The sequence below is a fragment of the Nuphar pumila genome, chromosome 13, assembly GCF_984573655.1.
Source record: "Nuphar pumila chromosome 13, dmNupPumi1.hap1.1, whole genome shotgun sequence".
In the NCBI taxonomy this organism is placed as follows: domain Eukaryota; kingdom Viridiplantae; phylum Streptophyta; class Magnoliopsida; order Nymphaeales; family Nymphaeaceae; genus Nuphar; species Nuphar pumila.
The window spans coordinates 81005331-81149509 of record NC_143261.1 but is presented as its reverse complement, the minus strand read 5'-3'; the positions used below and the strand labels follow the sequence as shown (position 1 = coordinate 81149509).

The 144179-nt window shown below is 36.9% G+C and overlaps 4 protein-coding genes and 1 long non-coding RNA gene across 7 annotated transcripts; 3 read left to right on the top strand and 2 right to left on the bottom strand.

The window, feature by feature from the left end:
* Positions 1-14831: 14831 nt before the first annotated feature.
* On the bottom strand, positions 14832-18705 carry LOC149818872 (cytochrome P450 85A1-like). Its single transcript, XM_089984125.1, has 9 exons — positions 18477-18705; positions 17356-17677; positions 17119-17268; positions 16780-17031; positions 16058-16144; positions 15891-15969; positions 15648-15754; positions 15313-15437; positions 14832-15026 (listed from the first exon to the last, which is right to left on the bottom strand). Exons 1-9 carry the CDS (start codon positions 18665-18667, stop codon positions 14939-14941), a joined length of 1401 nt encoding a protein of 466 aa, XP_089840251.1. The 5' UTR covers positions 18668-18705; the 3' UTR covers positions 14832-14938.
* Positions 18706-70913: 52208 nt separating this feature from the next.
* On the top strand, positions 70914-72392 carry LOC149818871 (uncharacterized). The gene is made up of 2 exons (XR_016427099.1): positions 70914-71021; positions 72199-72392. It is a non-coding gene; the product is annotated as an uncharacterized LOC149818871 (long non-coding RNA).
* Positions 72393-73947: 1555 nt separating this feature from the next.
* LOC149818870 (cytochrome b5) lies at positions 73948-111643 on the top strand. The gene is made up of 3 exons (XM_089984321.1): positions 73948-74191; positions 110363-110429; positions 111247-111643. Exons 1-3 carry the CDS (start codon positions 74105-74107, stop codon positions 111495-111497), a joined length of 405 nt encoding a protein of 134 aa, XP_089840447.1. The 5' UTR covers positions 73948-74104; the 3' UTR covers positions 111498-111643.
* An 8902-nt stretch (positions 111644-120545) lies between these two features.
* Positions 120546-130023, top strand: FLN2 (fructokinase-like protein). Its single transcript, XM_089984317.1, has 5 exons — positions 120546-120738; positions 125505-125839; positions 125989-126626; positions 126885-127356; positions 129650-130023. Exons 1-5 carry the CDS (start codon positions 120692-120694, stop codon positions 129877-129879), a joined length of 1722 nt encoding a protein of 573 aa, XP_089840443.1. The 5' UTR covers positions 120546-120691; the 3' UTR covers positions 129880-130023.
* A 46-nt stretch (positions 130024-130069) lies between these two features.
* Positions 130070-137564, bottom strand: LOC149818868 (putative 6-phosphogluconolactonase 1). Of its 3 annotated transcripts, none has more exons than XM_089984318.1 (5): positions 137431-137564; positions 136937-137303; positions 136386-136569; positions 136051-136186; positions 130070-130743 (listed from the first exon to the last, which is right to left on the bottom strand). In XM_089984318.1, the coding sequence occupies exons 3-5, from the start codon at positions 136556-136558 to the stop codon at positions 130249-130251; spliced, it is 804 nt and encodes a 267-aa protein (XP_089840444.1). In that variant the 5' UTR covers positions 136559-136569; positions 136937-137303; positions 137431-137564; the 3' UTR covers positions 130070-130248. The 3 variants fall into 3 exon arrangements, with proteins under 3 accessions (XP_089840444.1, XP_089840445.1, XP_089840446.1); XM_089984319.1 differs by having other exon boundaries at positions 137193-137303; XM_089984320.1 differs by lacking the exon at positions 136937-137303 and having other exon boundaries at positions 137431-137559.
* Positions 137565-144179: the final 6615 nt, after the last annotated feature.

The following is a 144179-nucleotide window of genomic DNA, read 5'->3' as shown; positions in this document are numbered from 1 at the left end:
TATACAATTATATATAAATAACATTCAATGTTTTTAAATGAACCAACTTGTGTTGGGCTCTTCTCATTCAAGGACGAGCCGAGTTTGAGCTCCACTTGGCTAAATTTGAGTGTAACATGTCACAACATTCGTGAAATTGCATAACATTGAACATAAAGCATATAAATATATATATATAAGGAGAGAGAGAGAGATGGGATTATCCTGCCGCTTGTTTCCTTAGGTCACCATTAGGACCCTCCAAGAATCAGAGTTTTAGATGTTTTATGCTGAATTGATCCGAACCACTAGATGTGTTTATCATTGTTTACTGGATAGAGAGCTTGTAATTGATTAAGCATCCTTATGCTACGATATGTATTTTATAGAGGTAAAAAAATCATTGGTTGATATCGTACTAAAATTTCATAATAAAAAAGTTCACATTTTTAAATCAAATTAATTTGAAACAAAACTTATTTCTTAATAAATAATTATTGATAAACACATCTAATAGTTCAAATTAAAGTAGAGTGATAAAACATATAAGAAGAATAGATGAAGAGTGAGGAAAACATAGAAGCGTGGGACATTAAAATATAATGCTTCAAGAACCTGAAAACCGCAGGCTTTACATTATCTTATGCTTCAGCATATTGGTTGAGTAATAAAAGGCGTCCAAAATCCAGGCAAACTCACATAGAGTCCACATTATCAATTTGAGAATAATATACCATGATTTTACTTTAATAGATACTTAGGTTGAGAAAGTGGACATAATCCTCATATGTATAAATTGAAGTAAGAAGTTCGTGGGCACTATATTTCACCAGCATTTTGAAATTTTTGGAAATTTGTAATGTCAAAGATTGTAAGTTCCAGTCTGAAAGGATTTGGGCTCATAGGCAATTAACAGAATTTTATTATGAGATATTTTTATGAAGCAAGGAATCAGGTGCATCAAAAGAATAGGAAGGAATTAAAAGGGGCTAAATCTAGATATGAAAGCTAAAATGACATTGGAGAAACAAGTGACTTCATCAACCTCCTAAGTTGACAACTATCACTGAACTCTGCTATTTATTCAGTTTCATGAAGGTGGATAAAGTAGAAAGGGCCACCTAATTGCACAAAAACTAAAGGCACTTTTCCTTTCAAAAGTTAAACTAAAACCTATACTTCAATGTTCAAATGGTTGTAGAAGAAAACGGAGCATGTTCAAGCACATCATACCAAAGAATGCAACTGATCAGAATGTAAGCAGTTAAATGATCTTGTTTTCCCATTATAATTTGAGTTTTCTTCAGTTATTATAAAATACTCCTGTATAATGTTTTCAAAGCTGGTATTAAATGTCTAAACATTTATTTGTTGATTAAAATTTTAGTTGCAATTGAAGGTTCTATTTGATACAAATGGATTTATAGTGTAACAGTCTAGAAAGGACAAGAAGTGTTTTTCATGGCTATGCTAACTCATCTAAAAAGGATCCATCTCAAACTTTTCTTCTGGCATAATTAATAACGGATTCTTATTTACTTATTTGTAATAATAAGGACATGCGATTGCCAGAGAGCTTGTGCCCATAAACATGGATTGTGAACCTCCTTTCACTGGTACAATTCCCACCAGATGGCATTTTGGTGTGTGACATTCCAACTTCACCTTACAACATGTTCCTGTTATTTGATTTTCTTTTCCTCTCCCTTCTGAGCTGCTCGATTTAATCATGTGTAACTTAAAAATGAGAGTTTATTAAAGGGCACACATGATAGCATGTTCTGACTAAGATCTCTCATAAAAGGTGATGATTAGTCCGTTTCTCCGTGTAAATCAGGGCGTAAAGAATGCCATACAACTCCTCCTCATGATAATTTAGCTGTGAAACAAATAGAGTACAAATAAAAACCATATCATTCTGACCCTTAGAACTGGTTCTTTCATGTCCTTCCTACAAGACCATTATAATTGGACTTCATGAACCTAGAAAGCCGTCTAACTCAATTCCCAACGGCTGACTCTCTTGATCACTGACCACCGATTGATGCATTAGAGGAAGTTTCCTCTCTCCAACAATGTCAATTGACAATCTGCTCATTTGTAGCTATCTCAGTTTCCATCTTGGATATGTTTCTACTGTTGGAGTCACCCACTTATAAGGACTCTCTTAGAGGTGTCCCTATCGAATAAACCTTACCATTTAGAGAGAACGGTTATCTTAACTGTTTCCTAATGAAGGTTAGTGCTATAAAAGGGGTATTGATGAGAGACCCATGTAGCAGAAGGCAGAAGCTAATCAACATAGTTGATTATTCTAGGACTTGGATCCTGCTCACCATCGCTTGAGAGCCTGCGCTCATCAAGGGCTGCGACCGGTTGAGGAGACGAATATCTCAGAGATGATAGCTCGGATTCACTCATCGGAACATGACCGCTTCAGGTATATTCCGTCTCATCTTTTGCGCAAGCGCCAACATTGGGTTATGGGCCTACACCACGCTTCCGCTGCGTGTGGGTGCGAGTTGGCCCTTTCGACATTTTTTGGATTCAGGATACGCACCGGTACTGCTGATCGATGTCGCTGTGGGGTGACATGGGTCACCGATCATTCCCGCAGTCTATCGCAAATAGCGACAGATGATGGCAATGTCAAATTCCCCACAAACTGTTGTTGTGAGGCAACAACAAAAAAATATAAATTCTATTTACCGGGGTTGTAGCAGTGGCCATCGAGGGAAGGCATTGCCGTTGTGTTTTGCCAGAAAGAAGGCGGCCATTGGGTCACCGCTTCACCGGCATCCTCGTCGGCGAAGTCCCTTGACAGCATGGGTCATCGCCGGTGATCCGGGAGGGCGGATGCAGGTCACCATCACCGGCAGTTTTTCCAGCCGTAAGGTGCCTGCAACTGCCATACTGATGTTGTCGCCATCAGAAACCTAGGGGGAGGGGGTCACCATCGTTGGCTGGCCGCTGTTGGCGACGATTGTTCTGGTGACCCTCTATTTTATAAAAAAAAAACAGAGGATCAATTTTACCTGCTCCTTTGGGTTGCAGGATGGTCTGCTGGAGTCGGGGTTGTCGCAGGATGTCGTCGTCCGATGACATGCGGCATTAAAAAAAAAACCTTTCTCTACCCTGTGACCGTCGGATTGCAGAGATTTTTTCTGGTGCCAGGGTCTACCGATGGATCGATCATCGCCGACGACTGTCGGATACCGTGGGTGTGTCACCGGGAAGAGGTGACCTTCGGCGGCCATTTCACCGGTGTTGTGATCTATCCGACATCACGTGATCCCACTTCTTCTTCCCCTCTACCGTCAGACGGGGTGAGAATAGTCATCGAAGTCAAAGCAGGTTATATGTTCCCCCCCCCCCCCCCGAACAGGGCAGTTAGCTACATCTCATGTTCGGGGGTCCCAAAGAGCACCACGTATGTAAGCATGTGTGTCTCGTATCCCCATGTTTGTCAGCATTAATTAGCGTTGGAGTTTGATGCGATTGCAAAGACTTAAGTACCCTCTCCTCCATTGGTGCAAAAAAAAATGACGGTTCTTGAAAAGGAGTGGTTGTAAAGACTTAAGTGCCCCGAAGATGATTATTTAAGACCCAGTCTCTGCACTGCAGAATTATCCGAGAAAAAAATCTCCCCTGGAGGAGGCCATGAACATCAACCCTCTCACTCTCTCTCACTCCCTTCTATTTCTGCTTCTGTGCACATCCATTAGAAGATCATACATTGCTCCATCAAGCACCGACTGACCTGCACATTGACTGTTGTGGAGCCTGATTCAAAGTTTTTACCCTTACAGGAGGAGGGTTTGGGGGCTCATCCCAGCGTGGGTAGCATCATTCAACTCTCACTCACTCTCTCTCTCTTCTATTTCTGCTTCTGTGCACATCCATTAGAAGATCATACATTGCTCCATCAAGCACCGACTCACCTGCACATTGACTGTTGTGGAGCCTGATTCAGAGTTTTTACCCTTACATGAGGAGGGTTTGGGGGCTCATCCCAGCGTGGGTAGCATCATTCAACTAAATGAGTTGTAAATCCTGATTCAGAGTTTTTACCCTTACAGGAGAGGGGTCTGGGGACTCCTTCCAGCGTGGGTAGCATCATTCAACTTGAAGAGTTGTGGAGTCTGATTTAGAGTTTTTACCCTTACAGAAAGGGAGGTCTGAGAGCTCCTCCCAGTGTGGGTAGCATCATTCAACTTGAAGAGTTATGGAGTCTGATTCAGAGCTTTTACCCTTACAGAAGGGGGGTCTGAGGGCTCCTCCCAGCGTGTTCATGGCCTTTTGCCCTTACAGAAGGGGGGTCCGGGGGCTCATCAACCCTCTCACTCTCTCTCTCCCTTCTATTTCTGCTTCTTTGCACATCCATCAGAAGATCCTACATTGCTCTATCAAGCACCGTCTGACCTGCACATTGACTGTTGTGGGTCCTTACTGATGAGCTGTCTCTAAATTTATTTGACTCTGGGTCCTTACTGCACTTGAAGTTGAGTTGTTGTATTTTTTGTTGTTTGGTGGATGGTGAGGCCCTCCTCTACTCTCTCAAGACTCTTAGCTGGGGCAATCTTTCTTTTGATGATTGTGGTTATAATGTATCTTTGAAGTTAAAATGGGGAATGAAATGACAATAGAAATCACTGAAAATTTATAGAAATAAACTAGACTCAATAACAAAGACACCACTTTTTACGGATTTGGAATATGACCTCCGGTTAGGGAGATATGACCCTGACAAGTTGGTCCTAATTCGGGTAGCGATTTACAGTGATTTGCTTACTGAATAACACTACAAATCGCTATAGCGATTTGCGAAAGACACTACAAATCTCTATAGCGATTTGTGGAAGAATCTACAAATCGCTATAGCGATTTGCGTAAGAATCTACAAATCGCTACAGCGATTTACGGAAGACACTACAAATCGCTATAGCGATTTGCGATTTGTAGTGTCTTCCGCAAATCGCTATAGCGATTTTTAGTGTCTTCTGCAAATCACTATAGTGTTTCGTTGGAGACCCGAAAATACTAAAAATTGTTGTATGAAAGCCCGATAATACTACAAATCATTGTTGGAAGTCCCAAAAAAAATTGGTCCGGAGGGCGTTGCCCCCCGAGCCCCCGCCAGGGACGGCCCCCCCTGGACCCCCGCCCGCTATCCGCGCCGGGGGGGAGCCCCCGGACCCCCTCCTGTAAGGGAAAAAACTCTAAATCAGGCACATAAGTAGAGAGAGAAGGGAGAGAGAGTGATAGGGTTGGTGTTCATGGCCTTCTCCAGGAGGAACCCTTTACCTCCCTTGATTTCTTCTCTAGAGAGAGAGAGGGTTTTACAGTGTTTTACGAAGAAGAAAGAAGAAGAAGATGACGATGGAGCAATGTAGGGTCGTCTGTTGGATGTGCACAGAAGTAGAGAGAGAAGGGGGAGAGAGTGAGAGGGTTGATGTTCATGGCCTTCTTCAGGAAAAACTCTTTGCTTCCCTTGATTTCTTCTCTAAAGAGAGAGAGAGGGTTTTACAGTGTTTTACGGAGAAAGAAGAAGAAGACTTTGAAGAGTCAACATCATCCTCGACTTTCTGGATAAAGGACATGTTTGTCCTTTTTTTGAACAGAAAAAGAAGAAGACTTTGAAGAGTCAACATCATCCTCGACTTTCTGGATGGAGGACATGTTTGTCCTTTTTTTGAACTGTTTGTTTTTTCTTTTTTGAATGAAGGGCATTTTTGTCATTTTCTCAAACCATCACTTTATGAGAAGAATAGCAAGAAAGGGTACTTAAGTCTTTGCAACAACACCAGAGTCTGATACAAAGTTATGTCAACATACATGGGAATACGAGCCCCATGTGCTTGTATACGTGGTGCTCATTCAAAGCCCCGAACACATACGTGGGATTCAGTGAATCATCGGGGGCGAACATACACCAACCTCTCCGTCGAAGTCCATCAGGAGTTGCTGCCGCTGGCAGCTTTTCGGCCAGCTGCCAGTGTCTATCGTTGGCAGGCGACATGGGTCGTCGGTGAGGCGACGTTTCAATTTCTAAGAAAAACTGAATTCCTTTAGTTTCTCATAAACCGAAAGAACCTTCTGGTTCTTATTATGTGTGTCGGGTCGGATCGGTGTATCGACCCAGTAATGGGTCTGATCCAGACCCATATGGGTGGATCAGGTCTACCCAGAACCGGGTCCTGCCGATCCCTGGATCAGATCTGGACCCATATGGTTACCGGATCTGGGTCTAATCCGGTGAGGCCCGGATCCTGTGTGGATCGGGTGAGACCCGGGTCCTATGTGGACCGAGTCTGACAAGGATCCTGTTTTGGATCGGGTCAGACCCGAATACAACTTTGGATCGGGTTAAGCTTGGTTCCTATTTGGATCGGGTCAGATCCAGATACAATTTTGGACCGGATCAGGCCCATATCCTATTTAGATCGAGTAAGATCCGGATATAGCTTTGGACCGGGTCCAATCTGAGTCCAGTTTGAACAGGGTCAGACCCGATCCAGATTTGATCCATAACAGGGTCCAGATACAGTTTACACCTGAACCGAATCAGGGACTGATACGACCCTTTTTGGGATCGATTCAAAGCCATTTTTGACAGATTCTTTTAGGTTTTTCACTGGTCCGAGATGCTAAGACTCTGTTTTCATAAATATATGAGTATACAGGGATTTTGGCATAATATTATAAGGTTTTATAAACTTTTGTTCATACTTCGCACCAATTCATAAGGTTCAAAACCGGTTCGAACCCTTGGATGACTGGTTCGAAGCTGTTTCAGACCGGTTTAGGATATTTTCAGACCGATTTCATCTTGAGGACCTTGGGTTTTACCCATTTGAGCTTATTTTTGTTATTTTTCATGCATTTTATTTATAATTATTCATGCATTATATATGATTGATATTAGATTCAAGGATCATTAGATAACTTAGTGAATTCATGTTAGCAAAGTAATTGGATGCATGTATGTTGTCAATTTTGTTCTATCATACAATTTTATCCAATATTAATGTCGTACTTAAATTCATGAAACGATAAAGCGACCCAAAGGGAGTTTCATCGTGTTTGGAATTTATGTAAAGTAAAATAAAGCAAGTGTGTTGAGATACATCACGCATGTGTACCCAAAGGTGCCATGTGTTGATGGTCTAGCTTCTCATGAGCCTTAAGTTTTACCAACTATGGTCGGTAGGCATAATGATTATGTGTGTCGGAATTCTTACCAAAGTAGGACTCTGATGACCCTCTACACTCGCCAAAAAATAAGCATATCAAGGACCTTTTATTTATTGCTTTTTTCATCAGGTTTGTCTTGTACATGTTTTTTTTTTATACATGTCTTTTGCCATGCAGTTTCTGGTTCTGTGATTTTAGATGGCTCGAGTACTATCATTTTTCTTAATGAATTTAATTTTAATGATTGGAAAGAAATTGTACATTTCAGATTAAGGTGTATGGATTTGGATTTGGCCTTAAAAAATAATGAGTCTGCTGTCCTGACAAATCAAAGCATTGTTGAATAAAAAAAATGCTTTTGAGAAGTGGGAGCGCTCGAATTGACTTAGCCTATTGCTTTTGCAATCTAAGGTGACTAAGAATATTAGTAGTGCTATCTCGCAATGCAGGACAGTGAAGGAATTCCTAAGTGCCATTGAACCATAATTTGTCAGTTCCAATAAGGCCAGGGACAGTACCCTAATGTCAAAACTCATACCTATGAAGTATTCTGGAGGGGGTAATATTTGCCAACATATTTTGAAAATGAGGAATATAGTGTCCCAGCTGAATGACATGAAGTTGACCATTTTTTACTCATTCCTAGTGCATTTAATTTTGGCATCCCTACCTATGGGATATGGTCCTTTTAAGATCTCTTACAACACACATAATGATGAATGGATGTTCAATGAACTTATGTCCAAGTGTGTTGAGGAAGAAGAGAGATTGAAAGGAGAGAAGGTGCAAAGTGCACATATGACTTCTCATGGATCCAAGGTAGGACAAAAGAAAAATGTATTTAAGAAAAATGGTAGAAATAAGTCAGTAGGAGAAAAGTCATCTCAGATCAAGTAACCCGATTCTGCTCCCATGAAGTGCTTCTTTTGCAAAAAGAAGGGACACAAGAACGTGGATTGCATAAAGTATAAAAAATGGTTAGAAAAGAAAGGTAATTTGTTATTTGTTTCTCATGAATGTAATTTATTACATATTCCTAAAAATGGCTGGTGGATTGATTCTTGTGCTACTGTTCATATTGTCAACTGTTTGCAGTCGTTTCTAAACTGAAGAAAACCAACAATGCATGAGAAGAGCATCTATTCAAGGAACAAGATGCATTTGCATGTGAAGGATGTTGGGACATGCAGAATCACTTTAGATACCGACGTAGATTTAGATCTTCATGATACTTTTTATGTTTCATCATATAGTAGAAATTTGATTTCAATTTCAAAGTTGGATAAATTTAGATATTGTTTAAAACTTGAAAACTCCAAGTTATTCATATATAGAAATCCAATTGAAATTGGTTCTGTTTTTGTTTATGATGGTTTGCACAAATTAAACGTGAAGATCCAAACTCAGGAGTCTTTGACTTCCGAATACTCGTTGGTTGAGAATATATGTAGCATGATTAATGATAAGTCCTATATGCTTTGGCATCGAAGGTTAGGTCATATCTCTAAAAAGAGAATAAAGAAACTCGTAAATGAAGGGATTTTGAAATCCCTAGATTTTACTGATAATGACCTGTGTATTGATTGCATAAAAACTAAGCAAACAAACGCATATAAAAAGGGTGTCAAACGTAGTAGTGAAATATTGAAAATATTTCATACGGATGTATGTGGACCATTTACCCTCTGTTCCACAGGTGAAAGATATTTTATCACATTTATTGATGACTATTCAGGGTATATTTATCTCTACTTGATTTATGAAAAATCTGATGTTTTCAAATATTTAAAGAATTTAAGAAAGAAGTAGAGAAACAAACTGATAAAGTTATTAAGATAGTCAGGTCTAATAGAGGTGACGAATATTATGGTAGGTTTACTGAGATGGGGCAAAGGGAAGGACCATTAGCACGATTTCTCAAAGAAGAAGACATTGTGTCTCAGTATACCATATCTGGTAGTGCATACCAGAATGGTGTAGCTGAAAGAAGAAATCGTACGCTTAAAGAAATGGTCAAAGCTATGTTGAATTATTTAACTCTTCCTATTAAGTTGTGGGGTGAAGCCTTAAGGACAGTTGTGCATATTTTGAATAAGGCTCTTATGAAATCTATACTTAAAACTTTCTACGAGTTCTGGACAGGTAGGAAACCATCACTGTCATATATGCACATATGTGAATGTCCTGCAGAGGCTAAGTTGTATAACCCCCACAATAAAGCCTTTGATCCAAAAACAACTAGCGGATATTTTATTGGTTATCCAGAGAGATCAAATGGATGCAGGTTTTATTGCCCATCACATTTACCATAAATTGTTGAAACGAATAAGGCAAAATTCCTTGAAGATGGTTCAATCAGATTAAGTGCACTTCAAAATCTTGGTTTTGAGGAAATGCAGGATCCAGTCATACTACCTGTTGGGGAAAACACTGAGAGATATCATATTGTTATTCCTAATAATGATGTGTTTGATCACCCGGTTGTTGATGCACAAATCCAAAATGAACTCATTCTGGATAATGCAGAAGAACATGAACAAGATGAACAGATTCAATCTGAACCTATAGAACAACCTATTTTGAGATCCACAAGGGTTAGAAAATCTATCATACATCCTGATTATGTGGTGTACCTTCAGAAGCTTGATGATTTCATAGATATAGATGATGACCCATTGACTTTTACGAAAGTTGTTGAAAGCAAACAATCTTCACACTATATAAAAGCCATGAAAGAAGAGTTGGACTCTATGGCTAAAAATCAAGTATGAGATCTTGTTGAGTTACCTAAAGGAGTAAAACCCATAGGGTGTAAATAGGTCTTTAAGACCAAAAAGGACTCCAAAGGTGACATAGAGAGACATAAGGCAAGATTGCTTGCTAAAGAATTCACCCAGATGGAGGGCATTGGCTATAATGAGACATTTTTTCTTGTCTCAACTAAGGAGTCAATGAGGATAATTTTGGCCCTCGTAGCTCATTATGACTTAGAGCTACATCAGATGAATGTAAAAACAATGTTCCTTAACGGGGATCTGAATGAAGAGGTATACATAGATCAACCTCTTGGTTTATTTGAAGATGATCGTTTGGTTTACAAGCTTAACAAATCAATATATGAACTTAAACAGGCCTCCCGACAGTGGTATATTAAATTTTTCCATGTCATCGTGACTTTCAGGTTAATAGAAAACATCATTGATCAATGTATATACCTTAAAGAAAGTGGGAGTAAGTTCATCATATTGATGTTGTATGTAGATGATATATTACTTGCAACCAATGATATAAAGTTACTTGCAGAGACAAAACAGTTTCCTACATCATATTTTGACATGAAAGATATGGGTGAGGCTGCTTATGTACTTGGCATAGAGATTCGCCAAGACAGAGCAAAAGGTTTTTTAGGTCTCTCCTAAAGATCCTACATAAATAAGATATTAAAGCAATATGGAATGGATAATTGTCCTTCTGGTACATCACCCATATCAAAAGGTGATAAACTGAGCATAAAGGATTGTCCACAGAATGATATTGACAAAGCACATATGAGTGTTTATCCATATGCATCAATTGTTGACAACTTGCAATATGCGCAGACTTGTTCACGTTCAGATATTTCTTTCGCAGTAGGGATGCTTGATAGATTTCAGTCTAACTCAGGCATATCCCATTGAAGGGTTGCTAAGAAAGTCATGCAATATTTGCAAGAAACAAAAGATTATATGTTGACGTATCATAAGGTTGATCACCTCGAGGTCATTGGCTACTCAGATGCAGACTTAGGAGGGTGCCTTGATAGTAGAAAGTCTATTATTGGGTATGTCTTCCTACTTGTTGGGGGTGTGATCTCTTGAAGAAGTGGGAAACAGACGACCACTACTGCTCACACCATGGAGACAGAGTTTATAACATTTTACGAGACTACTTCACAAGTCATATGGTTGAAGAATTTTATATTACAGTTAAAGGTGGTTGATTTCATCGATAAGCCACCAAAGGTCTACTGTGATAATGAAGTTGCGGTGTCTTTTTGAATAACAATAAAAGTACTACATCATGTAAGCATATGGAATTAAAGTACTTTGTTGTTAAAGAAAAGACAAAGAATCATCTAGTGCATATTGTTAATATTGGTACCAAAGAGATCATTGTTGATCCTCTTAATAAAGGGCTAGCACCGGGATTGTATTACGAACATGTATTGAGGATGAGCTTGTTAAACTCTTTTTGACATATGCATAAGAATAAAGTGATCACATACAGTTTAGATTCTCATTATGATTGTTTTGTTAATCTCATAAGGATTAGAGATTCAACTAAGGATATGTAGAATAGATTTTAAAGGCCAATCTATTCATCAAGTCATTCTCATAAGGTATTCGGTTAAGGGTTTATCGTTGGGACAAGTGGGAGAATGTTGGAGTCACCCACGTATAAGGACTCTCCTAGAGGTGTCTCTATTGGATAAACCTTACCATTTTGAGGAAACAATTATCTTAATTGTTTCCTAATGAAGGCTAATGCTATAAAAGAGGTATTGATGAGAGACCCCTGTAGCAGAAGGCAGAAGCTAATCAACAAAGTTGATTATTCTGGGACTCGGATCTTGCTCACCATCGCTGGAGGGCCTGCGCTCATCAAGGGCTGCGATTGACTGAGGAGACGAATGTCTCAGAGACGATAGCTTTGGTTCACTCATCGACCATTATCAGACGAACATGGCCGCTTCAGGTATATTTTGTCTCATCTTTTGTGCAGGCGCCAACATCTACTCCTCTAGATCATGAATAAGGATGCCATGTGTACTGCCTAGGGACCTTTAGAACTGCCTGTTTCTTTTTCTCTAGTTTCTAATTGACCTTCAAATTCAAAACTAAATTTTGGTGTTTTACTGTAGTTTTGAGATACTTGAGTTGTGTAGGTACAAGGTTCTGTTTGTTCTTTTTATGCATAAAATTTGCATTATCTCATTTTGTTACCTTATCTTGTTTCAACATTTTAAACTATTGAATTGTGTGCTCAATTATCAATCTTTCTTTATGTGTTAGTTATGTTCATAGGTCAACTGCTATGTAACAAAAGTAAAATAATATAGTATTATACATACATACATAAATATGTAATGAAATACCAAGTGCACAAACACAATGACATAAGCCACTTATAATTACAATAATCCACTAATAACACATAAATCTCTCAAAAGAGAGCAATAACTCAAGTAAAAAAATAATCTTTTATTCAAATATGCTTTCAACAAGCATTACATAATACAAGGGAAGGAGTACCTTTAAATAGGCACTCCAAGACATAAGGGGCTGGTCCAACCGATATGTTACTGTTACAACAGTATTATTTAGAAAAATAAAAAAAGTCATTAGTCTCTAGTGGATTGACACCTATTGCAAAAGTGAAATTACTAAAATACACCTTATGGGTATTTCAGTTTCAGTTTACATACACAGCAGAAGCATATATATATATATATATATATATATATATATATATATATATATATATATATATATATATATATATATATATATATATATTAACACCCCCTATCTCAAGCTTACTAGTTGATACTCGGAAGTAACATAAGGTAGGAAGATCACTGCCTCATAAATTCTTCATGCATATAGTGTCAATTCATTTCTATATGTTTAGTTCTTTCATGAAATGTATGACTGTCAGTTATGTATATTGCACTCTTATTAATCACCTAAAAAATACAAAAACCAATCACCTAAAAAATACAAAAACTAGTAAATGAGCATTGATTATTTAGATCTCCTCCCAAATTTGAGTCGGAATAAGCAATTAACTCAAGAGAGGAAGGAAAGGATAACAAAAGATCTCTATAGATAGAGGTTCATAAATATCTAACAATTCTCATTACAACATTCACATGGATTGTGGTAGGAAAATATTAAAATTGGCTAACAATATGTACAGAATGCTGAATATCAGGCCTAGTAATAATTAAATAAGTTAGGGTATCAATCATTTGGCGACATAGTAGAATCATCCAAAGGTATCTCATCATCAATCTCTATCTTGATATTAATAACTTCAGGTGTGTCTACCTTTTTTTCATCAGTAATGCACGACTTATCAATGATATCATTAGCAAACATGGTTTAAGAAAGAAAATATCCTCATTGAAACATCGTTTTCGTGTGTTTTCAATATATTGCTTTGCCAAAATATATTGTTCACCAAAGCGTGGTGTTGAAATGTGGTCCTGTTGCCAACTCTACTCTCAATGCAGTGTTTTAACACCATGTTTTCAAACAACCCTGTTGGCAAAACTGCAATGCACTGCTTTCAAATTGCAAAAGGTGCTGTGAAAACCAAAATGCACCACTTATTTAAGGCTCTTAAACATAACTTTAGTCGTTTAACTTGGCAGGATTGTATCCTGTCCAATGAGTGCTCTCTAATATATTGCTCATTGAAAACGCACCTCCTATTCAAGTTAGCCTCATTGAAACATTGTTTTCGTGTGTATCCAATATATTGCTTTGCCTATAGTGTCCACCAAAGCGTGGTGTTGAAATGTGGTGTTCCTGTTGCCAACTCTACTCTCAACGCAGTGTTTTAACACCATGTTTCCAAACAACGCTATTGGCAAAACTGCAATGCACTGCTTCCAATTTGCCAAAGCTGCTGTGAAAACCAAAATGCACCTCCTATTCAAGGCTCTTTAACAGAACTTTAATCGTTTAACTTGGCAAGATTTTGTCCTGTCCAATGAGTGCTCTCTAAGGCATCCAGACCGTCGCACGGGATGCAGCTAAGATCAAACATAATGGTGAAATGGCATTCCCCCACGTTAGGATTAGAATGGAACAGGAGGACGCCACTTAAAAAATCTCACTCAAGAAGGGGAGGGGGGGGGGGGGGGTCCTTTCATTCTTTCCTTTTTATTTTTCCTTCTCATCTCTCCTTTTTATTTTTTCTTCTTGAATCCTCTCTCCTTTTTTTTATCTCTTCTCACTGTTGATAAAATTTTTTCTTCTTTGATAAGGGCTTTTGTTTTTCTTTGTTTTTTTATTAGGAAAACAGGTTTTGACACTAAAATTGGATCCAGTTTGAGATTCATATTTGTAGCGTTTATATATCAATTCTTATTTTTCTTAAATTAGTCAAATTTTAAATAATTTTTAGCTTTTAAATCCAATCCAAGACCTATATCCGAAGCTAAAATCCATAATAAATATATTAAAACAGTTGAACGGATCACAAGGTCCAAAACGAAGTTAGTATCCAAGTTGTCCACACAACGTAAAAATCAAAAGCTGAACTAGACGAAGACGGCTTCACGGACGTAGTAAAGTTATTACGAAACAGAACATAGCTATTACGTATAAGACAGAACATGTCTGTTATGTTCTGTTGTTCTGTCCAATCTTGGACAGGCCATCAAAGACACCCTAAGAGATTCAGTGTCAGTGCTCAAAGATATTCACTGTAATTTAGCACTGGAGATGACCCTCCCAATTGGAGGGCCACATGAATCATTGTATCATTTCCTATTTAATTGCAAGAGAGTTGAGCCCCAAGTATCTTAATAATACCAATTTCATCCATAAAGAAGAAAGACATGCATTTGATATAGTATTGTGATATATTGGCACTCTATTCTTTTCCTGTATGAATATTTTTTACTCTGAAATGCCAAGTAACAAAAAATTATGGATCATTCCTAATTTCCTTCACATTTTTTTATACAAATATGAAGGGGTACATTACTGTATATTCAGTAATCGGAAACTCTGATTCTCAGCCCATTAGGTGCATCAACTCTGGGAAACTTCAAAATCTTGTCTCCTCCAACTTCTTCCCATCTAAATGAAATAAAAACAATAGTAAGCGACCAGGCTAAGATGCTAAATGATCGAAATGACAGTAATTTTGATATGTAAAATTAACCATCCAGAACTCCATAGTCCATACATACAAAGCACTCTGTTTACTGTGGTGCATATGAGTTGTACCAAATACCCACCAAAAGAAGGTCCCAATGACTATATGGATTCCAAGGCTTTCTAATAGTAATGCTACATTTTTTGCAACCAAAGCTACTATAAAAAGTATATCAATATTGAAGGAAATGGGTTTTCAAGTGATCACCTGTATCTAGTGACAAAATAGTGAAGAAACACCGAGATTATTACTGTTCCCAACTCCTTCCCTGGGCACAGCCTGGTTCCACCTCCAAACATCATGAAATACATATTGGCCTCCAAGTTCTTTTCCTGTATTTGAAGAATGTATTTAGCAGTGTAGTAATACTAATTGAAAACTATAAATGTGCAAGGTTGTACTTCTGGATACGAAGGAATGAAGAAACAGGACTCCTAAGCTGAGGTCATGCAATTGGAACAAGGTTTCGTGATATTGATGACGATGAAGTTAATGATTCATTGAAAGGTATGAAAGAACTAAGCGCCTCTCTGTTCACAAACCTGCCATCTCCATGGGTTGAAAGTTAATGGATCAGGGTAAATGTGGGGATCAAAATTGGTCTCTCTCATGTAAACATATATCTTCCACCCCTTTGGAATAGTATATCCTGTAAAAAAAATGTGAACAGAGGTAAGAAAAAATGGGATATTCATTTCTTACATTCAAAGATTGACAACAAGTAGCTTGTTTTCATCTCCTAAAATAAGAAAACGCATGGAACTGGTAGATTTTATATATCCAACCATTCAATTCCATTTCTTCGGTCGTCCTCCTTAATACGCCATTCACAACTGTTGCAAGTCTTAGTGTCTCATAAATCACCTGCCAATAAAAAGAAAAGACCAACTTAGTTTTACAGCAAAACACAGATTCTTAGTGGATGAAAGATGAAAACGAATTGATAACTTACAGCTCGAGTAAACGCCATGGATTTGTAGTCATCCCAGGTTAGTGGTTCCCCTGTTGCTTTTGTTCTTTTAATTGCTAAGTGTTCTTCCTTCAGTAAAACAATCATGGATAGAAGGACAAAAAGTTCAGTATTGCAGAAATAAATTTGGAGAAATTTTATCTCACATAATTAAATAGGTAAAGCCATATGGAACGCTTGACCAGGATCGGCAACATCACGACTAAAAGATCTATTACCCCCCCCCCCAAAAAAAAAAAAAAAAAAACAGCAACAATCACTAAGACTGACTGGTTTTAGTTGATCAAATGACTATTTGGTCCATCAAAAAACTGATGCAAAAGAAAAATGTTGACATTTGATAAGGAGAGAGTCTTAAATTCAACAAAATAAGATAACAAAGGCTTCTAGCCGTCCCCATACGGTTGTGATAAGGCTTGATCATGATTAGATGATGATGATATAACAAATGCTTCTCTGTTTAAAAAGAGATATATTTTTTATTTAACTAATAATACCAACTATTTTACCTCTGGTACTTTAGGACATCCAATCCACCCGGATCCCCCCACCCCCCAAAGGACTAAGTAAAGAACGAAGAGAAAAAAATATGATCGCACTTTTCTGAAAAAAGAAAAAGAAAAACATCGAAGCAACATTGGTTCAACTATTGCGCAATCGTAAATTGAAAAATAAATTTCAAACAGATTAGCTCGATTGCTCACCCTAAGCTGGCAAAGTGCTCTCGGGTTATCATGGAGATACTTGACAGCCATCATGGTGGTGGTGGAAACGGTTTCATAACCAGCATAGATGATTGCAATCAACAGATCAAGAATTTGATCATCGGTAAGTTTGTACTTGACTTTCTCATCATCTGTCGTTAGTACAGTTCCAAGCATGTCATCATAGGTAGCATAGGAAGCTCTTCTTTCTTCAATGAGTTTTCCCAGCAATTTAAGAATGTTCTCCCTTGCCTATTAACAAAAGCACAAACAGAACATAACCCAGTTCAGATGAGTATCAAAACTAACTTGCAACAGAACTTGCAAATCTGCGAAAACCTGAAATCCACGACGATAGTTGGTCCCGGGAAGATTGATTGGCATTGACAGAGTCCCCTCAACCAATTTATAGAACTCGGGCCGGAACGCATCTGCTACTGCACCAGGAGAGATACCAGCGACTTGCTTGAGTGACAGCAGAAATGCCATCTGCACAAGAAGCAGAGAACTCACGTCAGCAACATATTTGTTATTGAGACAGTAGTCAATTTAAGAGCTTATGAAGATTCTTCATACCTCTTTGGTTTGCTCTTGAATATCAAGTATGTTGCCACTCCAGTTATGGAGATTTGATCTCATGAAAGTGTCAATGTCTTTCAGAAGGACATCTCTGATCATGTTAGTGTTGATGAGGGCAAACATTGCGCCTCTCATGGTCTTATGGAGGGATACAGGGACTGCTGCAATGTTCCATTTTCCCAAGATATCAAGCATGGACTGTGGATATCCAGGAACAAGGCCTTTACTCTCATTCAAAAGAATAAATCTGTTGAGATCTGGATCCATGGAAATCACTGTAGGGCAGCCCAATATATGTGACTTGAACACATTACCATACCTACAAATATAAAAAAAAACCATTAGAAACGACGAAAAAAGAAAATACAATAAAAAACATTTTTTGATAAATAGAAAAGGAAAATGGAAATCTTAAAAGAAAAGTGGTGATTGTCTATGGAGTTGAATGGTAGCGAAGCTTGCACAACCAAAAAGAAGAGCCTCTTTGGTTATTTATTCCACCTCTCAACAGGTCGGATGAGACCAACACAAGAGAAACTAACGTTTTCTATGGTTTGATGCAGCTTTTAAACAGAACTTCATAATTTTTCAGATTCAAGACATTCAAATGCTAGCAAAGAAACAGAGCAGTATATTGAAAAAGCAGAGTTGGGGATGATGAATATAGGAAGTCTGGAAGGAACTTGAATCATAAAACAATTTGCAACAAGTATAAAGAGAGAGAGGATCAAACACCCTTTCCATTAGCAGAAAAGGGTGTGTAGTCAGACCATAAGAAAAGAATCAAGAGCCCCTATAAAAACAGAAAAGATTGCTGGCCTGTATCTTTTCCAAAAGGTTGCAACTGCTCAACATGCATGATGAAGCAGAACCAGAAACTTAAAGATGTGACAGACAATTCGTTCCACCAAAAACGAAATCCCAGCAACTCAACACAACCATCTCATTTGATACTTTTTCATGTTTCTTTACTTAAGATTTAGAGACATGCACCAAAACAGTCAACATGCAAAACCAGAAGAGAAGAAGAGATTGAGACTATGATGGTTGTGACGGTGATTCTCAAATAAGAAATTTTTCATGATGATGGTAGTGAACGTAAAGAACAACCATATCACCTTGCTCTCTGCTTTTTCATGAAGTCTGGTCCATATTTGAGGAACTCAGTGGTCTCTCCAAAGATGGGCCAACCCATGGTACCAGGGGGCAACCCCTTCTTCCTATATCTCACTTCATTCCATTTCAGCAAAGTAATGCAGAAACAGATGAACCCTGTAAGCACTCCCAAAATCACCAGAAAGAACCCCATCTCTCTCTCTTTCTTTCTTTCTCTCTCTCTCTCTCTGAAGCACAAATCAGCCCACCTGGTTCTGCTTGATATATAGATTTTGACAGAAATTTTACCAGGCACGCTTTCCCTGTATGACTTGACTCGCACAAGGGTCCCACTTGATGGTTTACAATTTGATTCATAACATTCCCTTTTTGGTTTCTCCATGGGCTAACCGTGACGTGGTGTCCCAGGCCTCACGCTTATCCAATTTTCTGTTTTGGTTTGCATGTAAACATACTCCAGTTAGGAGTCACAAGGATACGGAAACGCCTTTACCAGAGTATGAAATGATTTTTTTGTAGATTTTTTTTTTTTTTTACTTTTTTCTTAAATGTCACTGTACGTTACATGCACGATTTTATGATACATTTAAATACTCAATAATATAAAAAATCAATTTTTTTTCATTAAAAAATACATGATTCTAGAGTTCATTCCAAACAAACAAAGTGTGCCCAAAGCATTTGCAGGTTCGAAATCAATGTTGTCACGTATCGGCCGATCCATTTTGTATCGGCTGATGCGCATCGGACGATCAGTATCATATCGAACAGTCCGTATCGTATCCGCAGAAAATCGATACAATACTGACTTGAAATACCTAAACTAATTTTTTTAATATTCTTTTAATGGCTTTAACATGTGTCACGTTCTTATTGATATTATTATTATTTAATTATTTTTTGACCAATTCAGAACTATTCACTTGAGTATGGATATCGACCCATTTACCTGAATAGTTGTTCAAACGATACAGGGCAGATACCTCTTGTAAACTTATTCTAGTGACTTCTTCAAGTGGTATATATATATATATATATATATATATATATATATATATAGGTAGGAGTGCAATCCATAAGTACGCAATCGTGTATGGAAATGTTGCTCATCGTGCAAGTGATGGATGCTCAGCATTTTTCATGCAAAAAAATTGCTGAAAATTATCATTGTTTCATGCAAAAAACCTTTAATGGCTGTTCTCGAGCTCTGCTAAAGAATCGAGTTCCACTAGAACCTTTAGCGACTATCGAATCTGCTGTTAAAAACATTTTTATAATACCAGACGCATTTCCTGGGAACGTTAGCGATGCTTTTCACCGCCGCTAAAGGTTCAAGTTCAGAAAGTATGCAAAATAGTGTTTTTCAGCATTTTTTGTGCACTTTGGCATAATGTCCGTCAATCCAGCAAGATGATAGACGGCCAATGTCGTCCCACCGTAGCTGTGTATATATCTAAGGATTGCGCAGCTAATAATATATATATATATAGTGGTAGCTGCCTGCCCACTTTTTGTTTAACCTCCATCGGACACGCGCATTAAAGGGTTAAGACCCTTCAATGGTGAGCAAAATCACCTTTGAAGGTCCTTGGGCCTTTACGCGGCGCTTTACTCTTGTCGCTAAAGGCCTTTATAGCTCGGCTGCATGTCACGAAAAAGGAGCGCTTTCTTCGGAAATTAAAGTTAAAATAGTGTGATCGCCGTAAAGGTATTAACTGAAATTAGTTTATTATTGCCGAACAAGAGCTCTATTCTGACAAAAGACGAATATACTTTGTTACCTCACGTGGGATCACCACTGTTCGAAGCCCACCGACGATATCTTTTGCTACAATGTTGAAACTGGATGTACAGTCGGGAGCAGAGGTATAACCAGGTCGGGTCTTATCAGACCCAATTTTCAATCATGTTAAAAAGTAAGACGCAAACCTGACACAATTTAGTTCTGGTTCAGGTTGGAGTACTGCTAGAAAAATTAATCTATATGGGTTAACAGGTTCAGGTATACATCGGGTGGGTTATAACTGGGTTAGGTCTTTAATCGACTCATTTTGATTCGAGTCTGGGTATGGCTGAAAAAAGTAGACCTATATATGTGAATGGGTTCGTGTTTCAGTAATGCAATCAACTATTTATTAAGAATATTATATGCTAACAAAATAGAAGCGTAATAGAAATTCTAACTACTGTCAAAAACTCAATATAAACAAAAAAATATCCATACAAAACAAACATTTTAAGTTTAAACAAAAGAAACCAATGATATATTATATTCAAAATGTATCAAATTCAATGAGTTTTTGAGTATTATTTGGTGTTTATCAATATATTTAAATGTTTTATTGAATATATAATATTTATTAATTAAAAACTTTTAGGTGGATCGGGTATGAAGCGGATTCGTTATGAGTCAGTTCATAGTCTGGTGTATAATTTGGTTCAGGTACAAAGCGAGTTCAGGTCGGTTCTGTTTTTAAATATGGAGATCTATTTGGGTCTGAGTATATAACCGGATCAGGTCCGTTATCTTTTGGGTCTTCATTTACAATACCCAAGACTCGAGCAAATTGTTTTACAGGTCAATATTTTGGACTCGACTCAAACCCATGGGTCTACCAATATCAGTTTGGGACATACGAGTATGGTCAAGTATATGACCCTGTTACACCCTGACCAGGAGGACCTCAAGAGTTTTACTGGATAATAAGATCTTTTCCCTTGAATTAGCTGAATTAGTTATAATGTAGATTAGTTTTTAATATTAAGGGCATTATTCGCTTTAAAGAATGTCAGAGAGAAAGAAAGAGAGTTCTTCCTTTTAAATTTTTTTTTTTTTACCAATTATAAAGAATCGGATGAAGTTGGACTCTTCTTTTTGTTTTTCTCATAATTTTTCTTTTTTATTTAAATTAAGGAAGGCGTTTTAAGGAGCTTAAAGAATTAGAACTAATAAAATATTAAATTACTTTCTTGTTCATAGAAACCATACGTGGCATATTAAAATTTATTCAAGTTATAATTATTAAATTCTATCAAACACCCAAACTCACAAGCTGCAAAATCTGATCTTTGCTGTCGAGTTTAAACATATTGTTTACTTGCACATGAACAGTCATTTTCAACCATAAATTTTTTTAGCAAAAATTTTTTTTATTTCATTTATTCATAAAAGGGGTGGGGTGAGTGACTGGCACTTTTTTTTGTTGCTGAATTGGCAAAATTTCTATCACTTTTGTAAAAATAAAAAATTGAGAGAGGATTAGGTCAGAGGCACCTCTGGCTCCTTGGATGTCGTTCATCTTAAAAACGAACGGCACACACATCAAAGCAGTCAATAAGCCGTTCATTTAAAACCATCCGGATGCCATCCACCCGAAACACAAACGGCATACATCAAAACAATGAATAAGACTCATTATGAGCCGTTCATTTAACCATCCACCAGAAAAACGAACGGCATCGGGAAATGAAAAAAAAACGTGAGGTCCATCCAAGTGATGAATATCTTATTCGTACAACCAATCAGGAATTCCATGACCTCATCTTGAAATCAACGGCATCCAGTGGTATTAACTGTGGTAGGGCACAGTCTGACCTAATCCCATCTCAATAAATTTCATACAAAGGTCCTTCACACGCCTATCAACTCAACACATAGACCAGACGAAGATCTTTTTATGACTACACAAACTACTCATGACAAGCTTCTCAATGCATTGTGGGGGTGAGAGAGAGAGAGAGAGATTCTTTCTCCTAATTGTAGATTGGACTTTTGTCCATCTTAGGGCTGTAGAATCTGTGACCCGTACTTGTTTCTTTTATTACTATATGTGTTTTAGGAATGTCTATGGCTCGAATGTAACCCAATATCTAACCCGAATCCAATTTGATTCGTAGGATTCTGTAACTAAATTTGGATATAATTAAAAATCGAATGCAGATTTGGTATTAATTTTTCATTGTAATCCGAATTTGAATCTGATTAAAACCTTTAAGTGTAAATTTCGGATTTTGGACTAGTCAGATCCGGATTCAGTTCTATCTTTTAACGAAGATGACTTTCACCATTTTGCATTAATAACTTATTAATCTTTGGAGGTTAAATTTTCAATGTGTGGTTTCTTTTGTATTGGAGTGTGAAAAAGTTGGGATGTGATAGGGACTGATGAAGAGCATGGACCCAATGACATCTTTGGATCAGGATTTGGTAGGCCACACTGACACATGCAATTTTATTCTTTTTTATATTTGCAGCCGATTCCATCGGAATGTGTGACTCAAATTTTTCCAGACCACAAGTCGTAGACGGCAGCCTACCTCATTAATCATGGTATCCGTGCTCACTTTGTCTGCCTTCGTATCGTTTCTGCAGAAGACGGACTAGGAAATCCGATTGTTTGCAGTCCAATTCATTTCACTAATCTCTCTCTCTCTCTCTCTCTCTCTCTCTCTCTCTCTCTCTCTCTCTCTCTCTCTCTATATATATATATATATATATATATATATATATATATATATATATATATATATATATATATATATATATATATATATATATATATATTAGCTATTAATTTTCTAACCTACTATCAGCTTGTGGAGTTTTTAAAAGGTTTTTTCATGTTTTTCTTAAATCTAACTGTACATTCTACATGCTTGATTTTATAGGAATTGACTATTCAATCGCCTCATTTCAATACGCAAGTAAGTTTTTATAAAGTTTAGAAATTAATAGTTTAAGATTTCAACAAATATTCATAGCTTAAAAATTCATTTTTTATCAAAATAATTGATTGAAGTGTTGTTTTCTAGCAAATAGATCATGCCGAATGAAGGGTTAGACTTGCTAAAAACAACTTAAAACCATCAATTCACTTGCGGTATGCTAGCAAAGCAGTAAGCAACTACCACTTTTCACACACACACACACACATATATATATATATATATATGTGTGTGTGTGTTAATATTCTGTGTTATTAAAGCCAAAAAAAAATCTAAAGTATAAATCACTTTCTTTTCATATTTTTAAAATTTCTTTTATAGATCACATCTTATGAATGTGAACTTTGAATGATGTAATTGCAACATGTAAGCAAGATTTGTAAGGGTTTTAAAAATCAACTGCCTACAATGCACTAAAATTTCAACACCTAAAAAGTTATATTTTTATATCAAAATAATACAATCCAAGGTTTGATCCTTAGCAAATAAATCATATTAAACATATTTACATAGTTAGGTAGAGTTGATAAAGCTTGAACTTATAATTCTCAATGCCTTAAATAACATCAAATATTAACTCATATATATATATATATGATAATATATTTGTGCTAAATGAAACATGCTAAATGGGTTTTTCGGCTTTTATTGGTATTTTTTTGCTGTTTTGACCTCATAAATGTGTTGAGCATGCTCTATTTACTAGGAATCCACACCTGAATCATTTGTTATCAATGAAAAAAATGATATTTAGAGCTTAAAAATTTTACAAAGATTTTAGATGGTTGATTTTTTAACCTTATAAATGTACACCTATGTATCGGAATTGAACACTTCAAGAGCTCAGCCCTATAAAATCAAATACATATATCACATCTGTATTGACAAAATTTTAAAATAAAACAAAAAAGCTAAAAACCCATTTATCATGTTTCATATATATATATATATATATATATATATATATATATATATATATATATATATATAGGTCAAACAGAGGTTTCTGGGGTGTGTTTCATAATCTGACCCTTGAAGCATTCGACATATTGGGTGGATTTGCAAGAAAATGATATTTGTATTGTGTTTTTTCAGTGAACCCATTTTTTAAATTGAATAATTCAAGAGCCCGTTCCTATAAAATCAAATATGTATTACTATATAGATAGAGAGGAGTCCGGATAAGGTGCAATATGAGTGCACAAATATTTGTGCATTAAGCACTTTACTGCTCTCCATCAGGCCTTGAGCTCCACAATTGACAGGCCCTGTCCCCAAGATGGAGGGTGATCCCGTGCTTAATTCCTAAATATTTGTGCATATCTTTTGACGATATAGAGATATGTATATATATAGAGAGAGAAAGATTTTGCCGGTCTCAGAGGTAAATGAGCGGCTTAGCTAAGCAAGATAATTCCTTCTCGTGAAGGTAAGCATTCGTTGCCAAAAGGTTGAAGCAGAGTTTAGTAGCTAGCGGTTAAGGGAGATGGAGTTTATAGACGAATGAGCTCACAGTGAGTGGAATAGTTTCCTTCGATTATGAAAAAAGAAAAATAACAATGTTTTAAATTAAGCAATTCTTATTTTGTGTATCTTCCTCAAACTTTTTTCTCTGTATTGCTAAATTCGAAAAAATTCCCATCTTTCTTTCCGTCACAATTAAATAAAATGTTTCAATGGTCAATCGCTTTTCTAAATTATACTAATTTTTGGGCACTTGAGCCGCATATGAATACGATAAGTTCATAAATTCCGATACTTTCCCTGGAAAAAAAAAAAAGAAATTTCAACACTTTTACATGACAGCTGAGAAGGCTAGGCATTGCCCTCTTGTCTCAAAAGGGCTGCCTAGTAGCTGACACAAATCAACTACTCTGTGGGCTTGACTTTCTACATACATTCCAGCAACAGTAAAATGTCACCACCTTTTTTAAATCTCTTTAAACAATTGATTTGGTCGGCGATGCTTGTGTGGATGTTATTTAATATATATATATATATAAGTTTTATATTCGGTACAATCATTGTACCTACAATATAGTTTGAAGTTACATTTTTTTTTCCTTAAAGGCAAGCTGGGGTTAGGCAGAACTCCTACCAGTAACTGTACCATTGGGTTTTGAACCAGCAACCTCCCAACACAAGGTGACGTGCACTAACTGCTCCTATCAGACAAGCCGAGCGCCCCCCTCCAGTTGGTACCATACCAGTTGTATTGATACAATCTAATAGAAATTGTCTTGGATCATGTATTTTTTATGAAAAAAACATGTTTTTATGAGACAAAAATCAATGCCTTCATTGTTGTTGATTGTTGGATCACCTAAAAAACTACATATATGTCAAATTCAGCTGATCCAAAAGCCGGTTCTAACTAAAGAATACCTGCAAATACGAAAAAAACCAAACAAATAAAGGGGTTTCGCCTCACTTGCTAGGTCGATTGCAGATACAAACTGTAGCAAATCTTAACCCATATATATATCATTAAAATATATAAAATAAAATTATTTCAACCCTTTTTCACAAATCCAACCATGTAGTGCATGGTACATTTGCTAAGAATCAATTGATAGATTGCCTGTTTTTTATGAAAAATGCAATCGTTTATCCAAATGACTTGGGAAAAATGGTTATCCAAATGATTGCATGAATGTATTCTACATGTTTCTTGTGGGAACCCGACTTTTGAATTATTAGAAATGAATCTGTGCACAAGTTTTCGAGGTGATACAAAAATTGATGGTTGTAAATGTGCTGATTTTAACAACTCAAAATTAAAAACCTATTTTCTTTATTAAGAAAATATAATCTAAGGGATTTTTCCCACTAAATTGACTGTGTTGAACACATTTACAAAGTTAGACCAAGTCAAAACACTTGCATCATGATATTTTAACTAGATTATATCATAGTATTAAATAATTGCCCTCTTTTTCCCACTAAATTGACTGTGTTGAACACATTTACAAAGTTAGACCAAGTCAAAACACTTGCGTCATGATATTTTAACTAGATTATATCATAGTATTAAATAATTGCCCTCTCTCTCTCTCTCTCTCTCTCTCTCTCTCTCTCTCTATATATATATATATATATATATATATATATATATATAGAGAGAGAGAGAGAGAGAATCCTAAGTATATGAGGACTGATTTAAGTACACGCGTCACACTTTTGATGTATTTTCCACAAATTTGACCCTGCAGACATTTAATGTATCATGTTTTTCAATGAAAAAGTATGTTTTTTTTAGTGTTAAATATGTATAACTTAAGGATTATACTATCTAAAACTCAATTCCTATAATATGAAGCATGCAAATCACATCTTTATGGTCAGATTTAAAAAAAGAAAGAAAAAAATGCTGAAAATCTCTGTCCTTAGATAGTTTGCAGGTCAGTCCATTATATATGCACATACAATTGCTTCCCCTATATTTCATTCACCTTATTTGTGGCAAGACGGATGACCCTTCTTTGTTATACCAAATTTGCTCCTACACCATTTCACGTTACTAAATTTTGTCTATTTATTACTCAAGAAACCTGCATCGAGGATGTGGTTCCAGAGGCTTAAAACTCTGAGTCTAAAACCCTCAGCTCCAAAGCCTATGCAAAATGTTAGCTTGTGCAGGAGTAACTCATGCAGGAATTGAGCCTTTACTGCCCATACGCCAACCCCCTTGGACATTAATTTGACATTTCATACCATTGCTACTATTTTCTTTTACTTCAAACCATAGTGACAAATATCACGATATTTATGAAAAATCTTGCAATAATATTGCGAGAAATTGCCTGAAAGTTTAAAACAGCAAATTTTTGCGAGATTTTCAAAATATCGCAAGATTTATCAAAAAAAGTCAATACCACGATTTAAATGTAATATTTACGTTTTAAATGGCTATTTATCATGAAAAACTGTGATTTTTTATAAATATTTTTATTAATATTTTCTTATAAAAATTAATTTTTAAAGTTTTCATATTTTTGTAATTTATTTTTGATTGCCAAGATTTTTGCTGAAAAAATGGGAAATTTGTGATTTTTTTTTTTAAATTCTCACGAGTTTTTGAAAAACCATATTTTGTCGTTTTTAACTTTTTGTCACTGTGCTTCAAACAATTTTTTCTGTATTTGGTGCACTATTTGATGACAAGTACTATATAAAAAAAAATCATATCTGGTAAAAAGGTATTTTACCATTCAAAGCAAAGTCACTAAAGATGTCTCATGTGTTTATGGTTTATTTATATTAATTGATTGACATTATTGGAACCTGATGAACTAACTTGAAACTATTATCATCAGCAAGCCAAATAATCAGTCCTCCACAATGTCGTCAGAATCGGTTCTCAAAAAAGAATCAGATAGTCAGATCGAATCGAATAATATACAAATTAGGTAAATAAGACAAAGAAACAGGAAAAAAAATCTGCAAGAATGGAAGCTATGAGATATTAAAATGATAGAATATGGCAGCTATGAGATACCAAGTTTCTAAAATTGAAGCGGTTTAGTCTATACTAAAATTAAATCATTATGTAAGGCTGATTCAGGAGTCTATTAAGGCTGTATTAGCTTGAGACCGATTCCAGTAAAAAACGACCCAGTTTTTTTTTGTAAACTTCATAATCAATTCTCAAATCAAAGCGGTTAGGGACGATTAGATTATAGATTAGATTAGACTCTAACAAGATTGTTTTTTCCAAGTAAAAATTATTAGTGCACTTAAACCTATTGCACTGATCACTGCAGAAGCCAACAAAAGAGGGATCGTAGCAAAAGTCTTTGCATTTTTTGTCGCAAGTGCACACATGCATGTGCAGACACATGTACCATGTAGCCAGCCTCTTCCGGAATGCCAGGCCGTACACGTGCAAGCGCACGTGTACTCACAAAGCTATGGCCCATTTGGTCCAAAACAGTGGCCAATTAGATACCAACCAACATGTGAGAATATGATAGAAGAAGAGACATAAATAAAAGCATATAGTTCCCAATAATAATACTATCTTCCTTTTGCATTGGTGAAATGATGCGACTTTTTGACCTTATCAGAGCGCAGGAAAGCAAAATGCTGTAGGGAGCACACGTGAGGGCAGTGAGGAAAAGGACAGACGATAGGTAGGAAATTGTGTAAAGGGTGGGGGGGGGGGGGAGAGAGTGAAAAATTGTGTCACAGTGGACCACCAAACTTCTTTTTCTGCATTCAAAAATTGAGATCAATTATGAGAGAAAGAGACTGATGTGCACATCTGGCAACGCGCAGAAAAAAACAGAGGAGGAGCCTGCAAAGGCCTTGATTGTGAGGGCGATCTCACCTCTCAAATAATAATTTGTTGGCTCTTGCTGCTATCAAAGGTTGGATCATTTTTTTAATTGGACATCAACAATGCCTTTTTTTACATTACAACTTTCAACAAGTCCACACGGACCTTCCTCCTGGATTTCAAAGTTAGGGTGGAGCACCAAATTTGCAAACTTCAAAAATCTTTCTAAATTTGGTTTGAATTTTTTTTTGTCTGCAATCAAAGAAGCTAACTACCTGCAATCGACGATTGATTCCACGTTATTCACCAAAGGGTCTGGGTCTATATTTACCACCATCCTTTGTATATGTCAATGACATTATCCTTATCGACAATGACCTAAAATTGTTATTCACCAAAAGGTCTGGGTCCATATTTACCGCCATCCTTCTTGTATATGTCAATGACATTATCCTTATCGACAACGACCTGAAATCTATCTCACAACTGAAAGTCTTTTTTAAATACTCTATTTCATATCAAAGACCTTGGTTGTATCAAGTATTTTCTTGTCATTGAGGTCACTCGCTCACCTGCCAAAATCTTTCTAAGCCAACAAAAGTGTATGTTCTTGACATTCTATCAGACCGTGTGGCTTATTGGGAGCACGACCAATGAATTTTCCCATGGAGCAACGTCATAACCTTTTAGCTAAGCAAGGCGAACTTCTGGTTGACCCTACATGTTATCGTCAATTGGTGGGCAGGCTTATTTATTTAACTGTCCGTGTCTTGATATCAACTATTATGTCAATGCTTTAAGCCAGTTTTTGCAACAACCTCATATGAATGTTGCCTATAGAGTTATTCGATATTTGAAATCAACACCCAGCAAAGGCATTTTGTTTTTCGCCACCAACTCCCTGCAACTCAGTGCTTACTGCGATTCGAATTGGGCTAGCTATCCTACTACCAGACGATCCACTACTGGCTTCCTCACCCTCTTGGGTCACAACCCTCTTTCATGAAAAACTAAAAAGCAACACACAATTTCACATTCTTTGGCTGATGAGGCAAAATATCGAGTCATGACAGCTGCTACCTGCGAACTTCTCTAGTTAAAAACTCTTTTATTGGATCTTTGAGCAAGTCATTCTCAACCTATGCAGTTGTATTATGACAATCAAGCCACCCTTTACATTGCCTCCAATCCGGTCTTTCATGAACGCACTAAACATACTAAGCTAGATTGTCATTTGGTTTGTGAAAACATTCAACTTGGATTAATTTCTCAGCCTAGCAGCCAACAGACATTATTACTAAAGCTTTGGGTCGATACCATGTCCATCACTTCTCATGCAAGTTGGGCTTGACAGATCTTCATGCACCAACTTGAGGGGGAGTCATAACCGTATTCGTATATCTAGCGCATGTATTCATAACCGATGTATATCTGCACATATTCAACTATCTACACATATTCAGTGCATATCCCCATCCCTATACAATCATGGGATTGCCATTGTAGTATGTTGTAATGTATTCTCATCCCTACAATCATGGGATTACCACTGTAACGTCTCCCTACGATCATGGGATTGAAGTCTATAAATTTGTATCATCTACAACAATAACATATATCGGTTTCCAATAAGGTTTTTTTGTAGAAACCTCATGTCTCTAAATTAGCTAGGCTAAATCCATTTTTATCCCATGCAACATGTCTCCTCACATAATCAACATCATTTGGTGATGGAGTGGATGGCAGTTGTGAGAGCTCCCGATCACCTACTTAGGCACCTCGCTTTTCAAAGGCAAGCTATCTCCAAGTATGTGTGATCCTCTTATCCTTAAGCTTAGATTCAAACTGGAAGCATGGAACAGTAAACACCTGTCCATGGCGGCTTTCTGGTTTTGATACAATCAGTCCTCTCATATTTTCTCGTTTACTAGATGGGTGCCTTTATCCTCCCTCATGGTGTCATCCTTTTTTTTGGAAAGAAACATGTGCAATTTTCTTTGGAATGACTCCTCCTCATGCCATCACCAACATCTTTTGTCTGGGAACCAAGTTTGTAAACCTCGGGAAGAGGTGGGGCTAGGCATTCACAAACTTCATGCTATGTACCTCTCTTGCCTTACAAAATTGGCTTGAAAGTAGTATCTGGCAATGCTCTCATTATTGGTGTGTATTTGCCAATACTTATTGTATCTGCAGAAAATTGATACACCACCCATGAATCAGTTATTTTTTAATAAATATAAAAATACAAAAAATTAAAAATTTTAATATTATTTTAATGGTTTTTACACCTATTATGTTATGATTGACACATAATGTTTTTTTTTTATTTTTTGGCCAATACAAAATTATTCACTTGAGTATCGGTATCAACCGATACAACTCAATCAGTAGCCAAATAATTCAGGGCCAATACCGATACTGACAACATTTGTCTTTGGTGTCGTATCTGTTGGATTTATTAATCCATCAAAAACTAAAAGAGGATCGAATCCATGTTCTCGTTAAGCCGTTGAAATCAAATCTTAAATAAAACTTAATGCAAAAGCGTTACCTGAATCCATAGCGCTCTGGTTGATCGTTGACGGGTATGATCTTCCAAAACTTATATATCTGGCCCTTTTTCTTTTCTTTGAACCTAATGAGAGGAACTGAATCTCTTTTTTATTTATGGGGAGCCTGAAGAGACGACCTTTATATAAGGTTTGGGGGCCATAACATAATGTTGTTTAGGAGTCTGTCTCCAATTCAACCCATTACAGAATTGTAGACAAAGCAGGTCTCTCTACATAGTCTACCATACCATATGAGATATCACAGGGCCCATCCGCATTAGATCACATAAACCGGGTCTGAACCTGGGATAGTTTTATAATGTGTGGTTCAACGTCTGTAGGCCCACACAATTTTTTAACAATCTCCCACTTGAGCCACATACGTAACCTTATAATCACACATTGTAACTTTATGAGCTCAAAAATATTGTCTTATTAAATGATATCTCTACCAATCTAGCCCATTGATCATGTCAACATATAACCAAAGTGGTCTTCATTATAAATAACATAATTAGACCTATCAATGATCACGTATATCGACATAACCAAATGACATGGATCAAGTATGGATGTGAAGCATGAAAATTATATGCAATGTGATCAAACATGCCTATTTTCAATTGGACCTTCCTGAAACTTTAGTGAGATTACAACATAATAAGTACATAATGAAACTAAAACTTTAACTTTATGCCAAAGTGGTAAAAGCAACTTTATTATATCATAGAGCATCCAAATACAAATTTTCACTAAACTAGCATATCATAAAATGATAAAACACCCATGCGAGCAGTATGCTCGTGAAAGACCTTGAGTGGCAAACCTTTAGTAAGAGGATCCACAATCATAGAGTTTGTGCCAATATTTTCTATTAATATCTGATCATTCTGCACTATTTCTTTAACAACAAGGAACTTAATGTCAATATGCTTTGACTTTGATGAGCTCATGTTGTTATTGGAATACAACACTGCTGAATGATTGTCACAAAATAACTTTAGCAGTCTCTCAACGTTATCCAAAATCCGCAACCCTGTGACAAAATTACGTAGTCATATCTCATAGTTGGATGCCTCATAACAAGTCATGAATTCTGCTGTCATGGTGGAAGAAACAATGAGTGTTTGCTTGGCACTCATTCAAAAAATAACTCCCTCGACCAACAAAAAAATATAGTTTGACGTGGATATGTGACTATCTTGGCATCCCGCAAAGTCAAAATCAAAATACCCAATGATCACCAACTGATATGACTTCCTGTATGTGAGCATGTAACCTTTTGTTCTTTGCAAATACTGCATAACCCATTTGGTTGATTTCTAATTATCCATACATGGGTTACTAAGATATCTGCCTAACATCTCAACAATATACCCTAAATTCGGATGCGTATATACCTGAGCATACATAAGACTCCCCACAACAGATGCATAGGGAATCTGTTCTATAACCTTAATTTCAGACTCGTATTTGGGGCACTAAGTGAGACTAAACTTGTCTCCTTCAGCAACAGGAGTATCCTCTGGTTTGCAATTCTTCATGCCATACCTTTTTAAAATCCTTTTGATATAGCGCTTTTGTGATAATCCAAGAATACCCTGAGAATAGACTTGATGAATTTGGATCCCTAATACAAAAGAGGCATCCCCAAGATCTTTCATTTCAAATATTTTTGTCAGAAATCTCTTGGTTTCGTGCAATATGCCTATATCATTACTGACAAGCAATATGTCATCCATATACAAAACCAGGAAAATGAATTTACTCTCACTGAACTTATGATATATGTATTCATCAACCGCATTCATCTCAAAACTAAATGAGAGGTCAACTTGATAAAATTTATGATACCATTGACGAGAAGCTTGCTTAAGTCCATAGATGAATTTCTTTAGTTTGCAAACCATTTTCTTGACATCTCTTGACACAAAATATTTTGGTTGGACTATGTATATTGTCTCATCGATGTCCCCATTAAGGAATGTAGTCTTAATATCCATCTGATGTAGCTTAAAGTTATAATGAGCCACAAGTGCCATCATAATCTTAAAAGAGTTATTCATGAAAACCAGAGAAAAAGTCTTTGTGTAGTCAATGTCTTCCCTTTGACTAAACCCTTTTGCAATAAGACGGGCCTTATATCTTTCCACATTACCCTTTGAATCCCTTTTGGCTTTAAATATTCATTTGCAACCAATGGGTTTCACGCCTTCAGGTAATGAGACAAGATCCTACACGTCATTATCCCTCATGGATTTAATCTTTCCATGCATTGCTTCAATCCACTTTTGAGAGTTAAAACTTCGTGTGGCTTGATAGGGGTCGATTGGATCATCTTCCATTAGGCCAGTATCACCCTCATGTTCTTATAGAAAGACAATATAATCATCTGAAATTACTCTTCTTCTCTCTCTAAAAAATTTTCTTAATGACACTGGTTCTTGAGGTTGTTGAGTTTGGACTCTAAGAGTAAAAGCTTGATTTTGGATAGGGAGATCTAAAGCATTACCTTGATTTGAATTTGTGGAAACAATGTTAGTAATATAAATCTGATCCTCGTGATCTACAACTATAGAAAGAGAAAGAGACTCTTCTTCAAAAGCAATGTCTTTTACTTTATCACTCCTCCCAAACTCAGCACCCTCAAAGAAACAAGCATTTTCTGTTTCAAAAAAGGACATATTCATAGGATCATAAAACTTATAGCCCCTGAACCTTTCAGAATACCCAACAAAATAGCAGTTAACCGTTCTGGAATCCAGTTTCTTTTTATATGGCCTAGCCTTAGCTGAACATCCCTAAATATGAAAATGTTTCATACTAGGCTTTCGGTCTGTCCACAATTCATATAGGGTCTTGGTTACTGCTTTAGAAGGTACCCTGTTCAAAACATAAGTTGCACTCTTTAATATTTTTTCTCAGAGAGACTCTGGTAAGGTAGAATGAGAAATCATACTCCTTACCATATCTTTAAGGGTCATGTTTCGTCTTTCAGCAATGCTATTTATGCTAGGTTTGCCTGACATGGTATATTGAGGGACAATCCCATATTCATTTAAGAATTTAGCAAAAGGCCCTAGACATTATTCTCCTGATCCATCGTATCTGCCATAGTACTCACCACTACGGTCAGATCTGACAACCTTAATTCTTTTGCCAAGTTGGTTTTCAACTTCAAACTTAAACGATTTGAACATATCCAGGGACTGGGACTTTTCATGAATTAAATATAGGTACCCATAATAAGAATAGTCATCTATGAACATAATAAAATATTATTGACCATTCTAAGAATCCGTAGGAAAGGGTCCATAAATATCAGTATGGATTAGTTCTAAGATTTTGTTCTCATTTCCACACCTAATTTCCTTATGTTTGTTTGTTTTCTTTTTATACACTCAACACAAACCTGAAAGTCAGTAAAATCAAGAGAATCAAGAATCTCATTTGATACAAGCCTTTCAATTTTTTGTTTAGAAATATGACCTAAGCGCGTATGCCATAACAAAGCAAAATTCTCATTCGTCAATTTTCATTTTGTACCACGAGAAATTAATTACAAGGTTTCATTAAATGAGGCAATATTATCAAGCAAATAAAGGTTATCAACTATAAATAAAGAACTAGTCCCAATAAGATTTGAATTAAGAAACAATTTAAATTCATTATTTTTAAATAAACAAGAAAAACCATATTTGTGCAAAATAGAAATAGAAATAGAAACCAAATTCTACCTAAAAGACGACACAATAAATGTTTCTTTCACATCTAAATAATTTTTAGTCTTTAATAACAACCTAAATGTCCCTATTACCTCGACTTCAACTATTTTGCCATCGCCTATATAGATGAATCTTTCAGCATTAATTGACGATTGACAACTTAGGCAACCCTGCATAGGCACACTTATGTGAGTGGTAGCACCATAATCTATCCATCGTGTGTCGGGTACAGAAGTCAAATTAGCTTCAAAACAAACCAAAGTAAGGAGCACATATTTCTTCTCACGCCAGGCATGATACTTGGTACAATCCTTCTTCATGTGACCCTAACAACTAGATTTTGGGTCCTGATATCTTTTCTATTTCTTCTGCGATTTAGGGTCAACTGTAGCTTCCTTAGTCTTTTTTCTTTTCTTAAACCTATCCTTAGAGGTTACTGTCAAATGAACACTCTCAGTCTTCTCTTGCTTCATCCTATCATCTTCTTACACACAGTGAAAAATGAGCTCATTAAAAGTCTATTTTTCCTTTTGATAGTTATAACTAATCTTAAATTGGATGTATTGTGAAGGAAGGGATATCAAAACCAAGTGCACGAGTAAGTCCTCAAACAACTCTAACCTTAGTGCCTTGAGTTTTAAAGCAAGATGAAATATTTTCATGATGTACTCGCGAATGTTTCTTTTGCCCATATACATCATTGAGAGAAAACTTGAAAGAAGAGTATTTGTCTCAGCTTTTTCATTTTTCGCAAAACGTTTTTCAATTTCTTCAAGGAAACATTTGGCATTGGCCGCTTCGAACATAGTGCCCCTGAAGGATTCATGAATTGCATGTTTCGTGATCATGAGCCATGTGCGATTAGATCAATCCCATCGCTCGGAGTTCTTTTTATCCTCTGTAAAACTCTTATCCATAAGAACATGTGGTTGATCTTCTCACAATGCAAGATACAGATCCATACACTCAAGCACAATAATAACATTTTCTTTCCAGTTCTTGAAATTGAAACCGCTTAAAACAAAAATAAAATTAATGTTTGTAGATATCATAGAAGTAGAGGTATTAACTGAATAAAGAACAAACAAACTCATGATTAACATTCATATTCAGATGCAACATAAAATAACATATTTAAATAATGGTAAACCCCATTACAAGATACCAGAACATTGACACTTAGTCTTTAAACAAAAGTGTCAACTTGTACGTGGTACTCTCAATACATTAATCAAAACATGAATAATTAGTCCTATCAAACAATGAATTTTTCTTTGGACCAACTCGTTATTCACATAGAAAACTAAATGATTATCTCATATTTATTACTGAAGTATACATTTGAGTTTGGCTAAACAGTAATCTTCCTTTGAGTCAATCACTATTCGCATGAACCACAACCATATAAACATCACAATATTTCAAAATGAATTAACCTACACAACAGAGGTTACTTTGGCAACATATTGATTTAATTAATTCAATTTGAAATATTAGATCCAGAATCAGAAATAATACCAACGTTCAAATATGTTATCAGATGTACATGGATAATAAAGCAGGTATGTCAATGGTTGAGATAGTTGAGATTTCTAGATGGATATGTCTCAAACATTGCTCGGGCTATGAAGATCGATGATGGACAGTTATATGGGTTGAAGAGCCATGATTGTTATATCTTTATGCAATGATTGATACCCCTAACATTCCATAATATGTTAAACAAACCTATATGGGGTGTATTATCTGAGTTGAGTAGATTTTTTAGAATATTGTGCATATCGGAAGTCGTAGTATCTGAGGTAAAAATCTTGAGGATTCTGTCATCACTACTATTTGTCAGCTAGAGAAGATATTTTCGCCAGCATTTTTCGATGTTATGAAACATTTGATCATACATTTGCCATATGAACTAAGGGTTGGTGGTCCTGTGCAATATCGGTGGATGTACCCATTTGAAAGGTATATGTTTTCTTATATTTCAAATTTGAGATATATATTTTTGACAAATGCATGTTTGACCTAAAAAAAAAGGTTTGGAATAAAGCAAGAGTAGAAGGCTCTATTTGTGAGGCATACACTTTGGAAGAGATTTCAAATTTCTCATTTATATACTTTGAACCTCACATTCCAACATGTTACACATGCCCGCCTTATAACGATGATGGAGAACAATTTACTGTAGCAGACAAACTGTCGATATTTCAACCACTTGGGCATGCATTTGGTAGTTGCCGATCAAGACTCTTGGCAGATCGAGAGCAAGACACAGCACAAATCTATATTCTTTTTAATTGCTCAGCGATCGACCCATATATCAAGTAAGTATATGTAGATGCAACACAAATCTAAATCCTTTTATGTTCTATACGTGCATACATGGTTCAGTAATATAAGTATTTGTTAAGTGTAGACGATTTGATCTGGAGTTGCGAAGAGAAGTTTCACATCTCACTGATGCAGAATTACAAAAAGAACGTGAAACTAAGTTTGTGGAGTGGTTGAAAGAGTTGGTAAGGATGATAACATAAATTGTCTATATGTAAACAATACTAAGTTACTTAATTGGTCATGATCACAATCATTGTTTATGTTTGTAGGTCCGCCATGGTGATATTAAAGATCAAGGAATATGTGATTAACAAAATGGTCCGACCAAAGTTGTGTAATGTTACAACGAGTATATCATAAATGGTTATCGATTCTATATAAAAGACTATGGTATAAACAAATCAACGATAAATAGTGGCGTATGTGTCAAGGGTAACAACTACGGTGAAAATGAACATGATTACTACGGTGTTATAGAAAAGATAATGGAGTTGACTTACTTAGGCATAAATAATAGGGTAACTTTATTCAAGTGTCATTGGTTTGATCCAACTGCAACAAGAGTCGACAAAGCCTCAGACATTGTGGAGGTGAATCATAAATCAAAGTTTGGAATATATGAACTATTCATATTAGCCTCACAAGCTCAACAAGTTTACTATACTTCATATCCGAGTACAAAGAAGTCAGATAGAAATGAATGGTGGGTAGTTTGCAAGGTAAAGTCCAAACTATACCATGAGTATGATCAGTTACAAAAAGACAAGTTAACTAAAGAGAGTGATTACTATCAATCAGATGATATCTATGACTTCTCTTATGGTCACGATGTCGTGCATGATATGCATATCATATCTTCATTGGTCGATGAAACATTCATGGAAGAATATGATCCAAATGATATACCAAGTAGATGGGCAAACAATGAAGAAGAAGAAGAATATGAAAGTTAAACAAGTGATGTTGAAGAATTCTCGAGCTAGTGAGCAAAATCTTGTAATACAAACCTCTATTGAATGTATTGTAACATGTTTGAATGATTTGAATGTATTGCAATACTTGATGTAAATGATTTGAATTATTTGAATGTATTGCATGACATTTTTTTTGTTAGAATATGGTTCATGGAGGTTACAGTGGTCGTTCATCCAGTGGTAATCAGTCTCAGCCTTCATTTTCATGGGTTGCTTTGATAGGTATATCATTTAACTAATTATATACTTGATTGGTTTAAATGCGCATTCTGAGAATTTCTAACGCATTTTTCTACAGATGATGTTTCGTCTGTACATGACCCACCTACACCAGTTGTTCATATAAGTCACGAACCAACGTAGGATACAGGGTCTTCTCAATCTGACACAAGAAGACTCATTCAAATAGTGTATATCGATAATCGACCGTAAGTATTTCATTTTCACTTATTATATATCTAATAAATATTTTATATTGATAGTTAATATGTACCAATTCATATGCAGCACGAGGTTCGAGCCACAAGAAGTAATATGAGATATTAGGAATTCACTACTTCAATATCTACCAGGACTAGTCGCTCAATGAAAAGAGTACCCGAAGGAGGTGTTGGACTGATTGTAGCCCTCATTCATGGTATATAATTGTTTTTCATAGTTAATATGTTTTATATTTAATTTTTTGTTATAGTCATGTCTATTAACTTTCTGAAAATATTTGTAGGCTTCGAATTGTTTTACGACTACGATGGAGAAATAGGATGCAAGGAAGGTGTGACAGAAGGTGGTTGTCAATCGATTTGTAGACATGCTGCACAATATGAAGACTGCAGCAAGAAAAACATTTAGCGGGATAAATGATTCACTGCAGTGGAAGGGCCATGGACCTCCTACTATTAGGTCAAATGTTTGGAATGCAATGTGCGACAAGTGGGCGATGCATGAATTTTGAAACCGCTCAGTGAAGGCTGCACAAAATCGAGCAAAAATGCTCGATGCCCATCTACACATAGGTGGATCTAGGACTTTTGGGAGCCACGTGAAGAAAATAATAATTCATCAATATATATATATTTTCAATTTTATAAGTATTGTTGCAAACTTGTTAAATAATTCTTTTATCATTTAACTTCGCAAGAAGCTAGAAAAAGGAGGCATTGTGCCATACAAGGATGTGTTTGTTGAAACAATAAATGTAAGACCACGAAAGAGTTCGTATCATAGAAGGCGAGAACCACAATGGTATATATTTATTATATTAATAATAATTGTAATATACAAGTTATCATAAACATTATAATTATTAATTATTATTTAATACTGTAATTATTATTTTGTAGGAGTCATATAAGCAACAGATGGTAGAGCGATATGGCAATGACTCTACTCAGCATCCATCATTTGATCCTGCAGCATGGGTGACTGCAACAGGTGAACTCAAAAAGGGTTGTGTGTTCGAGTTTGGGAATAATATGAACACCTCACCAGTCGTTGCTTCCTTCAATCACGACTCACATAGTTCTTCCATTAGCATCAACTTCAAGCATCCGACTGACCCGCCTAATTCTTGAGATGGTGTACGCCAGCTCGTTAATGACACAATGTGTGACTACTTACATGAAACAATTTTCGACATTGCCCGTAATGAGTTAAGCAATTTTTTTCATAACAGGGGAACTTCGCCTGCAGGTGCCTCTCAGGTATGAAAGTTTCATGTGATGTATTGCATGTCATTAGATTTCATGTTACTTTGATTGCCTTAACTTAGGTGCATTGCATATAATTTATTTCAGTATATTTTGTTTATCAATACTAACCTTCCTTTTTTCGTATAGGTTGTTGGCGATAATCAGCGTAGTGGAGCTAAATAGGCAGATTGAGGCAATGAAGAAGATGATCCACATAATCTTGGTGATGATTAGATTCATGTGTTGAATTTGTTGTCCTTTCTTTTTGTTTCAAAAATATAAATGTTTAATTTTAAATAATTAGAACTTGTGAATTTTATAGTGGATTGATTAATTGTTTTAGTTTCCTTTTATATATATTTTGATGTGTACTTTGTTTTTTATTCACAGAAAATATAAATTATACAGGAAATATAAATTATATCACGAGAATTTTTTTCTCAATATTTATGTTTTAAACAAATTTTTTTAATTTTTTTCCTTGTTTGCGACGGACTAGTGACGAATATATCCGTTGTTATTTACTATCGACGTCCAATTTAGCGACGGATTAGGGACGGATTTTAATTCATCACTATTTACTAGTTGGTCAATGTTTTTGCGACGGATCTTAATTCGTCACTGAGTTCATCGCTATAGTACCGACGGCATTAGCGACGGATATTAATCCATCGCAAAACCAAAATCTCTGTATAGTAATGATGGCCTTGTGACAGATCTTGGCATTCGTTAATTCATCGCAAATTAGCGACGGAACTGGCGACAAATAGTTTCTGTCGTGAATTAGTGACTATAATTTTATGATGGAAGCTATCCGTCGTGACTCCGACGCTAATCTGTCACTAAATTATTTAGCACCGGAGTAGTGACGGATTAGCACCAGAGTAGCGACAGATTTAGGTCATCACTAATCCACAGATTTCTTGTAGTGTTAAGCTCCAGTCTTGGCGTGCCAGATATTTGTCTCTTGCAAGTAGAATTACTTTGATCAGGCATGTTTTGTCTGCGATTCCAGAATTTTTCATGTCGGTTTGTGTCATGCCTGTCAACGTTGAGCACCAGCTTAAGTGAATCCTGTCGAGGTTTTTGTGGCATGGTGTAAATAGACCTTATAAGAGGCACTTGGTGGGATGGGACTCCATTGTTATGCCAAGAACTATGGTTGGCTTAGGAATCTTTGCTTTGCTTAAAAGGAGTGTGACATTGGCTATAAAGTAGTGTTAGTTAGCTCATACTTCACAGGATGCATGTGCAAACTTCCTCCGGTTGAAATATGGTCAAATCAATTTGCTTGCAGTTCATCGAGGGGCACGTGGACCATACACATCGCATTTGAGGAAAATATGATTTAAGGCATTGCATTTGTTTCTTGACAGGGATTTGGACGTGGGGGTAGACGGATCTTGGCTTCAATGGGCAGTCTCTAATGCGAGAGTTTTTCAAGTCCACAAGGTCTACAATTCTCTTTTACCTCCAGGGTTGGGCTGACTCCTCAACAATGCTTTATGGGCGAAGGGACCATCTCTGAGGATCAAGGTATTGGCTTGGTTGATTCTTCATGACCGGATACAAACCCATAACAACATCAAGAGGATGGGTTTTCAGTTTCCCAGTTGGTGTGTGCTTTGTCAACAGGGTGAAGAAACTACACATCTTTTTTGGTCATGTGCAGTGTTTCAAGAATTGTTTTGTAAAACTTGGAGGACTCCATCAGTTGTTGTGCGGGAGGGTCACTTTGCATTGGATCTTATTCTCAGCCCTGCTATAATTAGACGGGAAAAGAAGTGGAGGACTATTTGGAGAATTTGGTTATTTAAAGTGTGGTGGTTCATATGGATGGTCAGAAATGATGCTACTTTTCGGGATGTCCCGTTCAACCTTAACCATCTGACTCATAGGGTCTTGGCTGATGTGTATGTCATCCTCCACATATACCTCAAAGACCTGCCTCTGCCACCAACCGGTCTTCATCTAGATGTTTGTGGTCCTTGATGAGTTTTCTGTTTGTGTTCCGGTTTTTTTGTTTTTGTGTTAATGGTGTTCTCATGTTGTTGTGGTGGTTGTGCTTGTGGGACTCAACGCTTTGTTGAGTTTCACTTTTAAGTAATGTTGATCGCTTTTCGTCTCTCTCTCTCTCTCTCTCTCTCTCTCTCTCTCTATATATATATATATATATATATATATATATATATATATATATATATATATATAATCTCATCGGTTCTAACCAATGTTGTCATTATTGGTATCGGCTTTGAATAATTTAGCCAACGATTCAGGTGAATCAGCCAATACCTATTCTCAAGTTAATCATTCTGAATCGGCTAAAAAATAATTAAAAAATATTTTGTATCAATCAGAATATGACACATATTAAAACCATTAAAATAATATTACAAAATAATTTTAATCATTTTTATATTTATTAAAAAATAGCCAATTCAGGTTAGTATAGTATCGATTTTCTGCCAATAAGATAACGTATTGGCCGATACTGACAACATTGGTTCTAACTACTTTGCCCGACTTTTGATATCCAAACATATAATTTAATACATGCCATGAAAATGACATCCTCTGAGTTCGATTTGTTTTTAAGTATAAAGCTGCTGGCATTTGCTTTTGTATAAAACATTGTGCTACATCCTGCAATACGAAGGAAAGATCTTGAATGAAAAGCAGAAAACCGGCCAACTCATAGTCACCACAGATGCAAGTTGCAGGAAATAACAAAGAAGCCAGCATCTTTGAAACAAACATGGCACACCCAGTAACTTATTAGCAGCCAGGTTCAAAACACTTCAAGGTGTTTATATGGATCAAATGTGTATATTGGGACAGAAAGTAGCTCTATATTGGAGTTCTATTAAGCTATTCTAGACCATGTAATTGGGTTAGCCTGGAGTACTCTTTATGCCAATGGCCTACATAATATGACCATGTTACTCTTTGGCGTACCTGTTTCCACTGTTGGTGGCAGTGAGGGGTCGATTTGTGGATTAAGGCCCTCAAGTGCTCAATCTCTGAACTTATTACCTTTATGAAACCCACTTGCTAGAAACCTTTGCTTCTCTATGGCATGAAAGATTCAATGGCCCTATCCCAACCACCCCCATGTGTCAGGGCCCCAAGGTGCACGTGTTTGACAGAAGTAGTACTTGTCTTTGCTGCCCCAATTGTTTGTTACTGCAGCTATTATTGCCCTTCGTGTTGGTTGTCTTGGAGTTTTGCTGCTCTAGATCATTGTGGTAGCTATGGTGATGTTTTTTCTAATTTGTATATATAATATATTTTAAATACAGTATAGCACACAAGTATCTCATTAAGCTAGTCGCGGGTGTAATCTCAGTGAAAATCAAACATGAAATGTCTGGGAACAAAGAGACTATCACAATTCAACCTAACCACATGGGAGATTCTGAGGTTAGCAAAGGTCCTAACTTTATTGAGAAAGAAAGTTGAAAGCATGATTTCACAGTATTTGTCCATCTGGGTATAGCATCATGCATGTATCGAGTGGTCCAGTTCATGGTACTAAAGCCAATTGTTCAATCTAATGCAACAGCTCAATGGATGTTAACAAGTCCAAACCCTTCCACATCTTGATACTGACTCATTGTTTTGGAGCATGGTAAGAAACCAACTTTGAGTGCAATGTGAGTATAGGTCAGCCGCTTTTAAACTTTTCAAGTGATGCAGGTACTAAACCCATTTTAGGTCCATATCTCAGTTATATATATGGTTGCCATTAAGCAACTTGGCCGACTTGATCATTAGGCAATTTGTGCTGAGGCAAATTCATGTCATAGGCCGTCTTTTGTGAACCTTAGTCAAAAGCTACTTATTTTGGACACTGAAATTGCCAAAAATGACCTCAGAATTGGGTACCTGACATTTTGACAAAACTACTGGCAACAATTTAAGCTATTTTTTTTAGTAAAAAGGAAAATGTTATTAAAGCTATTTTATATTTGTTACAAAGTATGTACAGTAAGCGAAAAGCCTTGCCAGTTGTTAGAGATAATGTTTGAAATACTGGTCAAGTTGGAAATGTTGGGAAGCTTGGCAATCTGTGTTCTTGATGACTCAGGTCACGATGGACTCCCTCAAGATAGCAAGAAGATCCATCACGATGGACTCTCTTAAGATAGCAACTCTTAAGATAGAAAGAAGAATCAAGAAGAAATCTATCACGATAGGAAAGCTATGCCAGATAAGAGTCCAAAAGAAGAAACTCTTGTTAGCAAAAAAGTTAATATTGTAAAACTGAGTTGTGATAATCCTGAAAATGGGTGGATGAGAGGACTCTCCTCCACCATGTGTACTTAAATTTATTAATAGATTAAACCCTCTCTCTAGTGATTTAGAAAAGAAAGATTGAGAGAGGTCATTATTGTGGACGTAGATCACAATGATCAAACCACATAAAATTGCTGAGTTTATTTTTTATGATTGTTATTGCGCCTTTGTCAATTTGGTAATCCTTCATGATATTAGAGCTCCACCCAGGATCATCGCCTTTCATGACCATGTCGATATCCAGATCATCTATGGATAGCAGTAAGAGTGAGTTGTTCCCTTCCTTTCCTTCAACCCCTGCTCTAAATTCGTTTCAATATTTTTTTAGCACAAAGCTCACCACCGACAACTATGCCCTTTAGGCTTCTCAGTTTAAGCCTTTATTAATCTCATATGATTTGCATGGGTACATTGATGGATCAAAAACCAAACTTGAGGAATTTGTTACACAAGATGAGAAACTTGTACCCAATCCGAAGTACATATCCTCATGCAGCCATGACCAGCTTCTATTAAGCTGAATTATTTTGTCATTAACTAAGTCAGTTCATACTCAGATAGTTGATCTTGACACTTCTTATAGAGTTTGAAAGGCTCTTAAAGAAGCCTACGCTGCTCATTCTCATGCAAAAATCATGCAATTGAAATATCAACTTCAATGTTTCAAGAAGAAAAATAAGAGCATAGATGAGTATATCCAGAAGGTTAAGTTGATTGCCCATCAACTTGCTATAGCTGGTAAACCCATCCAGGAAGAAGATCTAATATTATATGTTCTTTGCGGTCTTCCCCCTGAATATGACTCATTCTGTGTGTCTGTTAGCACTCGTGCAGATCCAATCTCCATTACCATGTTTCACAGTCTTCTTCTTTCTCAATTAGCCCGTCTTTTAGAAAATGATGAAAATAAGAAAGAATCTTGTGAAGCTAATTTTACTCAAAGAGGTGGTGGTAATCACAGAGGTTTTCAAGGTAGACGAAATGGTCAAGGATGGTTTCGAGGCCATAGCAGAGGTTGTCATTTTTATAGGCGACCCCCAAATCAGTTTAGGGGATGCTCTTTATCGAATGAACATGGAAAGCAGTATGTAGTTTATCAATTTTGTGACAAACCTGGTCACTCAGCCAAAAAACTGCATATTTATTACAGGAGAAGGTCAGATGCCGCTTCATGCTTATCATGCAACGCCCTCAGTGCCAAAAGAAGATGCATGGTTCCTAGACTCAAAAGCATCACACCATATTTCACTAGATTTGAATGCTTTATCAACTCACTCTTAATATCAAGGTCAAGACTCAGTTAAGATTGGTAATGGTAAAAGTTTGAGAACTTCGCACATTGGTAGCTCTATTTTTCAATCTGAAAATTCTAAGTTTTATATTAATGATATTTTGCATGTGCCAAAAATAACCAAGAAATTACTTTATGTGCAAAGATTTACACAAGAAAATGGAATAGCTTTCAAGTTCCACCTGTCTTATTGCAGCTTTGATCTAGACAGGAGCTGATTCGAGGAAAAGCAAAAGATGACCTCTATTTTATTGATTCTACTAAAAACTTTGACACTAAGACTCCTTATGTAGGAGAGAAAGTTAATTTTGATGTTTGGCATAGTAGGCTTGGTGATGCTAGCTTAAGAGTCATTCAAAAAGTTATTCAAAACTTTAGTTTACCTTTTATTCATGGTGATATACATATTTGTTTAGCTTATCAGATGGGTAAGAAACACAAGCTACCTTTTTAGCGAGTCTCCTATAATAATATTGAACCTCTGCAAATCATTTTTTTTGATGTGTGGGGTCCAGCCCCCATTCCTAGTGAAAATGGCTATAGGTATTATGTCATCTTTGTTGATGCATTCTCTAAATATTCATGGTTTTTATTTGATTAACTATAAATTTGATGTGGCTAGCATCTTTCATAAGTTCAAAGTGTTAGTTCAAAATCTGGTTGGAAAAAAAATCAAATACTTGCACATAGATGGTGGTGGTGAATTTATTCATCTTAATCTTTTCTTGAGAAAATCTAGAATAGGCCATAGAGTTTCTTACCCACACACTCAAGAACAAAATTGGAGTCTCTAAAAGAAAACATAGAGATGTTGTGGACACTGGTTTAACCCTCATGGCTCATGCTCAGATTCTGAAAAAAATCTAGACATGTGCATTCTCCAATGCTATCTACCTGATATATCAACTTCCTACTCCAAGCCTCAAATTTAAAAGTCCTCTTCAAGTCTTGTTCAAGAAAAGTCCTTATTATAAATTTCTAAGAACCTTTTGGATATGCATATTTTCCAAATCTAAGGCCCTATAAAGACAATAAACTAGATTTTAAGTCCAAAATTCATGTCTTTCTTGGTTACAGTAACCATCACCATAGGTACATTTGTTATGATATGCACTCCCACAAAACTGTGATCTCCAAAGATACTGCATTTGATGAAAACTCATTTCCCTTAGCCAAAACTGAGTTACTGATAGTCCAAAACCAAATAACTCCCCTATTCTTGTAACCATTGATTTGAAACCAATCCCAGTGTCCAATCCTTAGACCCAACCAGAACTGTCCACCTCAAGTGAAACCGACCTAAATACCTCACCAAATGATGGGCAGATAAGTAATGAAACAGTTGAATCAAGTCATTCACCTCAAGAAATTGTTCCTACAACAATTTCTTCAATTTCTCCTACTCCACAGAGAACTCATCACATGATAACCCATGCTCAAGATGGTACTCTTAAGACCAAAGTTTACCATATATCCAATTTTTCCTCACCTATAGCCCTATTAAGTGAACTTGCTCAGGATCAAGATCCAACAACATATAAACAAGTTGTCAAGGATACAAGATGATGTCGTGCTATACATGAAGAATTTATGGCTCTTAGTCATAACCATACTTGGAAACTTGTCCCTCCTAGCAAGGCTCATAATCTTGGTAGATGCAAATGGCTCTACAAGATTAAAAGACGAGCAAAAGGTACTCTTGAATAATATAAGGCATGTTTGATTGCTAAGAGTTTTCATCAAGAAGAAGGCATTGATTTTTTTGAAACCTTCAACTTAATGGTTAAACCAATCACCATTCCAACATGTTGTCCATAACCCTGAGTGCAGGATGGGAAGTAAGGCAACTAGATGTTTATAATAACTTCTTAAATGAAAAATTAGAAGATGTCTACACGATTCAACCACTGGTATTTGAAAATCCAAATTTTCCTGCTTATGTGTGCAAGCTGAAGAAAACTTTATATGTTCTGAAACAAGCTCATGAGCCTGGTTTTAAGAATTAAGTAATGCTTTGATTCGAAGAGGTTTTGTTAACTCCAAGACTAATCCATCTGTGATTATTTTTCTCAAGAATGGTTTGCAAATCTTTCTTCTGGTTTACATGGATGATATCTTAATTATTGGCAATGATCAATCTTTTATTCATACTTTGGTGTCTTCTATTGGAAATCAGTTTACTCTTAAGGCTCTTGGCAAGATACATTATTTCCTTGGAATTGAAGCTATATATTCCAAACAAAACAAGTATATTTTAGATCTTCTGATGAGATCAAATATGCTTGATGCTAAACCAATGACGATTCCAATGTCTGCGTCCCTCAAACTAACAACTATCAGTGGTTCAGAATTTGATAATCCTACTCTTTATCAAGTATTATTGGGGCTCTACAATATGTTACTTTAACCTGACCAGATATTGCCTTCTGTGTAAACATAGTTTGTCAATTTATGCATCATCCTATCATAGACCATTGGGCAGCAATTAAGAGAATTTTACGGTATTTGAAGTTCATGATTCAGTATGGTATGCTTTTCAAAGTGTCTCGTTCCACTATGATATCTATGTATTATGATGTTGATTGGGCTGGGTGCTCAAATGATAGAAAGTCTACTTTCAGGATATGCTGTATACTTTGGATCCAATTTGATATCATGGAGCTTGCACAAACAATATATTGTTTCTCCATCTAGCATAGAGGTCGAGTGTCACATTGTTGCAAATGTTGTTATAGAGGTTACATGGCTTCAATTTCTTCTTACCAAATTGGGCATCCAAACTCTTTATCTACCAATTATATGGTACTATGACAACGTGAGTGCTACCTATCTTGCCGCACATCCTACCTTTCATAATCACAGCAAGCATATTGAATTCGATGTACATTTTGTTAGAGACAAGATTTCCAAGAAACAGTTACAAGTTCAGTATTTGGCTTTCAAAGATATTTTGACTAAACCTTTACCAGTATATCCACCTTCTAATATTTTAGGTCCAAGCTCAACTATTTTAGGTCCAAGCTCAACGTCACATTCCAGACAATGAGCTTACAAGGGGATGTTAGAGATAATGTTAGAAATACCGGTCAAGTTGGAAATATTGGGAATCTTGGCAATCTGCCAGCTCGTGTTAATTAGCCAGCTTATGTTCTTGATGACTCAGGTCATGATGGACTCTTGTTAGCATGAAAGTTAATATTGTAAAAGTGAGTTGTGCTAATCATGAAAATGGGTGGATGAGAGGAGGACTCTCTTCCACCGTGTACTTAAATGTATTGATAGATTAAACCCTCTCTGATGATTAAGAAAAGAAAGAGAGAGAGAGAGAGAGAGAGAGAGAGAGAGGTCATTACCGTGGACGTAGATCACAACGATCGAACCACGTAAAATAGATAAGTTTATTTTGTGTGATTGTTATTGTGCCTTTGTCAATTCGGGAATCTTTCACTAGTTTCCTAGTCAAAAACAGCAAACCATTCACGTTGCAAAACACATGTATCTTACTTTTCCACCATTGCCATGGAGGCTTCCCGAAGCTCCTTTAAAATTCTGCGATGAATTGCCTACACTTCAAGCTATTACTACCACTGCTGCTATTATTATTAATGGGGTCTTTTTAAGTCGTTTTTAAAAGGATTATATAATCATAATCTCTGATTTCCTACTAGAATCAGAGCTTCTTTTTTTGTTTCCTTGTTTTTTAAGGGACAATCCAAGCCGAATGATGAAAGAAATGCTAATTTCCTTTCTCCTCTATGGATATAAACAACAACTGGGAAAGAAAGGACAATAAGAATTGAACAACTTGATCTTTACAGATATGTTGCCCACCGAGCTGTGGCTTTACCCATCCACATGTTTGGGTGGGCTATGAATTCCATCCTTCATAGGGAGGATAAATTCAAGTTAAACTTCAATGAGTTATAATATGCAGTGTCAATCAGTTCTGCTTCCTTCATTTGAAAAGTGTAATGTTGGGACCGAGTTAGAATGCCGAGCGGCTCTCGACTCGGGTGATGAAAACTTTTTAAGCATTTTATTGGTTATGTAATAATGCTCGAACATTGTTGCAAGGAGATTTCCTTCTTTATCTTTGCCTAAGGTAGATTCATCTTCATCTCTCTTAAAATCATGGTCCAAACTCGATATCATAGAGTTCTAAGAAACAATCCATCGTGGCTCGATTAAGCACTGAAGCTGAATACAAAGCCATCTTTGATGCCACCGCTAAAATTACATGGGTCAACTCTCTACTCATAGAACTTAGTGTGCAATCTCCAACAACCCTAGTTTGTTGTGAAAATGTAAGAGCCACTTATCTCTTCGCAAACCCGGTTCTCCACAGTTGCGGCGAACACATAGAGATAGACATCCATTTTATCAGAGACAAAGTTGCTCAATGCCAATCTCTGACAGATTGCCTCAACCCTTACCTGTTCCAAGGTTTATTCGGCTCATAAGCAAACTCACAGTCCTTCCAGGTCACGAGTTTGAGGGGGAGATGATAGAATGGATAGATCCAATTGAGGAACCAGATTTGCACTCAAGAGTACGACAGATCCTAACATCAAGAAGACTTCAGAAATGAACCTTTTAGAAGATAAGATCAGATGATAGTGTCCAGCTCAAGGAGAAATTTCCTGCTTATCTTTGCCTAATGTAGATTGCTCTCATCTCTCTTAAATTTCCTGCTTAAGGAGAATGTGATCTTAATTACCTCTGTTGGAGAACCCCTGTATTCACACGTTATAAATATTTCTATAGAAGGCCGACCCTCACATAGAGTGATTGTGAGGCTTCCATGGATGTAGGTCATATTATCACGACCAAACCAGGTTAAGAGTGAATCTCTTTGACCTTCCCTCTTCTCTGCATTTCGTCCTCTTCATTGTACGCTTACTCTGTTAGTTAGTTATGACTTATTCTAGCACAAGACCCTTCGATAACATGGGGTGTCTTCCTAATGCAGCCATGGCTAGGGGTGGAAAAACCTGACATGACCCGCCAACCCGACTCTTAGGCGGGATCGGGTTGGGCTTAAACTAACCTGTTTAATAAACGGGTCGACCCGCCTAACCCATTTATTAAACGGGTCGGGTTCGTGTTAGGGGTATGCCAACCCGGCTGACCCATTTAATAAATGGGTTAATTAGGTGGGTGGGTCAATCCACCAACCTGACCCGCCAACCCGCCCGCTAACTTGCCAACCCGACAGGTTGGCGGGTCGTGTCGGGTTACCCGTTTAATAAACGGGTCGGGCTCGTGTTGGCCACAACCGACCCATTTAATAAATGGGTCAGGTTCGGGTTGAGGTATGCTGACCCACCAACCCGCCGGGTCGACCCGCCAACCCGACCCGATTGCCACCCCTACCCATGGCCTTCAATGCCAATTACTAATTAATTTTGTTATTTAACAAACAATAATTGAACTTTATTGTTTTCCTTCTCATCCCAATATTTTTTATTGGATCTACAAATGTTGATGTAATCCATTAAGGCATCTAATTTATCTTGTAATTGGGTATTTGATAGAGATACACATTGGAATCATGCAGGACAGGTTTTTGGAATCTCCCTTCAACTTCCATTTGAAGATTTTGAAAATTTTAAATACAAGGGAGTTTATGATACAGTGTTGTACCTTACATATTTACAAGGAAGCCATCTTTAAAAGTAATTTTATTTTTAGCCGCTCTCTACTTCAGGCTTGACTATATTAACATAAGTTTCGTGTCAGTGGTAAAGAGTTAGTACACGAAAGTTGCACTTTTGAAGATTTAATTATGTGGACTTTGACATCGATTTGTGTGTAAAGATTTCAAAACTAGGTGAAATAGCAAGAACCCTAGTCCACTAAAACCTCCCGGAGGTAAAAGGCAGAATAAAAAAGTAGGAATAGGCACCACGATGGGGGTAGAACTTTGACTAGTGTTAAACGCAGTACGGTTTTATTATTGAGGTATTGGGGTTCTCTATTTTAAAAAAAAGGTAATGATAGTTATGCACATAGGCGCCTAACATATGTTAAAACTTATGTTTAGAGTCTTTGGAGGGGCGAGGTTTGAAAGATTTAAAAGAAACAATTTTTTAAGAAATTGCTTAGACGACTGATCACCACACAAGCGTGTGTGTATATATATATATATATATAAAGTGATAGTTGTGCAACCCTTAGGTGTGTAACTACTAGCGGACTCACTTTGGCTGTCCATTGCAGCCTTGATGGATGGCCACCACAAAAAAAATGCTAAAACCCATTTTTTTGCGTGTTTTAGCATCTTTAGTGACTGTTTGACAACGGAGTGCAAATGGGACCTTTAGCGACGGTCAAAAAACCATCGGTAAAGGTCTTTTCATTGCTTTTGCATTTTTTTGCTAGCCGTCCAACGAAGGCCGCGATGGATGGCTAGTTTGAGTCTGCTGGTAGTTTCGCACCTAAGGGCTACGCAACTACTCTCTCTCTCTCTCTCTCTCTCTCTCTCTCTCTCTCTCTCTCTCTCTCTCTCTCTCTCTCTATATATATATATATATATATATATATATATATATATATATATAATGCGAGAAACAGGTAGTACAGTATGGCTACCCCTGCGCAGCAAAATGCCTTTGATAGTTTTCATGTACCAACTCCTCTAAAGACCAACAAAACAACCATCTTCATTCTCCCAAGAACCACCATGATCTTCTTTGCTCAAACTGATATTTTTTTTAAAGAGAAAACTAGAGATGGATGAATAAAAACTAATTCTAGCTGTCACGTAAGCAAGTTTTTAAAAGTTATGCATTTATTTTAAATATTTAAAACCTTAGACATGTACACATAAATTTGCAAGACATTAGGTATATCTAAAATATTAACCTTGAAAAAAAGTTTCTCTATCTCTAACCTTTGACCTTCCCACGTAGCAACACCATGAAGGCCACTTTCCTACAAAAAAAATTTATATCCACAATCCTCGGATTCCTGGTATCCCTTCTCTCAGCCAATTCACATGCTGTCCATTTTAATAATGAAAGAAAACAGTATGAAACTATAAACTATAGAATATATGGTTCTATTCATAATAATCAACGGACGTCATCACTATTTTAATTGAACAAATTGGTTCTCTCCGTAACGTGAGCATGTTTAAAAAATTGCATCCTTCCTTTTGTATTGAATTCCATTAATAACCTTGTCAGCTGTTTTTTGTGGTTGTGGATATCATTTGGAGGTTTTTTTTTTTGTTTAAATAATTGGCATGCTATGTGCATGGTAGTATTATAAATTTCCCTAACAACCGGATCGTAGTAAGATGGTTGATCTCCCTGGAAGTGAAAGCACGTACTTTACCAACTTTGCATGATTATATAGAAGTTTGTTTTTTTTTAAGAAATTATATGAGAAAATAAAACAAAGGAACTTATTTAATATGTCGAGGTCTAAGGAAAAAATGTTTAGCTCTCACACATAATGTTAGTATGCTAATAAGTAGGGTTGTTGAGATAAGCTATTCATGGCTTAACTTGTATTCTGCTTGTAAAGAGCATGTTTGAACTCCATAGTAAATAGGCTAGGAAAGAGCAACTGGAAGAGAAATCATTTAGCTTGGTTCAACTCACAGGTTATTTAAGTAAGAATAAATATATTTTAAACATATTTGATATTTTATATTACATGGTGTATAACAAAGGAAATTTTCTATTTAAGGGCCGACCTTCAGCCCTAATTTCAAAGCTATTCTTGGATCAACTGATTATGAAAGCCTTGATTTAAATTGATGCTTCTATGTTACCAACACCTTAGACTGTTGGTGATACTGTAGGAAAAGGGGTTTTTATTGGCGCTGTAACGCTCTGGATTTCCAGAACCAAAACTTATCAAAATTTTAGATGAATGCAGTGGAAAGACGATGATTGGTCGTCGGTTTAAAAAATATCGGGCGGGTCACCGTTATGTATCCAACAACATATTTAAACTTTAAGCAAGCCAAAATATTTTATCTATAATTCTTTATTACAAAACGGTATTACTTAGTAAAACAATATTATAATAAATAGAGTCTACAAACAAACATAACAGTTTAGTGAAACCTTGGATCTCGACACTGCTCCGCACCTGGCACAACTAGTCAACTACCTGGATTCCTAAAAAATGGGGTCGGTACCATTATGGTATGATAGAAAATTATTTCAGTTCCAAATAAGCATAATATATTAAAACACAACTGGCCACTCGAGGGTTGCAGTTTAAAAATATCTATTTAAGATCGTAGCTCAAGTCTCCATGACTTAGCATAGTATTGTTTGTAGGTATCCCATGTACTAAAGCATGAGCTCCTTGAACTCATCTTAACCATGCAAACACAATTTGGGTTTTACACTCATTTGGTCCAATAGTATACCAAGACAAGTGCCTTACACAAGGCGATACATGAATAACACTAATGTGTATCTATTCGTTTTTTTATTTGTCAGTGAACCTACAACTAATGCATTTTTCAATAATTACTAGTTCACACCTTGATACATAAGAGAACCTACTTCGGCATCAGATGAAACATTTAGGTATCTTTTACACTATGTATTTTTGTGCCCAAATGCCTGAATGACCCTGTCCAAAGTGAGGCGGCACTCTTGCTGAGAGAATCCAATGCTAAGGTTGTTTTGGATGCATCTTGCTACTGCAGTAGTTGAGCCTATCACCTATAACTGATGGATAGCCTGACCTCCTAACCTCTGAGTGATGGGAGACTGCTAAACACTTTGATCCTAAATAATATATATCACTCAAGTGGTACATTCATCGTCTCCATAATGAGCATAAGTCATGAATGTGTTCGATGGTATAATCCTGATTATAGGAACATCAAGTACCTTTTGGCAAACCAATGCATCACGCACAAAGAAAAATATAAACTCAACCTAATTAAGTCAGTTTTAAAGCACACGCCTTTGCTCGTGTAGGCGGCGACCATCATTATGTCTGTTTATATGCATGTAGACATCGCTCTTGGCATCTTTGGCCTTCATGAGTGCTTTACCCATTCGGGTGGATAACTTACTCCTATATAATGGCACTTACGAGTACCTCTCCTAAAATGATAGATCACAGAAGCATGCATATAATGCAATCAGCTTTGATCGATTGCACAGGCCGTTATCAACCTTTACAAGCACCAGCCTAAAAAGGCACAACAACTACTCTGGCAGAATGTCGCTTACGAGTACTTTGCATGCTCGAGGCATATCATCTCCTCTGGCATGCACTACAACGCTTACGAGTATCATGCCTATTTGAGGCAGATTAGACTTAGCCATCCAGGGCGGGGTCTTAAACAACATATGTTCATACCAAGGCATAGGCATGTCATCTTTGCTAGAGCATCCTCAACTCGTGCGAGTACTTCACTGATTGAGGCAAAAAAATCAGCATTGTAACGTCTTAACGAAACAAAAATATTTTACGATTGTTGAAGAAATGTGCACCATTGTGCTTACGTTGCATCTTTCATGGTTTATCAGAAACATTGGCCTTAATTAGGCCTTGGGCTAGTGACTTAAGTGATTACATGAAAAACTTGAAGCCCTTCAGTGTTTTGCGCAAATCTGAAACCCTTCACTTAGGGGTTTGTTTGTCAAATGTCATTTTGTGCGGGATAGGAGTATTTGAAGTGCTTGAGCACTTGGAATCAGTCATCATATGTATATCCTACATTATATTTACTAAGCAAAGCAGGTATGCTAAATGCGTATATGCCAAATAAATGCATATAATATATATTATGTCTACATATATAATATACAATTATTATGTAAAAGCATGACGATACACGACAATGTGTGCATGCCCAAATAAATGTGCACATAATCGTAGAATAAGCATGGCAGTGTATGAGAAATGCATACATGCCCAAATAGATGCACACATAATCGTAAAATAAGTATAGTAGTATACGGGAAATGCATACATGCCCAAATAGACGTGTGTGTAATCATAGAATAAGCACGATAATATACGAAAAATACATGCATGCCCAAACAAATGCATAAATGCATGGCCTGGGTGCGGAATAACATGCTTGCCTAAATAAATAATAGAAGAAAAGTACATAATATATGTATCAGATAAGTGGGGACATAGTCACAAAAGCACGCAAGTGGACACTGGCGCAAGCGCTCATAGTGGCCTAGATGGCGTGAACCAAGGGTTGAGACCCGATTTCTACTTACGATGTCGAGCGTAGCAAGGGCATAACAACGTGTAGGTTGATGCATGTGACATCAGTAATCTGCTGTCTAAGAGCGTGTTTGCTTTGCATAAGGGGCTAGACAAGAGTACAAGTGAGCGCACGTGTGCATGCATAAAGTTAGAAAGGCAGATGAGAGGGGTAATCACTCCACACACAAAGCATGAATTTTAATACATTAATATTGATGCCTTCAACATACAATCCTACCTCGTTATTCATAAATAAGGCTAAGCTTGAACGTAAGGTCGCTTCTGGGTCATGGTCGACACGTACTCTCATCCAGTATGGTTATGACAAGGTTGATTCACGTAAAAACAAGTAGGAAAGAGAAGAGTGGTGGAGGTGGCACCGACTCGCGATGTGTACCTTCACGCACTTGGCTAATGAAAAAAGTGGGAAAGAGAAAAATAAATCGACAAGGATCGAGTCAGACCTAGCTTTGCTCAAGGTAGGTTCGACCAACTAGGTTTGTGCCTAGTTTGGGTTAGGAAAAACTCGAACCTAAGTTTGGCCAAAGCTCAAAGCAAGTGAGCTTTGGTCGGGTTTGCAGCAACACACCAAACTAAGGAGAGGGGCAGCTGCGGACTCACAACCAGTTCGATAAGGCTGGTCGGTGGTCGGTCGAACCACAGAAGGTCGAGTGAGTAGGAGAGGTTGCAACAGTCAGGCCTAGTCGGCCTAGCCAGCTGTCACGACTAAGAAGAGAGATAGAGAGAGTTTTACTGGTCAAAGGTCGGTGCTTGCTGGTGGTGGGCGGTGGTGGAGGGTGGATGGTGGTGTCGACCCAAGCAAGAAAGAAAGGAGAAAAGAAAGAAGCAAAGAAGAGAGAGAGAGAGAGACCTTGAAAAACAAAAGACTCCTTTTTCAAAGGGGGTTCACTTCTATTTATAGTTTTCAAATGGGTTATAGGTTTGGATATGGGTCAGATCCAAACCTGAAAACATTAATAGCCATAAAGGTGATGTGACAAGGAGCTTGTCACATCACAAGACTTAATGAATAGTAATTAAATAATATTTGTGTCCCCACAAAATTTTTTGTGAGGGACCCACAAAAATATTTTTGTAGGGCCCACAAAATATTTTGTGGGGCCTGCATGGTTCAAGGGCCCAATGATATTTTTTTGGAAAATACCAAAATTGGTCATATGCTTCGTCTCATCGAGACTAAGCAGATTGGTTCGTACAAAACCTCTTGTTTTGCTTAACGAACTCGGTATGGTTTTCTGAACTTTTTTAAAGAAAATCATCGAGGAGATACACGTACGTATTCTATGCATAGTTGGCTCATAAAAAAAAATTGTTTCATATCCTTAGGTCAAAATGATGAATATATGTAAAATACCTTATATATTTAACTTGAAATATTACACAAAATTCGTAGATCTTACATCCTCTTCCCTTAAAAGAATTTCGTTCTCAAAATTCTTTTAAGGGAAGAGGATGTAAGATCTACGAATTTTGTGTAATATTTCAAGTTAAATATATAAGGTCTTTCCTTATATATTTCAAGTTAAATATGTAAAATACCTTATATATTTAACTTAAAATATTACACAAAATTCGTAGATCTTACATCCTCTTCCCTTAAAAGAATTTCGTTCTCAAAATTCTGTCGTGGGGTACTACGTGAATAGTTTGAGATATTCCTTCATTATACTAGATTCATGCTCCCAGGTGCAATCATTGATTCCATGATGTTGTCATATCACTTTTACAAGTGGGATGACCTTCGACCTAAGCGCCTGATCCCTACGGTCTATGATTTCGATAGGTCTTTCCTCCAAAGTTATGTCTTCTCTAATGCTGACGTTCTCGTATTGAATAACGTAGAAAGGGTCATGGACGTACTTTCTAAGCATCAATACATGGAAAAAATTATGTATTTAAGCATATTTGGGTGAGAATGTTATATGGTATGTCGTCTCTGCGATTCTCCTCAAGATCTCTAAGGGATCGACGAATCTGAGATCGCCGAAACCCAGTAACATCTATCAACAAAAAAATCTAATAATGACAATCAATTATGTCATTATTATTCTGATAATGATAATAGAATATTTTTAGACAAAAAAAAGCTGATAACGACATAAAAAATCTAATAACGACAATTAATTTTGTAGTTATTATAATTGATAATGACAATTCTAATTGTCATCATGAGACTAGCCAAAACAGGCTTGATGGGTTAACTTGTTTTGGCCATAACTTCTTATTCATATATCATTTTGAGGTAATTTTTGATGTGTTAGAAGGCTAACATCATTAAATTTAATTTAGATTTTGGGTAAAAAATAAAATTAGTTCATCTAAGTAGTCAAAAATGCACTCAAAGTGGGTTATATCTGAAAACATATTTTTTTTACTGAACAAGTCACTTTGTTTTGGTCATAACTTTTTGCTCTGATGTCGGTTTGACCTAATTTTTAAATTGTTAGAAAGCTAATATCCTCTATTTTAATTTTTAGTTTGAAAAATAATTTTATGATGCCATTTGTAGGCCATAAATAAAGTTAAAGTTAAGAAAACTTTAAAATAGGCCAAAAAATATTATATTTTGTTAAGTAACTTCTGACATGAAATGACTTGATCAAAAATTGTGTATCTACAGATACCCCTATTTGTTGTTGAGCATTTTAAGCTCAATCGATAACAAAAAGTAGATACACTGGTTTTAGAAAGACAAAAGATAGACTCTGACATTGTATTTTTTGAAAAAGGTCTTGTGAAAGACAAAGACATAGACGATTGACAGTGTGAGAAAACTACTAAAAGCATGTATGTAGTCAACATAAGGATCTCTCTGTGATGCCTGCCTGTATAGTCAGAGAGGTTTTGCCAAATGATGTTGGATTGAAGATTAAGCTAATATTTTGTTTCACACGAGGGCTTTTCCTTGAACTTGATAATTATAAGCGGGAAGTCTTTGTTGAGCAAGGTCAGACAAAAGACGAAATAAGTGCCTTGTTACTTGGAGATCACACAAAAGATGGTTGATATGTTTGCAAAAAAAAAAAGACTTCTTTTCAAAAGACAAAGACAGAGATAAACTTTTTGGGCAAAAAACAACAACATCCAAAAAGGACTCTGAGATATTTTTTATCTTTTTGAAAAGCATGGAATGGTTCCAATTTCAAAAATACATCTCATTGGGCAATGATTGGGTTTATGATGGTTTATGCACCCATCGGGGACTTCAAATTACTCCATCAATCCATGTGACAACCTATGGATATAATGTTCATTTATCTATAAGGTGATTATAAAATACGATTGGTAGACTTTTCCTAATGGGACGATTAGACAATTGAGTTTCTAAAAACTATGTCAGTTGCAAGAAAACTTGTTAGTAACCTGCATAAAAATGCATATAACATAACATGATAATGTTGATTAGTTGAATTTGTGTTTTGAATAACTATGCTACCTATATAATTAGTTGAATTTTTTTTCCGTGATTTGAATCCTTATCATTAAAATGCCTTGGTGATACCAAAGGGGGATCCACGTGGTTGGTAGGAGCTGTCAGTGCACGTCTACCTGTAATGAGACATTGCATGTTCAAAACCCCAATGGTATGATTGAATAGTAACAAGTGAGGGTCTTCCTAATCCCAACTTGCATTTTTCAAAAAAAAAAAAATTGCCCTGGTGATACGAAAATGCCCTCAAGGAAGCCCAAGATGTGTTACGAAAATCCCCTTGAAAAGAGCTTAAAAGGACTCGGCCATTTGTTCCTTGATACTACCATAATAAGGGCACGTTTGGAAGCAAGAAAAACTCTTATAGGAAAAAAATGTTTTGCCTATGACAGTTTTTGATATGAGAAGTTTTTCAAAAGAAAGTTTTTGGCTTGTTTGTGTAGCATTAGAAAAATGGGCTGGAAACGAACGAGAAAATTTTTGGCTTGTTTTTTGTGCATGAAATTTTTTTCCTCCTAGCTAACAATAAAAAATCAAATCAGATCAAGTATGATAATAGAGAGACTGTATAACAGCTAGATAACAATTATTTCCTAATTATTGAAGTCAATAGAGGGAAGGACTATTTCCATTTTTCACAGCAGAACTATGTCAATGATATATTAAAGAAGCCTATCTTGCATAAACGCAAACCCACTGACCCGCAGCCATGAATAAGAAGCAATTCAAAGATGAAGGCAAATTGAATCGAAAGAACCACAATGCCATAGAACAATGTACAAGACAAACAACTGAACCCCTTTTATTTCATTGAGAAAGTAACGATATATGAAGTTCAACAACATACTTTCACCAATTTCATCTTTTTGCTGGCATGATGCCATACCCATGTGGCTTGTTAGCATAAAATTGCAGAAACTGTCAAGACAACCATGTAAATAGCTTTTGAACATTCATGGAGCTCATTACATAGGGATTGCAGAAATTGTCAAATGCACACCAATAAGAAGAGCAACAAACTAACATTGAACCTGCTTACCCGCAATGGCAATCTTTGAGACTGTTCAATTTGCAGTAAATAAAATAATAAAACAACCCAGGAGTTCAGTAAAGATATCAAAGTAAGCTCCTTGTGTTCAATGTTAAAAACAGAACATCGGTTGCTTAACCTGAGGAGAGGCCAATATAAGCCATTCGTATTTTTCAAATTTTTAGGCAAATTTCTAATACAGAATGGACTTCCCATGTCCAACACAGAAAAAGTCACTCAACAATAGACAGACTTGGCAAGCAAACTTCAACCACACCTGCATATGTTAAGTGTGGGAATCAAATCAGATCAGGTATTCGGATTGACTTGATGGAAGAAACAAAAATCATTTCCTAAGCATCCTCCGTCTCCTTTTTACCCGAGTACAAATAGCAAACAAATATGGTTTTCACTACATAAAACTCATCAATTGTGTCATTTTCCCTTTCACAAATTATTGGAAGATCAGAAATCATGAAAAATCTCGAGAAAATCACAAAATAGATTATCCAAAGATCAGAAATCATGAAAAAGAAATCAAATCGTATCGACAACAACAAATCAACAATAAAAGGGAAAAAAAAAAAAGAGGAAACGTGAATTAGAGAAAGCAGAGGCTCGAGGAAACGACTCACCTTCATAGTCATAAGTCGAGAGGCTACGCTTCTGTACATAGTTGGTAGGGGAGATGACAATCCTAAGGTTCGCGCTCTCTGGAGTAGCAGGAGGAGAGGAGGGCCGGGGCCACGAGAGAGGAGGTGCTCAGAAAAACTCTGATAGGAAAGACTCCACCCCCCGAGGAGTCTTTCCTATCCAAAGTTGCATTTTTTTCAAAACGTTTCTCAGCGAAACATTTTCGCTCGTTTGAAAAGGTCGGAAAAACCATACAGTTTTCCGACCTTGGTTTCATTTTTCTACATCTTTCTCGCATCCAAACGTGCCCTAAGGGTGGATATTAAAAAAATTACTATCAATGGTGATTTTCAATATCACCTGATCTCAACCCCAAACTGATAACTAAGAGGTTGGCCAAACCTTTAAAACTGAATCTTGACATATAGAATGTAGGATATTTATTGGGTTTCAAGGATAATGATGGCCTTTTTTGCTTTGTCCTTCTTACTCTTGCCAATTTGGGTTTGATCGCATGTTGGGTCCTCACTTTTCTTCTGATCTAGTAGCTTGCTTAGACCCTTTTGGCGTTGCAATTTGACCTGATACCAAGCTGGTTTTGTAACTCGACAAAAGGTTTTGAGGTTGGTCCAACCAAAATATGGTATGCTTATTTAGTAAATTGTACATAGATCATAGTCACAAATATCAGTATCGGATATACCTCGGCGAGGCTATTTCTCTCGATATTATAGGTTTTGTGATAAATCTTGGAAAAATCTCAGGTAAAGTAATAAAAAAATAATAAATTTATATATAATCACAAAATTAAGTAAAAACATATCATGTTTAGTTAATAAAATAAATATATAATAAAAGAAATAAGTAAAAAATACAAAATAAAGAAGAAAAACACCTTTAAGATGTAGAAAATAAGTAAAAACAGTAACAATAATTGATAATATTGCAATATTATTAAATTGGTGATATCTTTAAAATATCATGATATTTTACCTATAATATCTGAACATAATGTAATAATATCGCGATATTTTCAAAATATCGCTGATATGTGTGACTATGATATAGATTGAACCATGGTTCATGATACCTTTACATGGTACAACCGAAAGCTTAGTCATGAAAATATCTAAGAGATAGTCACAAATATAGTTCTCAAGAATTTCTCGACAATAAAATATCTTGAGGGAATTCGAAATGTTTTATTTTTCTCAAAAAAATATGATTTACTACAAAATTATAAATAAATATCTAATAAAACATATTAGAAAGATTTATAAGAAAAAAAATATTGATAATATAAAATATAATATTGATATTTGAAAAAACTTATATTGTGGTAATACACAAGCTAGTGTTATGGGACCATGGGTAAGATATTTACCCAATCAAATCATGAATTAGGCGTTGTAGTAATGATTAATGAACCTAAAAAAATAGTCCTATATTGTTGAACAAAAAGAGGCCTCTTCCTTTTTCTATTTAAGAGGCAACGCATATTTCCTTCATGACTTGTGTGGTATGGTAGGTGGCTACATTGGGTTGCACAAGCCCCAGGTAAGCACCTCTTCAAATTCTTTAGAGTTTTGAACGTTGGGAATTGGTGTGAAAGATGTCATTCATAAATATGCCTCTTCAAACCGTATTTTTTAACATAAAAAATCATGATATATTATCGTGATAATATAGCACGGTAGTTTCAAAATAGGTGAGATTTTGGAAATCTTGTGATATTAAAGGGAGTGATATTTGTGACTATGAGCTATGCTCATTGAGCTAGGGTTGGGAAGAAGACTACCTGCTTAAGTATGGCTCGATTATGTTCAACTGGTAAAGAGAACATTTGAAGTTGTGAAATGGGTTCAGCAAACCGAACATGATCAACAAGTGTTTGGTGCAGCTCACATCTCGTGTGGGCTAGTTAACTAGTAACAAACATGTTCTACGTATATTTTATATCACAGAGTGTAGATGTTCAATCACTACAAGAAAATTGTTAATTAGCGACGGAAATTTGCGACGAATTTTTTCCGTCGCAAATTAGCGACGGATTAGCTAGAGAAACAATCTGTCACTAATTTGCGACGGATTAGCGAGGAAACAATTTTTATCGCTAATCCGTAGCTACTTAGCGATGGATTAGCGACTGGAATTTTTGTCGCTAATTCTTATTACAAGAACACCATTTTAGCGATGGATTTAGAGAGGAAACTCTTTCGTTGCTAATTAGCGACGGCGTAGCAACAGACTATATTTCGTCGCTTTTTTGGTATTTTGATTTACGACGGCTTAGCGACGGAATAATTCCGTCGCTAAATGTCGCATAAATCCCTAATCTCATCCCTCTTTCTCTTTTTCCTGTTTCGCTGTCTTGCTCCCGCCCGCCGCCCTCTCCCTCCCGCCGCTCGGCCGCCGCCGCTCGCCAGCCGCCGCTCCCCTTTCCTGGTTGCGCCCTCTCCCCACTGTTGCTCCTCCATCGCCAGACCACCGTCATCCTTCGCAAACCCTGCTACCTGCGAACCATCTTCCTCAAAACCCTCTCAACTTCTCCTATCCACCTGATCCCTTCACCACCATCTTCCTTGAAACCCTCGAATACCCAAAAGGACGATCCCGTACATGATGCAAGATCGTCGGGGTTCAAGTTTTGCTCGATAGGGGTTTGAGCGACGGAGTTAGATCGTCAGGTTTCTATAGTTCTTGATCGACAGGGGTCTGAGCGATGGGGTTTGATCGATAGGTTTCGTCTGGGTACTACAACGAGCATCCAGTGTTGCCTTAGCGAGGTAAAGAATTCTGTCATCTCCCTTCCTTTTGTAGCTTCCTCTTTCCCAATCTCTATCGCCTTCTCTTTTTTAACCTAGCCGTTGTGCTCTTTCAATCCCTCAAACACTACTGAAGGTGGGAGATGTTTTAGGGTTTCTTTTAAAGGGATATCATCCTCTCTCTCTCTCTCTCTCTCTCTCTCTCTCTCTCTCTCTCTCTCTCTCTCTCTCTCTCTCTCTCTCTCTCTCTCTCTCTCTCTCTTCGTACTCTTGGCATCCTGCCAAGGAAATACATTTCATTCATCCTGTCCATCTCTTGATGGATCTTTATGACTATGGGCATGTTGCTGATAAAAAATTATGTGGTGCTTATAAATATTTGTTATTATTTTTTTGCTGATTCCATCCTTTGTCCTAAATTAGCATCTGGTGCCAGGAGCAGCTGTCATGTTTATTTGCTTATTTGTAGAATCTGTGACACTTCCCATGCTCATTTTTATAGTGACGATCCAGTATTCTTACACTATTGCATATCATGAGATATTTCATTATCTGTCACATCTAAGTGGGTTGATGTTGATTGATTGATGTAGGATTAGTACACCATTGTTTTGTTTATGCTGCAAATTTCCACTTATTTTGAGATATTTCTTTGTCTGTTGTCTAATTGAGACATTTTAACCCTGATTCATTGCAGACTTGGGAGTGTTGTATGAACTTTATGATGCTTATAACTGAGACATCATAAACTCCTGATTCATTCCTGATTTGGCAGTGTTGCATGAACTTTATGTTGCTTTTCGTATTTTCAATGCCTTTCAATATGGCCAGGAAAAAAAGATTCATCATGCAGGATATTGAAATTTTGAGATTTGTTGATTGTATCTGCTCATTGTTAGGTGCCTTCTAATTGTATTTGTGCTATATTTAAGATAAGTTTGCTTCTGCTACAATTCGTGTGTTTTTCACTTTAACATCACATTGCTATATCATGCAATTGTGGCATGACTATGATTTAAGCAATTTGTTTGTATCTGTTATAAGCAATCTTACAATGGGCACCCATTCCCATTGTCTTCTTCATCTTGATAGGCATCATTTCAGCCTTCACATTGTAACAGATTTGAGCACCACATGCATATTTATTGTTTGAACTGAGGGTTTGTCCATTTTTTTCTAGCACTCTAGTTTGTATCTTTGGCATTTCAGACAAGTTATCTTGGTGGTTTTAATTTCTTCAAAAGAGTGTAAAGAAAGTAGCAGTGATCATAATCATCCCTTTAAAGTTCAAGTTTTGATATTGGGAACATAATTGTCATTTGTACAGTTTGATTGAGGTCTGAGTACCAAACAACTAGATATAGATTGAATATGGTATCTGGGAGTGTACGCAGGGGGAGCATTGTGAGCTTTGAAAAATATTCATTTTAACACAGTGTTTTTTTGTGCAGATTTTTCAACGGAACTCGCTTGTGCCCCGCCACCCGTGGTAATTAAGTGACAAAAATAATGCAAATCGGGTAAATACCCGTGGTGAGTAAGTGATGCAAGCGCATCACATGTTATTTAATTTATTGAATGTAACACTTTATTGTTCACACACTCACTTAGTTGTTGATATCTAGGACTGCTTTGTTGGAGTTCGGAGATTATGCTGAGCATGATTTTAATGTATGAATATGGAAGTGTTCTTATTTTTTGAGTACGGAGTCCATGCTAGGCATGGTAGTAGTTAGTGGGATATTGAAGTGTGTTTGCTGCAGATACATGTTTGACATTTGTTTGATATGAATTATTTCGATGTATTGCAATGTTTGATGTGATTGTATTCATGCTTACATGTAGTTACTTTCAATTTGATTATGTCTTCCATGTAAAATTGTATATTGAAAGCATGCTTCAAATGAATGTATCGTGTCATGAATAGTTTGCACATGAAAATATTAAGTTATCAATGCATGCATCATAATTCTTGTGATTGTATGACATCATATATTGCATGATAAATTTGATATTTTCTTCATCATAGCATTCTGATGGTTCTCTTTTAACTGGTTAGGATACTATTCGTAACATCATACGACAAAATGACTGCAAACCGTGAATGGATGTACTGTAGGATAGTGGACAATGAGTTATCGCATGAATATATGGATGGTGTTGACAGTTTTATTGAATTTGCAATGACAAGTGTCAGTACAGTAGATCCCACAGGTCGGATTAGGTGTCCCTGCAAGATTTGTAAGAATAATCGATTTGTAGAACCTCATGGCGTTAGACATCACCTATACAGGAAGGGTTTTGTGAGTGATTATTAGAACTGGACGTTTCATGGAGAAGAATTTAGAAACGATTTTGATGCACGGGTGAATGTGGTGCACAATAATTCATATACGAATTTGATATTTGATGCCGCAGGAACAGAACTGGGTTCTACTATGAGTTCTAGTGATGTAAGAACTGTCGTAGATGAAGAATCACCAAACGATGCAGCTAGTAGATTTTATGATTTACTTAGAGATGATGATGAGCCACTTTGGAACGGTTGTGAGAGTCACGCTATCTTGTCTGCAGTTCTTCAACTAATGAATTTGAAGTCCGAGTATAATTTGAGTCAATCATGTTTTGACCGTTTGTGCATGATTGTGAAGAGTATGTTGCCTAAAGATGAGAAATTGCCACAAAATTTCTATCGTGCGAAAGTTATGGTCAATGCTCTAGGTATGTGTTACAAAAAGATTGATGTTTATCCAAATCACTGCATGTTGTATTTCAAGGAGCAGGAAAACGAATATCATGCCCGTCATGTGGGCATCCTCGGTTCAAGCCAAAGACAAGAGGCAATGGTAGCACGAGATCAAAGGAAGTTTCATACAAGTCGCTCGGCTACTTTCCTATCACTCCTAGATTGCAGCGATTGTATATGTCTTCAAGGACAGCTAAACACATGAGATGGCATGCAAATAAAGTTTGACACGATGAAAACAATATCACGCATCCTGTTGACGCTGAAGCTTGGAAGCACTTTGATCGTACTCATCAGAACTTCGCAATGGAAGTGCGAAATGTTAGACTCGGTCTATGTACAGATGGATTTAATCCATTTGGGGGTAGATCAACTTCATACTCATGCTGGCCAGTATTTGTAACTCCATACAACCTTCCACCAAGCTTGTGTATGAAACGTCCAAATCTTTTCTTGTCTCTGTTGATCCCTGGTCCGACCTCACCTAGCCAAAATCTTGATGTATATCTAAGGCCATTGATTGATGAACTAAAAGTACTGTGGGATGACGGTGTTACCACGTATGATGCCCACAAAAAACAAAATTTCAACATAAAGGCCGTTGTTCTATGGACAATCAGTGACTTCCCTGCATATGGTATGTTATCTGGTTGGAGCACACATGGGAGGTTGGTTTGTCCGTACTGCATGGAGGATTCCAAAGCTTTTAGATTAAGGCATGGAAGGAAGCCTTGCTGGTTTGAGTGCCATCGTCGATTTCTACCCAGCGATCATCCGTTCTGACGTCAAAAGAATGCATTTAAAGCAGGCACAACTGAAACGGAAGGTTCATCCTCAAGATTGTCCGGCATAGAGATTCTAAGAAGATTGCGATACTTTCCAGATGTATTAACAGATGCCCGCAGTTCTACACCCTTCCGTGAATTTGGGAAGGATCACAATTGGACGAAAAAATCTATTTTTTGGGAACTACCGTATTGGCCGACCCTATTGATACGACATAATTTGGATGTGATGCATGTAGAGAAAAATGTGTTTGATAATGTGTTCAATACAGTAATGAATATTAAAGGAAAAACGAAGGATAATCCGAAGGCCCGTATGGATTTAAAATTAATATGTAAAAGACCAGAATTGGAACTCAAAGAGTATAATGGCAAAGTACTGAAACCAAAGGCGAAGTACGTGCTCGGACCTGATCAAATAAAACATGTATGTCAATGGTTGAGACAACTGAGATTTCCAGATGGATATGTCTCTAACATTGCTCGGGCTGTGAAGATTGACGATGGACAGTTATATGGGTTGAAGAGCCATGATTGTCATATCTTTATGCAACGATTGATACCCCTAGCATTCCATGATATGTTAGACAAACCTATATGGGGGGTATTGTCTGAGTTGAGCGGATTTTTCAGAATATTGTGCGCATCGGAGATCGTTGTATCAGATATAAAGAATCTCGAGGACTCTGTCATCACCACTGTTTGTCTGTTAGAAAAGATATTTCCGCCAGCATTTTTCGATGTTATAGAACATTTGATCATACATCTGCCATATGAACTAAGGGTTGGTGGCCCTGTGCAATATCAATGGATGTACCCATTTGAAAGGTATATGTTTTTTTATATTTGTCTCTTTAATGACAGATATTTAAAATTTGAAATGTATATTCTTGTCAGATGCATGTTCGACCTAAAAAAAAAGTTTCGTAATAAAGCAAGAGTAGAAGGCTCTATTTGTGAGGCGTACGCTTTAGAAGAGATTTCAAATTTCTCATCTATGTACTTCGAACCTCATATTCCAACACGTTACACATGCCCGCCCCGTAACGATGATGGAGAACAAGTAACTATAGCTGACAAGCTGTCGATATTTCAACCACTTGGGCATGCATTTGGTAGTTGCCGATCAAGGCTATTGACAGATCGAGAGCAAGATGCAACACACATCTATATTCTTTTTAATTGCTCAGTGATCGACTCATACATCGAGTAAGTATATGTATATGCAACTCAATTATAAATCCTTTTATGTTCTATATGTGGATACATGGCTCGGTAATATAAGTATTTGTGGTTTGCAGACGATTTGATCTGGAGTTGCAAAGCGAAGTTTCACATCTCACTGATGCAGAAGTACAAAAAGAACGTGAAACTAAGTTTGTGGAGTGGTTGAAACAGTTGGTAAAAAAGCTAACATAAATTTTGTACTTATAAACAACACTAAGTTACTTAATTGATCGTGATCACAATCATTGTTTATGTCTGTGCGTAGGTTCACCATGGTGATGTTAAAGATCAAGGAATATGTGATTTAGAAAATGGTCCGACCAAAGTTGTGCAATGCTACAACGGGTATATCGTAAATGGTTATCGATTTCATACAAAAGACTACGGTATAAACAAATCAACGATAAATAGTGGCGTGTGTGTCAAGGGTAGCAGCTACGGTGAAAATGAACATGATTACTATGGTGTTATAGAGGAAATAATGGAGTTAACTTACTTAGGCATGAATAACAGGGTTACGATATTCAAGTGTCATTGGTTTGATCCAACTGCAACAAGACTCGACGAAGCTTTAGGCATTATGGAGGTGAATCATAAATCCAGGTTTGGAATATATGAACCATTCATATTAGCCTCGCAAGCTCAACAAGTTTATTATACTTCATATCCGAGTATAAAAAAGTCAGATAGAAATGAATGGTGGGCAGTTTGCAAGGTGAAATCTAAACTATACCCCGAGTATGATCAGTTACAGGAAAATGAGTTAGCTGAAGACAACGATTACTATCAATCAGATGATGTCTATGACTTCGCTTATGGTCATGATGTTGCGCATGATATGCATGTCATATCTCCATTGGCCGATGAAACATTCATAGAGGAATGTAATCCAAATGATGTACCAAGTGGATGGGCAAACAATGAAGAAGAAGAAGAACAAGAAGAAAGTTAAACTAGTGACGAGGAAGAATTCTCAAGCTAGTGAGCAAAATCTTATACTACAAACCTCTATTTAAATGCATTGCAGTACTTGATGTGAGTTGTATTGCAATACTTGGTGTGAATGATTAAAAATTTTATTTGAATGTATTGTAATACTTGATGTGAATGATTTCAATTATCTGAATATATTATAATTTATGCAATGAATGATTTGAATTAGTGCAATACTTGATGTGAATGATTTGAATTATTTGAATACATTGCAATGCTTGATGTGAATGACTTGAATGCATTGTAGTACTTGATGTGAATTATTTGAATGTATTGTATGACATATGTTATTTGTTAGAATATGGTTCGTGGAGGTTATAATGGTCGCTCATCCAGTAGTAGCCAGGCTCAGCCTTCATCTTCACGGGCTCCTGTGATAGGTATATCATATAACTAATTGGATGCTTGATTAGTTCAAATGCGCATTCTGAGAATTTCTAATGTATTTTTTTACAGATGATGTTGCGCCTGTACACGACCCACCTACACCAGTTGATCACACAAGTCAACAGCCAACACAGGAAACATGGTCTTCTCAGGCTGGCACAAGAAGACTCATTCGAATAGTGTATATCGATAATCGACCGTAAGTATTTTGTTTTCAATTATTGCATATCTTTTAAATATTTTATATTGATATTTACTGTGTAACAATTCATATGCAGCACGAGGTTTGAGCCACAAGAAGTAGTACGGAAGATTAGGAATTCACTTCTTCAACATCTACCAGGACCAGTTGCTCAATGGAAAGAGTACCCAAAGGAGGTGTTAGACAGATTGTGGTCCTCATTTATGGTATACAGTTGTTCCTCATAGTTAATGTGTTTCATATTTAATTTATTTAAGCAATGTCTACTAACTTTCTGAAAATATTTGTTGGCTTCGAATCGCTTCGCAACTACAGTGGAAGAAAATGATGCAAGGAAGGTGTGACAGAAGGTGACTGCCAATCGATTTGCAGACATGCTGCACACTATGAAGACTGCAGCAAAAAAAGCATCTGGCGTAGTAGATGATCCATTACTGTGGAAGGGCCATGGTCCTATTACTATCAGGAGAGATTACTGGGATGAAATGTGCGATAAGTGGGCGGGAGATGCATTTAGAAATCGCTCTGCGAAGGCAGCACAAAATCGATCGAAGATGCCCGAAGCCCATCTACACACAGGTGGATCTAAGACATTTGGGCGCCACCTAAAGAAAATGGTAACTTATCAATATATAATATTAATTTTATAAGTATTGTTGCAAACTTGTGTACTAAATCTTTTATCATTTAACTTCGCAGGAAGCAGAAAAAGGAGGCAGTGTACCATATAAGGATGTGTTTGTAGAAACACATAAACGGAAGACCATGGGAGTCTTCGTATCAGAGAAGGCGAGAACGACAACGGTATATTTTAATTCTATTAATAATCATTGCAATATGTATGCAAGTTATCATAATGTTATTATTAATTATTAATGAATACTTTAAACATTATTTTGTAGGAGGCATATGAGCAACAGATGGTAGAGCGATATGACGATGACGCTACTCAACATCCATCATTTGATCCTACAACATGGGTGACTGCAGCAGGTGAACCCAAAAAAGGTCGCGTGTTCGGGTTTGGGAGTAATATGAACACTTCACTAGTTATTGGTTCTTCCAGTTACGGCTCACCGACTTCTTGCGCCGACATAAGCTCCAAGCATTCGACTATTCTTTCCGGTGATGATGTACGCCAGATCATTAATGAATCACTGAATAACTACTTCCAATACACCGTCGCCCCCTTTCTCCGAAATGAGATCAAGGCCGCTGTTCAGGATAGGGGATCTTCGATTCCAGGTCCCTCTCAGGTATAATCACATATTCAGTTTTTTGTCTGCCTTAGAACACATATGAGCATAATCGAATCACATATATAACTTTTTGCCTGCCTAAGAACACATATGAGCATGTTATAATCACATATTCAGTTTTTTGACTGCCTTAGAGCACATATGAGCATGCTATAATAACATATAGAGTTTTTTTATTGCATTAGAGCACATATGAGCATGCTATAATCACATATAAAGTTTTTTTGTCTGCCTTAGAGCACATATGAGCATGATAGAATCACATATAAAGTTTTTTTGACTGCATTAGAACACATATGAGCATGCTATAATCACATATTCAGTTTTTTGACTACCTAAGAACACATATGAGCATGTTATAATCACATATTCAGTTTTTTGACTGCCTTAGAGCACATATGAGCATGCTATAATAACATATAGAGTTTTTTTATTGCATTAGAGCACATATGAGCATGCTATAATCACATATAAAGTTTTTTTGCCTACCTAAGAACACATATAAGCATGATAGAATCACATATAAAGTTTTTTGACTGCATTAGAACACATATGAGCATGCTATAATCACATATTCAGTTTTTTGACTGCCTAAGAACACATATGAGCATATTATAATCACATATTCAGTTTTTTGACTGCCTTAGCACACATATGAGCATGCTATAATAACATATAGAGTTTTTTTACTGCCTTAGAACACATATGAACATGCTATATATCATTTATGATAGAATCACATATAAATTTTTTTGCTTTGCCTGCCTTAGAGCACATATGAGCATGCTATATTCACATATTCAATTTTTTGACTGCCTTAGCACACATACGAGCATGATCGAATCACATATATAGTTTTTTGCCTGCCTTAAAGCACATCTGAGCATGGTAGAATCACATATAGAGTTTTTCTAGATGCCTTAGAACACATATGAACATGCTATAATCAGATATTCAATTTTTTGACTGCCTTAACACACATATGAGCATGATAGAATCACATATATATATAACTTTTTGTCTGCCTTAGAGCACATATGAGCATGATAGAATCACATATAGAGTTTTTTTATTGCCTTAGATCACACATGAGCACATGATAGAATCACATATAGTATATAATTTATTTCATTATATTTTGTTTATCAATACTGACTGTTCTTTTCTTGTGTAGGCTGCTAGCGATAATCAGCGTAGTGGAGCTGAAGGGACAGATAAAGACAATGAACAAGAAGACGCACAAAATCTTGGCGATGATTAGAGGACTGTGTTGAAGAAGTTCTATTTTTTTTATGTTTCCTAATTGTAATTGTTGAATTGTAAATAATTAAACTTCTTAATTTTAAGGTGGAACGATTAATTGTTGTAGATTCTTGTTATATGAATTTTTTTGTGTAGTTTGTTTTTTATTTACAGGAAATATAAATTGTACAGGAAATAGAAATTGCTCGGTATTTAATTTTCAAATAAATTTTTTTAAATTTTTTTTCGTGTTTGCGACGGATTAGCGACGGAACCATCCGTCGCTATTCATATTAATCTAGCGGCGGCATAGCAACGAAAGTAAATCCGTCGCCAAGCCGTGGTCGCCGTTTAGTACCGGCGGATTGGCGACGGAATATAGCGCTCGTTATTCCGTCGCAATTAGCGACGGACCTGGCGACGGAATAATTCCATCGCCAGTTAGCGTCGAAATATTCGCGACGTAAGCATACTGTCGCCTCGTTGTCGCTAATCCGTCGCTAACCATGTTAGCGACGGAATGTGGTCGTCGCTAATCTACTGCTTTGTTGTAGTGAATTCTAGGGTTCGAATCCCATTCCTTACAAATTAGAATAATGTATTGTTTTCTAAATGAGCCAGTTTGAGCTTGGTTGAGCGGGTTAAGGGTCCAATTCAATTAGTTTCAGCATTGAAAAAATGTATTTCTTTGTAGACAAGCTAGTTTGAGCATGGTTCGTTTAGCTTGGCCATGGCTTCAAGCTCGATTCAGCTCACCAAAAGAATAAGCTGAGCTTGAACACTCTTTGTTTAGTTCATTTGGTTCGTTTACCAGCCGTGCATTAACCCAAGAAAGCTTTTGAAGTTTGGCTTGGCCTTAGCATTGTCAGAAGCAACTGAGCTTACTCAAGTCAGGTCCAAGCTAAACGTGTCCAACCCCTCTGGCTGTAGTTTGATCGGGTCTCTACTATATGTCCAGCTATGATCAAATTTCAAATGGCAAAGTAAACATTTACTCCTGTGCATCAATCCGCGGAACTATAAAATTTAATCATGCTTGTATCTACATCTTACAACAGCATGCATATATACTATTGTTTTTTTTTTTTAACTTAGAACTATATGTATAGCATGCACACAAGCTACAAATTTTTTTTTTTCAACTTAAACCACATGGAGATCATGCACACTAACTTAGAATCATGTGAACAACATAAGTATTCAAAATGCAGATTTTTTTTCAAACTAATCATATAAACAGCAGTTATTCAAATCACCCAATTTTTTTTTCAGGCAGCATAGTTATTTAAAACAATCATAAGCAGTATAGTTATTCAAAATACATAAATTTTTTTCAAACTAATCATATAGACAGCATAATTATTCAAAACACAGAAATTATTTTCAAACTAATCACATAGGTGCTCAAGGCGGAGATTCCATGCCGCAAGCCCGAAACCACCTCCAAACTATCCCTGCAGTCCAGGAGAACATTCATAAGCTTTAAGCTGTGAACACCGAACCGGACTTACGGTCAACGTTAAGGATGAAAATGGGTCGGATCCACATGGAGGTTCTGCAATTTTTGGCTGTTACTTTCCCATGTATTCAGCTGTTCTGGATCCGATCCGCATCTCTCGGCCCGCGAGGGAACGCCCAAAGTCCAAACTATGACGGTGGTTGACTGGGTTATTTTGGACAAAAAAAAAAATCGCCAGTTCCCATTACACAACAAATTTCCAAGAGAGGTGGAGAGAACCCTTCACAGTCCACACTGTTTTGGGGGCGAGGCAGGTGATAAATACAAAGGTTTCTTGTGGTTGGGTGGCGCTCAAAAGCTGTGTGCCTGCTGCCCAAACATGCCAACCATCACAAAACTCTGCTCCATGCAGGAGATATCCGAGCACAACAACCGGAATGATTGTTGGGTCCTCATAGATGGCAAGGTAACAAGTCTTATTGATGGTATCTTCTTGTTGGATTTTCCTCTTTGATACTTGGTTTCATTTTTCTATTTGAACTATTGGGTTGTAGATATTGATGTTATGAATGATTATGGACTTTGAAATGATTTCTGGGAGATGGGTTCTTGCTTTCTGATGTGTAGCCACCAATTTAATGATTTGGGTGATGGGATTATTTGGTCATCAAGGTTGAACTGTATGGTTTCAAGTTACGAATGATAGTGGATTGACAATGTTTTGGAGGAGATGAGGTCCTTTTGTGTGTGTGTTTGCTTTTTGATATGTAGGAGCGTGCTTGGGAGAAGTATGGGAGAGTGGTAGGATCTTTACAAATGTGGCAAGTATTGAAGACGATGATGTATGTTATGCATGAGTTTGTAGTGTTTTACAATAGATAGGTGGATGCTGGTGGTTTGAGTGGTAGGATTTCTGGCTCTTCCTAATCAATATCAAATGGGTTTTCATTGGTTCTTGTAATTACCGTTTTCTTTTGGCTTTTCTAGAGTATAAATTTATATGAGGAACCACTGAACTCAGTCACCTGCCATCGTTACACTTTACTTTTCTGTTGAGGTGTAATCCTGTGGAAGTACTCAAAATAGATCAGTGATTGATTTCTAGGCTTTGTCATGAACCTAATGCTTACTTTCAATTAAGTAACACTTGATAATTGGGAATCCTTGATTTATGGACGGTGAATTTCATGTCTTTTATTTAAATGGCTGGGATTTGCTTAATCAAAACTTGTCCTCTGGTGTTTTAGGTACTTTAATTGATACTGTGCGAGTTACATATGACTTATCAATGACCTAGGTTTCTTCTTCTTATTTTTCTTTTTAGACTAATTTTTTTTAGGTACTTGTTTGTGAGGTTTAATTTTTTTCATCCCTCTGCCTAAAGCATGATATATTTTCTCAAGCAAGAACGCAACTACCACTTTTTAATCTGTAAAATGGGGAAAAGTTGTTGGTATTTTGAGATATTGTGCTGTTAATGTTGGATTCCATTTTACTGACAGATATGTGCAATATCTTGAACCTGGGTATCTTTCTCTTACGTTAATGGCTGTCAGTTGTTGGTATTTCCTGGAGTTAGATCTGTTCTTATGAAGAAGATTACTTGACCTTGTAAATTTTCCTTGTTTGTGTTCTGTTCATTTAATGTATGATCTAATCAAAGCTACACCAATTTTTGGTGACCATTGGCCTGCATGTATGCTGATTGAATCATATATTGTATCCTTTAAGATGTGATTTGTAAATCTGTTGATTCACATTTTGCACTTGGTTGTTGGTGAGTATTTTCAATTTTTAAGATCTGTACAACATGGACAGACACGAGCACACACACACATGTATTTTGTTAAAATGTATTGTGTATATATATATATATATATATATATATATATACTTCTGTGTATATAAACTGAAATACCCATCATGGGTATTTCAGTCATTCCACTTTTGTAATAGGTGTCAGTCCACTAGTGACTGGCTGGCTTTTTTTATTTCTTATTTGTTATTTTTCTAAATATTACTGTTGTAACAGTAATATAGCTGTTGGAGCTGGTCCAACTAGCTGTTGGACAAGTCGTTGGACCAGCCCCAACGGCTATGAATCTAGATGTTGGGGCTGGCCCAACTAGGCCCCTTATGTCTTGGAGTGCCTATTTAAAAGGCATTTCCTCCCTTGTATTATGTAATGCTTGCTGAAAGCATATTTGAATAAAAGATTATTTTTTTACTTGAGTTTTTGCTGTCTTTTGAGAGATTTATGTGTTAGCCCTTGGTGGCTTATTGTAATTGGCCCATAAATGGCTTGTGTATTTGTGGATGTGCACACTTGTAGCCCTTTTGTGACATTGTGTTTGTGCACTTGGTATTTCATTACATGGTATCAGAGCCTTCAGTGCTCTTGGGTGAAAGCTTGTACGTGAAGAGGACCGTGGGATCAGTGAAACATTGTTTTGTTGGCTCGTTGTCTCGGGAAGCACACCATCAAACTTCTTCAATACTTTTCTCGCTATCTTCTTCTCGTCTTTTCTCTTTTTCTTATCTCTTTTCTTTCCTCCACTATGGCCGATAAAAAAATTGTAATGGTTGTTTTAATCGAATTTGATGGGGAAAACTACAACATGTGGGCCGCGACGGTGAAAAGAATTTTCATGGGTAAATATTTGTGGCATTTTGTTGATGGATCCGCTTTGTAACCACAATCAATTCTTCCAAAATTAGTTGTCGGAACCGATGGTGAATCCAAAATTAGAAAGTCTTAAGGGGATTGAAAGAGAAAAGACTATGCTTGAATATAAAAAGGCCTATAAAGAGTGGGAAGTAGGCCATGCCAAGGTTCTTTCCCTCTTTATGAGAAGTATGCATGAGGAGCCTTGCTTCAATATTCTTGAATTTGAAAAAGCTGATGAGGTTTTGGAATATGTTAGACAAACATATACTCAAAAAGATGTGGCACACAAATGAGATCTCAAAGACAAAATACATAGTTGCAAACAAGGTGATAAGCCTATGAGGGAATACTATAGTACCCTCAAAAGGCTTTGGGATCAATTCGCTAAACTTGAGCCTATATGAGAGACTCCTAATGATGCTTAAGAATGGAAGAAGTATAAGCATGAGGAACAATTGTTCCAATTTTTTAGAGTTCTTAGACCCAAATTTGAACAGATTCAGGTCAATATTATTCATAAGGAAAAACCTCTTCCCTTACATAAAGTCTTGGCTCAAGTATGCATGGAGGAGACAAGATTAAGATCTATGCTCAAATCTAAGAAGATAAAGGATAATGTGTTGGCCGTCTCAAGACCGGGTGCCAATACAAATGTTTATAAACCACCACATTTTTTCAAAACCTTACCATGATAAGTCTAAATATGATGACAATAAGAAAATAACTATATTGACTTGTCATAATTGTGGATAACCGGACCATATTAGGCCATTTTGCCCCAAGTTCAAAGGAAGAGAAAGCAAAAGTTGGCATCTGTGGGAGCATCTCACAAAGAAATAAGTTGAACCAATGAAGATTGAAAATTTAGTTAAACCATGTTCTCTCAAATCATGGAAGCCCTTTATCCACTAATAAAAAACTTCTCTCTTTTTGGTGCTGCGGTGTCTACATCATCACTTCCTGGTAAGGTTTTATGACTTTTGGATTCTGGAGTCTCATTTTATATAACTCCACATTCCTCTTTACTTTTCGAGTGTTGCACTAATTTAACACAAAATAATATTTTTACCGCATATGGATCCTCTCTTAGCATAAAAAGCATTGAAAATTTTGAAAGTACTTCAAAATGCTCTATTTCAAAAGTTAAGCTTGTTCCAAAACTAAATTTAAAACTCTTTTATGTTTCACGAATTATCGACCATGGGTGGTGTCTCCTCGTCAAAAAAGTGTTTTGTGCAAAATTTCTAGTCCGAGAAGTAGATTGGGTAAGAACATAGAGAAGAAGACCTTTACTACATGGATCATTTTCTTCTTCCAAAAAGCAATTATAATGTTCAAAATGTAAATTTAGCTTTATGGCATCAAAGATTGTGACATCCTAGTTTATCAAAATTATCTCATATATCCCATTTAAACAAATTTTGTAATGAAAAATTCTAAATTAAGGATTGTGTTCTCAGAAAAATGAGGGCTCTTTCCTTTCCAAAAAGAACCTTCTTCTCTTCTAAACCATTTGAATTAGTGAACTCGAATTTGTGGGGACCTTCTCCTATTTAATCTAAATGTGGTTTCTCTTATTATGTAATATTTGTTGATGATTATAAAAGATACTCTTAGATATACTTTCTTAAGGGGTCGGGGGCGGGTTTTTTCAAATTTTACACGATAGCACAAGCAAGGCTACCACCATCATTGAAAAGTCAAGAGCTGACAGCTGCTGTCAGCAGATTTTTTTTTTGTATATACAGCTGCACGATAGCACAAGCAAAGCTACCACCATCATTGAAAAGTCAGCAGCTGTCACAGCTGCTGTCAGTTTTTTTTTATATACAGCTGCACGATAGCACAAGCAAGGCTACCACCATCATTGAAAAGTCAGGAGCTGACAGCAGCTGTCAGCTCCTGACAGCAGCTGTCAGCTCCTGACAGCAGCAGATTTTTTTTTTATATACAGCTGCATGATAGCACAAGCAAGGCTACCACCATCATTGAAAAGTCAGGAGCTGTCAGCTCCTGATAGCAGCAGATTTTTTTTTTATATACAGCTGCACGATAGCACAAGCAAGGCTACCACCATCATTGAAAAGTCAGGAGCTGACAGCAGCTGACAACTGCTGTCAGCAGATTTTTTTTTTTAAAAAAAATTCGCAGGGGCAATTTAAAAAAAAAAAGACATAAATTATCCTGGGTGCGGTCAACGCACCCAGGATCGGGTTGACCGCACCCGGTGCGGCACCCGCACCCGCGTCGACGCGGGTGCGGCACCCTGCTAGCCGAATCCCTGTGACATAGCATATAAACTTCTTCTTTTAAATCTCCATTTAAAAATGCATTTTTTACATCCATTTGGTAGATAGGCCAACCCTTAATAACATCAACAATAATAAGGGTCCTAACTGAAGTCATCCAAACTATTGGTCCAAATGTCCTTGTTTCTTTCTAAGGTCTCAGCACTCTTAGTTTTGACTTTATACACCCATCTACAAGTTATAGTTTTCTTATCTTTAGGCAAATCAGATATTTCCCAAGTTATAGATTTTTTAAGTGCCTCTAATTCTTTATTCATAGCTTTTATCTATTAGGGATATTCTTTTGCTTGTTTATATGTGGTACGCTCAAAATAGGACACAATTTTAGCTAGGTCCCCTATATTGTGGTGAAAATGATTCATATGAGACAAATCTATCAGGGGGTCTAAAAGTCCTAAATGATCTGCTGACTCCTTCGTATTGTTGATTTTCTAAGGTGGAGTATCTTTCTAAGGCATTTGATTGACTATCATTTTCACGTCTTCTATATCCCTGATTTGATTGAGGCTCTTTATCTCTATCATTATCAATGAAAGGATCATCCTTATTTTGAGGCAATAATTCAAGCAAAAAAAATACTCAAAGTCTTTCTTAGGCATATTTTGGAAAAAAACTCACTTTCTATAAAGCGAACAATCTTGGATATATATAGTTTGTCCTTTTTGAAATCAAAGCATCTAAACCCTTTTTGAGTCTCTTCATATCCAAAGAAAGCACATGGTATGGCATTAGGAGAGAGTTTATCATTTTTGCCGGTAAGAACAAAGCATTTACATCCAAAAGGTCTTAGTCTAAGATAATTAGGAGAGATTTTAAAAAGTTTTTCATAAGGAGAAATGTTTTCAAGCTTAGATGGCGGAAGTCGGTTGATGAGATACACAACCGTCAAACATGCTTCAGCTAAAAAATGTTTTGGAACATCTTTTGCAATTAAAAGGGTTCTAGTAGTTGCAATTATGTGCCTATGTTTTCTCTCAGCTAATCTGTATTGTTGAGTATAGGCACATGATCTTTGATGAATAATTTCATTATTTTCAAAATAAGTTTTGAAATCATTTGACATAAATTATCCCCCAAAGTCAGAGCGGAAGATAGAAATTTTGGTCTTGAATTGTTTTTTAATAAAGTTATGGCATTTTTTTAAAGTTATTAAAAACCTCATTTTTGTGCCTAAGAAAGTATATCTAAGAGTATCTTTTATAATCATCAACAAATATTACATAATAAGAGAAACCACATTTAGATTAAATAGGAGAAGGTCCCCACAAATTCGAGTTCACTAATTCAAATGGTTTAGAAGAGAAGAAGGTTCTTTTTGGAAAGGAAAGAGCCCTCATTTTTCTGAGAACACAATCCTTAATTTAGAATTTTTCATTACAAAATTTGTTTAAATGGGATATATGAGATAATTTTGATAAACTAGGATGTCACAATCTTTGATGCCATAAAGCTAAATTTACATTTTGAACATTATAATTGCTTTTTGGAAGAAGAAAATGATCCATGTAGTAAAGGTCTTCTTTCTATGTTCTTACCCAATCTACTTCTCGGACTAGAAATTTTGCACAAAACACTTTTTTGACGAGGAGACACCACCCATGGTCGATAATTCGTGAAACATAAAAGAGTTTTAAATTTAGTTTTGGAACAAGCTTAACTTTTGAAATAGAGCATTTTGAAGTACTTTCAAAATTTTCAATGCTTTTTATGCTAAGAGAGGATCCATATGCGGTAAAAATATTATTTTGTGTTAAATTAGTGCAACACTCGAAAAGTAAAGAGGAATGTGGAGTTATATAAAATGAGACTCCAGAATCCAAAAGTCATAAAACCTTACCAGGAAGTGATGATGTAGACACCGCAGCACCAAAAAGAGAGAAGTTTTTGATTAGTGGATAAAGGGCTTCCATGATTTGAGAGAACATGGTTTAACTAAATTTTCAATCTTCATTGGTTCAACTTATTTCTTTGTGAGATGCTCCCACAGATGCCAACTTTTGCTTTCTCTTCCTTTGAACTTGGGGCAAATTGGCCTTTACATTTTTGCCCCTGCCGCACCCCCGCACCCGGGTTTTTTGGAAGTGCCGAATCCCCGCACCCGCACCCGCGCCCGCACCCGCACCCGCACCCGCACCCATGTGACATAGTTTATATGGATTTACCTCTTGGATATGAAGTCCCTTTTGGAAAGGTACTTCGATTGAGAAATACTTTTTATGGCTTGAAATAGGCACTCAAAGCCTGGTACGACCGTTTTAGTTATGTTTTGCTAAAGTTTGGTTTAAAATCTTGTTATACTAATACCATAGTTGGCAAACTCATGACTCGGGCTTGAATCGAACCCCTACTAACTCGGTGACCCGGATGAGTCAGGACTCTAATTTTATAGTGTAAGCACATGAATAAGACATAAAAATAACTAAACTTTAAGCTAATATGTCATTAGATAAGTTGCAAAAACATATAATTATACACTATTATTAACTTTTTTCATTGAACAATATTAGATTCTTCATAACAAATGACTTTATATAAGAATTATGCATTAAAATAATAAAATACATGATAAAAAACTTAATTAATGGGTTGGATCAGCAGTCTTGAATTGTGACCCAGTTGGGGTCCGATCCGAGTCTACTCGGGCGATTTCTGAGTTGACTCGCTAGTTTTGCCAATTATGATTGATACTACCATGTTTACTAAGAAATCTGATGTAGGGATTATTATTCTTTTCCTTTATGTTGATGATATGATCATTACCGGTGAAGACAAACATGGAGTAAAGTATATTAAATGTATTCTTAAAAAATATTTTAAAATGATTGATCTTGGATTTCTTCGATTTCTTCTAGGAATTGAGGTTGCTTACTCTCCTAGAGGATATTTGCTTTCTCAAACCAAGTTTGCTAATGATATCATTGACAGGTCAGGCATTACTGATGAAAAAAAGTGGACACACCTGAAGTTATTAATGTCAAGATGAAGATTGATGGTGGAACACCTTTGGATGATTTTACTCCATATCGCCGAATGATTGGCACCCTGACTTATTTAACTATTATTAGGCCTGATATTGTGCATTTTGTACATACTGCTAGCCAATTCCAACATTCTCCTACCACAATTCATGTGAGTGTTGTGATGAGAATTGTTAGATATTTACTAACCTCTATCTCTAGATGTCTTTTGTTATTCTCTTCTTCCTCTATTGAGTTAATTGCTTATTCTGACTCAGATTGGAGAGGAGATCCAAATGATCGACACTCAACTACTGTTTTTTGTATTTTTTAGGTGATTCTCTGATGTCGTGGAAGCGCAAAAAACAACAGAAAGTATTATTATCATCCAATGAAGATGAGTATCATGCAATGATTACTACAATATCATAGATCGTTTGGTTGCGAAGATTACTTAAAGACATGAGCGTTCATCTTCAGACACCCTCGAGACTGTGTTGTGATAATAAGACTGCAATATATATAGCTGACAACCATACATTTCATGAAAGAACTAAACATGTAGAAATGGATTGCCACTACGTGGTTGAAGAATTTCTGAAGCAGTGATCTTCCTGTTAAAATATATCTCCAACACGAATGTTGTAAGTATATATATATATATATATATATTTATATATAGAGATACATATACACATTCTAAACATATGTATATGTATCTCTCTCTCTCTCTATATCTTTATTATTTTACCCGAAAAGGGTATTATTGTAATTTCACATCTTGCGCATATTCCACTTGGAATATGTTGTAATCTTTTTTTCTTTTATTTCTTTTCCCTTTATTTTTATTTTTTATTTTCTTTATTTAATGTGTCACATTGGGGGTCCCCCCAATAGAGTCGTTGGGGGCTCCCCAACGACTCCTTTGGGAGCCCCTCCATGTGGCCTTTTGCATTTGTATAAATAGGGGTGTTCCCCCCTTTGTTTTGTAAGCTTGAGAGCCTCAAGCATTTCTTTTTTATTGAAGTACATGCCTTAAGTGCATGTTTGCTCTCTTTTGTGTATTTTACGTATTTGTGCAAGTGTGGTGTAAGTACATTTGTGCATTTTTTCAAGGATTTGTGCTTGTAGCATCTTAGTAGGCAATTTTACATGGTATCAGAGCAAGGTTGGTGATAGAGGATCGTGGGATTCTTTGTTTTTTGAGTGCCTCGAAAAGCGTGTCATTGGGTGTTTTAAAGATTGAAGTGGTGGATTTTGCTTCTCCAATATTTTAGAAGAATCTTGTGTAAGTAAAATGTAAAGATTTCCTCTTGGTACGTATTTCTTCCTCCATATTTACTCTCTAATGGGCGAAAAAGAGTTCTTCTTTGCTCTCGGCTTTAAACTAAATGGCTCCAACTATCATGTTTGGGCCGGAAACATGGAGGCCCACATAAAAGGGAAGGGTTTGTGGGGTTATGTGCAAGGCACAAGCCCGGAACCCAAACCAAAGATTACTATTGTTAAAGATGGAGAAATCAAGATTCTTGAGGGAGATGAAATAACCAAAGTGCTTGAGGATTACTCCAAGAAACATGACGAATGAGAAATGAAGAATTTTAAGATTCTTTCTTGGATTTTCTCGTCGGTTGAAACCAAGATTAATGCTAATATTATCAAGTTCAAGAAAGCTTCGGAAGCTTGGCATTATCTTGAAAAAATGTATACCTCAAGAGACCTATCACATAAATACTACCTCCAAAAGAAATCTCTTACTCTTCAACAAGGCGACATGTCTATTAGAGAATATTTCGCCAACCTTTCTTCTATTTGAGATGAGCTTGCTATGCTCGAGCCTAAATGGAGTGGAGAAGCAATAGAACTCCGTCACAAGCAACTTGAAGATCGGTTCTTCAACTTCTTGAATGGGCTAAGACTCGAATTTGAGCAAATAAGGTCATCTCTTTTATCATCTTTTACTCCTCCCTCTCTTGAAGATGTTATCACCAAATTAAGTGGTGAAGAGACCCGTATGGGTTTAAGTAAACAAGGATAAAATGTTCTTGCTGTTCCTTGTAATTATGAAAAAAAAGATGAGGTCAATGCCGTATCAAGACTCGGAAACAATGTAAAAGCCTATCTTCCTCCTCATTTTAAACCACAAAATCAAGGTAAAAATAGTGGGCAAAGAGGAAAAAAGGACTATAGCAAAATTATTTGTCATTTCTGTAAAGAACCCGGGCATATCAAACCTATATGTCCTAAATGGAAGAGGCTTCTAGCCATGGCCACCACCCGTATACCGCAAAAGGAGGCATCTTTAAGTGGACCTCTCTCTATAAGTTGAATAGTGGAAGCTCTTCAACCTCTCCTCAAGGGAGCTACCTCCGGTGCCGCCGTGTCTACCTCTTCTCCTCCAGGTAAAGTCTCTTGGCTTTTGGACTCCGGTGCATCCTTTCATATGTCTCCAAATATATATTCTCTTTCTGATTATTCAAAAAATATTTTTTCATCCTTTGTTTCCACTGCGGATGGAATCTCTCTTGAAATTAAAGGCATAGGTAATTTTGAAACTCAAAATTTTTTTATTCCAAAAATTAGATTTATACCTAAGCTAAACTTAAATCTTCTCTCTGTTTCTCAACTCTCGGACCATGGTTGCGATATTAAATTCTCTTTTGATAAATGTTTAATACAGAATCATCGGTCCGAGAAATTGATTGGGGAAGACTTTAGAAAGGGAGACTTATTTTATATGAACTCCCTTCAAGTTCTATTTTTTTTTTGTAATGTTGCCCGACACAAAGATGTAAATGTGTGACACAAAAGACTTGGTCATCCTAATATCACAAAGCTGTCTTACTTACATTTTGTAAAAGATCTCTGTAAAAGTTCATTTTCTTGTAAAGAGTGTATTCTCAGAAAAATGTGAAGTTTGCCTTTTAATCAAAGAACTATGTTTACTTCTAAACCTTTCGAAATTGTTTATTCAGATGTTTGGGGACCCGCACCAGTTGTTTCAAAAGGAGGCTTCTCTTATTATGTAATTTTTGTGGATGATTTTTCCAGATATTCATGGATTTATTTTCTTAAGTATAAGCATGAAGTGTTTTCATGTTTTAAAACTTTTCATATAATGATCAAGAATCAATTCAACAGTAACATAAAAATATTTAGAAGTGATTTTGAAGGAGAATATCTCTAAAAACCATTTAAGGAATACCTTGAGAATAATGGTATTGTTCACCAAAGATCTTGTCCTAAAACCCCTCAACAAAATCGGTTGGCCGAAAGAAAACATAGGCACATCATTGAAACCTTTAGGACCCTTCTTATATCTCAAAATATTCTTAAAAACTTTTGGGCCGAAGCAGCTCTTGCTTCTGTGTATCTTATAAATCGCTTACCATCTAGGAATTTGGGAAAGATATCTCCTTTTAAAGTATTACATAAGATAGAACCTGATTATAATAGGTTACGGGTCTTTGGTTGTAAGCGTTTTATACTTACAGATAAGAATGGCAGGCTCTCTCCCAAGGCTATTCCTTGCGCCTTTCTTGGATATTTCGAAACTCAAAAAGAGTTTCAGTGTTATGATCTTACAAATGATAAGTTATATGTCTCAAGAAATGTGACATTCTTAGAAAACGAAAGTGGCTTTGAAAAGAACGTTTCTCAACAAGAAAATGTTGATTACTCTTTCTTATTTGACTTATTATGGAGTAATGATGATATAACTAGTGATGATGACGTATCATCAAAATCTGATGAGGAAAATGAGGTTGATGATGGTGAATATAACTCACCTAATATCCAAGAAGGTAGGATTTCAAGTGACCCTATAACTTATTCTTGTAGAAATTGAGATACTTTCAGAAGTGCTATTGATCAATATAGTGATTCTGTTCCCACTATTGACCATAGAAGATCCGAAAGGAATAGGAGATCTCTAACTCATTTCGTTTCTTTTGATTCATTTTCACCCAGATATAGGGCTTGTCTTAGCGCTATTCATTCTTACTTTGAACCAAAAAATTTTGAAGAAGCTAAAAAATGTATAAAATGGTAAGAAGCAATGCAAAATGAACTCAACGCTCTTAGAAAAGCTAAGACATGGGAATTCTAAACTCTACCTATAGGAAAGAAAACTATAGGTTGTCGTTGGGTTTTTAAGGTTAAGACTAAGAGTGATAGATCTCTGAAGAGATACAAAGCTCGCTTAGTCGCAAAAGGGTATGAACAAGAATATGGTATTGATTATGAAGAAACCTTTGCTCCTGTAGCCAGAATGGTTACAGTTAGATGTCTTATCACTATTGCATCTATTAAAAATTAGAACATTTTTCAAATGGACGTGAAAAATGCTTTTTTAAATGGTGATCTTAACGAAGAAGTTTATATGGATGCCTCACCAGGCATGAAGATTCCTAAAGATAAAGTTCTTCGCCTTCGAAAAGCTCTCTATGGTTTGAAACAAGCTCCCAAAGCCTGGTATGATAGATTTACCAGTGTATTGTTGGAAAATGAATTTTCCTCTTGTTATACTGATACTGCTTTGTTTATTAGAAAATCTGATGCAGGGATTGTGATATTATTACTCTATGTTGATGATATGCTAATTATAGGTGATGATGTTCAAGGAGTCAAGGGTATTAAGTCTGTCTTGACTTCAAAATTTGAGATGTCAAATTTAGGTTTTCTGACATACTTTCTTGGAATTGAAGTTGCTTATTCTCGACGTGGTTATTTTTTATCTCAGTCTAAACTTGCTTGTGAGATTATTAACAGGTCCGAAATTTCAGATGGCAAAGTCTGCGAAACTCCTGAAGTAGTGGGATAAAAAATGAAGATTAATGACAGAATCCCTCTGACCGACCCTACTCCTTACAAGCAATTGGTAGGCTCGTTGATGTATCTGAGCATCACTCAGCCTGTTTTGTCTCATTCTATTCACATAGCTAGTCAGTTCTAGCATGCTCCCACAATCGTTCATATGAGTGTTGTTCTTCGCATCGTTAGATATCTAAAGGGAACTGTAAATAAGGGAGTATTTTTATCTTCTTCTTCTGAATTAAAGTTAATTGCTTATACTGACTCTGACTGGGGAGGTGACCCTAATAACCGTCACTCCACCACTGGTTTTTGTGTTTTTTTAGGTGAGTCTCTAATTTCATGGCGATGTAAAAAGCAACAGAAGGTTTTTCTGTCATCCACTGAAGCAGAATATAGAGTCATGACATCCACTACCATGAAAATTGTATAGATTCGACGTCTTCTGGAAGATATGGGGGTGTTTATTAGAGAACCAACAAAGCTATGCTGCGACAACAAAAGTACAATTTATATTGCCAAGAATCACACCTTTCATGAGCAAACAAAGCATATAGAGATGGACTGCCATTATGTTAGGGAAGAATACTTGAAGAAGGTCATTGATCTCCCGTATATGACGTCTAGTATCAACTAGCAGACTTCTTCACTAAGGCTCTTTGCTCGCCCAAATTTCATTTCCTTCTTGACAAACTTGCGGTTATCGCACCGTAAGTTTGAGGGGGGGTGTTAAAATATATCTCCAAAACGGATGTTGTAAGTATATATATATATATAGAGAGAGAGAGAGAGAGATACATATACATATTCTAAAGATATGTATACATATCTCTCTCTATATAAATATATATATATATATATATATATCTTTTTATTATTTTACCCGAAAAGGGTATTATTGTAATTTCACATCTTGCGCATATTCCACTTGGAATATGTTGTAATCTTTTTTTCTTTTATTTCTTTTCCCTTTATTTTTATTTTTTATTTTCTTTATTTAAGGTGTCACATTGGGCCCCCCCCCCAATAGAGTCGTTGGGGGCTCCCCAACAACTCCTTTGGGAGCCCCCCCATGTGGCCTTTTGCATTTGTATAAATAGGGGTGTTCCCCCCTTTGTTTTGTAAGCTTGAGAGCCTCAAGCATTTCTTTTTTATTGAAGTACATGCCTTAAGTGCATGTTTGCTCTCTTTTGTGTATTTTAAGTATTTGTGCAACTGTCGTGTAAGTGCATTTGTGCACTTTTTCAAGGATTTGTGCTTGTAGCCTCTTAGTAGGCAATTTTACACTTCCTACCTTATGTTACTTTCGAGTATCAACTAGTAGACTTCTTCACCAAGGCGTTTTCGTCACCTTGATTTTATTTTCTTCTTGACAAACTTTTGGTGATCACACCGTAAGCTTGAAGGGGGGATGTTATATATATATATGCTTCTGTGTGTATGTAAACTGAAATACCCATCAGGGGTATTTCAATCATTCCACTTTTGTAATAGATGTCAGTCCACTAGGGACTGACAACTTTTTTTTATTTAAATAATACTGTTGTAACAGTAATATAGCTGTTGGACCAGTCCCAACCAGAGTTACCGGAAACGCATATGCATAAGGGGAAGCGCGCTTCCCCGAGACGCGTTTCGGAAGCGCGAAACGCGGCGCTTCCGAAACGCACAGGGAAGCGCACGTAAAAAAGAAGTGTGTCCCCCTTTAAAGGGAGACGCGTCCCTCTTTTAAAGGGACGCGTTTCCCTTTAAAGGAAAACGCGTCCCCCTTTAAAGGGAATCGCGTCCCCCTTTAAAGGAGGACGCGTTTACGAAATATCAATTTTACCCTTTTTCAAAACGAAATTGACACGTGAAAAACAAGAAACTAAAAAAAAAATTCTTAATAAGGGCAAAACAGACATTTTTAAAAAATCGTGAAAACTTAAGAACGAAGGCTCAGGGTTTTGCTTTTTCACCCGACTTCTCTCTCTCTCTCTCTCTCTCTCATTTTCAGCCACCAACGACCGGCGACCTCTGACGATCTGCTACCTCCGCCGATCTGCTACCTCTGACGATCGGCGACCTCTGACGATCGACGACCTCCTCCTTTGTTGACATCCGAAGACCTCGATCGACGTTGGCAATGTCTCTGTTCAGGTATGTTCCTCTCTCTTCCACTGACGTCCGGCGACCTCTCAATTCGCTCGAGGTCATCCAAAATTTGTTGTGAGAGGAACTGAGGCGTACGCCTCTCACAACAAATGCGATGAGGCGAAGCGAGGCGTTGAGCCTGCGCTTCGCCTCTGAGGCGTAACACTGGTTCGGGGGCTATTAAGACTGTATCATAAACTGGATCGGGTTTTCCAGTGTGGGTCGGGTTCTCCAATGTAACTTGTAACTTTATGTTTGGGTATGAATCCAAATACTTGGTCCAACCCAGTTACTGTTTTGTATATGTATATATAAACATAAAGTAGGGCACGACTTCAAGAGAGAAGTCCCCCTTTGCTGCCGCAGCTCTCTCTCTCTCACGCCTCATTCTCACGTTCCAGCAAGATCGAGTGGGCCATTCTCACATGGTATCAGAGCAGGCTTCTGCACAGTGAATCGACTCCGAAGGGCGTGTCTAGCAAGATCGACACTGCAGGTGCTGTTCCGTCTAGGGCTATCCAGCGAGATCAACATCCCAGGTGTTTCTTCTTCCAGGTTCTTCTATCTGCCTCCTTTTCTATTTTCTATTTTTGTCTGCATCCTCTTCCATTTCTGTCTTCATCCAGCTTTTCCCTCTCTGTTTAGTCATCGTTCTTTTTTGTTTTCTTCCAAACTATCGGTTCAGATCTGATCATAGATCTGTTCGATCTGATCGATAGATTTGACCCTGCGTGACTGCTGCCCTCTTTATCTACCTTTTCTTCCTTTTGTTTATCACGTCTGACTGTCGAACCCAAAGGCTATCTGAAATCTGAATCTGCCCAAACGTGGGTTCTGATATCAGATTTGGTATTAAGCTGAAAACAACCATCAACTGTTTAGGTTCATATATTGTGCTTTGGTTGTTGCATCTGTTTCATTCAAGTCTGAAATCAAGATCAGATCTCATCCAAAGATCAGATCTGTTTTCTTAGTTGCTGTTGTTTCTTCGTCTGTCACGGTTAGATCTGAGTTCACTTCAGATCTGAAGCGAATCAGATTTTTATTTCTTCACGATCCAGTTTCACTCCTTTATTCTTGATTTCTGGTCATTCCTTCAAGATCTAAAATACCTATTCCTTTATTCTTTATTTAATCTGGTCTGAATTTATTTCAGATCTAAAGTCATTCCTTAAGTGTTTGTCAGCAGTCAGCTACTTTACAGTTCAGTTTTCATGGATTCTGTTACCCTGACATCTAGTTTTCTAGGACAACTTATCTAAGACAAACTGAGTAACAATAACTATTTAACCTCGAAGAGGCAGATATTGCCTTTCATTAAGAGCCTCGATCTCTGTGGACACCTTGATGGAACGATCTCTGCACCACCAGAATTTATTGTGCAGGAAATTGTGGACGATAAGGGAGAGACTTCTAACAAGTTGATTCGAAATCTTGAATTCACCACTTGGAGAAAACAAGATCAAGCTGTGAAGCATTATATTTTAAATTAAATGCTTTTGATGTTTCCTTGCACTTCACTTCATTATTATCAATAAATTAGAAGAATTTTCAAAGTTTACTTACAAAAAATTACTACATTTTGCACAAGTCATTAAACCATATATTACTTTATGCAAAAGGGAGTACATACTTAGATGGTTAACTTCTGCGGAAGGCATACTTGCATCAGAAGCTTGTTTTTGCTAACATAGATCTGATTTACTATCTTGCATATGAATTTTGTAGCATGGTATTTTGCACATTGGTGAAGTTTTTTAGGCTGAAACATTAGTTTACACTTAGATGCATTAATAATATTCTGGGAAAATTTTCAGCTTCATATGCAATTAGTCATAAAATCATTCACCATACTTGAAAATAATCAGCATCTTATAGTTAGTGTATTGGTTTCCCGATCCTCTAAAAGTTACTGTTCTCAACCCGAAGCATAATGGGGGACTCCTTTCTATGTACCTTTGCTACTGTAGCTTGTACGCAAGGCAGGGTGAGCTTCTATGCCAAAATGTGAGCTTGTTTATTTGGAGGTTTCGAAAAAAGCTACTCTCCACTAATGCTTAACTGATTTGACTGTTCATCTTGCACAAAACAGGCTAGAGAGAAGGATTTGCAACAGAGTTACCGGAAGCTTCTTAGATAGGTGGGAAGCCCGCTTCCCGAAAACTCGCTTTGGAAGCACGATACTCCTTGCTTCCGAAACTTGATGAGAATCTCGATTCTCCCACGCTTCTATGCTTTTCACACGCTTCATCTATTCTTCTTATATGTTTTCTCACTCTACTTCAATTTGAACTATTAGATGTGTTTATCAATACTTATTTATTAAGAAATAAGTTTTGTTTCAAATTAATTTGATTTAAAAATGTGAACATTTATATTATGAAATTTTAGTATGATATCAACCGATGATTTTTTTTACCTCTTTAAAATACATATCTTAGCATAAAGATGCTTAATCAATTACATGTTCTTTATTCAGTAAACAATGATAAACACACCTAATGGTTCAGATCAAGCATAACACATCTAAAGCTCTTATTCTTGGAGGGTCCTAACGGTCACCTAACGAAACAAGGAGCAGGATAATCCCAGTCTGTCTCTCTCTTCATATATATATATTTATATGTTTTATGTTCAATGTTATGCAATTTCACGAATGTTGCGACATGTTACACTGAATTACACACTTCATCCACATTTACAATCATATGTTTGTTACTAAATTTAACTATTTATTGTAATATTTTTACTTTTCTTGATGTTTTAAGTTTTTGGTCCTGCCTAGGCCGACTAGTCCCGCTTAGGTTCTGACTAGTCCTTTTAGGGGTCTTCTGCCTAGGCCGACTATAGCTTTTGACAACTATGGTTTGAGCTCTGCTTGTTTACTAGTTGATTGAGTACGTAGCTTGGTTCGTATTTGTGCTTTACCAAGCCAAGCTCGAACTCGGCTCGTCCTTGAAGAAGATCCCAACACGAGTTGGCTCATGTAAAAACATTGCATGTTATTTATACATGGAATATATAATTATATATATTATACTTTAACTATATTTTTTATATATTACACTTAATAGTTCATATTTTATGTATATATTTTTTTATCCATCCTTCTCTTTTTATATATATTTTATGCATTATTCTTTATATATTACACTTAAAATATATATTATACATTAAAATATATATGTTTTTATGTATATGAGCTCTCTCGAGCCGAGCCGAGCTGAGTTGAACACCCTATGTTCGGTCTCGACTCATTTAAGCTAAACAAGCTGCTTGTGGCTCCCCTCGTCAACTATATGAACCGATCACAAACGAGTTTGTGATGAGACAAACTAAGCCAAGTCAGGGGCTGCTCGGTTCATTTACCAGCCCTATTTAGGTGTAATCATATCTCCAACAACCAAAGACAATGCCTAATAGGGCAAGATCACTACACAACCAACAGAGGGGTACTCACAAGTCTCAATAGTACACTCTCACAATATTAGAAAAGATATTTTTATTGGTCATAAAAATCCATAAAACATACATACCATAATAGGGACCAAAAGTCCCATATTTATAAGATAGAGAGAAGGGAGAGAGACCAACTAGCCACTGGGGAGGCCCCAACAACTAGCTGATCAAAATGACTAGTATACCCTTGTTGACACAATAAAATACAAAAAAACCTAATTTCAATAATATATATATATATATATATATATATATATATATATATATATATATATATATATATATATATATATATATCTTAACACTGCCTGTAACGCCCCGAAATTTTAACCCAAATTTTGAAGATTTTTTTTTTATCAGCGGAAACAAGAAATAAAATAAGGTTAAGCATTTCGAGACATTACGGTGGAGAGAAAACCAAGACCTTTATTTCATTTCAATATTAATGAATATCATCAGAGTTAAAATCATAAAAGGAACCCAAGCGATCCCTGGAACAATAAATCCAAAAATCTCAATCCGATGCCTCATCCCGCAGCCGCTCATAAACCCTATTCTTTACCTGAAAAATAGTAAATTGATTTGAATTAGACTACCACGTCTAAGTAGGAAAACTGTAACTCTTAATGCTGGTATATCATGAATCCAGTATGAGATGTGGGTGTCATGGGTGATTTTCAACATATACCTAAGCAAGTAAGCAACAACAGAAATCAACAGTCATATACAGGAGCAGGTAAACAATTATGCAATAACAATAACTGAACAGGTAGGGCATAGTATGCAACATTAATAAGCAAGTGAGGTGGGCGATGCAACAACAATAACACTAACATGCATAACTTTCATGTAATAGTTCAATCACCTCGTATTTGCCCATTTCAGGATTTCAGATCATTACAATTTCACAATATAAAGCATGCTGAAAAATATGTAAATGTCTCTTTAATGACTTCGTCACAGTGATACCTAACTGTTCTAATTGATGTTTATCTTTTCTTATCTCACGGGTACACGTGGGCCAAGGCAACCATCTCAGAAGAAAATGTTCGGGGGTATATTATTCAAGGGTATTTTATTAACCCGAGCATTTTAACTGAGACTGAAATCCCAAGGGAGCGGCCAGTGACCGAGAGAAACTCCCAAAGGCCAAAACCAAAACAGGATGCATCCCTAACTTCTGCAGAAGAACAAAGAGCTACCACCTAGGACATATTGGTAGTCCGGGTCCCCCCCAATTCCGAGGACTGGGGACCAACGAGTCGCTTTACGCTCGAACAAATAAACACGTCCCCGGAGTTTTGTACCACCTACCCTCTCCAAGGTAAGCCCGAAACTGAGTGGGTTAATCTTTTCATTTAATTATTTTCCCGAAGTATGGGGTATTTCCCCAACTTCCTTCCACTATCCTAGCAGTAGAATTCCCAACCTTAGTCATTTTACCAAGGGGTATAGAACAGTCCCAATGCTTTGTCATATTGATTGCATAACCCACTCAAATTGCTCTGGTGCCTTTAAACCAATCAAGCACGAATGCCCCGGTGCCTTTAAACCAGTCGGGCAACAATATTATATTTAAGTTTCTTATCAGTATTATGATCATTGTTCTAATTGCTTCGGTACCTTTAAACTGTAAAGTACCAAGACCCCGGTACCTTTAAACCAGTCGGTCGCACAACCTTTATGATTAAGTTTTCATCATTTTTCTTGCCATAACACACAGGCTAATAGCCCAAATACCCGTATCGGGTATTCAACCCATATTGCCCATTAGGCAGGGTTTCCTCCAAGTGTCTGCCTCGCGGAAAGGCACATATCCATATGTCACTAAGTACATTATCATATGTTTGGAACCAATATAACCTCATTCCTCTAACACAGTTAACATACTGCATACAAGCAATTCAAATCATACATTTTCTGACAAAAAGCAGTTTAAGCACGTGGTATTTCATGTAGATCAGTCACAACACTAGAGAAACCTGGAAGGATGCAATTTATTGTTTAACATATTACAAAGTCTGATTTGTTGTTTCAACCTTGAAAAACACGCAGACCCAATTTTAGTTTTTCTTGAAAGCCATATAGCATAATCACAGAACTACAATCTGTTTGAATCTGGTTTTATAATTTGACCATTCTCAAATATATTGGTAAACATAGCAGAACCCTAAGCTGTGTGGATCCGATGCAAAAATTTGAACATTCTCAAATACACAATATAACAGAACCTTATGTTGTCTGGATCAGATTTATAATAACAGAACCGTAAATTATGTGGACCAGATTTCATAATTTGAACAAAATTAATATAACAGGTAGTCATTGTATGGGTCAAATGCTAAGGATTTGACTTACTTCAACCCGTGTTATACAACCTATATTATCTTTCAAGGGTTGAGGTCTTCTTTATTGGGAACAGATGATAAAACAAGAAAACATGTCAGTTGAATGCTGAACGTCAAGATCTCGCAGTATTGTTATTAGCATAGACTTGATTAACTAAATGGCACGTTCACTATTTCACCATCATTGTACAGAACATGAACAAACTGATCAACATTAGCCAGTAGGCTGAAAACTTACAACACCTCAAGGACAAAATACCTTTGTTTATTAATTCAAGATTTTCATTAAAGACAACAATCTCAATAATGACTGTAACTTTTACCATAAATCATGAGTTTTGGACATTTATTCACCAGAAAATCATACAGGGTTTACATGCGGAAATAACTGTAATGCTTTACAAAGAATTTCTGTAAGGTAATCCTTTAACAATCATTATAGATTTCATGTCTAAAATGTTGATTGCACACATTTTAGTAGCAAAAAGAAATTAATACAAGAAACACATGCATATCCAGTCCATCTCCAGGCACAATTCAAATAAATCAGCACAATCATAGTGTCACCTTCATATAAATTTGCCAGAACGTAACAATAGACTGGTCTAATAATATGTATAACAAAACACACAAAATTACTGAAGAGACAAAACCATACCATACTGAACAAAACCAACAGCTAAACTACTCAGATCCTTCCTACCAAACACCCCTGCCAAAACAATTCATCACTCATTTCACTCCAAACTTAAAACAGAAACATCTCATCGAATCTTTCAAGCCTATAAAACTAGAACAAGAATATCTGGATTTCACTGTTGCCGAAAATCCCCAAGTTTGTTGATTTTTGGGTTTTTCCCACAACCGTGATCAAATAAGGTTCCATGACCGCCAAAAATATATTAATCAAGTTAGATTTCAGCAACCACGTACAGGAATATCAGAATAATAAAAAGAACACAGTACAACCTACCATAGATGTACGTTACATTGGAAATACCATTTATGTAACATGTTTAGAAATATCAACAGTAAACGGTTGCAGTTGAAACAGGTTACAATTGAATAATAAAGCTTTATATTCGGCCAAACTAAATACTTAAAAATTCTGAACATCTTCAATGTATAGTAGGTATGGTTTCATATCATGTTAGGACAACAAAAAAACAACAACCAAACAATGTACATCATTATGAATGATCTATCTTATGCTGCCATTACATATAACTGTTTATAATCATAAGGGAGAAATCGACCTCCACAACATGAATAGGTTATTAATCATGAAATCAAACTCCAAAATTAACTCGTGAATGACACTTGGATCTATAATAATTCAAACTCGTTGAAGCAAACATGTACATGTTTATCATCCTAACGGAGCAATTGGTTTATACATTCTGAAAGGGGTTAGTGAGCATGCATTAAACCTCCCAAAAATTAATTCATAAAGACACTTGATTTTTCAACAATTCAACTTGTTGAGGCCACTTCTCTTTTACAATTATTTTACGCAGATTCAGTTCATGTGCATTTCCATGTGGAAAACAACACATTAACAAATCTTTGATCATGCTTGGAGTTCAGTACATCAGATGAATATTCATAGAAAATAGGCAGACATATCGTGAATAATATCATGGCATAGCAGAAAATGCACAGCCTGCCTGTGTTTATACATCTATAATGCAACTAAACTGACTGAGCACGTATCCTGAGTGTGTGGTACTATCCGACAAAGAAAAGCAAGAATTTCAAATAAACATAATTTGGAATACGTAAGCATCACTAAGCCACCTTAACCCCTATAAGTTGCAACTCGGTTATACATATACAATTAACACCGGGAGTTCGTAACCTTGAAAATTTCCATGGGACCACATCCACACCCATGCAGACTTACTGAAAACCCTTTGTTTACTGGTTTGGCAATAGTAGAGATCGAACATTTCTATCAAGCATTCCTCTTAGCGGCAACAGAAATTGAACTCAACACCCCCTTCACAAAGGACATTCGAAACCCCCAAATCCAAGAAATTGTGATTATCGGTTTAGGGTTAGCATTGGCCCTAAGCAGTCGAAGTTTCCCCTTGACCAACCCACGCACAGGCGGATTCAATCCATGCTCCACACAAAAAGAGGCAGAAAACCTACCATTTCTGGTGCTTTTTCCTACGATCGGAGACTGCTATCGCGAGACGATGGTCGGTCGACTCAGGTAGCTCCTGCCGCCGTGAAGGGCGTGATCGGGTGGCTGATGTCGATGGTCGGCCTGTTGTTTCCACAGCCACGATGCCGATCGAGAGGGTGATGAGGAGATGCGGCGCTGGTGCAGTCGCACGCAGGGAGGGCAGAGACGAGAGGGAGCCGAGAGAAGGAGAGCGTGAGGGAACGAGGGAGAGAGATGAGGGATGAGAAGGACAGGGGTTCGGGGACCCCTTTTTGAAGGGGGAGACCCCCGAAAAGGAAGGAGGTGGTTTGCCCTTCCCCTCGTTTCCCGACGGCTAAGCATCCCTTTCCTCAGCCTCTTCCTTAACAAGTTGTGTTAGGGTTCTCTCAGAACCCTAACGCTCTTTTTATCGGGCAGCCCCTTATCGGGCTCCCCTTTTTTTTCACTTTACAGGGTGCGGGTCAGGTCCGGTTCCGAGCCCCGCGACTCGAGATCCAACAGTAAAGTGGATCCGGGTCCGATTCTGAATGTGGATCCAATTATGTTATAAAGGTGGATCCACAGGTTGGATCCAAATGGGTCCAACTGTGAATCAAACCCAAAATAATTTTAATTTATTTCTTTACTTTTATTATTATGTATATATATAATAATTTACATAGGCATGATTCTTATGGATCCGGGAAGCGGATCCTAGGCCCAAAACGCATAAATCCTACTTAATTGCGTAAAAATTTGCATAAAATTTTCGGTTATTACACTGCCCCTCAAACTTACAGTGAGATCACCGATATCTAGAAGTAGGTAGCGCCTTGGTGAAGAAGTCCGCAAATTGATATTTAGAGGTTACGTAAGGCAATAATATGATCTTTAAATACTCTTGAACATAGTGACAATCTATTTCAATGTGCTTAGTCCTCTCGTAAAACATATGGTTGCCAGCAATGTAAATGGTGCTCTTGTTATCATAACAAAGCTTTGAGGGCGTCATTAGATGCACCCCTGTATCTTCAAGTGGTTGTCTCAACCATACAACTTCTGATGTAGTGGTGGCCATTACTCGATACTCAACTTCCGTTAATGAAAGAGAAACTTTTTTTTGCTTTTTGCATTTTCACGACATAAGCAAGTCATATAAAAACACAAAAAAATAGTAGTTGACCGACGATCAGTAGGATCCTCTCCCCAATCCGAATCAGACTATAAAACTAAATCAAGGGGTGAGAAAACAAACAAACAAACAACTACGCCTTCATCCCAAAACAATTGGGGTCGGCGATATGAACCAAAAAAGAAAATCATTTTGGGTCTTCCACATGAATCCTTCTCCTCCAATCATTTCTATCCAATGCCATGTCCTCGGTGAGGTTCAAAGCATTCATATCCTTTCCTATCACCTCCATCCATGTCTTCCTGGGCCTACCCCTACCTCTTTTAACTAATATATTTTCCCATTTCTCCATCCTTCTAACTGGAGCATCATTAGGCCTTCGCCGAATATGTCCAAACCACCGTAAACGATTCTCTCTCATTTTATTTTCAATTGGTGCAACGCCTACCTTCTTACGTATCTCCTCGTTCTGAATCTTATCTTTTATTGTATTTCCACACATCCATCTCAGCATGCGCATCTCAGCTACACTCATTTTTTGAATATGATGTCTCTTGGCAGCCCAACATTCCGTACCATATAGTGAAGCGGGCCTAATAGTCGTCCTATAAAACTTTCCCTTCAACCGCAATGGCATTCTACGATCGCACAACACTCCAGTTGCACTTTTCCATTTCATCCACCCAACTTTTATCCTATGATTTACATCTCCATCAATTTCTCCATACTTTTGAATGATAGATCCCAAATATTTGAAACAATCATCCACCGGTATTTCTTGCTCACCAAGCTTCACTACATTCCCATCACTACTTCGATGCTTACTAAACCGACATTCCATGTATTCTGTCTTACTCTTACTCAACTTAAAACCTCTTGCTTCCAATGTCTGTCTCCATAATTCTAACTTAGCATTAACCCCAGCTCTAGACTCATCAATCAAAACAATATCATCAGCAAACAACATACACCACGGCACATTTTCTTGAATTGATTTCGTAAGCTCATCCATCACTATAGCAAATAAGAAAGGGCTTAAAGCAGATCCTTGATGTAACCCAGCCGTTATAGGAAAATTGGTTGTTACCCCTCCACAAGTGCGGACATTGGTTATTACTCCTTCATACAAATCAAGGGGAGAGAAAAATTAATAAAAAAGCCTTTTGGAAGCAGTTTTTTGAATATATCTAATTATCCTCATAACACTCATATGCACCGTAGTTGGCGAGTGTTGGAATCGACTTGCAGTATGAACTACATGAGAAATATCAGGCCGGTTGATAGACAAGTTTGTGAGAGCTCCAATCATCTAACGATACAGTGTCAGATCCTCTAGAGGTGTTCCATTATGAATTTTTATTTTTGCATTAATCACTTTTGGAGTATCGATTCTTTTCTTATAAGTAATTCCATACATGTCAATGATCTCATTAGCAAATTTAGTGTGTCAATAAATACCCACAAGGTGAGTATGCGACCTCAATACTAAGAAAATATGTAAGTCTAAGATCAGTCATTTCAAAACTATTTTTAAGAATGTTTGTCTCCACCTGTGATGATTACGTCATTTACATACAAAAGTAGAATGACCATACTTACATAAGATGTCTTAACAAATAAAACAATGTCATTATAACATGATCTAAATCCAAGATTTTAACATAACAATAGTGAATCTATCATACAAGGCTTTAGGAGCCTGTTTTAAACCATACAAAGCTTTCCTTAGATAGAGAATGTAGCTAAGTGAAACCTTAAGACTTGGAGGCGGGTTCATATAAACTTCTTCTTTCAAATCTCCATTTAAAAAGACATATTTCACATCCATTTGTTATATAGGTCAACCTCTAATGGAAGCTAGTACTGTAAGAGTTTTAACGATGGTCATTCTCGGTACAGGGGCAAAGGTTTCATCATAGACTATTTCATATTCTTGAACGTATCCTTTGGCAACTAATTTGGCTTTATATCTTTCTAATGTCCCATCACTTTTGGTTTTAGCTTTATATACCCATGTACATCCTATTGACTTTTTCTTATTTGATAATTTCACAATATTCTAGTTCTATTTTCATGGTTTCTACCAGAGTTACCGAAAGCGCCCCTATAGTAGGGGAAGCGCGATTTTTCGATACGCGCTTCGGAAGCGTGAAACGTCGCGCTTCCGAAATGCGTGGGGGAAGCGTCTCCTTTTCTTGGGAAGCACGCTTTCCCCACGCTTTCCTCTTTTTTTTTATTTTTTATTTTTATTTTTAGGCTCGCTTTACTATATGGTACGGAATGTTGGTCTGCCAAGAGACATCATATTAAAAAAATGAGTGTAGCTGAGATGCGTATGCTTAGATGGATGTGTGGAAATACAATAAAAGATAAGATTCGAAACGGGGAGATACGTAAGAAGGTAGGTGTTGCATCCATTGAAAATAAGATGAGAGAGAATCGTTTACGGTGGTTTGGACATATTCGGCGAAGGCCTAATGATGCTCCAGTTAGAAGGATGGAGAAATGGGATAATATATTAGTTAAAAGAGGTCGGGGTAGGCCTAAGAAGACTTGGATGGAGATGATAAGAAAGGATATGAATGCTTTGAACCTCACCGAGGACATTACATTGGATAGAAATGATTGGAGGAGAAGGATTCATGTGGAAGACCCGAAATGATTTTCTTTTTTGGTTCATATCGCCGACCGCATTTTTTTTTGGATGAAGGCGTAGTTGTATTTTTTATTTCTTTTTTCGCTTCCCCCTCGCTTCCTAGGTCGCTTTAGGTTCGCTTCCGAGACTGTTCGTGACTCGCTTCTATGTAGTCCCACGCTTCCCGCTTCCTAAATTTTTGAAAGTGCCTCGCTTCCCGCTCCCGCTTCCTCGACTGAAAACCATGGTTTCTACCAACTTTGGATGATCCTTAGCTATATCTTAGGTTCATAAAGGAATATATGCGGGCTAAACATGTTCTATGTTGTGGAGAGAAGGATTCATAGCTATGTCACAGGGATTCGGCTAGGAGGGTGCCGCACCCGCGTCGACGCGACTCGACGCGGGTGCGGCACCGGGTGCGGTCAACCCGATCCTGGGTGCGTTGACCGCACCCAGGATCATCAAGGTCCATTTTTAAAAAAAAAAAAAATTTGCCCAAATGGGCTTCGAAATTTTTTTTAAAAAAAATTATGCTGACAGTCTGTCAGCACTGTCAGCTGCTGACAGTAGCTGTCTGTCAGCTGCAGCAGCTGTCTGTCAGCTGCTGACAGTTGCAGCAGCTGTTCTGTCAGCTGCTGACAGCTGTAGCAACTGTCTGACAGCAGCTGACAGCTGCAAAATTTGAAAAAAAACCCCGCCTATTCCCCCGACCCCCTATATATATATATTACATTTTTGCCCCTGTCGCACCCCCGCACCCGGGTTTTTTGGAAGTGCCGAATCCCCGCACCCGCACCCATGTGACATAGATTCATAGGATATAAATATACTAGGAAGTCTTAAAATCCTAGTAGATCTCCTAAAGTTGGTAGTTTGATCATGTTCTAGTTGAGAGAATCTTTCTAAAGCACTAGGTTGGTTCTTAGTGGTTCTTCTAGAATAAGTGAAGATGGAGATTCAACTTCTATGATGACATTCTTATTACTATTATCATGGACATCTACTGGAGGTTCCAAATTGGTAACATTCTCATCTTGATCAAACACATCAACATCATCAATACTTTCTTTAAGCAATAAATCCAAAAGAAATGAACATTCATCATCTTTCTTAGACATAATATAGTCAAAATAGCTTTCCTTTTTGATAAAATAAACGTTTCTTGAAATATATAATTTATTATTTTTAACATCATACACCTAAATCCTTTTTTATTTTTCAGCATATCCAATAAAAACACAAGGAATGGTTTTTGGTGAAGAGTTTTCCCTTTTATCATTCAAAACAAAAAATTTACAATAAAACCTATTATAATCTGGTTGAATACCAAAAAGCTTTTCAATAGGGGTGATATTTTTTGAGGAAGAGGATAACATTCTATTTATGAGATAAACAACTGTAAGGGTAGCCTCGACCCATGAATATTTTGGTATATTATTTGGAATCAAAAGGGTCATAGCAGTTTCTATAATGTGTCTATGTTTTTGTTTTGCTAAGCCATTTTCTTGAGGGGTATTAGGGAAAGATCTTTGATGAGAAATACCATTTAAATCAAGGTAAGAAGAAATAAACTTGCGTTTAGAAAATGAAAGAGATCTCATTTTTCCAAGTATGCAATCAATACAATTAAGATTTTCATCATTATAAAAAATTTTCAAACAAGAAAAATATGAAACTTTAGATACACAAGGATGACCTAATCGTTTGTGCCAAAGTTTACAATCACTAAGCTTGACAATATTACAAATTTTTTGGATGGTTCAATAAAGTCCTTGTAGTAGAGGCTTGCTTCTCTATGGCCTTGCCCAATCAACTTCCCTGACCGGCGATCCTGCACCCAACAACCATTCAATGAGAAGGAAACATCACACACATGGTAACAAAAATTGAGAAACTGAAAGGTTTAAATTTAATTTTGGAATATGCCTAACATTTGAAACAAAAAACTTTTTAGAATTTTATCAATAATTTCTATATATTTAAAAAGATGCTCCTGAATCCAAGAGCCAAGAATTCATACCTGGAGGGGATGAAGTGGAGATCGTGGCATCGGTGGTAGTAGATGAAGCTTTGAGAAGCAGTTGTAGAGCCTCCACCAATTGAAACAAAGAGAAAGATCTGATGTTTTTGGAACCATCATCGAATCCATACTTTTGTCCTTCTTAGGAACGAACCGAAGTCGCTCTCTTTTCGTCCACCTTCTTCAACTTAGGGTAATATGGTTTGATGTGTCCTGATTCTCTACAAAAATGTCATAATCTTTTTTATCCCATCACTTGTTGAAATTTGTTGAAGTGTGGAGGCTTGTAGGCTTTAATATTGGAATTGGGACTAGATTTGGCCAACACCGTTTCCTTGGGTTCTTTTGGCTCCATAGATGACTTAGCCTTGTTTTCTTCATACACACTTCCACCAAAACTCTACGTAGTGAGAGTCTCACGTCGATGTATGATGGTTATACACAGTTGTAAATGTAGAGACAACTGCTTCTTTATCACAATTGCAAGAACAAGGTAGCAAGATCCACTTGCTCTGATACCATGTAATGATATATCTAATAATCAAATATAGGGATGACAGTGGACCAAGGCGGGGGCGAGGGACAAGATCTCCACCCCTGCCCTATCTCAAAATTTTGTCGTCCATCCCTGCGTTCATCCCCCACACGGGTTTTGATTTTAACCTTCATCCCTGGTTTATTCCCCGTTTCATGTCCTCCATCCCTAGTTCAAACGGGGCGATGTGGGGCAAGGTGGATCGGGGCCCCATTTTCTCGGTCCTTCCACCGCTGTCACCTTCCGCCGTTAGAGGAAGGAGAGGAGAGAAATGGGAGCTCGCACGGCTCGTTAGAAGGAGAGGAAGGAGAGAGGAGAGTTTTACATTAGGGTTATATATATATATATATATATATATATATATATATATATATATATATATATATATATATATATATATATATATATATATATATATATATGTGTGTGTGTGTGTGTGTGTGTCACATAGGTGTGGGTACGGGTGCGGATGTGGCGATGCGACACTTTAAAAAAACTTGGGTGCAGGGGTGTGGGGAGTGTATATATATATATATATAAGTTTTAAGTTAACATTATGTGTATGTGTGTGCATTTATGTATTTATATATATAATATAGATAAAAATGGACCTCTGTGTGGTTGACTTCACCTAACATAAAGGAAGTTGTGTCCAAGTGTTGCACCTGTCTGGGTGCTGGTGCGGTGCCCCTGTTAGAAGAGTCTGTGTTATATATAGGATTTAATAATATGTATAAGGGTATAATCATAATTTTCATAACGGGGATTGGGGACGGGGTAGGGAGGGGCGGGGGCAAGAGTAAGTACATCCCCGCACGACTTTTGATTTAACCTCCATCCTCGGTCCATTCCCCGTTTCATGTCCTCCATCCACGGTCCAAACGGGGCGAGGAGGGGCCCTGTTTCTCCCCAGTCCACTGCCATCCCTAATCAAATACAATGCCTAGTAGGGCAAGATCACAACACAACTCATAAAGGGGTACTCAAAAGAGTCACAATAGCACACACTAAGAATATTAGAAAAGATATTTTATTGATCATAAGAATGCATAAAACATGAATACCTTAAGGGTACATTTGATGCGCCATTCTCAGCGTGATTCAAACGAAAATTACGCTAAGAATGGCGATTTTCAACAAACGTTGGACGCGGCGGACGACATTCCGTGTGTCCGCCGCGTTCTTATAAGTATGTTATTTTCGTTCCACCCTCTCTCCTGTTACAAAAATAACAGGAACGAAATTTCTCGACAGGCGCGCCGAACCATCTCGCACGCCCGACACTCTCTCTCGGAGCTCCTCTCTCTCTCTCTGTCAAAACCCACTCTTTGAACCTCCATTCTCCCTTTCCGACCTCGTTCCCTCTCCGGTGACCATTCTCTCTCAAACCCACTCTCTCAACCCCCTTTTCGGCCCCGTTCTCCTCCGGCGAGCATCGCTCGACCCCGTTCCCTCTCCAACGATCATTCTCTCTCAAACCCACTCTCTCAACCCCCTTTCCGACCCTGTTCCCCTCTGGCGACCACCGCTAGACCCCGTTCCCCCTCCGACCTCCCTCATCGGCCAATCTCCACTGCGTCTCCCGCCTCTCTGCTCCCTCGACTCGCCGGAACCCTTGTAAACCCCCTTTGCCTCAGGCTCCACCTCGCTCTCCCCCTGCGATCTACCTCTCTCCCTCGCTCCCTTCCTCGGTTCGTCGGACCACATGTGTCGGCGTCTCCCCTGCAACCCCCCTTGCAGTTTCCCTCTCACGCTGTCCATCCCCCTCTGGCCTCCACTCCGGCTCTATTTTCCAGTATCAGCATCTGGTTTCCGGCCGCACTATACGCTTTGTCCCCCCCCCCCCGACTCTGCCGAACCCGTCAGCGTCGTCTCTGCTGCTCCCTTCTACTCGGGGGCGCGTCGGACCCCGTCGGAAAGCCTGGAGGGTTTTGGCGACAGGCGTGAAGGATTCTAAGTTCCGTGACTGTCCAAGTTATCCACACATCGTCATCAAACAACGGACATTTGGAACATAGCATCTGAGTACGATCCAAACAAACGTTGGACTTGGAATAATTGTTACAGAACGAACATAACCAATGTTCTGTTCCATCCTTTTTGTTCATTTTGTCCAAACTTGAACAAGGCATCAAACATGCCCTAATGAGACCAAAAGTCCCATTTATATACAAGATAGAGAGAAGGGAGAGAGACCAACTAGCCATTGGGGAGCTCCCAATGGCTAAGAATATTTAGCTGTTGAAGGCCCCCATGGCTAGCTGGTCAAAATGACTAGTATACCCTGGTCAACACAATAAAATACAAAAAAAAAAGCCTAAGTACAATCTAATAATAAAAATTAAATATATATATATATATATACACACACACACATGTACATAACATTACATCTCTTAACATTAGGGATGAAATAATTATTTGAAGCGAAGTGGTTGCAATGTATTGGTTGGACTCACCAAGATACTTCTATCGCCTGCCTGCCTCCCTACCCCCCTCTCTCTCTCTCAAAAGAACTTATGGGTGATTATTTAGAGGATCTCTAGATTGTACATGTGTTATTGGTGAAAGTATAGAATGAGAAATAGTTTGACAATCAAGAAGTGCATTTACTTGGAAAATCATTGCTGCAATATTATTTGTCATCAGCAGTGCATGCAAAATACTTGGATTTCTTTCCTTGAACACTACTCATGCTAAAATCAGGGTAATTCAGGGAAAATATTATTATGTATGGGTGTGATCTTGTAGCAAATAATGCTCTTGAGAAATGTCCAGCCAGCATTGCACTCAAAAGACTTGGATTTCATTTATTTGTATGCTATTGATGCTAAAATTAGGGTAATTCCTGGAAAGTGTTACTAGTTAATGGTTGTGATAGTACAAGATGTAATTTCTTGATGAATGTTGTCTAAGAATTAATAGTTCAATTTCTCATCCAAGAGCAGCCCTGCGAGCATTTGAGTTAGTGATCTAAAATGGGAATACCTCGACATTGCCTTGGGAAGTGGGAGCATCTTTTTGCTTGAGACAGTTGATGTTAAAGAAAAAAATCCTGTGTACTCAAAAGCAGCTTCATTGACCTTAGATTAACACAGGGTATGGTGCAACAAAATTTATGGCAGATTAGATGGCTCGGTGCAGTGACCACCATGGAACAAAAAGGGAGAAAGTCATGGAGTAAATCTACACGACAAAATTCATCACAGGGCCATAGTTAAGTTGGCCTAGTAATCTTCACTGGTTACAGAGACCATAAGAAGAAACAATGTGGTAGGGCAATGTGATGACAGCATGAAAAGCAAGTGTTAGTAGCCCGTACATGTTAGGATTTCAAAAAAGGAGTTATTTCACTTTTTTGGAGATAATAGTCAATTTGTTGTGGTTATTGTTTGCTAGTCAGTCTAGAAATTTGCTTCTTGGTGGTGGAATCACCTGATATGATCTGTGCTTCCTAGTATCATGGGTTTACAGATGGGTCATGAGCTGCCAGGTCCCCCGGTCTATGTATGATATGACAGTATGCATCAGAGTTACCGGAAGCACCTAGGTAAGTGGGGAAGCGCGCTTTGGAAGCGCGGAACGTTGCTCGGGGAAGCGCCCTTTTTAAATGGGAAGCATGCTTCCCATCATGCTTCCCCCATTTTTTCAATTTTTTGTGTTTTTTTTTTCGCTTCCCCCTTGCTTCCTAGGTCGCTTCCGAGACGATTCCCGATTCGCTCTTAAGTGGTCCCACACTTCCCACTTCCTAAAATTTTGAAAGTACCTCGCTTCCCGCTCTCGCTTCCTCAACTGGCAACCATGGTATGCATCGATGCAAGTGATCACATGGGTATATTATATGTCTGTGCTATCAAATGTATAACACTGAATGCAGAATCATTCTTACTGGAAATTGAAATAAAGTATCAAATGTGTTGGCATATCATGCATTCACAAGCTGTGATAAATTTTGTGGTACAGAGTCACATATGATCAAGAACTTGGGTCGCTGGTTGTAGCTTGTTACCTCAACTGGAGAAGTCAGTAAATCATGTTCTACCAAAACCCCAATTTCTTTGTTGTATATTCTTAAATTATTCCATGAACCATCTGGTACTACTAAATGGCCCAGTCCTGATTTGATTCATTTACTCAGCAGCAGAGACAGGATGGTTCACCAAGGGCAAAACAAAGCCTATGCCGGAACCCAAACCTATATATATATATATATATATATATATATATATATATATATATATATATATATATATATATATATATATATATATATATATATATATATATATATAGAGAGAGAGAGAGAGAGAGAGAGAGAGAGAGAGATGGAAACCTACCAGATAGAAAACGTACCAACCATATATATGAGAAAGGGGATGGTCTGGTCCACCCCTTGTCCTCCCCTTTAAAATATGTATGTTAGATATGTTTTTTGGCAAATGTGACCATATGGATGTGATCTCCATGGTTGAAAACATATGATTAGACTCTTGGATCAAAGTTTTTTGATGTGTAGGTAAGATTTTGTAACATAGAAAATTTCAAAAATTTTAGAACCATTGATTTTTGGATCCCTGTAAAATCCTATCTACACATCAAAAAGGTTGATCCAAGAGTCTATTCGTATGTTTTCAACTATGGAGATCACATCCATATGGTCAGATTTGCCAAGAAACATATCTAACCTACAGATTTTGAAGGGGAGGACAGGGAGTGGACCATCTCTCTCTCTCTCTCTCTCTATATATATATATATATATAGGACCACTAGAATATGAGAACTACAATGTGAATTCAGATTTTCATGAGTTATATATTTTTGTCTCTTAATTCTGACTGCTCGGATATGATCTACATGTTTGGTTTAAAGGAACTGGCTCTTGGAATATTCGATTGCTATGTAACACGGACTCTTCTAAAAGGACAATGCACCCTTGTCGCAGCCTGCATCCATGCGGGTAAGACACTTGGACATGGCTTCTGCAGTGTCAAGTGCAGTTAACTGCACCGGGGTCCATTTCTGTCCAAAAATCTATAGTATACACACACACACTTTATATATATATATGCTACTGTCTACAGTATGTACAATATAGTTGGAAAATCATTGACGCAAGTTGTATCCACTCAATCTGACCTTATAGATGTGTTAAACATGTTTTGTTTGTTAGGAAGCAAGCACACTTTGGATCATACTTTTTTCACATAAAAATATGATTTTTTTTATTCTTGAAATTTTAGCACTTTGTGGGCTGTTGATTTTTGAAGCCCTTAAGAAACCTGCCTATATGTTTCAAATAAATAATCTGAGACCTGTTTTCTACTAAAATTCTATGTAGATCACATCTGTAAGGTTTGATCCACAAAAAAATTTCCAAAAAAAGATTGAAAAAAGCTGTGTTTTCTACTAGATTTTTTGTACAAATGACTATCTATATTTATATCTTTAAATGCTATCTAATTGAAAAATCATAGATGCGAGCTCTATTGACTCAATCTGACCCCACAGATGTGTTCAGCATGGTCTGTTCCCTAGGAACGGCACATTGGATTGTGTTTTTCTGCTGTAAAGTGTGATATTTGAATCAGGAAATTTCTGTACATTGTAGGCTATTGATTATTGAACCTCTTGAAAAGCCTGCATGCATGTGAGTCTCATGATCCAAACATCATTTTCTACTAAAAAAACCTTGTGGATCAGATCTCATCTGCAGGTTCAGATCAACAATGAAAAACTCAAAAAGAAGAAAAAAAGTGTTCTACGAGATGGTATGTACAGTTGGCTATATATATATATAGGGTTAATATTTGGTGCTATTGAAGGCACTAAATATTATGGAACTATTGAGCTGGAGATCATAGTTTCAAGCCTTATTGACTTAATCTTATCACTTAGATGTGTTCAGGATGGTTTGTTTGCTAAGAATCAAATCTTGGATCATGATATTTGAATCCAAAAATATGATTTCTTGAGTCATGAGATTTTAGTGCATTGTGAACTGTTAATTTTTGAAACCCTTGAAAAACCTGCTTATGTGTCACAATCATGATTCAAAACTCACTTCCCACTAAACAAATCTTGTAGATCACAACCATAACATTTAACCTATGAAAAAAATCTAAAAGCTATGATTTTCAGCTCAATAGTTCCATATATATATAGAGAGAGAGGTAACTAATATATATGTACTTTTTACTGCATCCTGAAAGTTCCCTAGAACGCATCCTCTCAGAATTAGGGGACAAAACTTTGAGGAAGCCAATATAAGTAATTTTATAAAGGAGGGTAAAAAAGGCTCAACACGTGCATTAAACTCTCATATATGGGGATAATATTGGCATAAAAGGCACCATTTGTACACATTAAACTAAAGGAAATTTTATTATAAAGTGACTATTGGCAAGTAATTGCACTGCCTGCCCCAGCGCCCTTCACTGTTTGGCTCCACCACTGCATTCATTTGATGGTGATATTCTTCTGTCAAGGTGGTTACGTGACCAATTTTCAGCAATGAAGTAAACACAACTTTGTAATTTATGAATCACTTTGAAGTGCCAGTGTCTAATTCTATATTTGTGCCACTTTCTGTACACAGATGATTTTGGTTCCCAGAGAATAGTTGTCCTCAAACCTTTTTTTTGCAATCTTTGCTGATTCATCATGCTTGTGGATGTTTTTATTTCTTTTGTTGCTGTTCTTTTTGAAACCCTGTTGTTATGAATCCTTTTTCTCTTTTCACTGCTGATATTCTGACCCTACTTTCGTTTCTCTTGCTTGTTTTACTGGTGAAGCTCTGGCCCTTTTTGACTCTTGTTCTTTTCTGATGATGGCTTTGATGCCATCTTTAACACGTTATATGGAAATGAATTTTGGCTGTGTCAAAACACACACACACACACACACACACACATATATATATATATATATATATATATATATATATATATATATATATATAGAGAGAGAGAGAGAGAGAGAGAGAGAGAATATTTGGTGGTTTTGTACCATGATACCATATGGTGATAAACTCTTGTTTGTGTGGATTTAGCCACCAAATGGTAAATCTATCTAACCACATGGATGTGTTCAACATGGTTTATTTATTATGTTAGAAGGTTTTATCATGTCTGATACACCACAAGATTCTATTTTTTAGATGGTGAATGATCAACGGCTCACAATTCATGAAAATAAGGGTGGTTTGGAAATGGTACAAAAGATCATATTCAAATCAACTTTAACACAAAAATAGTAAATAGAACATGCTTAACATGATCCAAGGGCAGATTTTGCTTTTGGAGCTTAGATCTAGGTAAATCAAGTGTGTGCCACCATAAGTTATGGTGGTATAGTACCTCAATAGAAGCGCGCACACTCACACACACATATATACATCATCATCATCATTTCAATGTGGTTCTGCATTTCCTTGCTAGTTGGTGACAAATATTTGACATTTTCCATGTTTCATATTAGGTGTATGATGTGACTAGTTATTTGGATGAGCATCCTGGTGGAGACGAGGTGTTACTCTTGGCAACCGGTATTTATTCCTTCTCTATACATATATTTTTTGATAGCTGGGGAGGAAAGTTCTGATTTTCTAGTCGCTAGAAGGCACAATTGGTTTAGCCGGGTTCATGGCACCTGTCAATGTAAAACCCCAGGTCTTCCTTGCCCACCAATGCCTACACCCTGCTTTGGCCTTGCAGCAAGGGAGACACATCCTGAGTTTTGAACTTGATGACCTTTCAACTTGAGACGTCACAAGTCATGGATATATATGACATATTTTATATGGCACAAATAATGGTTCTGGATAGTTTGTATGTGGCTTGTGAAAGAGGCGTTTGGTGTTTGAATCCCACATTTTTCAATCTTTTAAACATACGTACACCTTTTCACATGATCCTGCTTGGGCTTGTTTGGAGCTCAAGCTTGGCTTGACTATATGCGAGCCTGAGCTGGTTCCACTGGTAAATGAGCCATCCCTGAACAGGCTGTGTTTGGTTCGTTCAACCTGTTTACCAGCATACTCATCAACACTGAGCAAGTCTGTCTTGAGTCAGCCAGGTTGAATCAAGCCTTAATTTGGTTTGAACTAATTGTCTAAGATAGATTAGGCCTTTCTCATCAGCCACAGAACTAACTAACCTAGCATTAGTCTGACTCAACTGATCCAGGCTGAATTGCATCTCAAGTTGTTTAAGTTAATAGTCTTAAGATTATTTGGGCTTTACCCATTAACCACATGACCAACTCACAAACCTGGTGCCGAGGTCCTTTCAGATAGTAATTGCATAATGCTGAGAACTGTTCTTAACAGGAAGTTTGATTGGATGGCATATTCTGTATTTTAGGTAAAGATGCAACTGATGAGTTCGAAGATGCAGGTCACACTTCAGATGCTAGGGAACTCATGAAGCAATACTGCATAGGAGAGCTAGACACTTCTGCTGTTTCTGTGACACTGAACACTGCAAAAGCTCAGCCCCTGGCAAACTCTCTTAGCTTCATAAACAATCACAGGCAATCACTTTACTGGGTTCTTCCATTGGCCATTGCGGGTGTTGCGGTGTTTGCGAGCTTGGTGTACTTGAAGAAGAGATAGAACCCAAAATTATTTTTGTTTTGATCATCCTCCATATGATGGAACTAAATTTTTGGCTAATTACTTGCAACTTCTTTTTGGTTTGAAACAAACTTTAAGGTTTTTCTACTATTAGCAATACATGCATCCAATCCATTGAATCCAAAGGCTAGTTGAATCACAGAATCCTTCATGTCATATGTGCGTGTGTGGTGCATGCACAATTTCATGCTTACATGACCGCTAATTTGAATTGGTAGAGTCAGAGAAGAAGCGGTTTATGGTAGGCATGATCTCAGGTGGTTGTGTTTGAAGAAATGTATGCACTGTGCTCGGCGTACTTCCCGCCTTCCTCGTAGTTCTCAAGAAGGGCGGTTGTCCTGTGAGCCTTGTTGATTCTGCAAAAGCATACATGGTAATGGTTATGCACAGAATACAAAAGCAATTTTATCAAAAAATGTCGTGCGTTTTCTCCCTCGTCGGGAGAAAAAAAATGCCATAGAAATGTTTCGTTGGGCTTCCATAGTTTTTTTGAGAGACATAGAAGTCATTGGCCATGGAAATGCAAGATTTGTCCAGCACTGTCACAGAGATGCTCCAATTCACTCTGATGTTGTTTCTTCGCGTACACTATTCTTAATGAAAAATTCTACAAAAATGGTTCCAGCATGAATATGAGAGAGAGAGAGAGGTGTTTTGGCAAACCTGACATCCACGTTCATGAACACGTTACGTGTGAGTTGAAACAAGCACATACCGGTGACAAAGGTCATGGCACCCAGCAGTGGGTACACCTGCAAAAGCCATAACAAGCCTTCTTAGATCGCAAAATCATGGTTGTGCCCAGGCTAGCTCCATCCACTCAGCTAGGAGGCAGCTTTATTTGTCTTGAGATGAATAAACCATCAGAATATGTCTCATGTACAAGCATAAACATAAGGGCATGTTTGATGCGTCGTTCCCAACGGGATTCAGACAAAAATCCCACTAGGAACAGCGTAATCAGACAAACGTTGGATGCGGCTGACGGCGTTCTCTGCATTCGCTTGTTCATAATTGTATGTAATTTTTGATCCACCTCCCACCTGTTACAAAAAGAACAGGAACGGAGGGGACGAAAACAGAAAAAAAATGCATCGACGGGCGCACCACGCCCGTCAATGCGTCTCTCTCTCTCTCTCTCTCTCTCTCTCTCTCTCTCTCTCTCTCTCTGTGTGTGTGTGTGTGTGTGTGTGTGTGTGCAAGGGCTCCGCCGGGTGGTGTCACTCTCCAATGCAACGATGGCCAACGGAGGGGGAAGCGAGGACGGTGAGATCTCGGCAGCTAGGAGAGAGGGGTGGTGGTGTCAGAGATGGGTTAGGAGAGGTGTCGGGAGGGCCATTGTCCTGCTCTATCATCAGGAGGTGGTCGGCACCGCTGCCCATCCTCAGCTCCACCACGGGCGAGTCCGTGAACCTCATTGTGCCGGAGACGAACACCGTTTAAGATTTGTTCAACCGAGATTTTCTTGGGTTTTCCTTATAAGAAAAGAGGTATATTCCTTCGGCTATAAACCCCGGTTTTGAACTTCATTTGGGGAATGTTAACTTTTCCAAAAACCCATTTTTTCATTTTTTCTGTGGGTTCTCCAGTACCAGTACCGACAACTTGAAAATCCAATGTTTTCTTTGAAAACCCAATTCAAATGGGGTATTTGATTGTTTGTGGTGGCTGAAAAATCATCCTCAAACCTACATGAATTTTTGCATTACTCGCTTGGAGAACCCAAATGATTTTCCTATATTAGTTGTCACACCACTGGTCTGAGTTTTCTAGCGAACCACAGATTTGCACGGGATGCCCGATCTAGAGTGGATCAATTTTTCTCACCTTAGATCTCTCATTTTGAGAAATTCCTTGACCTATTTATTGAAGTTGTGTCTGCTATCTAAAAACTATTTATTTCTATCACACATCTTTCAGACATCATTTAAGCACGAAAAAGAAAAGAGAATGGCGGGTTTTGGGGTGATTCGCATTGGTAGTCGATCAATGGAGAGAGGTGGTGGCCATCATCATCAAACAACGGACACCTAGAACACATAATCCTAGTACGGTTCAAACAAACATTGGACTTAGAACAGTTGTTACAGAACAAACAGAACCAATGCTCTGTTCCGTTCTTTTTGTTCATTTCATCCAACTTTGGACAAACCATCAAACATGTCCTAAGGGAAAGCTTTTCCAATAAATGGGGAAGTACTTATGGAGTTTTACACTGAGGGTGGCGGAATAGAGCACGGTTAACATTGTACCTCAGTGACAAAAAAATTCTTGGTGGTGTGTGCATGGTAAGGTGGACATAAGTACATATGGCCAAATGGGTGGAATTGCAAAATCATTTAACCAATGGGGTCTAGGCCTCAATTTGCACACTGGTCAAACCTAGTGAGTAATGCACTTGTGGCATCCTAACTAAGGGGTCTTGGGTAGTTGGGCTAATATCCCATGCTTGCCATGAGAGAGAGAGAGAGAGAGAGAGAGAGAGAGAGAGAGAGAGAGCAGCATGCCTCTGGTTTAAGCCAACGCATGAAAGCTGATATGTTCAGAAACTAAAGCAACTTGTTCCCAAGTGTTGTGATTGATGATGGAGGATATATGTGCCTATTTATAAGATGCATATCCCCCTTTCGTAGGTAATTTGCTAGAGGGATGCACCTTCTATCGGGTCAATTAGGTGAGCTGAACAGTAACTCAGGAGAAACCATGAGCCTTGTTCCCATGGTTTCTTAAGATACAACCAGTTGGACGTTATCATCTCTTTCTCTCTCTCTCTCTCTCTCTCTATATATATATATATATATATGTATATATATATATATATATATATATAGAGAGAGAGAGAGAGAGAGAGAGAGTAGCTGCTTATAACGGTCCGTGCTTACCGTTGTTTATGGGGGTTTTGAAGGGTTCTTTTCTATAATTTTTTATAATTATAATAAATATTCAATGCTTAAAAAATCATGTTTTTCTTTATCGAAAAAACATGACCTAACTGTCGTTTCTTAGCAAATCAATCATGCTGAGTGCATCTGCGTGGACAGATTTGAGAAAAACTCAAAAAAACCCTTCGCTTGCAGTAGGCTACCGTAGGTTGCTACTCCTCTCTCTCTCTCTCTCTCTCTCTCTCTCTATATATATATATATATATATATATATATATATATATATAAAAGAAAAGAGGTAGCTGAATATAAGTAGCAGGCAGGGTGGTGTGTTGGTTATCTCTTGTGGTCTCATGAAGGCAAGGTGTTAAGTGCAGGTTGCATCAGAAAAGAAGGCTCGGAAAGAGAGTGGAGTTGTTGGTTAGACATTATCAAAGAATCTGAAATAGATAGGAAAGTTAGACATTATCAAAGAATCTGGAATAGATAGGAAAGTTATCATTGAAACAAGCAGGGCAGATATTGTTACTGGTCTGGAATATACTTTTAGTTCAAATAAGTGAGTGATTATAAAATTACTTACCTAGAATAAGAGCACACCTCCTTATAATGGCTGTCTCATAAAACCTCTTTTAATTTAAGAGATAAAATTCATAAAAATAAGAAATCTCATACCTTTCATTGTGGGTATGACCTTTTAATAAATAGGATTTGAAAGGAGCATCATGAATCCTATGGGTTTTGAATTTTGTTAATCTTGAAAAATCTATTTTTTTTAATTTGGTTTTTTAAATAATTAGCACTTTCTTGTGGTAACTCTAAAATTAATTATATTTATCTTTAGCAATTCTTAATATAGTCCACAATTTTAACTGTAGCAAATTCGTTAGGATTTACCTTGTCTCTCACTTGTGCTTGAAGTAGTAAGATTTTGATACATTTTTTAATCTTTTTGCAAAAGTCTTTTTTTTTTGTTAAAATGGTCCTCCTCTAAAAGTAGAACCATAATTTTTCTTGCTCTTTAATAGGCGGTTGTTATATGTTATGTTGCATGAGAGAGAAAGAGAATGAGAAGGGCTGTCAAATAATCAGGTTTATATCGTACTTGACCCGATGTGAATCTGAATGTTTTGGTATGGGCATGCTAGGCGCTGGCTGGGACGTAACCCGAGCAATATGTGGGTCGGGTATGGGGTCATGATTTCTGCTGGGTACCTGACCTGGGGTATCCAACTCGACTCAAGTATTATATATATATTTTTTATAAAAAAAAAATTCTAAAATTATGCAAGTTTATTCCTTTGCCGGTATTGCTAGAGCAAAATTCAAAAGGGGCCACAAATATTCTCCATATAAGCATAGCAACAACCTCATTTCCACCACTGCATCCTGCAAATCACGATCAGCATATCAACTTTCCTCATTTCAGGTTTACATTTTATAGAACCAGCTGAAACAAGCATAATTAGCATTACAATTCATCTCATAACACATTAGTAATTCAAGCATTAAAATCAATCGTACAAGCTTAAACAACTATAAAAATTTAACATTCATAGTCTTAGCATTACAATCCTAGTTTCTCGAAAGTGTTTTTATTATAAATCAAGTAATTGTAAGGTGACAGTATTCTCTCCAAAGCATGTTTGCAATTCATAAATGAAGAACTTTGTTGGTTCATCGCTTGGCACTTCGAAAGATGACTTCAGTTTATTCATCGGGACGATGACTTAGGTTTTTTGTGACATCATCTAGTTCAAACTGGTCAGCATTTGGGTTTTGGTCAAAAATAAAATTGTGATGCATGCACTATATTTACTTGTGTCTCATACTTGTATCATTGAGATGTTTTAAGTATAGAAAAACGACCTTTCAATAAACCAAATGTGTGCTCAACAACATTCCTCAATCATACATGACGATAATTGAATATTTCTTCATTCTTTTTAGGTGAATGAGCTAAAGGATTTGTGTATTCTCGTAAATGGCATCGGGTTTTCTAAATGGTACTAGGAATCCAGTTATATTGAGATAACCTGCATCTAGAAGTTTGTACTTTCTTATACATATGAGTACATGTAAATGAACATGTCAATATACCAATGAGAACACATAAAAAAATAGATTTAAAAATATACCTTTAGGTACTTGCGGCAGGTCATCTCTTCTGTCAAGTGCATCATACAAAATTCTTAAATCAGATGTTGAACCCTCCCAACCAGCCAATACGTAGTGAAACTTTAGATCAAAGCCTACTGCAGACATCACATTTTGTGTGAGTTGATTCTTTTGATTGTAAAATCATGCTTGTTCTTTTATTGGTACATGTACAGGTATATGAGTCTCATCAATAGCACCAATACAATCCTGTAAAACAAGAATATTATTTTAGACCTATAATTATTATGAATTAAGATGTCCTATGAAAAATAAGAACTGAGGGTAACTACGTATTTTTTTGGTGAAATTCTAGTGCTTAGCATTTGAATATACTCTAGTCCGAGTGCACAAATTGCATCTAATACTTTATTAAAATAGCTGCTAATAGTTTCACTAGAATGCTGAAATATATATTGAAGAGCTCGATTGTGTTCATTATATCTCAATATAAACAAGAAAATGGCAACTTGTTCTTCAACTACTACATATTGTTGATCACGTAAGAGACCCTTTGTTCACAATATATTACATAATTCTTGAAATGTCTCAGGCTCCATGCATAGTAAATCAAAGCAATTTTGAAGATATCCATATAACAAGTCTCGTACAACATCTACTCCCTTATGAATGGAATCATGAACAACATTTGTCACATAATTTGTTTGGTAGTAGTTCACAAGGAGAAGTACCATAATCTATAATAATAATACAAGTATAATGTCTTCATCTTTATGTCTCATTTTTCCTAATGAGAGAGAATATAATTGTTCATCAAACATAAAATAAATCAAGTTCACATGATGAAAAAAAAGCGTACACGTATTTTAAATATTATAGCAAGGAAAATATTTATAAATTGCATTGCATTAATCATGACATACACATAATATGAGTCATCAAAAACTTAGGCATATCAAAAAATATACAATAAATGTTTTTCATCCCTACATTAGCCAAAATAACAGAAAGAGGAACTTAAAGCTAATACAAAATGAGGAAAATTGTCTTTCATCACACAAAATATATATAAATATTTTTCATCCCCACCCTAGCTAATATAAAAAAAGACAAAATTAAAAGACAAGTTCTTTTATCTTCATCGCTAGGTACAAAGCAAGGAGAGTGTCCTCTAACTCATTCAAACAATGGGTTCAGAAGCCTAACTCATTAAACAACAAAAAGAACTTGCGCTCTTCCTTCATTGCAAAAAAAGCACGAGCCTTCCCTTCATTTTCAAATAACCTAACTGCATTGCAAAAGGTTATATCATCAAGGCTCATAGTTTCCAAAATTTTAATGCATTTATCTATCTTTAATGCCGTTTGCTCTCTAACTAACTATCGCACAACTTCACCAACATTGTTGACTGCATCTATAATGAAATTGCCAGATTTTCTTCTTCTATTTTCTCCCTCAACCCTCGCATTTATTTTAGGAATATCATAATTAGATGGTATAGGAGTCGGAGTTGTTGCCCTAGAAGATAAGAAAGTAGGGTCATCATCTGGTTCAAATGTGGTGAGAATATCTTGTTCCACTTGATCTTTGAGCAAATTTGACCATGGTGGAGCTTTACGAGCATGCACTATAAAAGACTAGGACTTCGTCACAAACGAAGTACCAAAACAAAGAGCTAAATCCTCGTGATCAGTAAATGATGCATACCTAAACTTCTTAGGCTTGGGATATGCCTACATGTAAGTGCAAAAATCTATTAATCAACTAAACTATAAATTAAGACATAATACAAACCAAAATCAATTTATTTTTTCATTGCTTACCATCGCATATTCAGTTCATACATCATCAATAACTTTAATTTGCTTTATGTCAGGGTATATACCCACACCACTCGAGCTTATAATCTGATGCATAATCTTGTATTTGGCCTTCAAAGTCTTCAACCTATTTCTTATGTTATTTTTGTTATACTTGGTACCAAAAATTGTTATCAATTGGTTCTCCATATTGATATATCCTTCAGTTGTAAATCCATTGGGTATCTTTCTTACATTAGCTACTTCGTCTTTCGTTGCTTGAATAAAAACATTATCATGTGTTTGCTTTACATAATATTCTTTTTTTAGAGTGTTGGGACTCATCTTGTTTCTCAGGTACGCTCTCATGCTCTCATCAATGTTAAATGCATCTTCAGCCACTCCTAATTTTACATTTATAATATGCAAAAACATGAATTAACATGAGAAAAATAATCATAACAAAAAATATATACAAACATATGATGATTGTATAATAACCAATCAAGATGCCATATAAGACAAACAATTTAAATTTGTTTTAGACCTATATATATATATATATATAAACGATAAAAAATGCATGAGCAAAGCAAAAGAATAGCTGAAAACATGTGTACTAATAGCTAAAAGGAAATCTGCATGTTAATGTGTAAAGAACATGAAACATAACAGAAAGTACATCCTAGGTATAAATTTTTTTAGAATAGCACAAGAAGAAAAATCTGAAAAATACTATTATCAGCCAATTCTGAAACATAGTCGTCAATATCCAAAGTTGCATTCATGGTAATCCAGAAAAGCACACCAAGTTATGAGTACAACATGCCCACTACGCAACATTGCACACAATACGAATATAGACCAGGGAACTGCATTTGCACGAAAGATGTGCAAATTCCACTTATGCAAAGTTTGCTCTTGGTCACTCTTAAATGCAGATAATCATGTTTATAATGGAATAAAATGTTTTCAGAAGTTCAAGCAGAATCTGCTATTAAAGAATAGAGAAAGTGTGGACACGACGTCATTCACCAACAGGAAGAAATTAACAAAAGAAAAAATCCAAAGTCACAAATAAGAGGCAAAGCTAAAAACAAAACCTAAAAAAGGCCAAGAATACAGAGAAAACCTAATTCAAAACCAGCACAAGGATCATTCCAATCTAATTTATACATTTGACATCAGCCTGATTTAATAACGTTTGATAAAGCCTATAAGTAGATAACAGTAGATCATAATTAATTATGCAAGCCATCTAATAGGTTCATTTGAAAATAACTTAGAAGACTCAACTAAGGGATGAAACACAACATCCATGTTTAAACGAACAACCCAAAACCGACACCCAAGAAACCTTTTAAAAACAAAGCCCACATAAAAACGAGAGATCCACCAAAATCCCACCCAAAAGAATCGACAATATAGTGTGATCGAGAAGAATCTCACATAAAAATGAGAGATGGATCTACACATCAACGTACCTGGTTGTAAACGAAAGAGGAAGGGTGAGAGAGGGGGACGGCCTCCTTGTTGCAAACGAAAGAGAAGAGGCGAGAGAGGGGGGCGACCTCTTGATGGATCAGAGATGCAGAGGATGAGAGACGGAAGAGAGGTCGAAAATAAAAATAAAAATAAAAATAAAAAAGAGGGGCGAGAGAGGGGACGACCTCTTGATGGATTAGAAATGCAGATGGAGGATGAGAAACAGAAGAGATGTCAAAAATAAAAAAACGGAAGAGGAAAGGGCGAGGGAGGGGTAGAAAACACTCTCATAGGAAAGACTCCTCCACCCCCCGAAGTGTCTTTCTTATCAAAAGTTGTACTTTTTTCAAAATGTTTCGCAACGAAACGTTTTCTCTTGTTTTGGAAAGATCGAAAAAAACTGTACAATTTTCTGACCTCAGTTCACCTTTCCAAGGTGATTCTCACTTTCAAACATGACGAGTGCATTTGTGTGTCGAGAAAACCCACAAAACACAAAGTGTATCTGTAGGGGTGGGGTGGTCCCACTCTGTTTCGTTGGAAGGAGCCAGCGCGGGTGAGAGATTTTGGCTCAAACGGTTACCTTGGAGTGCAGATCCTGTAAAACGCTGAGCGAGATTAGCCATCTCACCCAGCGCCCACTGTGGGGCAAATGAAAGACATGATGATGACAAAAATACCCCTATTTTGTTAGATAATCACCGCCACCGGTCTTATATAATGTATAGAGCATGAAAACATTTTAGGTGTGTCTGGGGACGCCTGCCTCTCGACCCCATTCAACTTGCGCCAGATTTGCTCGCGAGCAAGAGGCAGCATGATGCAGGAAGCCCACCAAACTCGTATTTTCTGGGGGAGAAGAAGCTACTGAACACCTGAAGCTCCCCTGATGGCAGTTTCTTGCTCACCTTTGGCGCACCATCTTTCTTCGGTCAGGTTACTCTTTCTCCTTCCCCCTCTCTCCTTCTTTCTTCATTTTTCTTTCGTGGGGCAAGCTTCATTGTTTTTTTGTCACTAAAAGTTCAATTTTTTTGGTTGAAATATGTGTTATTTTCTTCACTATGAGATATTGGATTCGTTGTTTTTTATGGGTAATGTTGGTGGAATGTTGATCCGTGAGCGGGAACTATTTGCAGTTTTTTGGATAACAGTTCAGAAAGGTTGGTAGCTTTTTTGGGAAAGATGGGTGTTCTTTTTGCTCTTTTTGTCATTTAAGTGGTGATTAGCATAGTCTGCCATGGGATTGCTCATTCCAATATACAGTTATGAGGAGTCAGATTGACCCATCAATATGTTGTGAACATAAAGGAGGAATTCAGCTTGCAAAGCCTTGACATATTTTATTTATAGGTCCAAAATCTGATCTTGAATTGGCGTCTGGTGGCTTTGAGAGTCCAGCATTTAGGTTTATGGATAGGCCAACCTTTCCCTGTAGGGACACAGAGAACATCCAACAATGGTGTTGGGGGGAAATGACCGATTTAAAATATCGTGGTAGGCTGGAAAGAAAATCGATGTTCAAGTCCACTAGCAGCTATTGTTGGCATTCTGTTGCTTATGGAGTGTAGGATGTCGCATGAGCTTTTTTGGGGTTTTACATTCAAGGATTCTACAGAAGGCATGCAGAACCCTCACACAAAACATGTTAGGAGAAGTACCTGAGAAGTGGTCTGATTTGATGGTTGTAAGACCTTTTAAATCTTGGAGTTGGACTGCTTTAGATTTCCTCACTAGGCCAAGGAACTGGAAGGTGGGCTCCGTTGTTGCAAATATATCGACAGTAAGCATTTTCATATCTAAATAAATTGGCTTCTCTGGAAAACCTTGAAATTTCTTTCTGAAAGACGGCGCAATGTGCATGTGGGTTGTATCTGTTTATGCGATCTGCAATATTTTCGATAATAAACTTGCCATTTATGAGGATTGCTTGAGCATGTCTATCACATTTTACATTTATGAGGACTCGCTATATCTTGTGCACTATGTCACATAGGTGCGGGTGAGGTGATATGGCACTTTAAAAAAACTTGGGTGCAGGGTTGCAGTTGGGTATATATATTCGACAGCGAGCAGAACCCAGCCTACTGGGCTGGGTTTGTTGGTGCAGAACCCAGCCCTGCAGGGCTGGGTTCGACAACGCCGAACCCTGCAGGGTTGGGTTGCCGACTTGCGCAGGACCAGAGAGAGAGAGATTGAGAGAGACATACCTTGCACCTGCAGTCACCAGAGGCGTCGGGCGGGGAGGTAAATTTTTTGCCCTAATCTGCCGCCCAGCCCCTTTCATCGTATTTTTTTTTTTGGTTCCAGGGTTGGCTGCACCCAGGGTCAGCTTGACTGCACTGGGTGCCGCACCCGCACTTGCACCCGAGTCGCGTTGCATCGCATCGACGTAGGTGTGGCACCCTGCTGGCAGAATCCCTGTGACATAGCTTAAGCACCTGTAAGCATGATCATGTGCTGAGTCACAAGCATCTTTTTTTAGATCAAATAGCTGAATTCACTACCTGTTTTACATAACAGAAGGTGCTTATGTGAACATTTCTTCATGAAGAAGGTTATCATTTTTTCAGAAGCAGAAAAAAAAATGGTGTTGGGGGGAGTGGGTAAAGAAAGAAATAGCCAATTCAGCATTTATCCAGAGGAGTTCAGGAGATTGTTGCTACTTGGAACATAAAGTTTCCAGTATATCTTATTAATGATAGAAACTCACAAGTATGTCTCTCCATAATCTTTCTCGGAGGATGCCTGGGGGTGACTGTGAGCTGGATTGTCAGAGCTGTTGCACATTTATCAAGGGATGTTGTGCTCATACTTCCAGCTTGGATACTCATGGAAATTTGTAAAAAGAAAATGGAAGCACACATGCACACACGCTCGCCCAGAATTTGTGTAGATCATATGGAACAATGTTCACTCGCTAGGCAGTTGAGAATGGATACATGTTTGTTCCTGGTTTTCTTTTTTTTTTTCTTTCATGTACCTCATTCATAATCTAGTTTTGTTCCAAAGGCCCCAGGCGGTGGAAGGTTGTCAGCATATAAAGGAAAATGATATATATAGATTGGACAAATCTTGAGAAAATCTGGCGATATTTTGAAAAACTCTGGAAAATATCAGCTGACCTTGAAAACCCCATAATATCATGATATTTTCAAAATAACGGCAATATCGGTAGCTATATATATATATATATATATATATATATATATATATATATATATATATATATATATATATATATATATATATATGGAAACCTACAAAATGGGCATGGTGCTAAATGAAACATGCTATTGGATTTCCGATGTTTTTTTTTTAAATTATGACTTCACAGATGTGATCTATATGCTTGTTTTTATAGGAATCACTTGGAGCATTTGATTTTGATGCATGGATAGGATTTTATAAGGTTTAAAAAATCAACGGCCTATAATTTTCATAAATTTTTTAAGCTCCAAATACCATTTATTTCATCCAAAATGCATGATCCTAGTGCCGATTTCTAGTAAATAAATCATGCTGAACACATGTATGGGGTCGGAATTTCGAAAAAACACCAGAAATCCAATATCATGTTTCATTTAGCACTGTGCCCATTTTGTAGGTTTCCATATATATATATATATATATATATATATATATATATATACATATATATATATATATATATACATATATATATATATATATATATAGCTACCGATATTGCCGTTATTTTGAAAATATCATGATATTATGGGGTTTTCAAAGTCAGCTGATATTTTCCAGAGATTTTCAAAATATCGCCAGATTTTCTCAAGATTTGTCCAATATATTCTCGAGATTTTCTAAAAACAAATTTTTTTGTATATTTTAAGTATATTTTTTGTTTCTTTTATATCTTAAAACTTGTTTCTTTATATTTTTGCAAGAAAAATATTATAAAACCTATTATTTCTTATCTTCTTTATAATTCATAGCTTCCAAGATTTTCCTGAGAAAAAACACTTTTTAAAAATATTTCCAAGAAAAACAACAACAACAACAACAACAACAACAACAACAACTACGCCTTCATCCCAAAACAATTGGGGTCAGCGATAAGAACCAAAAAAGAAATTCATATTGGGTCTTCCACATGAATCCTTTTCCTCCAATCATTTCTATCCAACGCCATGTCCTCGGTGAGGTTCAAAGCATTCATATCCTTTCCTATCATCTCCATCCAAGTCTTCCTAGGCCTACCCCGACCTCTTTTAACTAATATATTTTCCCATTTCTCCAACCTTCTAACTGGAGCATCATTAGGCCTTCGCCGAATATGTCCAAACCACCGTAAACGATTCTCTCGCATCTTATTTTCAATGGGTGCAACACCTACCTTCTTACGTATCTCTTCGTTCCGAATCTTATCTTTTATTGTATTACCACACATCCATCTAAGCATCCGCATCTCAGCTACACTCATTTTTTGAATATGATGTCTCTTGGCAACCCAACATTCCGTACCATATAGTAAAGCGGGTCTAATAGTCGTCCTATAAAACTTTCCCTTCAACCGCAATGGCATTCTACGATCGCACAGCACTCCAGTAGCACTTTTCCATTTCATCCACCCAACCCTTGCCGAAAAATTACCTTGAACGATGTAGGTGACTATATATATATATATATATATATATATATATATATATATATAGAGAGAGAGAGAGAGAGAGAGAGAGATCCTTCTTGTTGCTAGAGATATTGCCTTCTTCTAAATGAAGTGTTGAAGAAAAGATTGAAGGAGAAAAAATCTTGCAGACCGACTGGTTGTAGTAAGTTGGCACACATGGATACTCCATTTCTTACTCCAGTTCCATATCCCTTTATTTACTCGTTACATTAGAAGCCTCAAAATTATCTGTATCCCCTTATCCACAGCCCTATCCATATGAGATAGATTGGCAGAGAAACAAATAAACTGTTGTTGGAAATTGGAATATGTTAATGAAATAGATGAAGCAGGATAAGCAGTCATCATGAATTATTCATCTGAATTTCCAAATGACAAGATGACTTTGTTTGCATTAGGTGTCATGGCTTAAAACAGTCATTGAGGTTCTACCTATGGTACCCTGACACTCCATTTTGCCCTCCATATCCGTGTTGACATGTGTATCCCCATGTCGACATGCATATCCCCGGGTCGACATGCGTCGACACCCAGACACACCATTTTACCCTCCGTACATACAAGTTTGTATTTAATTTATAATTATATTTTCAGTTTATAACTGTATATTTTCAGTGTATAATATATATTTTAGACAGCATATATGTTTAGATTATATTCAATTTATTTTGAATTTATTTTATATTTGTGTGATATTTAAAATATATATATATATAGCCGTGTCCCCATACCCACATTTTTTGGAATTTTCGTGTTGTACTCTCAATACCCATACCCGCACCCAGGTGACATAGACTGTTCTTAATTTCTGAAAATGGCAAAGAAAATGCATTGCATTATTATGTGTAAGGGTTTACATGTGTGTCTTCATTGACAATCACTTATGCTTGTATCATCCATAGCATGTGTATTTTTTATTCCGCAAATGTTGAAGAATATGTATTATATAATAATGTTGAAATTTAGAAGGAAAAGTACAAGGCTGTTCTGGAGATTGTTAAATTAGAGTGATGTCATTTCTTTGTTAAAGTTGCTTATATCTATGCAGGTGGCAATTTAGCTTTCCAATAGTTTTTCCAGCTAGTCATGTTCAGTTTAACAATTTAAGATTACAAAAGCGGTGGTCTCTTAAATTGGTATGCGCAAGGAAGGATGCAGCACGCTTTGAGATTGATAATGTGGCAGAAGGTGAAGCTTCAAGTGAGAAATCGTCATCCAATGGCTCTAGACGATCTCCAAGGCGAGGCATTAAGAAGAAATCAGAGGCCTCAGTGGAGATTGCAGCTTCATCAGTGGCAATTAATGATGGACTGGAGGAGAAAACAACACTGGCTGTATCCAATGAAAAATCTGCTACTGCATCAAGAAGAGGTCAAAAGAAAGGTACCATACATCTACAAAATAACAAGTTGACTTCTCCTGGGCAAGTCCCATGATGAACCTTTTTGTCATTGATGTTTCACTTGTTCCTCTCTCTCTCTCTCTCTCTCTCTCTCTCTCTCTCTCTCTCTCTCTCTCTCTCTTCCAAACAGCCACAGTTAACTCTTCACCTACGACAAAGACAGAAAAAGCTACCAAGAAGGCTAGTGGAAGGAAGAGAACAAAAAAGGCAGTTGTTAGCAAGGAGGATGATAGTGGTAGCAAAGAGTTTGAGGATCTCGAGAAACTAAACTTCAACAGTGACAAGGAGGAAGATCCAAAATTAGACCTACCTGAGGATGAGGATATCAGTATGACATATGGTTGGCCGCCTCTTGTTTGCTGCTTTGGAGCAGCTCAACATGCATTTTTACCTTCCGGGAGGCCTGCTAACAGGCTGATAGACCATGAGATCCATGACAGAAGAAAAGATATGTTATGGTCTCCAGAACGGTTTGTAAGGGCTCCTGGAGGATCATCATCTAGTGTTGCAGTTTCCCTTGCTAGTATTGGTGGTCGGGTTGAATTCATGGGTAAACTTGGAGATGATGAGTATGGTCAGGGTATGCTCTATTATTTGAATGTAAACGGTGTCCAGACACGATCGGTTTGCATGGATGGTTCAAAAGCTACAAGCATGTCATACATGAAGATCAACAAAAGAAGTGCTAAACTAAGTGTCACTTGCATCAAACCGTGTGCAGAAGATTGCCTCTTGAGCTCTGAAATTAACATTGATGTTTTGAAGGAGGTAAGCTTTTGCTGCAAAAAATGTATATCCTTGAGATTGCTTTAGGATTTAATGTTCAGTTAGTATTATTATTCCTTTGCAAAACCACTTTTTAAGATTATAACAATTCCCTAAATAACTTTCTGAGCTAAATTTAGTGTCAATCTTTCCATGCATGTCCATTTGCTTTTTTGTTGATCAAGCTGCTTAAAAAATGTGTGACTTCATATTGCTCCATGGACTAAAACAACTTGTTTCTGTTGCCACTTTTTTATGCAGGCAAAGATTTTCTACTTCAATGCCTCGTGTCTGTTTGATGAAAGCATGCGATCAACAACCATGCAAGCCATCAAGATCTCAAAGAAATTTGGTGCATCCATTTTCTTTGATTTGAATCTGCCATTGCTACTATGGGAGTCCAGCACAAAGGCAAAGAAGTTCATTGAGCAAGCATGGAATCAAGCCAACTTCATTGAGGTAACCAAGCAAGAACTAGAGTTCTTATATGATATCAAAACCTCTGAGCAGTTTGATACAAAGGACAATGATAAGTCAAAGTTTGTACATCACAAGCCAGAAATGATTTCTTCATTGTGGCATCAAAATCTCAAAGTTCTATTTGTTACAAATGGGTCTTCCAAAATACACTATTACACTGATACATGCAACGGGTCAGTTCACGGCATGGAGGATCCACCAATCACTCCTTTTACATGTGACATGTCCGCCTCCGGAGATGCAATTGTTGCGGGTAAGGTTTTCAAATTATATTATCTTTATCAAATCTAAATTTGTTACAACCATGTCTGTTTTGAAGCTGATTTCTGCTACATGCATTAGTTAAAGAAAAATAAATCATACGCATATTGTATGAGGAATGACTCAGATGTTGAGAACCAAAGTTAGATGTTATGTTTGTTCCCGTAGCCCCTGCTAAATATCAGTGAGAACTGACACCAGAAAACTCTCCTAGTGCTTTGTTGGTGTGGACTTTTAGGGTGTCAGATTGGAGACTTGGAGTTACATCTACAGAGTGCACTTATTGGATCCCAGTTGCCTCATGGATTGCTGAATTTGGCTCGATGTGTGTCTGTATGTGGTTGTTCTAGTAAACGTTATCATCCAAAAAATTTCACTGACAATAAATTTTGAAATGCTATGGTAGTACCGTATTTGTCACCTATTGTGCATAATAAATAAATAAAAAGCTAAAGTGACATTTATTAGTTGCAGTTTTTAATATATGGCATTTCGTGTGCTTTCTGCATAAATTTACTCAATGCTGGAAATTAATATAAGTTGTCAGCATGATATTTGAACATTTTTTGGGGGAAAAAAGTTTTGGTGAATTTATTAAGATCTATGTCACACGGACTCTTCTAACATGGCACCGCACCCGCGTCGCACCCGCACCCAGGCAGATGCGACACTTGGACACAGATTCCTTTCTGTTAGGTGAAGTCAACCCCACTGAGGTCCATTTCTATCCAAAAGTAGATTCAGTTAACCCTAATCAAGTCCATTTTTATCTATATTATATAGATAAATACATAAATGCACACAAATACACATAGTGTTAACTTAAAACTGCTAAAAATTATATATATATATATATATATATAGAGAGAGAGAGAGAGAGAGAGATCCTCTTCGCATCGCCGCATCCGCACCTGCACCCGCACCTATGTGACAGATTAAGATCCACTGAAGCTGGATGGTCTATTGTGGTACTGAACCACCATAACTTGTGGTGGTATACAAATGATTTACATAGATCTAATCTCCAAAATCTAAAGATGTTTAGATCATGCTTAACATGTTTTATTTACTATTTTCATGTGTTAAACTTGACCCAACATGTTGTTTTAGACAATTTCTAAGCCATCCTTATCATCAGCCATCAATTTTTCACTATATGTGAAATCAAATCTTGTGGTATAACATGATGGATAAAAGCTTATAAAATACTAAAGAAGCCATGTTAAGCGCGTTTGTACAGTTAGATCTAACATTTGGTGGCTAGTTCTATGCAAATAAGAGCGTGTGCCATTGTATGGTACGTCTGAGAACTCTCTCTCTCTCTCTCTCTCTAGGAATGTTTATCATCATCATCATGACACCTTATCCCAAGTATATAGGGTCAGCTTTACGAGTCCTATTTTTCCATTCCTTATTTAGAGCTACAAGTTCAGTCACTTTACAATCCTTTTCTAGAACTAGAAGTTGGGAATGTTCATCTTAAAATACCACACCATTCTTTTTTTATAAGCAAGCTGGGGTTAGGCAGACCCCTACCAGAATTACAGAAACCAAAAGAGATTACATGAGAGATTCTGAAGAGGAGACCAGTCCTGAGGCTTATCTTTCCAAGTTTGAGATATACCAAGTAGAGCAAGTCTAGTGGACTTTTGAAATTTGTTAGGAAAAAGTAAGCAAGAAAAGATAGTTCCAAGTAGAGCAAGTCTAGTGGAGTTTTGAAATTTGCTAGGAAAAAGTAAGCAAGAAAAGATAGTTTAGTAAGTTTAGTTTGTAAAGGTAACTTGTAGCTCCAAAAACATAAGAAAAATTTCAAAAAATACCACCATTTTAGATGTGTTGTAGTCAATTTAAACACAACTAACTTTTAACTGCACATTGTTTTAATGGAAACAGTGTAGTGTCGAACGCAAGAAACGTCTAACAATGTTTGGATGTGTGGTCGTGTGCCACAAGTCCCTTTTGAGACCTTAGCTGCGGTCGTGACCACTGCTAATGGTTGTCTGGGCACGCCAAAAAAAAAAATGCACCAACACGAGCAATCAGTGGCATGCGAGTTCAACTTCGGTCGAACATTTGGGGTGTTTTATGATACACCCTACTCTTGTTTTATTTACTGGAATACTAAGTTTACTTGAACGGCTAGATGTTTGGAAATATCCAAGTAAAAATTGACAGATCCAAGAAATACCTTTTTCTTTAGTTTTGGTCTTGCTATTACATTTCTTATCAAACTTCAGTAGTGTTTTTACTAAATGTTCTGATAATTGCAATTTTTTGTGTTTCAGCCATCATGAAGAAATTCACAGTGCATCCAGAATTGTCTACTGATAAAGGATACCTGCAGCACACACTCAAGTACGCCATCAATCGTGGAGTTATAGACCAATGGATAATGGCACGGATAAGAGGTTTTCCTACTAAAGAAGAAATAGACGAACCCTTTGCTTCTGAGTTGAATGGAAGAAGGCGCATTTCAGAGAAGGAATTCAGAACCTTGGAACCTCAAAGCTCTTGAAGAGCCCAATATGTCTGCTTCCATTCCTTTAGAAAAAATTGGAAAAATTTTCATCCCTTGTAGTTCATCCTTTTCATTACCTTAGAGAAAGTAGATAGGTGAAGAGTTTTTGAAATTTGCAGAAAATATATGTTCTTTTTAGTTTACATATGGTTATTACATTAGTTGGTAATGCAAAGCATGAGCATGATAAAAGAAACATGGCTCTCAAAAGGCTTTCTTTGGTCGTTTTATTAGTCATGCCATGTTACAGAGAAACACAATAGAAGCAAAAGAGATAGGTGGAACAAAGAAGTAAAATGAACCCAAAAATAAAAACCGGAAAAAATCTTGTAAAAGCATTCACAGCAAGACCCTAAGCATTGTTTATCAAGATCCCTCAGTTGGCTGACTAGCAGCAAGCTCTGAAGCAGCTTCCTTGTCCAAAAACCAGACCAAACTTCCATTGTTTGGGTTAACCAAACGTGCAGGCACAATGTGCTCAGGAGTCTCGCCACCAACAGCCAAGCGAACAGCTTTGGCCTTGTTGCTGCCTGTCACAACCATCACCACATTTGCTGCAGAGTTGATGACTGGCAGAGTAAACGTAATTCTCTCAGGTGGTGGTTTAGGGGAATCAGTGATGAAGGTTACCCATTCATCTTTCTCATTAATCACTGGGTGGCCTGGGAAGAGGGATGCTATGTGCCCATCTGGGCCCATACCCAGGAGGATGAGATCAAACTTTGGGCAGTCACTGCTCTCCAAAACATCCACAACCCGCGTCTTCACCAGCTGCCGAAGGACAAAGCCATATTCTTCTGCTGCCTCCTCTGCTGAGAGAGTGTCATTGATCGAGTACACGTGACTTGGCACGATTGGAACCTACAATAATAGAATTAAAGAGGTGTCAAACCATCCAGTATTCCTAGAATTCTTTCCTCCTTTGCCACAACTAAATAGATGAATAATTTTACATTCTAAACTGCTCTATTAAACTTTAGGATGGCGTAAATTCTTGACGACCCTTTGCACTTCTCTCTTTCTCAGACTACATGTTGGATGTCAGTATCATATACGAATGAGGAAGACTGATCAATCTCAATCAAACTTGTCATATAAGTAGTAGCATTCCACATCAATATGCTTAGCGTATGCACAGAAAAGGATAAGTCTGATGTTAGAAAGTTAAAGAAATAACACAAACAAATAATTTTATTGTGAAAATTAAATAATTTTATTGTGAAAATTAAATAATTTTATTGTGAAAATTAAATAATTTTACTTTTCATTGAGAATATAAATAATCAAATAATCCAATTATGAAAAATACTATTGACTTAAATAATTCCACATTCCACTATAAAAGTTAAACACTAGTCTGAATGGACATATGAACCATTTCAGTACTCATGGAACTGTGCGTGTGTGTGTGTGAGAGAGAGGGGGGGTCCAACTAAACTGGTAACCAGTAGTCTGTGTCAGCACAACTTATTAAGGTGGCACCAGGCACAGTTACAGGTATATTGCTGGGTTGACATGACATAAATGAAGATCAAGTTGACATGGACCAGACCTAAATATCAGATTATAAATGCATCCAACATGAATTATTGAAAAGCTACTACAGTCCAACTAAGAATGTGGACAGCATACATTGTGATAAGTTGATCGTCTCCCAACTTTATATTTAAAAGCAACCAAATGTGCAAGGTAGTGCCATATCCAGTATATCGGTCCTTTTCAAGAAAACTAAAGCATACTTTGGCTGACCAATGATTATGTTATGGCTTTAATCTGAACAGCTATTGCACTATCATTTCCCCAATCCCACATGACTATTAGAGAGTACACTCAGTGCATTGCATGCCAAAATACTATAACTCATTTATCCATTATAGGTTATGCAAACAAATAAATGTCTAAACATCAGCTTGCTTCATCATCAATTTTTTGGATAATTATTCAGATATTCACCAAATATTTAGTTGTAATTAATATATCCACCATAGTTTTCCATACTTTTAAAAGAACACCAAAAGTTTTAGTACTGTCAATCAAATAACTTGAATTCTTTATCACTGTTGGTTTAACCTTGCGTTAAAATGATTATAGAATTATTATTTACCACATTATCCTTGCAGCTTAAATGCATGTACATTTATTCTTGCTCAATAAGAAATTATTATTTTGTCTTTACAGTATATCAAGGTTCATTGTTGTTGCATATGTGATGCTACTACCCGATGGTTTTGTTGTTGCAGACGAGAAACTGAATATCCAAATAAGAACAAGTTAAAATGTTGAAATTAAAATGGGAAGATATATTGACAGAAAGGTTGGAGGTATTTGAAAATCACCCTAATTTCATTTGTTCCTAATAATGAACATAGATCAGTACAGTAGCATATCCGTAATCCTTGCATGCCCTAATTAGGATCTCTTCCATAGCAGATAGAATGAGAATCACTGACACAGTAAACAGCCACAAGAAAATCTCATACCACAAGTCTGTACCACTATCATGCACAAGTCACCTTACAATATTGAGTTAGCTCCAATAACCATCCTACCGTGGTGAAAAAGGATAGGAAAGTGCTTGGTCATTTCAACTGTTAGAAAGCAATAACTTAAAATGTAAGATGCACATTCCCCTACTACACTGCATCAAAATTTAATGATGAATATAGAGACTCAACAAAAAGAACAAAATGGAAGAATATATCAAAATGCAGCATTTTTTTTATGACGAAGAAACCCTCACCGAGAGGAGGGTAAAAGTCCGGGTTGGGGACACGACCACCCAGCCTTACGTGCCCCAACCGTGTAAAAGCAACAGCAGCCCCATGTGACAGCAGGGTTCAATCCTGGGCTTTCAGCTTGACACAAGACCCCGCTTACCACATGAGATACCACCTCGGTGGTAACTGCAGCATTTTTCATTACTAGAGAAGTAATTACATGATGTTGTAATCCCCATCAAAGGAATATATAATTTAGGATGAGGGTTATGTTCAACTAAGTGTGGAACCTGGATGTCAGAAAGGCCAAGTCTATTTAGAAGAAGCTCCTTCATTATTAAGATGTTCAGTATGCCTGATAAGAAATGATGGTTGTTTCTGTGTTTCATCATTCTTATTTGACAGGTGAATTCTCAATTGTCTCATGCTATTTTGCCCAGTTGAACAATTTAGATGTCCGGAAGTGACCTATGGGCTAGGATGTTTGCTTGGTTGGTGGCCCAAGAATGTGTCCTAAAATAATTTTTTTCATAGGAGTTTCACCTTGACTAGTAGCTGTATTCTTTGCTGCTCCGTGGAGGGAGGACTGCAGCACCTTTTCTGGTGTTGCAATTTCTTCCAGAAGATCTATAACTAGGCTTGGTCAGACTTATTTCTGAACAGCCAGTGTGATATTCCATTAAGGAGGCTACTTAGACCATTGGATGAGGAACAAAGAGGTTAAACGATACCTTATGTGACATGGTGGTTGGTATGGAAAGAACAAAATGCCAGGATATTTGGAGCAAGACTTCATAGTCAATCTATAGGACTTTACATCACCTTTTGCATTGCATATGTTGATCTTCAATTCTGTAAATTTATATTGAATTGGTGTAAACTGCATTGCTGTACTATGGCTGTTGTGACATTCTACTGTTTCCTTAGTGACTTCTTATCACACTTGTCCTCTACTTTCTTACAGTTTAAGAAAATCTTTCCTTACCTTTAAAAAAAAATCACTTATTTTGACAGGAAAGCGTCATTTAACACATTCTTTTTTTTTAGCCTAAGATTTGAATATGATGTCATACACAATGAGCGCCTCTGGTGTTGTATGGTCTCAGTTACCTCTGGAAATTAAATAAAAAAATGAACAAGATTTGGCATAAATCCTTTATTGTTCAAAACACTTTTGTGGAACTTTTTATGAGAAAATATCTTTGATAAAATACTGGTTTCCTTGCTGTATTTCCCTAATCTCTTCCTTTAATAGATCTTTCAGGGACAGATAACCAGATAGCAAGAAATACTAGAACATCTGGAGGTTGCAACATGTCAATTTATATTGGAAACAAGAAAAATATAGAATATGCAAGTGATCGAGGAACAAGAGCACTTCAACAAATTAATCAGTAGCATCACATAACTAGGGATGGCTTCCCCTTCTACCAATACATGAAGCAAACTAAGAGAATCCAGTTTCCACCGCAAGTAGTCAAAAGGCAGAAGGAGACCCCAGACCCTAGACAACAAGCATAGCTGCATTGCCATGTTGTATAGGTAAACAGGTATGTAACCTGGACACTTCTAAAAGGGAAACTCACCCATGTCGTACCCACGCTGCTTGGACACAGCTTCTGCAGTCTTAGGTGCGGTCAACAGCGCCAGGGTCCATTTCTGGACTTGGTTAACCCTAACCAAGTTCAGTTTTATCTATATATTATTATATACATAAATGCATACATGCACACATATACACATATACACTTTTATATATATATATATATATATATATATATATACACACACACGCACCCCCTGTACTGCACCTAAGAGTTTTTAAACTGCCGTATCACACCCTTCGCATCCACACCCGCACTTATGTGACATAGGTAAACAGGAACATGCTTAAAGAAAGACAAGATAAAAGAGGGAATAACTCTTCCTCATGAACGTTGCCTGAGCGATATTTCTTGCTTCTGCTTCCCGTATTGTTTCCCGCTTCCACTTCCTAGTCTGGCAACCTTGGTATGGTATAACCAGATAGTTGTTTGGAATGGGACTCAGATAGGAAAAGCCCTTTGGTACACAAATCTGATAAGGACCTTATCCATACCAGGTCTATTTTTTTTTTACATGTAAAACAATCTAATTGGATATGGATAATCATATACTTTTTGGATTTTACTTCAATTCAGATTATCCAACCCCAGACCAAATCTATGTATCTAGTCAAATCTAGAAAGGGCTTAAGCAAATCCTCTATCTTTCAAGTCCAGTGGAGATCGCACTCAGATTTCAAGCACAAAAAGTGAACTGGATAAGTCTGGACAATGCAGCAGCCTGACCCATATTTTGGACGGGCTGATGGGTTGTTGACCAGGCTGCGCCCAGTTCATTAAATTTATCTGCAGAGCCTAGGCTCAGTTCAAGCTGGCCTGTATCCAAATACCGGTCGACGGACCCCACATTCGCCTGTTGAATTTTGGCTGGGCCAGGGCCAAGGCCCGTGCTGCATGGATGAAAATGTGTGCTGGATGAAAATGTGTGTGTGTGTGTGTGTGTGTGTGAGAGAGAGAGAGAGAGAGAGAGAGAGATCATGTGAATTTTATGAGTAGAAAGTGAACTATGTCTATGTTAAGAAAACCCCTATAATTGTGTTAAAGGGCAAGATAGACTAAAACAAACAGAAATAATATCCAGTGGCTACAAAATGATCAAATAGCCGGTATTCATATAAAGCACAAGCTAAATAGCATAATCATTTCCTACATATTATTTCTTTTGATGGACCAGACATAAAACAATTCCCACATTAAAGCACTCATAATAATTCAAGAATCAAATTCTTCTAAGAAAAAGCAGAATTCCTGTCTCAACAATCAGTGAAGCCCAAATCAAGAGTGAAACAGATATCCTCAAGCATCTGCCAGGTATAGATGATTGAAAAACCACAGAAAGACAAGAAAGGCACCTTTACTCAAGATCAGTCAGACCCATTACTCCAATCCAAGAAATAGGCACACAATAAAGATGTTGAAGCATCTACCAGATACAGAATATTGAAACACAAAAATGGACAGGAAAGGCATCAGCACATGATTCATTTTCCATTTACTACCCCAGTCACGTCAGAGTATATAATCAATGTGGATACTGCCAACACCCATGAGTTAAATACCAGTTACATCAGAGAAGTGTTAAACAAGAAATACATTTTGTTGGAAAATTAATCAGATCAAATATGTTGACTGAACTTTACAGATGAACAACAGCCAAGTTTGATAATCTTAGTTTCTTAATTACCAAGGTCAAGTTTAACCAGACTTCCCTCGGACAAGCTTGGTGGCACCTACCCTACATCTTACTTACCCAAAAATTGCGTGATTCCAAAGAAAAATAAAGAAAAAAGAAAGAAATTCACCAAGAAATTCATTGAAAATGAGTTCATAGGGATAATGCAATGTACCTTCGAAAGTAAACCGTCCTTAGCTAATTTGTAGTTGCTATCCGGATGATTTTTGGCTACCACTCTCTCATCAACCCAAAATATAAGCCATTTTGCCCAATCCACCGTTCTCTGATAATGAGCCTCACAAAGTTTCCTGTTTCTCATCCCAAAACATAAAACCCAAAAACTTCACTACAAACTACAATTTATAGAAGGAAAGCAACAAATGAAACAGGAAATAACGAATTGCAAAATCAACATGTACAATGAAAAATCAGCTAATGATAGCAACAATCATCACATAATTCAAACAAAAACCATGAGAACGGATCTACGGAGAATATTGAGCATACCCCATCAAGCTAATCAGCGATCCACCAGATAATGCGATGGCGAAATAACCCCTTTCTTTCACAGCAATCTCTGATAACTCTGCTACATAATCAGCCAAGTCTGTAGCAAGGTCATCCAAATTATCATGAATTCTCACGTCTCCCCTCTTAGTAAATTCACCACCAACATCCATCTCTTACAAAGCTACAAGTTAAACCCAGTCTCAAGTTAGCCTTGCCACTAAATCCAAGTCCAAAAGAACTGAACTACTAGTCTACTACCCCCTCCAAAAAGGAAAGAAACCCGAAATTCAATCAAATCAACTAGCCTTAGAGGAACTCAAAACCTGAATCAGACTTCTCCCTTTAAGCCTAGTACTCAAACCAAGAAAAAGAAGACGGTTGCACCACCCAAAGAGAGAGACATACAAAGAGCCCAAGAATCAAATAGGGTTTTCTTCATATCAGACCACCAAGTCTCAAACTAGAGCTCCTAAATCACAAACTCATACTAAAATATCACAGCGCAAAATCAGCACTCCCCTCAAAACCCTAAATAGAGGCAGACTTACCCGGAAACAAAATCTGGGTGTTACTGAAAACACAACAAAAACCAAAAATTTCCCAAAATTGACTCTCCCCAACAAATCAATCCAATTAAAAGAGGAAAGAAAACCCAGAAACCAATTCAGGCGTTGCTTCAAACTTCCGTTTAGGCTCCCCAATTATCTTGAAGCAGAAAACGAACACCCAAAAGAAAAAGAAAAGGTAGGAAAACCTGAAACCAAACAATCGCAACAAGCAAAGGCAAGAAGCTAATAAACTAACGAGAGAAACCCGGAAACCAATTCAGGCGTTGCTTCAAACTTCCGTTGAGGCTCCCCAATTATCTTGAAGCAGAAAACGAACACCGAAGAGAAAAAGAAAAGGTACGAAAACCTGAAACCAAACAATCGCAACAAGCAAAGGCAAGAAACTAATAAACTAACAAGAGAGAGAGAGAATTAGAAAACGCAAAATATATGCGATTTTTTTAAGGAATGAATTATGGGTGAAGAATTTTTACCTTCTTGCTGCATGCACGTGCACCCACGAGGCGATCGTATCATCCCTCTCTCTATTTCTCGGCCTCTCTCTTTCTCTCACTAGAAATGCAATGAGTGGGTGGTCAGAGAGGATAAAAACGCCTCCCCAATACCTCATTTCCGCAAACCCATGCAAGATCCTTTGGCACCGAATCCACACGCCAGGTTTTCTCACTCTGATTTAGAAGGAACCCAAACGTCTCCATCAATCAATTATTTTTCCGTCTGATTGGGCATATGGGAAAACTCCAAGAAAGCGAATATTTGAAAATGATAAAGGGGTGGCGTATATCTCTCCTCGGAAAGCGTTTCAACGCGACAATGGAAGCGTACACGCTGACGGAATCTTGAATACTAGGCGTTTGGTTTTAACTTCTGACGTTGCTGTGGACTAAAAGATTTGAAATTTATTTGGAGTCGGTGTTATGGTTGTCAGCTGTAGGGATGGCAGTGGTTCGGGTCTGCCTCATCCCGTTTGGATTGAGAAGGAAGGACATGAAACGGGATAAAAGATGAGATGGAGGTTAAAATCAAAACCTGTGAAGGGATGAAAGCGGGGATGAACTTACCCTTTTCTCGTCCTTGCCAGTTCTCGATTTTTGTTAGTAAAATAACTAAATTACATTTAGGAATGAAAGTGGACCGGAGAGAAATGGAGCCCTGCTTTGCCTCGTCTTGTTTAGACCTAGAGATGAAGTACATGAAATGGGGACGAAGGCGGGAATGAAGGTTAAAATCAAAACCCGTATAAAAATAAAAGCTAGGATGAAGGGCAGAATTTTGAGACGAGACAGGATTGAAAACCTTATCCCCCGCCTCAGCCCGGTCCACTGTCATCTATAGTTAGCTGGAATAAAAAGATTAACCAATGGCAATCTCACTTTCTTCCTCTGGCCGTGAGAGGGTTGTCAAAAAAAACTCTTACGAGAGAGAGAGAAGGGTATTGATTAGGTTTATCAAGTGAAAAAAAAAAAGATTGACAATCAAAGAATCAACTTGAGAGAGAGGATGAAAGATGGAAAAGGTTAGGAGAAAGGGAGATTTTGGTATTAATTAACAAGTGAAATAAAACGATTGACAATAAGAATCAACTTTAGAGAGAGGGGGATGAAAGATGGGAAAAGTTTAGAGGGAGAGAGTGTGTTTGCATTTTATACATTTTTTCAAGGTGCATTTATTTGGATGCCACAGATTTCAAAGCTAGGTAGGGTGCATTTGAATGGCTTAGAATATGAGATCTTACGCTATAAATATGAGGTTTTAGGTCCTCATCGTTTTCTTAGCTTGGATTTCTGTTTTTTGGGTTACCCTTATTTTATATTAGAGAATAAAAAATTACAAAAGATCACTCTCAGGGGTAATACGAATCTAACTTCCATCCGTCCATATGTGTGGGATACCTAAGTGCATTAAAACGCACCCGTGTTGAATGACGCATATAACTCCCACTAAGAATGAATGTAAACAAACACTGAATTGTAGAATTCCTTAAAACAAGGATTTGATATTCATGTTTTCAGGTGAAATTTAAGAGAGAAAGAGATACAAACAATCAAATGCATATTTACCAACCGGGGCTCCACTTGTCTGGTAGGAGAGCAGATAGTGCACGTCACCTTGTGGGTTCAAAACCCAATGGTATAGTGTAACTGGTAAGGTTTGCCTAACCCCAGCTTGCCTTTCAAAAAAAAAAAATGCATACTTAGAATTAAAGCTAAAACCATTAAATAGGCAATCAAACCTACCGTTTAATTTTATGATTGTTTTATTTCCCCATCTGCACGTGTGAAAACATTTGATCCATTGTGCACCAAATTGGTGATTGAATGTAGGCCTAACCACAAGTTCACCTTGTCAATTTTTTACTTTTTTCAACTCCCTTATGGCCTATCCTCAATTATCAACATCAATGTCGTCATCACCATCATTTTCATTTCAAAAGTATATTTTTTTCTTTTCTTATTATATCTGGTTTTGCTGACTCTTTTTATGAGTCGCTTCTTGATAATAAAAAAGAGGTTATAATTTCGTATCTTGAATAATTTCTACCTCAAGATGGATAACAATGGACAACAACGCTCACAAATGGGATTTCGATACCTCTTGGAAGGACATTTGCGTGATATTATTTTCTTTTTCATTTCTATTGCTTGCCTCCCACCATGCTTATTTTTGGATCATTGTGGTATTCAGAAGGCCCTCTTAAAGAATTGTGATCACCAATTTTGAGTTAAATCTCTTTTTGGACTGTCCGTGCAAAGTAATAAGCCCGCTTAATATCAACGGGTATCTGATTATAGGTACTCAAGGGCACTCGGACAGTCTCACAAACACGGCAATTTTGTTCATATCTTTTCAGCAGTCAGTTTGTCTTGATACTGAAGATTCACGTTGTCTTCTAGCAGGAATATATGGAATAAAAGTATTCATTGGTTCCACTAGGCCCCCTGCAATAGAGACCACCACAAGGCAACTATTGATTTTCCATGTTCTACTATAATCAACTGCTTCCTTGGCTAGCTAGTATTTTCCCATCTAGACTGTTTTTATTCCACTTTTAAAGCACACAGCTTTGTTCTTGCAGCAAGCAATTCCCCTCATAGGTTTCAAACTTGCGACATCAACTTGGCAACGTTCATAAATACTTTGCCAGGTGAGCAGAACCCCTTGTGAGCAGCTTTCCCCTCCATCTAAACTTGTCCAAGTGTTGAACAGGAATCAAGAGTCCCCGCCCATAGAAGCTCCTGACTAGGGACAGCTCAATTTGTACTGAGATAAAGGGACATCTCTCTAATCTCATACACATGCCAAAGGATAAGGGACAGCTATACCGACAGGTAGGGGAGTAGTCTTGGAGTTTTATACCAAAAGGGGCCAAGTGGGGCATGATTAACATTGAACCTCTCAGCAATCCAATAATTTCCCCCAAACATAACAGAAAAAAGAATGATGACTTTTGTCTTTAGTCCGAACATCACCTCAGACAATTTATGATGCAGCAAGACCCATTTAGATTTTATTTCATTTTATCATTTGAATCCATTAGAATTTAGATCATTTTTATGTTTTAGTTCAATTGTAACAGATATTAAATTTATGCATTAGATCCAATACTGTATCTTATTAGATTAGAATAAGTTTTATCTTTTTAAAAAGTTATTAGGTAATTTACTTTGTTTAGAATTAGAGAAAATCTTATCTATTTATAGATGAGAGATCCGTGTAGATGGACAATTTAGAGAGTTTGATGATAAAACTTGTTTTTTCTAAATTTAATACAATTTTCTCGTATTTTCTTGTTTTTCTTAATTTTTCGTGTATAGAAGTAGTGTAACATAGTTTTTTCTTCGGGAACCAAGGGTTCAATTAGGAGCAAAAGAGAAGACCTAGGTCTATAAGAATCCATTTAGATCTGATTCATAATTTGGATTTTATCATTTTGATCTATTATATTTTGGATCATTTTTTGTATTTTGGTACATTTGTAATGGATATTGAATTTTATCATTTTGATCTATTATATTTTGGATCATTTTTGTATTTTGGTACATTTGTAATGGATATTGGATGTATGTATTAGATCCAATGACCATGTCTTATTAGATTAGAATAAGTTTTATCTTTTTAAAGAGTTATCAGATTAGGAAGTTTACTTGTTTAGAATTAGGAAAAATCTCATCTATTTATAGATGAGAGATCTCTATAGATGGACAACTTAGAGAAATGAATGAATTACGAGATATTTTTCTTTTAATTTTCTTGTCAATTTTATGTTTTTTGTAGCATCTTAGTTTTGTAGCCATGCTAAGGTGTCTATTCTTGCATGGTTCAAGAGCAATTTTTGTGGTCACTGCATCAATTTGATATCAAAGTAAGGTTTGCTTGCTTTGTTCATCACGTGATTGCAAAGTTTGAAGGAGAATCTTGTCAAAGTGAGAAGACAATTCACCTTGACTCGTTTGAATGAACACTGGTGTGAGTTTTATGAAAACGCTTTTTAAAACAATATTTTGTATGAAAATCTAGTGAAAGCCAGACACAAAAAATATAAAAAATGGCTCGCACGAGTAGTGGAGTCTGGGTCAATCTTAGGGAACGAAAAATACTTGTATTCAAACACACAAGCTAAACTACTCTTTATTGCCTTGAAAATGAAAATCACTTAATTAATTAAAATAACTAAGAGAATATTGCCCCACGCAGAGGGCTTAAACAAAATAATAATAACCGGTTTTATTACATGCCTAATAATTGAATTGAATTAAAATGAAAACCTAATCTAAAAATAAAAGCAAAGGCTTTAGTGCTTCGAGTCTTCTTGTCCCTTCTTGAGGTAATGTATGTTTTCTTGCATTTTTTCTTTTATGAGGGCTCCCTAAGAGCACTTTTGAGAGTCTGAGGGGACCTCAGAGGGTACTTTTAGGGCACGAAAAGGGCTCTACCGCACTTTTCAACGCTTCCCTGCAACATAAAAACACAAAAAAAAAGCAGGTCGATGAAACTAAACAAGAAATTAATAGCTAATGACTAAAAATATTCAGCAAAAACAAAATTTGCATTAACTAACTAAACTAAACATGAACTGAACTATCAACAAACTAATCTAACAACCTAACACTAAAAGATAAAATAGCAAAACCTAACAACTATGTAACTAAGCATATAAGAGAGAAAGTTGTGTATGAAAAACAGTCTCAGAAACAAATTAATCAATACCATATGAACTAAATGGCTAATGAAACATTAATAATCTAACGTAATACTTGAAATCACAATAGATGGAATAACTAATAAAGTAAATAACCAATGTATAACAAATAAATTGCAGCTAGATGTACTATAGACAACGAATGCAAGACATGAATTTCAAACAACCACTAAAACGACTTCAAACCAGCCTAACCTAAAACACATTAAACCATCTAACTATTTAACTAAAAAAAACCGTGAATAAACACTATCGACTAACCTAATCTATCATCACATGAACTTAAAATAGTGGCATGTAGCGAACTGACTATAGCTACTTAAATAAAAAAACACAACTGAATACATGGTTAGTTGACTGGCACACAAGACGTTAATTCCCTACGCTGGTACTTATCAAATAGCCCTTAAGAACATTATAACCATAGACATATAACTAACTATGAGATGAATAACTAATAAAGTAAATAACTATGAACTGCAGCCAAATATGAAATAAACTACCTGCAAAACAAAGCACGTTAACAAAACTAATGAAATATGCACACCTAAAAAGAAAAATGTTAATGTTAAGACTACAACAATCTAAGTCAACTAAATCAAATATACACTCAGCAAAAAAAAAATATCAACGATGCAGCCTCAAGCTAAAAACAATCCTCACGTTGTGCTGGATATAAAAAAAATAAAATAAAAAAGTATTAATAACTAGTTAACCAATAAGACTCTAATAAAGACAATGACGCTGCAGGTTGAATGATCTAAACAATAGAGAACTTAATAACATCAGACGCAATGCTTACCAATAAAAAAAATGTTAGTTGCTAACCTATTTATAACATGTAAATCGACTTTTAGTAAAAATCACTATCAACATCAAATGCCTTAATACAAAAATGTATGCAAATCTAATAAAAACTATATGATAAAAATAAAACGAGATCAAATCATGCAATATGCGATGAAAATAAAAACAAAAACTAACTATTGATGCATGTGATGCCATGATCGTAGACTATGGAGATTGGGGAGAAGAAACAAACCATACGATCGCTTTTGATGGAAGGGTTGAGAAGAGAAGGTGGTCAATTCAGCTGCATCCACGCTGCTCCGACGAAGAGGAAGAGGTTGCCGATGATGAAAGGGTTCGAAGCTTGAAGAAATTAAAAAGGGAAGAAGAATGGGAGAATAAGGAGAGAAAGAAATCGACAAAAAAGCAAGAGAGAGTAAGGGAGAGAGAGAAGAGGGAGGCAAGAAGCAAGGGGAGCTTGAGGCTACTGGAAAAACATCTTCTCCAGCCCTCTTAATCATATTTATAATCCCTAATTAGGTTAAAATCTAAATTTTCAAAAAGAGCACTAATTTTCAATAATTTCCAAAAAGGTCTTTTCCTGAATTTTTTTTAAAGGGATATTTTTCTAAAACTAATTCAAAATAATTAAGTAAGTCTTATTCTAACTAAATTATAATTAAGAAAATTCTAAAACTAATAAAAAATACTGAAAAGCGCAGAGTCGAATTAAAAAATACAATTTTTCTCAAAAAATTGATTTCAAAGCAAATACTCGAAAACCATGATAAAGATGGGTTTTTAATACGATTTTTCACTAGATCATGCATATAATAAGATGAATAAAAGTGCAAAATATATGCATGATCAAATACCCCCATGCTTCTCGTTTGTTAGTCCTCGAGCAAACTGAAGGAAAAAGCAAAAAAAAAGAATATTAACTAATCAAAACAAAAACCTAACTCACTTTCGTAGAAATTACAGTTGCATTTAGCATATGCAACAAGCCCTTTCAACCCCTAGGTTACTCTAGTGGATGTGTAAGGTCTCGTGAGGGTTTGCAGTGATGCTACCCACAAACATCTATGTCATGTATGCATAAAATTCAACTTCAAAAATCATTAGGCAGTCAAGGAGTTTGTCTTCACAAATATTTCATACCATTACATTATCAAAACATGATTATAGTCTTTTACATACCATCATAGAATAAAACTTTTTCTTTCACTTTTC

Excerpts from the sequence above, each read along its gene's own strand:
- LOC149818872 (XM_089984125.1), bottom strand. The coding sequence starts at position 18,667 with ATGGGGTTCTTTCTGGTGATTTTGGGAGTGCTTACAGGGTTCATCTGT. Across the intron at positions 15,970-16,057 it reads CCATGGCGTTTACTCGAGCT|GTGATTTATGAGACACTAAG; the intron begins GTAAGTTATCAA and ends TTTTATTGGCAG. Across the intron at positions 15,438-15,647 it reads TCAACCCATGGAGATGGCAG|GAAAAGAACTTGGAGGCCAA; the intron begins GTTTGTGAACAG and ends CTTCAAATACAG.
- LOC149818870 (XM_089984321.1), top strand. The coding sequence starts at position 74,105 with ATGCCAACCATCACAAAACTCTGCTCCATGCAGGAGATATCCGAGCAC. Across the intron at positions 74,192-110,362 it reads GGGTCCTCATAGATGGCAAG|GTGTATGATGTGACTAGTTA; the intron begins GTAACAAGTCTT and ends GTTTCATATTAG. Across the intron at positions 110,430-111,246 it reads GGTGTTACTCTTGGCAACCG|GTAAAGATGCAACTGATGAG; the intron begins GTATTTATTCCT and ends TCTGTATTTTAG.
- FLN2 (XM_089984317.1), top strand. The coding sequence starts at position 120,692 with ATGGCAGTTTCTTGCTCACCTTTGGCGCACCATCTTTCTTCGGTCAG. Across the intron at positions 125,840-125,988 it reads AAGAAGAGGTCAAAAGAAAG|CCACAGTTAACTCTTCACCT; the intron begins GTACCATACATC and ends TCTTCCAAACAG. Across the intron at positions 126,627-126,884 it reads ACATTGATGTTTTGAAGGAG|GCAAAGATTTTCTACTTCAA; the intron begins GTAAGCTTTTGC and ends TTTTTTATGCAG.
- LOC149818868 (XM_089984318.1), bottom strand. The coding sequence starts at position 136,558 with ATGGATGTTGGTGGTGAATTTACTAAGAGGGGAGACGTGAGAATTCAT. Across the intron at positions 136,187-136,385 it reads TCGCTGATTAGCTTGATGGG|GAAACTTTGTGAGGCTCATT; the intron begins GTATGCTCAATA and ends GATGAGAAACAG. Across the intron at positions 130,744-136,050 it reads AGGACGGTTTACTTTCGAAG|GTTCCAATCGTGCCAAGTCA; the intron begins GTACATTGCATT and ends CTATTATTGTAG.